General features: G+C 35.9%; 11 protein-coding genes and 2 pseudogenes across 36 annotated transcripts; 7 read left to right on the forward strand and 6 right to left on the reverse strand.

The window, feature by feature from the left end:
* The first annotated feature begins 11,507 nt into the window (after positions 1 to 11,507).
* Positions 11,508 to 18,793, forward strand: ACR3 (ACT domain repeat 3). Of its 17 annotated transcripts, none has more exons than XM_089054053.1 (11): positions 11,519 to 11,773; positions 12,044 to 12,111; positions 12,566 to 12,633; positions 13,011 to 13,123; positions 15,229 to 15,359; positions 15,727 to 15,772; positions 16,153 to 16,267; positions 16,476 to 16,543; positions 16,792 to 17,412; positions 17,844 to 17,948; positions 18,199 to 18,793. In XM_089054053.1, exons 5-11 carry the CDS (start codon positions 15,289 to 15,291, stop codon positions 18,541 to 18,543), a joined length of 1,371 nt encoding a protein of 456 aa, XP_088910179.1. In that variant the 5' UTR covers positions 11,519 to 11,773; positions 12,044 to 12,111; positions 12,566 to 12,633; positions 13,011 to 13,123; positions 15,229 to 15,288; the 3' UTR covers positions 18,544 to 18,793. The 17 variants fall into 17 exon arrangements, with proteins under 17 accessions (XP_008237781.1, XP_008237782.1, XP_088910184.1 ...); XM_089054055.1 differs by having other exon boundaries at positions 15,251 to 15,359; XM_089054054.1 differs by having other exon boundaries at positions 11,571 to 11,773; positions 12,055 to 12,111.
* A 5,989-nt stretch (positions 18,794 to 24,782) lies between these two features.
* LOC148915893 (uncharacterized) lies at positions 24,783 to 26,934 on the forward strand (annotated as a pseudogene).
* An 11,120-nt stretch (positions 26,935 to 38,054) lies between these two features.
* Positions 38,055 to 41,988, forward strand: LOC103336511 (F-box protein SKP2A). 6 transcript variants are annotated; one of them, XM_008239553.2, is made up of 5 exons: positions 38,055 to 38,207; positions 38,762 to 39,101; positions 40,366 to 40,714; positions 40,792 to 40,933; positions 41,403 to 41,988. In XM_008239553.2, exons 2-5 carry the CDS (start codon positions 38,827 to 38,829, stop codon positions 41,774 to 41,776), a joined length of 1,140 nt encoding a protein of 379 aa, XP_008237775.2. In that variant the 5' UTR covers positions 38,055 to 38,207; positions 38,762 to 38,826; the 3' UTR covers positions 41,777 to 41,988. The 6 variants fall into 6 exon arrangements, with proteins under 6 accessions (XP_008237775.2, XP_088911392.1, XP_008237778.2 ...); XM_089055266.1 differs by having other exon boundaries at positions 38,072 to 38,207; positions 38,794 to 39,101; XM_008239556.2 differs by having other exon boundaries at positions 38,100 to 38,207; positions 38,752 to 39,101.
* A 7,464-nt stretch (positions 41,989 to 49,452) lies between these two features.
* LOC107881390 (uncharacterized) lies at positions 49,453 to 51,904 on the forward strand (annotated as a pseudogene).
* Positions 51,905 to 53,539: 1,635 nt separating this feature from the next.
* LOC103336520 (acyltransferase GLAUCE-like) lies at positions 53,540 to 54,838 on the forward strand. The gene is made up of 3 exons (XM_089055015.1): positions 53,540 to 54,028; positions 54,086 to 54,544; positions 54,635 to 54,838. Exons 1-3 carry the CDS (start codon positions 53,540 to 53,542, stop codon positions 54,836 to 54,838), a joined length of 1,152 nt encoding a protein of 383 aa, XP_088911141.1.
* Positions 54,839 to 55,086: 248 nt separating this feature from the next.
* On the reverse strand, positions 55,087 to 56,652 carry LOC103336462 (uncharacterized). The gene is made up of 5 exons (XM_089055016.1): positions 56,494 to 56,652; positions 56,299 to 56,379; positions 56,091 to 56,168; positions 55,654 to 55,773; positions 55,087 to 55,486 (listed from the first exon to the last, which is right to left on the reverse strand). Exons 1-5 carry the CDS (start codon positions 56,650 to 56,652, stop codon positions 55,310 to 55,312), a joined length of 615 nt encoding a protein of 204 aa, XP_088911142.1. The 3' UTR covers positions 55,087 to 55,309.
* A 1,799-nt stretch (positions 56,653 to 58,451) lies between these two features.
* LOC103336461 (serine hydroxymethyltransferase 3, chloroplastic-like) lies at positions 58,452 to 63,041 on the reverse strand. Of its 2 annotated transcripts, XM_089054098.1 has the most exons (13): positions 62,861 to 62,990; positions 62,700 to 62,771; positions 62,273 to 62,528; positions 61,616 to 61,811; positions 61,343 to 61,517; positions 61,156 to 61,273; positions 60,916 to 61,028; positions 60,665 to 60,787; positions 60,352 to 60,456; positions 60,155 to 60,241; positions 59,970 to 60,077; positions 59,397 to 59,469; positions 58,452 to 59,022 (listed from the first exon to the last, which is right to left on the reverse strand). In XM_089054098.1, exons 3-13 carry the CDS (start codon positions 62,490 to 62,492, stop codon positions 58,748 to 58,750), a joined length of 1,593 nt encoding a protein of 530 aa, XP_088910224.1. In that variant the 5' UTR covers positions 62,493 to 62,528; positions 62,700 to 62,771; positions 62,861 to 62,990; the 3' UTR covers positions 58,452 to 58,747. The 2 variants fall into 2 exon arrangements, with proteins under 2 accessions (XP_088910224.1, XP_016650906.2); XM_016795420.2 differs by lacking the exon at positions 62,700 to 62,771 and having other exon boundaries at positions 62,861 to 63,041.
* A 2,064-nt stretch (positions 63,042 to 65,105) lies between these two features.
* Positions 65,106 to 66,810, reverse strand: LOC148915894 (uncharacterized). The gene has a single exon (XM_089054099.1). It carries the CDS (start codon positions 66,683 to 66,685, stop codon positions 65,111 to 65,113), a length of 1,575 nt encoding a protein of 524 aa, XP_088910225.1. The 5' UTR covers positions 66,686 to 66,810; the 3' UTR covers positions 65,106 to 65,110.
* A 152-nt stretch (positions 66,811 to 66,962) lies between these two features.
* Positions 66,963 to 72,230, reverse strand: LOC103336460 (DNAJ heat shock N-terminal domain-containing protein). Of its 3 annotated transcripts, none has more exons than XM_089053733.1 (11): positions 71,937 to 72,230; positions 71,727 to 71,837; positions 71,127 to 71,186; positions 70,857 to 70,939; positions 70,224 to 70,377; positions 69,623 to 69,752; positions 68,535 to 68,693; positions 68,240 to 68,418; positions 68,025 to 68,105; positions 67,589 to 67,729; positions 66,963 to 67,493 (listed from the first exon to the last, which is right to left on the reverse strand). In XM_089053733.1, exons 2-11 carry the CDS (start codon positions 71,811 to 71,813, stop codon positions 67,413 to 67,415), a joined length of 1,155 nt encoding a protein of 384 aa, XP_088909859.1. In that variant the 5' UTR covers positions 71,814 to 71,837; positions 71,937 to 72,230; the 3' UTR covers positions 66,963 to 67,412. The 3 variants fall into 3 exon arrangements, with proteins under 3 accessions (XP_088909859.1, XP_088909860.1, XP_008237723.2); XM_089053734.1 differs by having other exon boundaries at positions 71,727 to 71,860; XM_008239501.2 differs by lacking the exon at positions 71,937 to 72,230 and having other exon boundaries at positions 71,727 to 71,924.
* A 1,648-nt stretch (positions 72,231 to 73,878) lies between these two features.
* Positions 73,879 to 79,694, reverse strand: LOC103336468 (Protein phosphatase 2C family protein). Of its 2 annotated transcripts, none has more exons than XM_089054174.1 (9): positions 79,406 to 79,694; positions 78,292 to 78,347; positions 77,845 to 77,943; positions 77,571 to 77,729; positions 77,180 to 77,266; positions 75,864 to 75,955; positions 75,684 to 75,755; positions 74,292 to 74,441; positions 73,879 to 74,158 (listed from the first exon to the last, which is right to left on the reverse strand). In XM_089054174.1, the coding sequence occupies exons 1-8, from the start codon at positions 79,603 to 79,605 to the stop codon at positions 74,310 to 74,312; spliced, it is 897 nt and encodes a 298-aa protein (XP_088910300.1). In that variant the 5' UTR covers positions 79,606 to 79,694; the 3' UTR covers positions 73,879 to 74,158; positions 74,292 to 74,309. The 2 variants fall into 2 exon arrangements, with proteins under 2 accessions (XP_088910300.1, XP_016650936.1); XM_016795450.2 differs by having other exon boundaries at positions 78,205 to 78,347.
* A 1,281-nt stretch (positions 79,695 to 80,975) lies between these two features.
* On the forward strand, positions 80,976 to 83,235 carry LOC107881388 (protein translocase subunit). Its single transcript, XM_016795041.2, has 4 exons — positions 80,976 to 81,116; positions 81,469 to 81,781; positions 82,032 to 82,153; positions 82,931 to 83,235. The coding sequence occupies exons 2-4, from the start codon at positions 81,526 to 81,528 to the stop codon at positions 83,093 to 83,095; spliced, it is 543 nt and encodes a 180-aa protein (XP_016650527.2). The 5' UTR covers positions 80,976 to 81,116; positions 81,469 to 81,525; the 3' UTR covers positions 83,096 to 83,235.
* A 620-nt stretch (positions 83,236 to 83,855) lies between these two features.
* On the reverse strand, positions 83,856 to 86,261 carry LOC107881485 (ras-related protein RABC1-like). The gene is made up of 6 exons (XM_016795361.2): positions 85,961 to 86,261; positions 85,797 to 85,865; positions 85,382 to 85,447; positions 85,137 to 85,258; positions 84,538 to 84,666; positions 83,856 to 84,149 (listed from the first exon to the last, which is right to left on the reverse strand). The coding sequence occupies exons 1-6, from the start codon at positions 86,103 to 86,105 to the stop codon at positions 84,042 to 84,044; spliced, it is 639 nt and encodes a 212-aa protein (XP_016650847.2). The 5' UTR covers positions 86,106 to 86,261; the 3' UTR covers positions 83,856 to 84,041.
* A 3,048-nt stretch (positions 86,262 to 89,309) lies between these two features.
* LOC103336458 (ATP phosphoribosyltransferase 1, chloroplastic-like) lies at positions 89,310 to 94,171 on the forward strand. The gene is made up of 10 exons (XM_008239500.3): positions 89,310 to 89,747; positions 89,848 to 89,961; positions 91,366 to 91,431; positions 91,523 to 91,630; positions 91,763 to 91,846; positions 92,398 to 92,499; positions 92,635 to 92,748; positions 92,833 to 92,913; positions 93,060 to 93,179; positions 93,825 to 94,171. Exons 1-10 carry the CDS (start codon positions 89,478 to 89,480, stop codon positions 93,918 to 93,920), a joined length of 1,155 nt encoding a protein of 384 aa, XP_008237722.1. The 5' UTR covers positions 89,310 to 89,477; the 3' UTR covers positions 93,921 to 94,171.
* Positions 94,172 to 116,526: the final 22,355 nt, after the last annotated feature.

Here is a 116,526-nt window from a genome sequence, read left to right on the forward strand (position 1 = left end):
TAGCGGCTATAGGTTGTGATGTTTACCCATCACGTATAAACATTGTATTGTCAGACCTCGTTTGAAAGTGAGACCTCATCCGTATAGTAACCTCGGCCCTCAAACTGAGATAAATACTTCATGTCGGAGGGTGACAACGACTCGCACAGTAACCCCCCATTAGCCATCCTTAGCAAGGTTGGGTGCAGCAGCGTCCGATGCTTCATCCACAGGCCAAACCAAGGGTTTTCAGACCACTCCAAACTAGATTAAGGAGCATCCCTACAAGCGTCCTCACAATGGCCAAGCATACCACAAATGTAACAAAAGTCGCCTAGACCTTTATACGCATATTCCACAGGAATGGGCAGGTGATCCGACCTAGGGAGCCAGAATCTTATTGGAAGAGGTTTTCTAGAGTCAATAAGCACCTTAACACGTAGGAAGCCTCACATAATTGCATTGGACACATTTGGGTCTTACATATAAAGAACCGACACCATCTCCACACCAATCAATTTGGCATTACTTACATTAATTTTTTCCATGGTGAAACACATATCTGGATCCAATATTAGACAATGTGGGCCGAGACCTCGTCAAAAGTAAGCTCTGATAGCCAAGCCACCATATTGAAACATAAATTCATGATGTTCCAAGGGCAGCCATCCAAAATCTAGTTAGCTACAACTCTAAAGGAGGTAATAGTGAATATATTCCTCTTGTAGTGGGAAATCGTAACTACTCTCAACCTACTCCATGCCAAACAACATCTGTCATAGGTGCACCCACTCCCCATTAACATCCTCCAAGTCCAAAGTATTCTCTAACCTTGAGGTAAAGGAGTCCATACAAAATTGAGGATTCGACATAAGGAAGACCACCACACTAATCAACTATGAAATCTTGAGCTAATGAAGTATTACAAGTTAAGGCTGAAAAGAAAGAAATGGGGGTGGGACAAACTACTATCTTGCGGGGACTTCACATCTTCCAAGCGCAACATAAGAAAGTCACCAAAAGAAACTATCATAAATGTAGAGCCAAGAGAAAGCTATTACATGGGTAGAGTAAGAGCCTACACTGGGGCAAGACACGTTATTGTCCAAGGAAAATAGGGACATAGTAACCGAAAGGGGCGTCAAACGGTTACTTCCCCGATAGGCATGTTGTGAACTTCTCTCATTCTTTTAACTGTTTTTAGTAGTTTACCACCATCATTTATGTTCTTCATTTGTTTGATGTCTAGCTATAACATATCACACACTACCAACATGCTCTCATTCCTTTGACATTGATAATCAAGATTGAGTCATGTTTAAGAAAACCAAATCTACAAAGAAGGTTAAAGAAAACTACTGCCCCCACAGCACTGAAACTATTATCCCATTCAACTAAAATGGTTTTTTTTCTCACATCAACACAGCTCATAGAAATTTGGATGCCTACTTTCAATGCAATTTCATATTTAAGAATCAAGCAAAATTCATGGACCCGAAACTTTTGATTAACTACAAGGTTTTTCATTCAAACAAATGGAGGAATTGATCACTTTTGTTTTCTTAGTAAGATGACGATTGTATCCTTAAAAATGTGATCACATCTACACAACATGATCATTTTAGACTGAAAAAGTTGACAAACTTAATGACAGATATTTTCTAAACATAAATTTGAAGTCCAAGAGGGAATTTAGAGCTCATATATGAACAACAATTTTTTGCTTTTAAAATTGCTATTGTGTCGATGCAATTGTAGTACTCAACCTTGAGAATATATAAAAACTTTGGGGTTGCACTCTTGCATATGAGGAGAGCCGAGTGAAACAATTAGGGTTTAGGTTCTTTTCTTCTATCTTTGGTTCTCTACCGTCACAAACCTATCGGATTGCGGGTCGTTGCTACTTGCTATCTTCGCATGGAGTCTCTGTCTTGTCTAGTCTGCTATCGACTCTATCCTTAAAATACAGTGGTGGTTAGGCTCTAGGGGCGTCATAGGTGAATTGTCTTCTTCTTCCTAGTGATACAACGATCTTGTGCGACCTCTCTTCTCTAGATTGTTGTGCTTATGATCCTGGAAGGGTTTTTCTGGAAGGTCGTGGGATTGTTGTTTTGATACAAGGTTTTTAGTGCTTCTGGACGGATGAAGGTTATCGTCGTCGAGCTGTTTTTGGGTCAGCGATTGGTCTTCACCGATTAAAAAAAAAAATAGGTATGATGATCAGAGTTTTTTCCTTTCCCGGTCGTTTTGTTGGCTTTTCATATAGCCTTGTGGTTGTAGCCGATCAAGTGAGTGGTGATTCTGGGAAGAGTTTGCTTTGCTTCGATGATTTTCATAAACTGGCGAAGGTGACCAGTCTTAAGAGGTCTCCATGAACTCCTTTACTATTTTCATTTGGAATGTTCGTGGGCTTGGCATCCAACAAATGTTCGTTGACTTGAATTTTCTTCTCTTTAGGTTAAATGGCTGAGTCTATGGTGTAGCGCTTCTTTCAAAAACTCGTGATGTCCATAGGACTATGGTTGTTCTCATAGGCGGTTTTCTTAGACAATTTTTGGAAGCGTTGGTGTGCTCCCTTAGATTTTTATTCTCTTTTATTCTGTTTGTTCATTGTGTTTTCTTATTCCGTTGTTTTGACTTTTTGCAAGCTGATTAATCCCTACACAATGCAAAGAACTATAATTGTTATCATAGGAGGTTTTCTTTGACAAGTTATAGGAGGAGTTGGTGTACTTTTATGGGGCCGTCTTTGTTGCCTTCTCTGTGTTTTTCTAGGTGCGTTTCTTATGTCTCTGACCTTCGGTGTTTTGAACAACTCTTGTGCTGGACAAAGGACTATCACTATTCTCGTATAAGGCTTTCTTTGATAGTTTAGGATGCATTAGTGTGCTCTATTGCAAGATCTCCTGTTTTGATCATCTACTCGTTTTGGTAGTTTGTTTTATTATTTGTTTTTCCTTTTAGGTTCTTTGTAGCGGTCTAAAGTGGCCTAAGTCGGACTCCTTTGTTAGTCCATGACATGTGTAGTACTCTTTCCTATCTTGGGATTTGTCCCATGTGATTTTCCTTGGAAGGTTTTAACGAGGTCACTGTATTCATGCCAATCTATGTATGCCTATTATAGTTTATGAATGACATCTTCTATAAATAAATAAATAAATAAAAACCTTTAGAATATGAGTAATTCTAAGGAGATCGCATTGTAGTACTAAATTTTGTGGTATCAGACACTGTCACATAGTGTTATATAACGCAATTGAATTGGCATTGTCTCACGTAAAAGTTATTTGCATTAGGGTTGGTTCATGTACCTAAGGAGCTTTGGTGACATCGGTGGACTAGAGCTTGGTTATTTTGACAAATTTCTTTTTTCTAATTTGTCCGCTAAAGCATATCCATCCACCCCTTAAGTCTTATCATTACATATTAAAGAGTTAAATACTTTTTTGGTTACTGGGTTTTACATGAAAATTCAATTTGGTCACTAAGAAAAAAAATTTAGCCAAATTGGTCACTGTATTTCCCAAAGTTTACAATTTATAGATATTTCATTATCTTTTGTTAAATGCAGTTTTTATTATTATTTTTTTTAAGGAATCACCTTCAATCTTCTTCGTCTAACTCAACGAGTTATCGTATATTGTGCTATTAGAGTTTAGCAAATTGGGGGAAATCTTATGTTGAAATCGAAATTGTGAGGTATAAGGAATATCAAAATGCCAAACCAAATTAAAATGAAACCAACAACTTACCAATATATTTTGGTGCTATATCACCTTGATTATGTCTCCTTGTCATATGAAGTCACAACACAATCGATCCAGGCTTCAATGTAACACCCAATTTGTGACCTTATACCTCATTCTTTCGATTTCAACCCAAAATTTCCCCCCATTTTTAAAACCCTTATAGCACAATAACCTAACTCATTGAGTTAGAGGAAGAAGACTTGAACGTGCTTCTTGAAAATATAAAAATAAAAACTGCACTTAATGAAAGTTAACGGAAGATCACGAAATGCCTATAAATTATAAACTTCGGAAAACACAGTGACCAATTTGGCTAAATTTTTTTTCTGAGTGACCAAATTGAATTTCTATGTAAAACCCAGAAACCAAAATGGCATTTAACCTAATATTAAAATATCAAATAGAATGTGGTGTTTATAACATTATTGTAAGAATATTCTTTGGTCTCATGGCTTTCATCAAATTATTCTTTTTTCCTTTTTCTGATAGATTCTTATAGGTCATCTATTTGAATAAAGAATGTATTGCATACAACAGGAATCCCGAGCCTTTGCATTTACAAAGTACACATTTTTCTGCATTCCAAAATTTCTGGATCGTCCAAATAATCTGATGCTTATAAATTAGCCACATCAGCTAGGTTAAATTTATATTTTTTTAATTCCAAATTGACGGTAACACCTCTCTCTCTCTCTCTCTCTCTCTCTCTCTCTCTCTCTCTCTTTTTCTATCTTTTCATCCGGAGCTTGAAAAATTTAGAGTCAAGACCAAAATCTTCAGCATAACAGAAATTATGTGGATTGAAATTCCTGCGTTCGAAGAATCAATTCAAGCAGTATCTTGGTTAAAAGCTATCAATTAGAAGCATATGGATATGCTGCAAGGGAGTATCTAACAATTATATTTTTTTGGTACTTACATTTTTATAGTTTTTCTAGAAAAAAAAAACATTAAATCATATAAATCACGCTAATTGTAAACACAAGAATAAATGAAATTAGAGCCATATTATTCATGAAAGGATGAATTTCATTTAAAAAATGCTTATCTTTTAGAGACAAATTAATGAAAAAATATTAAAATTGATATTGGGACAAATTTGACACCAAATACAAATGCGAAAGACCTATGACTATGCCTATTGGAATTGATATGGTATAAAATTATATATTTCTTTATTTATTTTTAGTTTAAAATATTTGGCTATATATGTTTAATATTTTTTCCCCAAAATCTTCCATGGGCTACAGCTCAAGGTAGCCCTTGCACTAGTTCTGCCCCTGAATCCCAAAGGCAAAACCAACGAACACACAAAGTCCAAAAGGCTGAAAATAAGAAAGAAAAATGAACAGTTTGAACGGATACAAACAAAGGTACATATGTGAACGAAAACACTAGATAGAACAAAAAATATAATACCAGAAAAACCATGGACCGTCCAAGAAGCTTTAGGTCGGCTCTCAAAGGCGAGGAGGAGTTTGAAGAGAAACGGGGAGGATATAGATGTTTGAGACGAGAGAGATAAGAGTAATGGCGTCAAGTTACCGTCATTTTAAATTTTTTAAAAAAAAAACCATAAATTACCCTTTTGGTGTGACCAAGTTATAAAAATTGGATTGCTTGGATGATCCAAACGTTGCGAAATACAGGTAAATACGTAAAGTCTAAATGTGGAGACTCAGGATCCTATACAACAGTAATCATGAAAACAATGAAGCATTATTGAATCAAACAGAAAATAAGTTGGATTTATTGGCCTAGTCGCGTGAACGGATAGAGTTTGTGGTTTCTCTAATATGTATTTTGAAAGTGATTCATTCCAGATCGTTTTAGTTTTTCATGCTGCAATGTCGGATATACCTTTTATTGGGGATGTGGTGGAGAATGTCAAGTCGTGTAGTTATAGATCACTGGAGATGCCTTTGCTCATATTCACCGCAATGTTCATAGGGCAGTCACCATTTGACTCGTTTTGCTTCACATTGAGGTGATTTTTAGTTTGAGGAATCATTAGATATTATTTTACTCTTTGAAAAATTTAGTTATCCTTAATCAATAAATTATGCCCCTTTTCTTTAAAAAAAATGTTATTATATTCCAAACCTAGTATATCAATAAGTATATATGTACAATACAATTATACAAATCATTGTGATGAACAATATGGAGAACTTATATCAAGCATGTGATCCCGACTCGTATTTGAAAAGACAAAAGCAAACTTTAAGAAGCTATGAAATTGCAAACGTTGCTGAGGTTTTGATGACACACTAGCTATAGCCTATAGGCGTGGGAATTTGATTCTATTTCTCATGGTGCACATCAGCTAGCTAACTTTCCATATCTGCACAAATTTTTAAGGATAAAAAGCTCAACTTTATTTTCGGTTATAAATATAAAGCCGAACTTTAACGATCAAAAGAATGATCATGTATTCTTCACCAAACTCTTATAATCGATCGTGCTCTTATAAAAAAATGAAAAAATGAAAAAAAAGTTTTTTTATTTATTTATAACAAATGGTCTTTGAAGTTTGTGAAATTATCACTTTTGTCACTAATGTTTCTTTTTGTGACACTAATGATCCTTAAGGTTACCATCCACACATCAAAATGATCATTGCCGTTAGCTTCTGTCGAATTTTCTGTTAAATTGCTGATGTGACGCATGTATGGAGCCCACACATCCAATGGTATAGAGCCACGTGGCTTTAAATAAAATATAATATATTTTAAATATTTTAAAACTTAAAATCCATAAAGGTTAGGGCTCTAATATTTTATTATTAGTTTTTTTTTTATACAATCGATATTTTATTTTAATCTAATCTAACTATGGAGAGGGGGATTTAAACTCGGGTGTAGAGTGGAGAGTACATTTACTCTAGCCAACTTGGCTAAGTCCATGTCTGCATTTTCTTATTATTGAAGTTTAGGAATACTTTGAAACCCTATGAGTATTAGTAGGGATTGATTTGGTTTGGTAACCTAACCGAGATGCCCACACCAATGACCAACCGATCAGCGGTCAGAATGGCCTACCATCGAACCACAAAAGGTCAGTTATCGATTGTTTCAGTGTCGGTCGATTTCAATTGGTAGCGCTCGGTTTCAGGATCTAGAGCTTGTCGATGTGAGAGAGAACAATGGTCGGCGTAGTTTGGAGCTTGTACTACGAAGATGAGAGAGAGAGAGAGAGAGAGAGAGAGAGAGAGAGAGAGAGAGAGAGACAGAGAGAGACAGAGAGACAAAGATGAGGGAGAGAGATTGACGAAGGAATAAGAAGGAGAGGGAGAGAGATCAATTTAGAAACATAGAAGCCGCAGCCACCTAAATCTTGTTTGTTTTCTCCCGATTTGGTGTCCCTTTCTTTGGATCATTATCCCCTTTTTTGTGGGCTTTTTCCTTTATGTGGGTTTTATGCCTTTCGTGAGTTTAATGACTGTAGAGGGCCCTATTCTATTATGTTGCATTTGGTTGAACTCATTTTTTGGGTTCACGTTGGTGTAACTGGCTTTGGCCTTCTATTTATGGCATGTTATGTCACAGCCCACTCCCACAAGAAAGATATTTTCCGTTTTGGCCTGAGCCCTTAGGGTTTTGTTCCTGGGCTAAAGCTTATGATATCTTGCCCAAAACGTGTCTTATTAGGTGAGATGACAACTGCTCTTATAAGGCACTTCATTGTTCCCTCCTCGAGTGATGTAGGATTGCTCATTGATCTTGCTTTCCAAGTTCATGGGTCTTACATGTTACTTATTAGGAATCGATATTGCAATTATTTCAATTTCTGCTTCTCGTATTGGAATGAGGATCCTGAACCTCTACATTTAGGTGTGAGAGGTACAAGAGAAATGCAAACTAGCATTGGAGCTACAAACCCTCACACACAACCCCACCTTAATTAACAATGTACAAACTGGAGGATCTATTGCCTCCACTCAACAAGTTGAGTATCTATTGATTTACCCAATTTCTCATCCATTGTACAGGAGACAATGACTATTGAAGACAAAGTAGCAAAGACACCTACATGTTTGTTGACATTAATGCCTCAAAGGCAATTAAGTTATAAAGGGCTACTTTAATTTACTTTTGTCATTTCCCTGTCTAGGAAGTGGTCCACTTCCAATTTCGTCTAAACCATCCATCAATTATATAAAATCCAATTGTGACGAGTTCCTTTCACAACAGTAGCCTACCATCAAATACTATTTTTAAACGCTATAGAAATCGGACGCGGACACTAAATGAACGGTGCATGTTGAATTGATCCAACTTTGCAGACATGATATATTTGTGCAACATTTTGCCAAAGATAAGATATTTAAATTGATCTAAATTCTTATAGAAGAGTTGGATTTAATCCTCGGACTTGGTAACTTTAATTTAAGTTCTTTTACTTTTGTGACACATAAGATTGCATTCTTTTTTCGGATTTTCTAACACTATTATAATGTTTTTGGTTTTTTTAATTCATTTTGTGTTTTCGATTATGTCCATAGTATATGATTCAGGTAAGAACCTCAAACAACAATACGCTATTTGACTATATTTATATGTCATGGTAATAAGTATCAGATTTCTGGACAAATTTTTATTTATTTATTATGTTATCAATTATGGTGTTTCTTTGATAGGTGCGATGATTAGAATTTTTATTAACAATACAAAGAGTCGAAAACAACAAAGAAACTTTAAAAATGTAGTTGTTGTTCCTAAAATTTCATACCTTACCAATAGGTAAGGAACTTATGCATACACCTCTGGTCCATGTAATTAAACCTATACATTATCTCTAGTCAAGCTACCTCTAGTTCAGGTAATTGAACCCATATAGTACCTCTTATATAGATCTTCAAACTCAAATAATAGTTATGCTGCAGGTATTTAAAGTTAAAAAATACCTATTTAAAAGGTTCACATCTCCATAACATGTAGTACTCACATATGAATAAAACTCTATAAAACCCCACTTTGGAAAACTCAAGAAAAAAAAGTAATACCTGGAAGGCGGCATAATACATACTAACGTGCTTCCACATGAGGTTTTTAAAAAAATTATTTTATTTTATTTTAGAATTCAAATCTTAATGTTTACATTAACTAAGAGCATTTTATGATATTTTGAATGTTTTATCATTATCTGTCTTTTACTTTATATATATACAGTCCCTTTCTATTGAGAGATCCTCAAATAATTTTATTTAAGAGACGCCATTTAGAGTACTACAATTTTTTTTTTCCAATGATCCAAACTATCTATTTTTTAGGTCTTCATTCATAGATCATCCTTACTAAAAATTAGACAAATCGGAAACCGTTTCGACATCCAATTGTGTTCTACGAAATCAATGAACACGGTGTTTCAAGAAAGTACTAAAATTTCAATAACTCAATTGAATAGTCAAATGATATCGGATTCAAGTGATTTTTGTAGAGATGATCTTTGAATGTGTATCTACAAAATAGACAGTTTAGATTAGTGAAATACAATCCGGAGTGGACTACAAGTGTCCTCAAAGAAGCTTATTTGAGGATCACTCAATAAGCTATATATATATATATATATATATCAACAGTAATGCTACACTTACTACATTCTGGAAATTGAAAAAGGCATCAAGGCAAAGAAAAAAGAAAATAAAAACGTTGAAATGTATTAAGAGTGATTTGTTTGACAAGAACATGATTATAGGAGATGCCTTAAGTTTAGGAAGGTGTTTTCATAAACTTGTCTTTTTTTGATAGTGGCATATATTGTAAATTAATTACAAAATTATGCTACTAATTGCTTACTTGACATGACACATAAGTTACTGGATTGCAATTAAACGAGAGAACTTATGGACTATATCCATTTTATCGTGATGAAAATAGACCTATATCTAAGAATCACTTTTAATATTCCTATCAGTTTACATTTTTGGTTGTATTTTGCCGTAAATACACTCTACGAATAACGACAACATAAACGACCGGCACAGTGCCAATTTATCCACAACATGTTCTTCACCAACGCGCCTAGTTGCTTTTTTTCTTTTAGGCTTTTTATTTTATTTTTTCGTTAAAAATAAACCTAACAATAACTAAAAAATTTAATGTATCATGCATTGGGCTTGCTCTTTTGAACACATTCAACTTTAGCATCTGCTCAGAAAAGCCAACTTCGTTGCTTATGCATGCATTTTTCACTAAGAGCTTTGGCATCTGCTTAGATAAGTCTACTAAAAATAGGGTATATTATTATAGATGCTCTAAGAGCTTTTGGGTTTTATCATTAGTATATGAGTTGTGCTACCCTTAGGTACACCCATGATATGTTAATAGGAAAGAGGATATGGGTTGGTCACTACATAATAGGTGAATCTTATGTTTATTATTTGCAGTGGCAGATATAATATTTGATAATCGATTCGGGAAAACTTACATAATAAATTTAACAATACAAGTGAATAAAGTCGATCGGAGTTTTCTAAGGCCCAAGGCCAAATTCTAAATTGTGGCTCGTCTGTATATATACTCAACACTAAATATGTAATTTTTAAAATAAAAGGAAGAACACTTGTGGGATTAAAAAATATCATACACTCATTTGAACCCGAGTAAACCATTCTAACAACAACAAAAAATCATTCCTTTTGAGCTTAAAAGAACATATTAGATAATTTCTCCAACATTAAGGAACATAATTCACAATTCAAAGCTCTTATTTCAGAAGCCCCAATTCATTTCAGAAATCCTAATTCGACAAGCCATAAATTCAATTTATCAAAACAAACCCAAATTCTACAAGAGAGACGCATCAAAGAAAAAAGAGAGAATGAGGAAGAAGATGACTAGAAAAAAAGTAAATGAATAAGAGAAATGTGACGGGGAGAAAGAGAAAAAAGAGAAAATGTCCATTGTTCAAAGGAAAGTTTTAGTCTACAAGAAAAGTATGATGTGAAAAGTTTCAGTGGGACAAGTGAAGTGTACTTTGTAGTACAATGAAGACAGAGATAGGGTTTATTTATTTATTTTGGTTGGGCAAATAGAGATATGATTTCAACATTTTTTTGGGGCTGGAATAAACATATCTAGCTATTTGTCTTTTTTGAAAATTTTGGGTCAGGCAGCAGCCGACTCTGCCTTGTGTGTAGAACTGCCCCTGATTATGTGGTGCATCTTTAATTATCAAGCTTGGACTAATTTCTACATATGTTGCGATACAGGTTTTTGTTGATGAGGAAAACCTAATTGAGACATATAAATAAGGTCTCCTCACTAGCCGCCGTATCGTTTATGCTCCCATTGTAATTGTGCATCATATTGTTGCTATTGGTTTATTCATAATGGTTTGTTGTTTCACAGGTTAATATCTTATGTTGTATAAATCGTATTAAGACTTGCCCGAATGCAAGAAATAGAGAAGTGAGACAGAAAATGAAGACAACATATCTAAACTCCCAACTCAAAAACATGCTTATAAAGGTGGAGAGAGAGAGAGAGAGAGAGAGAGAGCCATTATATGACCCAACGCGCATGAGTGGAGAGTATGATTGGAAGAAGGAAGTAAAGGGCATGCGAGTTAATGTACAAAAATTTGGTGGGCGAAGCAGAGGCAGGGACTGTTTGGTGGCTGCGTCATTTATCAACTTAATAAAACTCCTTTAACACATTTAAATGATTGGATTCATTAATTTAATATTTAAAAGGCTCTCCACTACAATTTGCCACGCCATGCCCAAGTGTTCCTTTCATTTTTTTTAATTTTTATGTTAAATAAAAACAACATCCACAGGAGGGAGAGAGAGTGGTTTTCCAACGTAGAAAAGCACAGCAGAGAGAGAGTGTGTGAGCCACCACAACAAACAGACACTGCTTTACAACAACACGAACGCACTCTCTCTCTGCACCACCCCCCTTCCTTCCTTCTTAATTCACATAAATAACTCTCCACACCCTCACCTCACCTTCATCTCTCTTTCTCTCTCTGTTTCAACTTTCATCATGTAAGAAGCCTTTCAATTACTCTGGATCCAGTGTTGGACTACTTTCAGAAAGGTAACTGCAAATTTTCTTGTTCTAATTCTAATTCATTTGCTTCTGAATTCATTGGGTAGTTTCCAGTTTTCCCTTAAAGAGACAAGAACAATATGTATTTTCTTAAGTTCTTGAGAATTTCAACACTAATGCTAATGCATGATGCTCTGAATCCTCTATATTTTCCAAAGACAATCCAATTCAAGGAGTTCAATATCAAAATAGAGATGTTCAGTCAATTGGGTTCTTTCTATTTGTCTATTTTTTGCGTTCTTTAATTTTGTTTTGCAGGTTTGCTTCAGGATCTGGAGGCCATTTTTGCTTGAGCTACAAGGGTGAAGAACAGAAATGTATGCCTGGTATGTAATATTTTCTGAATTTGCAGAGTTTCAGCTGTTGAGTTTTGGATTGATAATAATAAGTTATGGTGCAGAGAGCTTACTCTCTCACAGCCTCACAGCTTGTTCAAAAGGAATAAGGACAACTGGAATTTGTCTTGCAAAATTTTCGTCTACGCCATTCTCTCTGATTCTTCTCTGTTTTTATGAATATTATTTTGTTTTAAAATATTGGAATGAACGGTCTCGATCCATTGACATCTTTCATGGGTGGACTGATACTCTTGGACGGTGGGGATTCGGATGATGGTGGATAAAGTTTGGAATCACATCTTTATGTCACCTCAAAAAGTTTTTTTAGTTTTGTTTTCCGTTGCTTGAGGCTCTTTTTTTCTTTTTCTCTTTCAAGTTTAATTTAAATTTATTTGCACTTGAATTTTTTTTTTTTTAATACAAGCGATAGTCTAAATTACAGGAGAATGAATGTTTTTACACACACACTACCACGGTGCTATGGGGATTTGAATTTGAGACTACTAGTTTGTAAGTCAATACCCTTTTTCAACTTAGGCTAGACTCTGTTGGCTTGAATCTTTTTCTTATTAAAATAAGTTATGTGCAATTGAATTGAGGTTCTTCAATTTTATCGAAATAATATTTATGAAGATACGCTTAGAAAGCTACGTCACTAAGATGGATTAACTATAATTGGATATCAAATTCATCATAAATATATATACATATATATCAAATCGTAGTTGATAGAACTCAATTCCAATTGAAGAACTAAATTAATGATGTGAAATGCTTAGGTAATTAATGTGACTTATTCATGTGTGGTTGGGTATGTGTAGCAATAGTTCATTGTACCCGGCTGAGACGTAAGCTGCAGTATTGATTCTTTGTCATTTTGTTTGCAGTAATTTGTACCAAAATGTGAGAATGCTTATCAACATCAACAATTAGGAACCAGCCTGGGTTGATTCGATTGCTATCTAGAAACATCCCCTCCTATCTCTTTTGCACCTGCAGGGTACTCTCTCTCTCTCTCTCTCTCTCTCTTAAAATGCTTCGTTTTAACCATGCTAGGACAAATCATTAGGTACATAATGATAGGAAAAGGTCTTAAGCTGAAAGCCCAACCTTGTGGGCCAACACACATCTTGAATACCACCATATTTGGTGGCCCACTTGATGACAAACTCGACAAATATAACCGTATTATTGATTTTTTAGAAGTTCTTTTAATTTGGTTTGCATATATATATAATTGCAAAAACAGAGAATGATGAAACATTCAACAATTTTGATTTTTCTTAAAAATAAGGAGTTCTTAAATATATTTTTAAGATTCCAAAACTTGTTTGGTATGCAACTTGAAAACTGTTTTCAAATATTAAAAATTTGATAACTTGTGGGTTATTAAAAAAAAACTGAAAAAATAAATATTTTTTGTTTTTAATAATTGGGGTGTTTTTTAGTTGTTCTTGAGTTTGAGTTTTTAATTAACAGGTTTTTCTTGGTTTTGAACTCAAATTCTGTTTTTGAGTTTAAAATGTTAGATTCAAGTTGAATACCAAGCAAGCCCAAAAAAATACTTTTATTAATGAAAATATTACAAATAAATTATTCATAAAATAAGGATAATGTAGTAAATTACCACGACCCATCATGGGGTATTACTTGAACACCAAGATCATCGTCCCCGGAGATAGGTCATTATGGTATAACATTAATGGTAACTATATGTTGAAAAAAATTCATTTTTCATGTATTGGTTATTTTGGACGTGTGGATCCTATTTCAATGGGAACTTGATGAGTCAATCCGCCTACACATCTTGCTTTTACTGCTATATTGGGAGTTACTCCACGTATTGATTCCTCTTGGCATTACGACCTTTACCACAACGATGCTGTCCATAGATCAAAAAAGGGTTACTCATTCTAGGTCCACTACTCCTTAATACCGCTCGGCTCCTGTAAAGGGGAGCCTCACTAACTTACAGGGTTTTCAAGGAGTTCTTCTTAGGATGAGGTTATCGACAAAAAAGATTTGTCTAAGTCACTTCCTTTCTTTTTGTCCAAGTTACTTCTTTTTTTGTCCAAGTCTAGGGTGTTTGTTTCTATATCTTTTAGTATCTTTAAATCTTCATAAGCTTCCTTCATTCTTGGTAGATGCATTAAAACTTTCTTTTGTAATATATCATCTCTATATACTTGGTACCAATCCTCTTGTTTTGGCAAGTAATGCTATTATGGAATGCTAATGTGGATTACAAGTAACACGCACACACACAAATCAAATACAATGCATACTTTGGTAGCATAAGTTCTTTTTTTTCTTTCTCAAAAACAAATTTGGAATTTTTTTGTAATGACAAATCATTGTACAACGAGGCTTTGACATAGATGAAGAGGATATGGTCAAACTTGTGGTGATTACTTTCCATTTTGACATTATGCATTAGTGTTACCATCAAGTTAAATAGAATGTACGACTTACAAATTTACAAGTGATTGGCAAGTTATTACCATATTCTTTTTTGCCAATGCTACAAATGTGGCTTGAAGTTGAAGTCAATCCTAACAACTAGGCACCTGTTTGATAATCATTTCAATTACAAATTCATTTTAAATAAGGGCCCGATGGCCTGTTTATCTGAAATTTAACACTTTTTATACCAAACCAAAAAAAAAAAAATACAAATATGCATTTTATGGTATCTAGGTTCTTTCCATTTTATCTTACCTTCTCAAAGGAGACGGACAAAACAGGAGAGGATCATTATGGTATAACATTAAAGCCTTCACACTGTCTCTTCTGAATAAGTAATATTGATTTTCAAGGGTTAGGTATTTTGGCTTAACAAAGGAAGATGTGCATGTCATGGCTTTTTCTTCTTTTTTTTTTTTTTTTTTTTTTTTTCCCAGAGAAGGACATTTATTAAAGACGAATGCTTACCAATAAGAGATACAAAAATACAATGTGTAATGTATTTGCATATTTTAGCAATTCAATTGAAATGAGTATCATTATACAGGATACCTAAATTTGGTTATGTTTGCTTCACAAGTTTTTTTGCACGTGTATTCATGATTAGTGATGCTCATTTAAATTCTAACTTGGCAATGGCAGTCTGAATTCTTCTGTGTGACAGAAAGGAACTTCGGGTTGTTTGGAGAAACTGTGACTTAAATGGCTAGAGTTTGCTGGCCATACTTTGATCCTGAGTATGAGAACCTGAGCACAAGAATCAATCCCCCAAGGTATTGTAGTCTCTGCATGAACAATTTAATCAAAAGTCTGTTTGTGTTTCAGTTTCAGTTAGCTAGTGGTCCCGTTGTCATGATTTTAGTAGGAATTTCATTGTTAATAGATTAGAATGTGTTGCGAATATCAAATCCTTCGTCGGGCTATTGTAAACTTCGCATTTCAATATATAAAATGTTGGGTCTATACTCAATTCATTGCCAATTAGTTTTAGGTTGGATACTCAAACTGTAGTGCTCTGATACCATCAGCGCTTAGCATTTTCCGGTGCTAATAAGTGGTGATGGAATGCTGAGACTAATGAGCACATTTGTTTATATTATATCTTCTAGTAATTTCACATCTCTACATAAATTTTTGCAGGGTATCCGTAGACAACTCTAGCTGCAGTGACTGTACTCTAGTCAAGGTGATTTTAACTTATAACCATAAGAATTATGCTTGCCGTCGTTGACACCTGGTTCTTGCAATGAATCATGGCATGGTAGTATGGTACCTTAAATTAGTTTCCTGGTTTTCACACAAAAAGTTAGCTTGAAGAATTATACAATGCCACTAGCTATTTGCCTGTCTTGTATGCAAAAATTGCTTTCTCTTATTAATACCTGGTTGTAGAATGAAATTTAGAGGCAAATTTAACTTGAAACGAAACATATGCCTTGGAACTCCTGCTGATAAACCGTCCACAGACAGGATTTAATTGGCTTCATTTTCATGTTACATTCAGTGAACATATATTCCAGCCATCATGTTGAAATTGGTGTGGGGGGGTATGAAATGTATGTGTAGGTCGATAGTGTCAACAAACCCGGAATTCTGCTTGAAGTCGTGCAAATCTTGACAGACCTTGACCTCATAATCACCAAAGCCTACATCTCCTCTGATGGTGGATGGTTCATGGACGGTATGTAACTTTCTGTTTAATAAGTATTGTTTTTTTTTTTTTTTGTTTTGTTAGTTAATCTTCTCTCTGTCTGGCAAGAAAGTAATTGCCATGTGAAATCTGCAGTTCTTGACTTAAACTCTTTAACAAATAAGAATTTAATTATCCCATCTCTTTCTCCCCCCATTGTGAATCAAATTAATATATGACAGTTTTCTTTGATAAACAGTATTTCATGTCACCGATCAACAAGGAAAAAAACTTGCGGACAGCAAAACCATTGACTACATAGAGAAGGTATGCCCCTTGGTGCTTCTTTCTTTTTTGTTTCTTGTTTTTGGTGAAACCCCTGATGCTTCTTTCTTGCCACATGCATTTCTGTGCATTTATGAAATTTACAACAATCACTTGTTTGAAAATCCCCTTTACCAAATTGGATTTAACAATTTTCTTTACTAGAAAATGCAGAGGCTTGTAAAACCTTGCATTAAGGGTTTGTTTCATGTATTAAGAGCAATTGTTGTCTATGATTTGTGACTGCATAGGCTTTAGGACCAAAGGGCCATATCACAGATGTACTGAAGGCCTGGCCAGGAAAACGGGTTGGAGTGCACTCTGTTGGTGATCACACAGCCATTGAGCTCATTGGCAGAGACCGGCCAGGCCTCTTATCCGAGATCTCTGCTGTCCTTGCCAATCTTCACTTTAATGTAGTTGCTGCTGAAGTATGGACACACAATAGAAGAATAGCCTGCGTTGTGTATGTCAACGATAATTCTACATGCCAGCCTGTGGATGATCCAAACAGATTATCTACTATGGAAGAGCAGCTCAAGAACATCCTGCGTGGGTGTGAGGATGATGAGAAAGTTGGTCGTACAAGCTTCTCTATGGGGTTCACCCATGTTGATAGGCGGCTACACCAGATGTTGTTTGCTGATAGGGATTATGAGGGTGGTGGACTAGCAAATGAAGTTGATCACTATCCTCCCTGTTTCCAACCGAAGATCACGATTGAGCGTTGTGAAGAAAAAGGATACTCAGTGGTCAGCGTCCGGTGCAAAGACCGTGCAAAGCTCATGTTTGATATTGTATGCACACTCACAGATATGCAATATGTTGTTTTCCATGCCACCATTTCATCTGATGGACCGTATGCATCACAGGTATATGCATTTCATGCTCGTCTGATGGCCTATACACAAGTTCTCCAAATTAAGTTTCTCCAGCAGATCATTTTTAAGTGGTTGCTTTTCTGTTTTCTTGAAATTATTCTCTGGATTATGAAAAGGAAATATTCTTTCATACAGACTACATCTATGATATACTTGTATGTTAATGCAGAAGCTCATTAATTGTTACTATAATGTGCCCATCTGTGATGATCAATGATGTCTGGTCACACCAATGTAATCTGGTATCTTGAGTTTCTAGACTGAACTCTGATGCTAAGTCTCTAATTCATTAGTTTTCTATTCGAATCAGTACTGGTGTGTTGTCTCCCAATAGATATAAGAAACCCGTTGAATTCGCATGTCTTGAATCTCCTTGAAGATTTGATTAAAGTACTTGAACTGATGCATATAGTTAATTGCAGGAGTATTTTATTCGTCACATGGATGGTTGCACCCTTGATACTGAAGGAGAGAAGGAAAGGGTCATCAAATGTATTGACGCTGCAATTCGGAGACGAGTAAGCGAGGTTAGTGAAACATATATCCACATTTAACCCTTATTTTATCTTTGTTAATAGGATAAGTACAATTTACAAGTAATGTTGTATGCTTGAGCTCAAGTGGCTAACAAAATGAGGGAAAAAAAATGTCTTTAAACAGAACAGCTCATTGACTACTAAAACTTTGGTAAATTTTTCCACTAGTCAGGATTATATATTTGTAAACATTAATGGATAGCGAATACAACAAAGACATGCTTTCTTGACCGTTTTAAAGGTATCAAATTACCATGAAATTCAGGATCTAAGGCTAGAGCTATGTGCAAAGGATAGAGTAGGCTTGCTATCTGAAGTAACAAGGATCCTGAGGGAGAATGGGTTGTCAGTAACAAGAGCAGGCGTCACAACTATTGGGGAGCAAGCAATGAATGTCTTTTATGTTAGAGATTCTTCAGGCAATCCAGTGGACATAAAGACGATCGAAGCACTTCGTAAAGAAATCGGGCACACAACGATGTTCAATGTGAAGAAAGTACCAACAAGTTCTAAGGCACCTGAGACGAAGGGATGGGGCAAGACAAGCTTCTTCTTTGGGAACTTGTTAGAGAGGTTCTTGGCTTGACATGATGTCCATATGAATGTAAAAGGCACATTGAAAATGTATAGAAGAATAAATGTGTTCAGTAAGTTATCTGAACACAGTTTCTGCATTTGTACCCTTGCATAATATGCATGCTTATAACTTGTAACTTTTGGTCTTTGCACAACGCCTTTCTTTTTTTACTTCCTTTTGACATTTTGATTGTACTCCTCCTCATCACTATTATGACGCTAGTTTCATTATACAACGTACAAACATTTAGCTTTCTTAATTTCTTGTGTCAGGCAACTACTCTGTTCAACCACAAAAACTTAAGCCAATGTATAACAAGTTGGCGCCCTTCCTCATGTGCATCTCATTCTCCATGTATAGGCATAACTTCATCATACACCTTGCAATTATTATTATTATTTTTTAGTACAAGCGATTGAAGGAGGGGGGGTTTACACATGGGTGATGTGGAAGAGTTCAACCAACTGAGTTATACCATTAACCTTACAAATTAACAAAGTTGAGATTAGGAATGGAGATCTCAACTCGAACACCAAAGAGAAGCGGAGCTAGAAAACTTTTTATGAAGTGGCCCCAAATATCTTAATTGGAGGGGCATTACATGAATTTTTGTTTCAAAATTATAAATTTAAAAAAAATAGATAAATAAAAAAGCCTACAAATCTGTACATAAGTCGACTTTGTTTGGGTCTGACCAAAATAGACCCATACAACTAAAATACTCTAGACAATAACCCACCTATTTTATTACATTTAAATAAAACCCAATTTTCAATTGGATGCCAAAGTGTTCATATATTATGACATATTTACAAATCATGCCATCAACCCGTCTTTGTTGCTGGACATTTTTTTCCTTAAGAAAATTCCTTAAATTTAGGATTTCAATAATGTTTTTAACTAGGCATTCAACGTGGTTTCTATTTTTTAAAATCCATCAATTTCCTCTACGAGTCACAATTTGAACCCGTGCATTAATTAGGGTTGATTATTTCTCTTTTTTCTATGAGGGAGTTTGTTAGCATAAATGATATATTGGTCTCTTCGATAGTTGTCACATAGCATATGTGTAACAATTTTTGTACACTTAATATATCCAACATATCTAGGTAAATTATAATTTTCCAATATACATAGATAGGTACATTATTTAATATACGAGGTATATTATTTATAAAAATAAATAGGCTCATTATTGTGGTCAATTATAAACAAATATACGTAAATAGGTACATTATTTATAAGAAAAAGTGTGAATTTACTATATTATTCTTATTTAATTAATAATTTCAATTTTTAATGTTTGTATTAACCAAGAGCATTTTCTGGTATTTTGAATGTTTCACCATTCTCTGCCTTTTACTATATATATATATATATATTATTAAATTTGAAATTTTGATATAAACAGAAGGAAATAACTAACTAATTAATATGAAATTGAAACAAAATATGATCAGGTTGTCGGATTTGGAAAAACAGACCAAGTTTTAATTATATATTTCGTTTACAAAATATAACCAATCATAGTAAATAAAAAAATTAAAAAAACATAATAGGTATATTAGAACCAATTAATTTCAAAAACATGCGATACTAATTACACACCAAGTTTTAATTATATATAAAATAAATAAATAAAATTGACCCACAAAACTTATGCAAAATTGAAACACCATTATGACATTGAATAGCAAACAATTTGTTGGGAAAAAAAAAAGGTTAAAATACAATTAGGGTATTTTTGGAATTGAAAATATATAACATTTACTATGTTAGGCTTGATTAGGTAATTTGCTTGGGTAGATCCTACTCACTGAATTTTACTTATAAAAATTGGGTTTAATTTATAGAAAAATAAAAGGATGGGCTGTAGGTAAGAAAAAATGAATTTAAAAGGGAAAACCCAAATTTACTATTCATATGCTTAGTGGATATTGTGCGATCATTCATTATCAATCAACATGTTTTAGAGAGGCGTGTGCAAGTTTTTTCTGCTCTACTCTTGGATGTTTTAGGTGGTGGTGTTTGTAGATGCATTTCTCTGTAGGTTTTCTGCTATTTTGTATACATATAAAATAAAAAATGTAATAAGAGGAAGAAAAACAGGAGAAAGCAAAATAAAAAAGAGAAAAGAAGAGAGTTGGGCATATGAAGTGGAGGAGAGGGTAAAGGGAGAGGGAGAGGTTGAGGCACGGGCTGGCTTAGAGAGAGGAGGAGAAAATCTTCTGTTTATGTTTTTGTCTTGGGTGACGAAACTGGACTGGGTAATGAATAATGGGCTGGACAACTTCATTTTTTTAAGGAAGATATCTTAAAACTTGGATCAGGCTTCAGCCCTACTTAGACAGATTGGGCCCGTGTCTGGTCGTTGGGAATTAGGCTAGTATCTCTACACATACGAGCTCAGTTGTGGTTCTAACTGAATTGCATAATTAATTAGAAGAAGAGGATTGTGAAGAAATATCCAAAGAAAACTAATAATGCTTAACATTAATGTGGCTCTCATTAATCTTATTTTCAAAGAAACAAATAGACATTTCTTTTAAAAGGCTGATAGATTTTCTCTACTCTCCCAAGAGGAAAAAACTATTCTTCATCAGCAAGGAGAGTAGTAGGAATAATACATTAATAATCACTATAATTATGGATTCCAAGGAAAGCACTTGTCTACCGCATGAGGCACCCCTTCAACTTTCCTGCATGCACCATTCGGTATTATGAGCCAGATCACAGTTCTTCACGCAGTACGGTTTGTCTCTCAGTTGTATGTATATATCAAACCAATAAGATCCGCCATTCCAATCAAATTTGCAAAAATATTGTGTAGAATTCCAAAAATTTGGTCGAAACTGGAATTCCCATGATCCATCGGGGGGTATTACGTGAACACGAAGATCGTCATCCTTGGATTTACAATGAACCGTAAGGTCGACGCCTAAACGCAAATAGTTGATGATGTTGACATGCGTTTCAGCATTGACGACCGCTGCATAACATGTAGTTCTTAGCATCAAAAGAAATGTTAGCACCACCACAGTTCTAAAAGGGACAACCATGCTTGCTTGTTTGTATTTTTAGTGTATGAACGAAGGGAAAAAGTGCTTCTTATATATACCTTAAACAAAGTCAAATATGTCTAGTTGTGTATTTTATAGAAAGATGACCCTTTCCTTTTATGTTCAAATTCCTTAAACACAATTCTTAGCCAAGGGAAAATGAGACTAACAAGAGAAGGAGAGAGTCTAGGTTTTACATATTTTATTTATGTCCAATGATTGTATTGAATTTGAATTTTAAAAGACTACTTTGAGATAAATAAGTCCATTGGATTTTAAAAAACTATTTAGGAATGTAATTTCTTATAGGATTTTATTTATGGATTTCTTTAATCATGATATTTTACTTTTGAATTTTAAAATATTTTATAAAAATTGAAAGGACCACATGGATTTATATCTAGGCCTTGGCTAATTAGCTCATGATGCATGTGTGTGACCTATTTTTCTCATTTGGAATCTTTTTGAAAAGAGAATGGAAAAAGTTTAATGGGATTGTTTGGACCATAAATGAAAAGTAGCCCATTAAGGAGCATTAGGGTCTAGGGCTTTAGCGGTCAAATCCTCCATACTATAGGTGAAATACCATTTGCTAAAATAAAAATAAAAAAGGGGGGGCATTTGGATCTTTAAACAAGAATTCTATAGTGAGGCAACTCCACCCATTTTCTCTTAGCCATTATATTCACGTGAATAGTAGTTGCCCTTGCAAATAGTATTTTCCGTGTTGCCATGGCAAAGGGCAATTACTATTCATTTTTTTATTTTTTTCACAACTTACCACAATAATTAATTTGGATAAGATTTTCGGGTTCCTACGTGTCAATACTATTCATATCTCATAATTGGATAAAATTTTCAATTTCAAATTTCAGATAAATTAAAAAAATTGGTTGGTATTTATAGAAAAATTCATTAATTTTGGGTATTTTTAAAATTCGAATTTTTATATTTTATTGCAAAAAATTGGCCTGGATTGGAGGAAAAATCGATCTCCCACCAATCGTTGGACTGCTAACCAATTTGATCCAACGGCTAAAAGATATGGCCTCGTCTAAGGGCCATATATAAGGCCCTCACTATAGAATGACTAGGTTTTAAATAAGCTTTGGGCCGAGAATTTGGATCAAGGGAAGAGTTAGATTTCAGATTAGATCAAAATAGGCCCAAATCGTTGTGGCCCAAACTGATTTGTTTCTTTTACCAAGGGCTATTACCTAGAGTGTAAATGCATTTATTACACTTTACCCAAAACGACTTCGTTTGACTTTGGCAACTAAGGAGGTTTTAGGAGGTAAGCTAAGAATTGAGCAACCACATTAAATGTGATTTGAACCGTTGAAGCCATACTGAGCCAACTTGTCGGAAAATTTCCATGTTGAAGCCAGTTCTCACCGTTAGCACAAGGATATCAAAGCATTTAAGTTTACCACTATTTGTGCAAATATCCGCACAGGGGAATATTCGTGGATTGATTCTTCAACCTTTGAGCTTCTTTCTCGCTCTCTTTTCTTGGTTCTTACGAAAAAGGTTGGAGTCAATAGACCACACCCGGAAGGTGTTGGCCAAAGGCCCTTTGATGCCTAAGTCAGTTAGATGATATTGGGAAAGATATGAAAATAACGAAGAATGTCGAAGTTTTCTCTATGGTACGAGAGAACTGGGTGGCGAGTCGTGTGTAAGGTGGTCGGAGCAGTGAAAGAGAAAGGAGAGAGAGGCATGAGAGATGGAGTTTCTAGGGCATGAGAGGGGGTTTTTTCATAGAATAATTCCCACAAGGAATGGAAGGGTAAACTGCCGAATACCCCTCTGGACTATTTTGATTGTCAAAATGTTCACCTAAATTATTTTTTAAGCCAATTTATCCTCCATATTAAATTTATTTGCCAATTTCACCCCTATCGTTAGCTTGTCCACAATTCCATCCAAATGCCCATAAAAAAACACCATGTGAATGGTAATCTCATCCTATTTATTCCTCAAACCTCATCTCCTTTTTACTGCTTCATTCGTATGCCCAATTCCCAAATCAGACTTAGGGTTCAAAGTGAAACTTTCAAAAAATGGTGAGAATGAAAGAGAGACAGCGATTGGAAAGATTCAAAAAAGGGTAAGAGAGAAAGACAGATTGCGACTGAGAGATTCGATTTGGAATATATTTTTTGACTTGAAGTTTCAAACAAAGGTGCGACAAAGGTGATTTGGTAAAGGGAACATATTGAATAGGAGGAAGAGTCAAAGACAATGAAAATCAAAGATGGTGGGGAAGCTCACATATACAGTAAGTAGCTTACTTTATTTTATTTGTTTGATGCAATTGTTTAGGTTTTATTTTTTGTTATTGTTGGATTTCATTGCTAGACTTCATGAAAAATCATAATAAAAGGAAGAAAGTGGTCCATATGGATGTTGTTTGTTGACTGAGACTTTAACAAAGTTAGGTTGTAAATGTGGTCCCTATGCATGTTGTTTGTTTATTGTTTGTATGGTTGTTTGTCTGACAATATTTAACTTTTTTGTTGTGTTTGTATTGCATTGTATTGTATTGTATAGGGTAGATAGTAAATGTATATTGTATTGTATAGGGTAGATAGTAAATTCATGAGAAAATTAATTGTTGTGCAGCTAATCTTGACATATTCACACTTGAGGTACATTACGGGGCCTACTTTGTTGATGGTTTATATGTGGGAGGTGTTGTACAATGGGTTGATGAGCAAGATACGGATGAGGTTTCAATGCTTTGAGTTATTTGAAATGGTTAAACACCTTGATTACGATGAGCAAAACATTCAATACTATTACAAGCACAGGAAAAATGGCTAGGTTGAAATTAGGACATATAATAATTATTTTGAAGCATTGAAGTTGGTGAAAGGGAGCCATCTGTTTGTGTTATACATAACTAAAATCCAGCACATAAGCCTCTAAATGTTCAGTCCCCAGTATTCTCTACATATGGTGAAAATGCTGAACGTAATGAAGACACTGCTCATAGATATGATGTTGATGAAGAAATGGGCAATATGAGTTTGTGGATGTTAAGATAGAGGAAAAATTTGGTGAGGCAGAGGAAAATATGGCGAAGTTGAGGTAAAAAGTGATGAAGCTAAGCAAGGTGGGGAGGGTGAGGAAGAAGATGGTAATTTCATAGATAGTGAGTTTGAGCAAAGTGACGAAGAGGACAACATGAATTTTTATAGGTATGTTGTAACTGAAGAGCAAGATGATAGGCATAAAGAACTAGGTGAGGGTGACATTAATGGTTATAATACATCAGACTTAGAGAGTTTGCATGAAGATAATAAAGATGAAGATGACATGAAGAGAAGTTTGAGGCAGCCAAAATTTAAGCAGTACAATAAACAACATGACCTTTTAGATCCAAAATTCTACTTAGGTTTGGAGTTTCCTAATTTGCAGGAATGTAGAGAGGGCATAAAGTACCATGCATGCAGGTGTGCTAGAAGACTAAGGTTTGTGAAGAATGAGCCTAATAGGGTGAGGCTGGTATGTGATGGTAATAAAGAGGGTGATAAGGCAAAGAGTCATATTAAGGTTGATAAGGCAAAGAGGCATAGTAAGAGTGATAAGAGTAAGAGGCATGGTAAGGGTGAATAAGGTGAAGATGAAAAGATGAACTTGAAGATTGTCCTTGGTTATTGTATGCTGCACATGTTGGGAAAGACCCACCATTAGAGTGAAGACATACCATCCAATTCATACTTACAACATATCTCAAAGAACTATATTTGTCCACTTCACAATGGTTGGCTAAAAAGTTTGATGAGGATCTCAGAATCAATCCTAAAATGTCAGTTGCTGACTTCATGTCATTGGTGAGGAAACATTACAATATAGATGTTACTAGGGACCAATGCTACAAGGCAAAGAATTTGGCAAGGAAAGGATTCAATGAAGCATTGAAGAATAATATGCAAAGTTGTGGGATTATTGTGAGGAGCTTAAGAGGCAAAACCTAGGGAGCACAATTTTAGTGAAGACATCATTACAGGGAGATGATCTAGTTTTTGAGAGGCTTTATATATGTTTTGCTCAACTGATGAAGTGGTTTAATGAAGGATGCAGAACCATGGTTGGTTTTGATGGGGCTTTCATCGAAGAACAACATCCATGACAACTTTTAAGTGTTCTTGGGATTGATGCCAACAATGGTATGCTCCCAATAGCTTTTGATGTTGTGGAGATAGAAAGTAAAGACACATGGACATGGTTTTTAGATATATTCTTTAATGATGTTGGGGTAAGAGGTACTGTAAATGGGTGGGTTTTTATCACTGACAAACAAAAAGGACTGGGGCAAGCAATTAAGGCTTTAAAGCCATATGCTGAACATAGATATTATGTAAGGCATCTACACAATAATTTCAAAGTTGCTGGGTATGGTAGTTTGGCACTTAAACAGAAGCTATGAACTGCTGCTAGAAGTACAACACTTCCTTGGTGGGAAGCTGAGATGGACAAAATTATGGAAATATCTGCCCCAACTCATGCATGGTTTAAGGATATGCCAACAATTCATTAGAGCATGTCACACTTTACTACTGGGACCAAGTGTGATATACTTCTGAACAATTTATGTGAATGTTTCAATTCAGCAATTTTGGAGGCAAGAGATAAACCAATAATCACAATGGTAGAAAGAATAAGAACATATTTGATGTTGAGAGTTGCAAGAAAAAAGGAGGTGAAATTGACTCAAAGAGTTGGGTCAAGGATCTTTCAAATTATTGAAAAGAATTTGAAAGAGAATGGCTCATGCATTGCACAGAATGCAGGTGGTAACAAGTTTCAAGTCACCCATATGCTTGGTGGGCAATATGCAGTTGATCTAAATACTCACTCTTGCTCTTGTAGAAAATGGAATCTATGTGGCATCCCATGTTGCCATGCCATGGCTGCAATATCAAGGCAACAGAAGAGGCCAATGACTTATGTCAATGAGGTGTATAAGAGAAAAGCTTATGATAGAGCTTATAGCAATTACATTTCACCAATGCCAAGCCAACAATTATGGAGGAAATCAAGTCATAGGCTAATTAAACCCTCATTGTATAACAAACAGAGTGGTAGGCCAAAGAAGGCAAGGACTAGACCCATTGATGAGATCCCAAAGGGTGTCAGTAAGCTTGGAAGATATGGAATTGTAATCCATTGCTCAATATGTAGAGGAGAAGGCCATAATGCTACTAATTGTGGAAGGGCAGATGGCAATATGGGAAGAGGCAGGGGGAGAGGAAAGGGGAGAGGAAGAGGAAAAATCATAGGAAGAGGAACTAACTCAGTCCATCAATTTGAAGAGGAACTCCAATGTAGATAAACAAAGTTACAGTTAAAGAATGTGTGATTATGATTGAATGTTTTAATTGGATGACTCATTTAAATTGTTTAAATTGTGATTAATTTCATTTGTAGATAATTAGAGGAGGTTTGACAAGGATTGTAGCCACTACAAGCCAAACAGCTCCAACCAATGTTGCTAGCCAAGCAAGTCGAAACAATGTTGCTTCACAACCAGCTTCATGCAATTTAGCTTCACAAGCAGGTCCAAACAATTTTGATTCACAACCACAGTCTGTTGTTACCACTCAAAATACTAACAGGCCACAAGGAAAAATGTTCTAATCCCCTGCAAAAAGGGCAAGGCCATGGAGGTAAAGTAGATGATGAATTTCATAGGTATTTTGAACAGATGCTATTTTTGGATGGATTTTGGAATGTATATTTTAAACAAATGGGCTAGTAGATGTTGGAATGTATATTTTGAACAGATGCCTAATAGATGTTAGAATGTGTATTTTGAATAAATGACTATTATGGATGGATTTTGAATATATTTCAAATATTGGAAATGTTTATTTTGTAGTAGATGTTGGAATGTGTATTTTGAACAGATGTCTATTTTGGATATATTTCAAATGTTGGAATGTATATTTTGAACATATGGCTATTTTGGATGGATTTTAGGATGTATTTAAGATGTTGGAATGTATATTTTTCAACATATGACTATTTTGGATGGATTTCAAATGTTGGAGATGTTAATATATTGAATTTGGATGTTGAATTTTGAAGTGTTTCACAGATTAATCTACACTAAGAATGCCTACATTATGTTTATGTTGTAATTTTGGGTCCATATTTTTCTTTTGCTTGATACTGGTTCTTGGATTAGTGTAGGCTTTATGCCTTACTTTTGTTGTACTACTTTGTTAGTTTCTGGGTATTTTGCCTTGGCTTGTGCCAAAGGGTAAGTATTCAGTAACCTAAAAAAATAAAGAAAGGCTTACATTCAACCAAATTCATTAAGCCAAATCTACATTGAACAAATCAAAAGGCCACTACATTCGTTAAACAAAAAGAAGGCACAAGAACGCCACTACATTCAACCAAATAAAAAGCTAACTTATACAGTAAACAACAACAAAATTACAACCAAACAACTCAGTAGCCCACTTTGCAATTTTTTCTCTCTGTCTTTTAGCTCTTGCACAATCTTCTTGTCTTTAGCTCTTTTCTCTTCCAATGAGTTGATTTGTCTTATCAATCGACATTTGACATGTTTGGCACGCTCATACATTTTTGGGTCCTTCCAAGCCTTCTAACCACAGCCACCACTATACTTCTCTCTACAACACACATATAACCTCATCCCTGCAATTTCATCAGACTAGCAAACAATCGTTTTAGCATCAAATCCACACTGGCAAATACGCACCATATCATCATCCGTAATAAAAGTGGTCAAACTTGATTCGGTAGAAACTGCATGTCTGTTCTAATGCATCCTATCTTCAACTACATTTTCTTCTCTTGTTCATGAAATTGATGAACATAAGCGACATGAGAAGGTTAGAACGCCTGCAAATAGGGTTGGGTTCTATCATTAAGGGTTGGTTCTGTGAAAAAAGGTCGTTTCTGTCGAATCTCTAAGTCTGATTTCATACGAAGGCTAAAAGGGGTGGTTTCGTTCCAATAAAAGGGGGCAAAGGAATAAAAGGACGAGATTACCCTCAACAGACGGCTCACGTGGTGTTTTTGATGGGCATTTAAATGAAATTGTGGAAAAGCAAATGGCATGGACGGAATTGGTGAAAACATTTAATACGAAGGCTAAATTTGCTGAAAAAATAATTCATGGTGGACATTTCGACAATCGAAATAGTCCATGGGGGTATTCGGTAGTTTAACCGGAAGGGAATTATTCTCTCTCTTAAATGGAGAGATTGGATCAATCAGGGAGATTTAATGAAAATCAAATCCCTAAATTATGGTGATATCCCTATCTTAAGTCTAAACAATTGGCTAATTAAATGGAGCAAAATTGTTGACCTACAGAATATTCTCATTGTCCATATGGCACCTCATGATTGGTTGCCGAAATTAGGGACGGACCTTAAGTTTGGCTAACTTGGACTATAGCCCAGGTGGCTTATTTTTTTTCAGCAAAAAAAAAAAAAAAAATCCGAGCTCACCCAATTTAAATAACCTAGCCTCATTTTATTCTCCTCCATGAACAACATGTAGTCAATAAAAAGAGAAGAAAAAAAAAAAAAACTCACACACAACACAACACGTAGAAAGAAAAGAGAAAAAAGAACTCACACACATATACCCTACCCTGTTGCTGCTGCACTCACCTTCAAGACTCAATTCAAGTGAACCAAGTTCATATATTCGTGAGGTAAGCTTCTCTCAATTTGTTGATGTTTTAATTTGAGGAATTTTTTTTGGAGTGTATGAAGTATTAATTAGGATTTGCAATTGAAACTTATGAATTATCAATTAGGGATTTGCAATTAGGGCTTATCAATTTCAGTTTATGAATTATGAATTATCAAATAGGATTTATAATTGATTTTATTGTTCTTGCTTATTAAATTGGTTTTTTTTTTTTTTTTGGTTATTAATGAAATTACATGGTACTTATGAGTTTTCTATGTATTTAGTACCTTTGTACGTAAGGTAAATTTAGCCCACCCTATTTTGAAATCTTACGTACATCCCCGGCTGAAATATGTGTTCCTACAACCACTCACATAAAGAAGGACTGACAGCAGATTCAACCATCTCTTCAATCAAGCATGCAATTTCAAACATCTAAGAAGGCTATATATACTAGCAAGTTGGAAGAGCACGATGCACAACTCTTTCCTTTGGAAAAAAAAAAAAAAAAAAGAAGTCGATCAACATGATCTCATTGAACTCAAATGCATTTCTCATGTATTAGCAAGGGCGGATCCACGTAAAAGCTGGAGTGGGCTCCAGCCCAGTGCAAGATTTAAAGTTACTAGACTTTGGTGCAAATTTTACGAAGTTGTCCCTACTCTCACAAATATTAGCCTACCCCTTTTTGCCACATATTGACTCTTGGGTTGCTTTTTGTCTTTTAATCTAATAAACCAATCAAATTTTGTTGCTTTTACGTCTTTTGCCTTCTCTCCTTCTCTTCTTCGTCCTTTTCACTTCTACTTCTTCTCTTGTGCTACATTTCTCTTCTTCTTTTTTTTGTTTCTCTCTACTTTATTTCTTTATTTCTTTTCTTCTTCTTTGTATTCGGGTTATTTTCTGCTTCTTTCTCTTCCTCTCTTTGTGTGAATCATTGTTTGTCCCCATCTATCTCTCTCTTACTCTCATCACTCCTTCTCTCACCGACTCTCTCAACTTTACCTCTCCTGACCCTCTCTCTCTCTCTCTGTTTTAACATTTAGGTTTCGGCTGTTAAATTTTAATTGTTATAGTTAGGTTTTAAGCTTTGTGGTTCGGTTGTTAAATTTTTAGGATTTTTCTTATGCTATTTGAAAGAAAAGTTGCTTCTCGCTTGGGGTTCCACTCAAAATATCAAGGTGAGGTTCTCTGCTTCTATAGGTCAAGAAGGGGAGAAGGGAAGGAGAAATGGTTTGTTTTATTTATAAAAAAAATGATAATTTTTAGTTTTTAAATATTTTAAGAGATGTTATTTATTATTATTATTTTTTACTTGGAGTCCCCAAAGTCAAGAAAAATATTAGCCTACCCCTAACAAAATTCCTGAGGTCCGCCATTGTGTACTAGGATTTCCAATTGACAACTCTTGAGATATCTTTTAATTTATTTGTTGTGCCAACGCTTGATATAATTCCTAGTTGCTAAGCTAAGTCTCTTTAAGTTCTTCAATTTACATTTAAACATTATCGTACTGAGTTGAATAGAGAAATCTTTAGTTCCAAGTTGTATTTTCACTTATTTTTAAGCTTATAAATCCTTTATTTATCATCAAATATTTTACAAAACCCAAAACAGGCATGCAGAACAGTTAACAACGACACATCAACTACAATTGGGCCGTTTCAGTCAAAATTTAGTACTTAACATTGCAAGACATGTTAACAACGACACATTTCTAACATGCTGCTTGCTTCTATTTTTTTGGTTTTTGATAGTGGGAGACTAAAGGTTAAGTAGGTGTTCTTATATACCAACAAAAAACATTCATGAATGGCAGCCCAGCTACTTATTGAATGCATGAAGAGGATCCTCTATATTTTGAGCATGTTTCCCTCATGTTCTTTTGCCTTTGGATTAGGTTTAGATAATATTGAAACCTCCCCTTTTGGTAATTAAAGATAACACTAATAAATTTCTTTCCATATAAATATTATTTAAAGTGCAATTTTGGAAAGTTGTTATGAAATATGTACCAACCATACATGCATATTTAATATTTTTTTAAATCAATCAATTTTTCCTTGTGACTATTTTCAATATAAACTTATAGTCGTTGTTCTTTGAACCCAAATCCTGGCCCAAGGTGATCGAAGCAACAACCCAAGGCCCACTTTTTTTTTTTTTTTTCAAATTTGACAACGTTTTGTATTAGACATTTCCCTTTTTTTAATGCAGAAAGCGAAAAAACTAACAGAATTTAAACCCATGAGGGCACGCAAGCCCAAAGAGATCCAAGTAAAAAGAGTTCGCAACTGAAAAAGGAAGACTACAGAGCCAAAGTTTAGACGAGATCAAAGAATGATCTAAATTACTGGTCATGACCGTTGGAGGTCAAATCCATTGAAACCCATCTTTTTTTTTTTTTTATTATTTTTATTTTTATAAATGTGGTCACCATTTTAAATGTTTTCAAGTGTTGTTTTAAAAAAATTATAAAAAATTCTTGGTCATGGAATATTGTTTCTAAATAATAATTTAATTAAATTAAACAATACATAGTTGTGGAATGTATGAGTGTTGTACCATAGTTTTTCTCAAAATAATAAAATATGAAAGACCCTAAAATATAGTCATGCACTATTCTTTAAAAACTTAATATTTTGAAGGGCTAAATATTTAGCTCTGGACTACATTTAGCCCTATAACTGGAGATGGCCTAAAGCATTAAGACATCTCCCCTGAAGATGCTCTAACACACATTTTCCCTTTGTTTCTTTATTTAATTTTCTTGTTTATTTATGTATTTATTGCCAAACACATGTAAGAACAATTTATTATTGCCAAAAACATGTAAATACAAATGAATTCATCATATGCACTCAACCCATCTGGCGTGCTGCAACCTCTAGCTGGCCTCGAGTTGATAAACCAATACATTATTTTGTTTTTTGATAACTTGACGGCCCACGCAAAAGCCATTAGTAAATATGACTCAACTCTTGATTTACCCTGAATTTGTACGTAATTTTATATTTATTGTCTTCTTCTTTTTATAAAATTAAAAATATGAACTTATTTTTTTCTCTAATTTCTCCGCTGTCATCTAAATTCTCAACATTTCATCCAATTTTTGTTAAATTATTTTTTTTAAAATTATTTTTTTGGGAAAAATTGAAGAAAAAGAGGAAAACAAATTACCCTGAGACCCATTGAACCAAACCCGGCGCCAACCCCATCCCTCCCCCCAAAAAACCTAAAGAATCCATCCCTCCTTCCCCTTCCCTTCCGTCTCTCCCCTTCCTTGCCCCTCCTCCTCCACCCCAGACAGCAACAGATCCATACACCCAGCCCCACTCCACAAAACCCAGCCCATAACCCACCCTGCACAGAGAGAGAGAGAGAGATATATATATATATATATATCAATTTTTTAAAGGTTTTTATTTTATTTTTTAGTATTTATATTTTTTTCCGTATAAAATGACAATTTTGCCCTCATATTTAACAAAAAATTGGATGAAATGTTGCGGATTTAGATGTCATGAGACAAATTGGCAAAAAAGAAATGTTGATATCCTTAATTTTCTTTTAAAAAAGGATATGGATAGATCAAAAGTTAGATACAAGTTCAGGAGCCAAATCAAAAGTTAAGCCAATAAAATATTATGCTAATATTAAAATGCCGATACTAAAATTCAAATTTCTTAAACTATATTTATGTACTGGCTTGCATGTGCAATAAATACATGTCTAGGATTTGGTTTATTTATTTGAACTGGCTTGCATGTGCCATGAATTTGAACCACATCGATCTCTTTTTGCTACTGTTTTCTCTCTCAAAACAGTGGCAAATGAAATAAACAAAATTAGCCCTAATAAATGGAATCAGACTTTTAGTTTTAAGGTTTTTTTTTCTTATATTTCCCACAATGCAATTAACTATATATAAACATCGTATTTAAATAAATGTGGTGCAAATAGTATTATACTTCAATTATAGCCATAGACTTGTAGCCGTGATTACCTATAAATCAAACAATCACTACGTTGGTAAAAGGGTAGCACATAGTTTTGACAAGAAACATTCTCGTGAATATTCAATAGAGGAAACGGAATAAAAGAATGCTTGAAGCATTCATAGGCCAGTTAGGATTTCATATATTTTATGGAATGAGGTAGAATCATTTTTCTATTTTTTTCCAAAAAAAAGGAAAAATGAAAAAGAAAATAGAAGTAAACAAAATACATAAAGTACGCACTTGACTAAATAATCATTTTATTAGGTAAGTATGAGTTCATATATTCCTTCTAATAGCAGCATGATATATGTACATAAGTTTTTCATTTTTTATTTTTAATAAATTATTTTTGCATATTTATCGAATTATGATTCGCATAAAGAAAGAGTATCTTTTATAAATAAGCAGACAAATAGTATTCAATGAAATATACGCATTATTTATCGAAAGTTGATTGACTCATTCATTCCCCAGAAGTGGCTGCAAAGAATAAAATAACACTAATCTAATTAAATTGTCACAAGCAAACAAGATTACGTATATAAAAAGAGAATAACGAAGCAAAAGACAACCCGTAGCCGACAAGTTACTAGTATATTGTTTGTGTCAACGTACCATTATGGGCGCCTAAAGAGTATCAAGTAACCTACACAATAATTGTCACTAAAATTCGGGAAAAATAAATATAAAAAATATAACTTTTCACAGGATCAATCATGCAATCTTTTTCGTGTGTACAGATGAAGATGGGAATCCCAACCCCCCCCAAAAAAAAAGATGAAGATGAGAATGTATCAAGACGAGAAGCTGCGCAGAATTCATGAGCAGAGAGAGGATTAAAAGAGATAAGCCAGGCTTTCGGTTCAGGAAAAGGGAAGAAGTATGTTCCCTCTGTGTGGTGTGGAAGGTGGACGAAGAAACAGACACAAAGATATGATAGAAAATGGATATTAAAATTGGAAAGGAAAAAAAGGGCAAAAGAAACAAAATACCAAAGAGATACTTACGTGATTTAAATTAGATTTCTGACCTCCACTAGGCACCACCACTCATGCATTTTTGAAAGCTGAAGTGAAAGGAGATAAGAACGCTTCTGTCACTTTTGGCCAGGATTTATGTGATTTCAATTTGTTACAAGTTGTGCGGATGCTAATCATGATGCATAAATACAAATGAATATCGGTTTGTCGCGTCTGCACCCATTTTGCCAATTGTAATTGTAAATCAAATACAATTTCCTTGTCAAATTGTGAATTAAATATAATTTATTCTATTTGAAAAAATACTCTCGTGATATTCGTCAAATGATTGAGTTTCGAACTTTCTAAGCGATTAAGTTAAGAACTATATCGATACAACCGCTCTAAACAAATGATATCTCTAGATGAATGAGTTCTGCATGAGAATTCTTTTATATGCCTAGAGACAATGGAGGGCCCCAAACCACAACTAGGTGGAGGAGGTTCCAAATCCTGATGATGGGGTTAATGGGGTACATTAACAATCAATCAAATGTATGTGTGGTCAAAACAACATTGTTTAAAAAATTGTAATTGTAATTGTAAATCAAATACAATTTCCTTTTCAAATTATAAATATAATTGTTCTACTTGAAAAAGTACTCTTGTGATATTTGTCAGACGGTTCAGTTTCGAGCTTTCTAAGCAATTAGGTGAAGACGATATCGATGCAATATGAGGATATGATATGAACTTGTTTTATATGCAAATTGTGAACTTGGTAAGTAGGATAGCTAATGGTGGTTAGCTAAATTGGTATTAAGGTCTCTGTTTTTTTTTCCCAAAACATTAATATTTAGTAGCTCCCAAGTTACTGTAGCCTTCTTATAACTGAAAATAGGCAATGAGTGTGGTGTGGGTGATATTACAAAGTCAATGTATATCGCATACTTTGCTTCCCTATTTTTCACGTTATCTGTCATGTAAAGCCAGAATATAGTAAACTATTACTAGGAAGCGACCTCCCAAGTTGGCCATTTGCTTTTGTTGCTTTTGTTGTCTGCCAACTGCAAAATGTAAACTAGAATTAAAGACGATGTTTTGCAGCAAAGTTTAAATATTAAGAGATTTCGCCTTGGTGGCATTATATAGCACACATAATACATGCAAATGAGAAATAACAATGCAACGAAGTGGCAAATGGCAATGTTGGATTGGAGCAGTCGTAAATTTTTTTAAGAAGAAATTAAAAACCGCGTTAGGTCGGTTAGTTAGGGTAGTATATACTGAATCTAGCCATGTTTTGGGTAGGCCGAAAATTGTCAGAAAATAAAATAGGCAAAGATGAAGCAACAAGACCAAGGAAAAGAGAAAGGGAAGAAGAAGAAAAAAATTGAGAGAGAAGGAATCAACAAGCCCAGGGAAAGGAGAAAAAAAAAAGGGGAGGAGAGAGAAGAGAGAGGGACACAAGTGGCAGAGAGTCTATAATTGAACTCTATAATTATTTTCAACTGGGTAAAATTATTTGGACACCCAATTTTTTTTACACCCTAGCCCAATTTCTTGTACACTAGAGCCTAGTTTTATAGCAATGGATGCTAATTGTTTTTACATGTATTAATTGTTTTTTTTTTTTCAAAATGCATTTGATTCTTTTTTTTTCTTTTCTTATTTGATGGATGCAATATCAATTTTGCTATTTATATTATTTAATCATCATATCAATGTGCCATACACATATTTTAGTTTTTGGAAAGTTCTTGTATTATAGCCGTATTGTATCATGTAACGTGCAAGTTCCACCTACTTGACTTTTAAATCCTGAATCCACCACTAATAGTACATAGGTCTCATTATTATCGAGTTTGATATCCCTGCATATAGATTATAGTAGTTTAAACTATTGTTTATATAAAGAAAAAAAAAAAAAACGTATTCGTTTATTTGTATTGGGAAAAAGTGTTTCTAATGCCTTGCTTTCCATTTGTATGCTTCGAAATAGAAAAGAAACAATTTTTTCATGTGTATGGCGTTCAATATGAGCCACCATTAGTGATTTAAGATGAAGATCATCTGGGCCCATAAAGATTAACATGGCTTAAAAGCCTAATTTAAAGAAAAAAGGCAGACTCCATCAAGACACGTAACATTCTTCACGTACTAAAAGAAATCATTTTTACTTTTGATAACTTATATGTTCCACAAAATAAATATATTTTTGTATGTAGATGTAGTAAGGGATCACATAATGGGGATAAACTTTCTTATACTTTATTATATATACCCATTATTCTATATCGCTTTCATCACGTGACTATCTGATTATAGGGATACATATATTTGATTTCATTATACTTTAATCCTCTTTTTCTTTTTTTTTGGGAACTTTAATCCTCTTTTTCTTTGATTTCATCGCTACTTTCACCTGTCCCTCCTTTCTAGTCTTGAGACAAATTCATATTATTCAAATTCATCTACCTCGATTTTGACCTTATGAATATCAATGTATATATAATTAATTATTAAAACTCGTGCATCTATGAAGGGATGAATACAATGAGACTGAATATTTGAATGAGGTGTAACAATCAAGGTATAAAGTATATTAATGTGTTTTAGGAATATTATAATTTTTTATATAGTAAATTACAAATATTCTAAGTTTTATATATAATTTATATTAATTGTTTCGTGATGACATGAATGGTCGAATTCTAATGAAATATGATTCTGGCTCCGGCTTTGTACTTATATAACAAGATAATTGTATGTATACTAAGTGAAATATTCTTTTATGAGATAGTTTGATATATGGATTTTTGTAGAAATGTCATATGAACTTATACATCAGTTTCAATTTGTTATCTTGAAGAAAAATTTAAGCATTTTGAAAACTTAAGGTGACATTTTGCTTAAATTTTTCTTTAAGGTGACAAATTGAAACTGATGTATAAGTTCAGGTGACATTTCTACAATTATCCCTTTGAATATATTATCATAATTATTTATACCAACATAAATTGATTAGGAAATATTTTTTTTGCATGTTAATACATGTGATATGGGAGCGGAAAAATTGAACCTAAAATCTCATATGTACAATATGAGTAAATACTTTTAATCATTTTAGCTATAAGTTTCTTGCATCGTATATATTTTTAGTCCGTAAAAATATAAGTTGTGACATTTGGCGAGTAAATTTACATCTTTGTCCTAAACTTACCTTTTTATCTTTGGGTGTAGTGAGATGTAAAGGAATATTATTGGATATGAATGAATAATGAGCAATGATAAAAAGGATAAATAGCAAAGGGGCACTTGTGGTGAAAAGAAGGTACCATCAAAGCATGTAAAATCATTCATGGGTGGTATTGCTTTTGAGTGCGGTTTCGGTTATACGCAAATGGAACCTTCTAGTTCTTCTCCAAGTCTTGGAAAACTCTGTCCTTTCATTTCTCATATATTCTTTCTTTGTCACATTTCTTTTCTTTTCTTAAAGGCTTAAAGAAAAATTATATATGAAAATTTTCAGTATAAAATTTTTCCCGTTTAAAATTTCTTTGTCACAAATTTTTTTTTAATGGTGATTTCTCCACTCCTTTTTTTTCCTTCATAAAGACTTAAATGGGGTTTTGAGTTTGACCCAAAAAAAAAAAGCCGTAAATGGGTCATCCTCTCTTTCTCTACAGAGTTCTGATCAGATCAAATAAATCAGGACCGCAGATTGTGGGTCCCACTTTTCTGGTCCCACCATCATAACAAATCAGTATTCATGGTGTATTGCCACGTGGCACCATACACGTCTTCAATTCTCTGCCTAGACGCTTCTCCTCTTCTCCTTTTTGTACTTATTAAAAGGTCTCTCTCTTTCTCTCTCTATTTTTCTGTTTCTCTGCTTCACGAAATCATCAAACCGAGACGAAAACAAAACAAGCCCACATACTGTTTTGATCAAGAACCTTATTCAGGTATATGATCAAGGCATGAACTTTCTCTGTTTTTCAAAGAATTTTTGTAAGTTGCTCTGTTTTGTTGTAAGTACTTGTTCCTGATGAGTTCAATTTTTCAGTATCTGTTTTTCTAAATTGAACAATCTGGTGTCATTTTGCAGAGCTATTATCTTGATTTCCTCTAAAGTTGCACCTTTTGTGTTCTAAGTTCAAATATAATATTTTGTGCTTCAAATTTATGTTCTTTGAAGTTGAGGTTCCATATTTCATTTCATCATCACTGTCAAGCTTTTTCCTTTTTTCTAATTTGATTTTGAGCTTGCTGCATATTTCAATGTTCTTATAAGCAAGCTAATGGGTTTATTTATATTTACAAAGTAACAATGGCTTTTTAATTTGAACATGATTTACTCTGCTATTTCTGTTACATGATTCTCTGCAAGTTTCTGAGGTGTTGACACATGGGTTTGTGTTGGTACTCTATTTTCTTGTCGTTTTTCCACACCTTTGTTTTCTCTGTATCCGAATTTGTACTGACTTATCCATGTTTCTCTCTCTTGAGCTGGTGGCAGAAACGAGGAGCTTTTCTTTTATATTGTGATAGGCGGTGGGTTTTGGGCTGAGATTAGATTCTGAAATGGTAGGAAAAGAAAACTTCAAGACTGAAGACTTGAACTTGTGCTTTGAGAAACTCATGATGTTTGGTGGTGGTAGTGCTGGTGCTATTGCTCTTGGTTGTGGAAAAGTGAAAATGGAAGGAAGGGCTATTACTGATTGGAAGGATATTCCCATGGAGCTCCTGTTGCAAATCCTTGGACTTGTCGATGATCAGACGGTGATCATGGCTTCTGGAGTCTGTCGTGGCTGGAGAGATGCTGTTTGCTTAGGCCTTACTCGTCTCTCCCTTTCATGGTATATGCTTTGCCCTCTGTGCATCTTTTTCCGCTGTTGCTGTTGTTGTTGTTGTTGTTGTTGTTGTTGTTGTTGTGGCATCAAAACTAGTTGAAATATTCTGTTTGATGATACAAATAACGAAACAAATATGTTGACATAATGTGTGTGTAAATATTGCCCTGTCCTCTTTGATAAACCATCCTCTGTTCTTGTGTAATCCCTTTTGGCAGTTTTGTTACTCTTTAGAACACGATATGATTCCTCCAATGGTTTTTATTAATCAAAATGCATCTTAAAAATTGTATTTCTGTAAGGGTATTATAAGAAATGATGTCAATTTGCAAGAGCGTATATAGGGTTATGTGAAAATGATGCTTCAAGTGTTCCAGATCAGACTAATTGTATTGCTTGCCCATGCTGTCTAGTTGTAAGATTACGTCTAGATTCTCTTCCTGGAGTTGGTAAAATTCTATTTTGTTTCCCTGCGTAAGGCTCTTTTCATCTCAGCTAATTATTTGAAGTTATTTGGAGTTCATTTTTTCTCCCAAGACAGTTATATCCTGATTTTAAGTTGGCCTCCTATGTTAGAATTGAGATATATTTATCTTCCTCAATATTTGAAAGTCAATGCTCTCTCTTGTTTGTGACATAATGCCTGTAATCTTTATGAGAGGAATTTCATCATGAATATCTTGTGGAAATAGATTTAATTGGAAGGAAAAGATGTTGATAAGGGTTGCTGCATTATGTTTATACAGTCAGTTTAAGCTGGATTTTGTTAGTATTGCGCATACAATCTCAATGTGAAATCATGGGGTAATTTGAGATCCACGTTGTTACCAACTGTGTGCGACTTAGTTAGTTGTTGGTACTTCATGTCGCTGGTTATCATTAGTCTATTTATTTTCAGTTTATTTCTTCCCTCTCCCCTTACCCTTGCCAACCCAACACAAAAGGAGAGAATGTAAGTACATTGATGATGCTCAACTAACAGAGTTGAAAGCTTGCTAAGGTGAATCAAAGACGGCTGAGAAAGGAACTAAAGATCCTTTGGAAATTTGGAATATCAAAAGTGTAAGACTATGCTTTTGGGTACAGGGAACTTAAAATTTTCCCAGATGCCAAATCCTTTCTCTGTTGTTTCCAGAAAGTAAATGAGTGACGTGAAAGGATTCTAGAGATTTTCTATGACTTGATTTAAGCTTTGTGCATTGATTTAGAAAGAAAAAAAAGGTTCTGAATGCCAATTTAATCATAACTAGCTTGTCAATTATCTTTTCAGGTGCACCAAGAACATGAACAACTTGGTCCTATCTCTTGCTCCTAAGTTTACAAGATTGCAGACTCTAATTCTACGTCAAGATAAACCCCAACTTGAGGATAATGCTGTTGAGAGCATTGCAAACTTCTGTCATGATCTGCAGGTCCTGGACCTCAGCAAAAGCTTCAAGCTCAGTGACCGCTCCCTGTATGCCTTAGCTCATGGGTGCCCTAATCTTACAAAACTCAACATTAGTGGGTGTACGGCCTTCAGTGACAGTGCTCTTGAGTATCTGGCTAGCTTTTGCCAAAAATTGAAAGTTCTGAATCTTTGTGGATGTGTCAGAACTGCGTCAGACAGGGCATTGCTGGTAAAGATAAGATATTGATTTTTTTTTTCCATGTCTTAGCTAAGATAGTTCTATTAATACTGTAAAATCATGTGCAGGCTATTGGTCGTTATTGCAGTCAGTTGCAGTGTCTGAATCTTGGTTGGTGTGAGGATGTAAGTGATGTTGGAGTTATGAGCTTGGCATATGGATGCCCTGATCTCAGAACCGTTGATTTGTGTGGCTGTCTCCAAATAACAGGTATTTTGGTTACAGTACCTGTTCCTTGTTACAGTTGGTTTTGGCAGTCATATTTCTCAAATATCGTATTTGCACATGTATGTACTAATAGGTGCATTGCAAAGGAGTCAATGCTGCTATTATCAAGTTGCTTAGTATTGGGTGTGCTGTTTCAGAGTTGGCAATCACTATCCATCATTAACCTTATAGTAGCGATTTAGCATTGTCTTCAGTAAAATGCCTAATGACTTAATGAAAATTTTTATTAGATGCTTAGGCTAACCTTTCATGTCCTTTTCTTTTTATGCTTTCCATTTTCTACCAATTGAAATAATTAACCCATATCCATCTTGATGAAAGAATGCACCGAAAATAGTACTGAACTGAAAGAGAGCCCTTACAATTGGAACATGAGGAATTGAACAGAAAATGTAGTTTACCTGGTTTATGGATAGTGATCATCTCTGATGCCTTTATTCTTTCATTGCAGATGACAGTGTGATTGCTTTGGCAAACAGGTGCCCTCATCTGAGATCCCTTGGCCTCTATTACTGTCAGAACATTACAGACAGAGCAATGTATTCTTTGGCCCAGAGTTTAGTTAGGAACAAGCCTGCAGCAGTGTGGGAATCTAGGAAACCCAAGAATGATGAGGAAGGGCTCAGGACTCTTAACATCAGCCAATGCACGGCACTAACCCCTTCTGCTGTTCAGGCGGTGTGCGACTCATTTCCCGCACTTCATACCTGCTCTGGAAGGCATTCCCTCATTATGAGCGGCTGTTTGAACTTGACATCCGTGCATTGTGCCTGTGCTGTCCAAGCACACCGCACGGCTAGCGCCTTTCCTCATTCAGCTCATTGAGTAGAGGAACGAGGATTAGGGTAACAAATTAAAGTGTGTGGAAGGGCCGAGAACCCAAAGCCACAGTATATATGTTTGTGTTGTGATGTAAATGGGCAATGGCCTGGAACTACGGACTTTAAGTATCTGACTTATGTTATCAGCTTTTGAATTATGACTTTTGCAGGATTTTGACTGCTGGAAAGCAAACTTAATTTTGTTCATTTTAACAAGCATTTTGGTCTCCCCATCCCCCGAACCCGATCCGAAAATATATATGTCTATATTTAAATAAATAAATAATTATAATATTTATATTTAATCCCAAGTTAACCTTCCTATCCTATTTCTTCTTAATTTTCTTTGGAATTTCATATTGATGTGATTTTGAATAGTTGAGCTTGAACTTTATAATTAATTTGGATGTGTTGAATGATAATTTAATATGAAACTTAATGTTAAAATGTATGATAAATATTTTTTATGCAAAAAAAAATCGGGGATTTGGAGCGAGTATGGGGATGGTCCTGTTCCTCCCCTCGGTCGGGAACGGGGACGGGGATTCCTCGAAATCTATTAAACGGGGATGAGTTTGGAGACAAGGGCGGAAATGGAGAGTGGGGACAGGGATGATATTGTTATACACAGTCCCTATCCAGCTTGAGCAACTGATTTGATAAGGACCTCCTTATCAGCTTGTAGAGAATGGATTGTTTCCATCCGCTTAACTTATGCAACAACTTCTCCTTCACAAACTGCAACACCTCTTTCTTAGACCTCCCCCACATTGTAGGAAGACCCAAGTATTTACCTGGGTCATCTGCCATAGTCATACCAAGAATGGCACGCAACTCTGTGCGGATACTTGCAGGTGTATTGGGACTAAAGAAAAGACTTGATTTCCCGAAGTTGATTTGCTGACCAGACGCACGACAGTAACCGTCAAGCAACAGTCGCATATTATGACAGTTCTGAGTATTAGCCCTGATAAAAAAGAGGTCATCATCGCCAAAAAGAAGGTGAGAGAGAATAGATCATCTTCTTCCAAACTTTAGACCTTGCAAATAATTAGCATCACATGCTTTTTTAATCATGAGGGAGATGACCTCACTCACAATAAAAAAACAAGTACGATGATAGTGGATCTCCTTGTCGGATGCCCCTCGTTAGTGTAAAAGTGTCACCTTGCACCCTATTCAAGACCAACGAGAATTGCACAGTTCGAACCAAATTCATCACCAAAACCCATCTCGAGCATGACCGATTCCAGGAAGTGCCACCCCACTCTATCATAAGCCTTGTTCATATTAAGTTTGATGCCCAAATTGTACATTTTTGTTGTCTTTCGCAGCTTTAAAATGTGGAAAGCTTCATGGGCGATTAAAAGATTCTCTTGAATTTGACGGTTTGGGACAAAAGCACTATGAGCTGGAGAGATGATCTGTGGCAAAAAAACCTTCAATCTATTTGCCATAACTTTATATACAATCTTGAAAGAGAAATTACATAGGCTAAGTGGGCGAAAATGAGAAACTCCCTCAGGGTTTGGAATTTTGGGAATTAAGACAAGGTTTGTAATATTCAAAGCACCAAGACTCTGATTATTTAGGAAGAAATCCTTTGTGATGCCTTTGACTTCATCATAAATATTTGTGAAAGAAAATTCCCTAATACCCATATAGACCTGGAGCCTTTAAGCCTCCCATCTTCATTGCAGCCTCCTTTATCTCTTCCATAGTAATCGCCTGCAATAAGTTATCATTGGTAGTTTGGGAGATCACACTGTCAACACAATCAAGAATATCACCATTAATGGATTGAGCCTCAGAAGTGAACAAGTTCTTGAAATGCTCTTCAAACACACCTCTCCTCCCCCCCCTGACAGCTTTCTTACCCACATGCCAACGCCCATCATCGCCCTTAATTGTAAGGATACAATTCTGTCGTCTACGAGCAAGTATAGATTGGTGGAAGATAGCAGTATTGGCATCCCTCTTTGAAAGCCACTTTATCATGGACCGTTGATGCCAATATTATTCCTCTCTTGCCCCGATTTCGGTTATCTCCTGAGTGATGTGCCTTATCTCTGCATGATTCTCATCCCACCTTAATTGTTTTTCATTGAGCTCAGCGTGTAGGGCCTACATTCTCTTCTTATTGTTCGAGAACTTTTCTCTGCTCCATTTTTGAAGGAGGGTAGTGTAATGTTGAAGTTTAGCTTTCCATTTATGTATCCACGGACCATGAACTTGCTTTTCCCGACCTTTTTCAATAATCTGTTTAGCCTCCACCTCATTGGCCCAATAAGCTTCGAACTTGAACTGCCTTCTATGATTTTTGTGATACATGGTTATCTCCAAGACCAGTGGATTGTGATTCGAACCGATGGGCTTTTCTTCTTCTTTTCTTTTGGATGTTGATTGTGATTAAATAGGGAAAGAAAGAGGTCTAACTGTTTCTACAAGAATGGTGACACAACACCATGCCATGTAAACAGCAACCCTTATATGATGGCTTTTGGCATAGCAAATTATCTTCTCTAAAATTCCAAACTTTCAGTTATGGTGGCTCTCTATTGTTGCTGCAGTTATGTCCTTCACTTTACTCCTCAACTGCCAAAGTTGCATGTAAAAACTAATAGCAACATATACGTTTTATACTGCTAAATTGATGATTTTACATCTTAGTTTTTAGGATTAAATTGGTTTTGGTAAAGTTGACTCATGATTTAAATTTTTTTCTTGGATATGCATTGGAATTGTGACACAAATCCAAAATATTTGGAGGAGCTCCCAAGCACTTGGTGACAAAGCTTTTACCTACTCATGCTCTTTGAATCTCAGAGCTAGTGCTTTCTTAGCTATAGGATATGAATACCATTATTAACATTGCTATAACATTTCTTATGTGCAATTGCATACATTTTATGCAATTTTTGACCCCATGTATAGAATTACCAATAATGTGTATGTTTAAAGCAGTTTTTGACCCCTATATGCAATTACTGATAATGTGGAGTAGTCGACTCGAATGCTCTCATCCTCTGTGAGAGTTTTATTTTGTTCTTATCTTACGTTTCCTTGATACAAATATTAATTTACAAATTTTCAAAGAAAAGTATAGTATTTTTAGTAATTTTTATTTGTTCCATAATTTTTTAAAATTTCATAATTATCAAATTGACCTCCTCATGATTCTTAACATTTTAAGCTAAAACCAACCTTGGCACACTACTCTAATCCTTGAACTAGTAGTTCTCATCATACGAGTTGTCCATGAGGTTAATCAGCTCGTTCCTTAGGTAAATTGCGCAACGTAAGGGGTATTTTACTCCGAAAATGTAAGGTGTTCGTTCGATGAGTAAAACATATCGTTGGATTGGTAAAGAGGGTTTCTTTATCAATTTACTCTAGGAACGATCACGTTTACTCAACAGACAAACCCCTTACGTTCACGGGATAAAATACCCCGCTCATTGAGTAATTTACCTAAGGAACGAGGCAATTTACCTCATGAAAGACAAAGAGGTAAATAGCCTCATTCGTTAGGTAAATTACTCAACAAGTCTGCAAATGAACACAAAAAATAAAAAGCGGCTCTCTAGCGAAATAGGAAATTTGGCGATCTTTGCATATTGTATAAGAGTGTGAGCCAATGAGTTTTCTAGTAAAAAAAGAAAAAAAGTAAAAAACCAAAAGAAGGGCTAAATGCAATTGCATACTGTAAACAAAAATTGCAAACAGACGCTACAAAATTGCATACAAGTTTATGCAATTGCATATTGTAAAATGAGAATTGCACACAGGCACTACGACCCAACTAACTAACTTTTTCAAACAAATGGGCTATTTGTTCACGCGAACACAGAGGTTGCGTTTGTTGAGTAAAGTTGCCCGACTAACTTACTTTTTCAAACAAACAGGTTATTTGTTCACGCAAACGCAGGGGTTGCGTTCGTTGAGTAAAGTTGCCCGTTCCCCCAAAAAATAGGCCCAACTAACTTATGTTTTCAAACAAACGAGCTATTTGTTCACGCGAACGACAGGGGTTGCGGTCGTTGAGTAAAGTTGCTCGTTCTCAGGAAAAATGGGCCCAACTAACATACTTTTTCAAACTCGTTCTTTGAGTAAAGTTGCCCGTTCCCCAGAAAAATGGATCAAACTAATTCACTTTTTCAAACAAACGGGCTATTTATTCATGCGAATGCAGGAGTTGCGCTCGTTGAGTAAAGTTGCCCGTTCCCCGGAAAAATAGACCTAACTAACTAACTTTTTCAAACAAATGGGCTATTTGTTCACGCGGATGCAAGAGTGCGTTCATTCAGTGGAGTTGCCCGCTCCCCGGTAAAATGGGCTAAACTACCATAGTTTTTCAAACAAACAAGCTAGTTGTTCACTCGAACGTAGTGGTTGCGTTTGTTGAGTAAAGTTGCCCGTTTTCCGGGAAAATGGACCAAACTAACTCACTTTTTAAACAAACGGGCTATTTGTTCACACGAACACAAGAGTTTGCATTCGTTGAGTTAAAGTTGTTTGTTCCCCGGGCCAAGTAAAATACTTTATTAAACAAACGCACTATTTTTTTCACGTGAACGCAAGGGTTGTGTTCGTTGAGTATGTTGCAGCTTGGCCAATGCTATTTCAATAGCCCCTTTCTAGTGTGTATGAACTTCATAAGTGGGCTGTAAATATAACAAAAGGCAATCGAACTTTAATTATACTTGAGCATGGATGAAAAAGAAGTTATCCAAAAACCATAGTATTGTAATACTATTTCCCATGTCCTGTAAATAATATTCTCAGACATAACAAGATTTTTACTAAAGACCGTACAATAAAAGGTCATCTAGATTCTTGAAATATTTGTTGCATTCAAGAGGGTAAGAAATAGGGACAACACCACATGTATAGAAATTAAAATATAACTCGTACTGTACGATCTTAAAATGTCACATTATACAGCAAAGAACAATTAATTCACATTACCAATTTAACAGCAGCGCCGCCTCGTTTTTTTCTCAAAGTTGAATGGGAACACATGAAGAACAAAAAAATTAGACTTTAAGGCTTCAAGATTCCTTCCAAGCTACAAACAGATTAATAGTAATTAATGGATATATGAAATTGGAAAACCAAACGAAATAACCTTGATTCCCCATTGCAGAATTGCCTTTTCAATTGGTGGACCATAAATCTCTATATCACCACCAGTCTACACACACACACACACACACACACACACACACACACACAAAGCAATAATGGCAAATGCTATTGAGTGTAACCCTTTTTCGTGCATATTCTACTAGACAAATCTTACTAAAGAAACACAAACACTTTAAGCATACCTCGGGCACATAAATACTGCCATTTGTATTCAATGCGATGCCTTCACTAAGCAAAGTTGATAGCATTGCCAGAGAAGTTAGAGTTATTGTCAGAGATATCAATCTTCCTCCCACCAGCAAAAGCCTCAACCACAGTCCTCTATGCTCAAAAAAGAATATCAGTCATTAGCAGTCCTTGCCTAGACCACTAGCATCTTGGCCCTATCTCTGCAAAATAAAAAGAAATTTCCCAGAAGTCCCATAACACTTTGTTTTGCTCACATCCATTAGCGTTTTGCTTACAACCAAACAAATTGACTAAACTCAATTTTTTTTTTTTTAAATTAGGGCAACACTTTGTCTGGGTTGGAACCTCAAACTAGCTTTCATCCACTTGGTAACAACTCGCCAACTTCATCGTCATAAATCAACAAGGAAATAGACAACCTTTATTCTGTCATATTCTAACCTAACTCCCTCCACCCAAAATGAATGAAGAACAAAAGGCAAAAAATAAAGTTCATTGTAAGTTATAAACCACTTGGTTCAAAGTTAAGGTTCTAGTCTTGTCATTGCATATAGGTGTGGCAGAGCCCATGGTTTCACATGCAAATAGCCTTCGTACCTACATTTATAATTCTATCGTACTCATTTAATTATATGCTTAAACATAAAGTACTCATTTAATTACATGCTTAATCATAAAGTACTCATTTAATTACATGCTTAATCATAAAGTACTCATTTAATTATATGCTTAATCATAAAGTACTCATTTAATTATATGCTTAATCATAAAGTACTCATATAACCAAGTAGTTATTGACATACTGCTGTTGAAACAATTTTAGTGGCTCCATGTATGGAATCTCCAAAGTTAGTCTCTTTGGCCTTAATGTGAGCAGTTCCTTTTGCATTTTTTGTTTGGCTAGTTAAGTATCTATACAAATTATATTTTGTAATTGTAAATCAACTATCATGTCATAGAGAAGGGGTCACTAGTGAAGATCAGAATTTACCTGAGCAAAAGAAAACCCATGACATGAACAACTACTTTGAGTCCAATAATAGAAATGATATTGGCCACCTCATTTAAACGCACCTATTCATAGTCATATATGGTTCAGCACAACATGTCATGCAATAAAAGAGATTTTTTTTCAATATAATAGTTCGTTAAAGCTGACCTGCAAAGGGGTTTCTTCACCAATGTCATCCGAAATACGAGCCATGAGTAATCCCCGATCGGTATTAACCGCAACATTGGTTACTTGAAGAAACAGTAATAACAAAACAATGAATGTTCTATTTCCACATTACATGTTATGCAAATAAAAACAAGCCTTTCAAAAATGAAGAATTAGCAAGCAGACAAGGAATTTTAGATAAGCTCTTGACTGACTCTAGAAAAACTAAGTACCGGACATTGAAGATGAAAGATAAGAAATAATACACATATATAACCCACACATCATGAAAAGATCAAAACATCCTTTAATAGCCTAGACATGACTCCATAGCTTTCAAGAGAGTACACTTCAGGAAAGAAGGAAGAATAGTTGCAGGTAGAGATGACGGTAAAGAGAGAGCTCAGAATCTTTACCAGCATACTACCATAGCCAGCTGCTACTTTGCACCCAGACATTAGAAATGGTTGTTGGAAGTCCTTACAAACCTTCAAAGAATCTAATACGACAACCTCACACCATCACAAGTACTGGGGGAAAACAATCCAACATGGGGATCGTTTGACTAGCCCGCAGGGTTTCGACTTTCTACCCTGCGTCTAGAGATGAGCTATCCAACTGGGAGACTACCACTCTACAGCACACACGCAGGAAAATCCAACACCATTTGAGGCCAAACCAAACCAAACCATGTCCCACGCACGCAGACTGCCCGTCCGTGCTTACGGCACACCTGATCAAAGGTGCTCGAATCTTTACCACACATCGGACAGTCCAACACTATGTGTGGTAAAGTAACAATAACCAGTATCCAAGTGAGCCAACACACCGGAAAATTCAATGCCATGTGTGGGTAAAGTAAATCATATAAATGTGTCCGGGTTCTTTACCACATGCCGAAACATCCAATGCTATGTGTAGTAAAGTAACCAATATCAAATGTGTCCGATTTCTTTGCCACACACCAGGAAATCCAACATCATGTGTAGTAAAGTAATTAGTAATCAGTATCCACGTGTAGTAATGTATCATGGCCCACTACATGTCTACGAACTCATGAGAGTGAGCTCTATGCAATAGTGCCACTCATTTCCCCAAAATCCTACATAGAGGCGTGCAAGAGCCCTTTTATAGTTAAGATGTAATATTATTTTTTTATTTTTTTAATATGACCATTATTTTCTATGTACGTTATTGTTATTGATTTGGACGAGCCTGTATCTCAAGGAAATTTCATAGAGAAGTTTAAGAAAGTGGCAGAGTCTATGGCTCAACGTCTTAAGGAACATCTTGTGAATGTAGCCCACAGTGAAACTGACTTCGATGGAAGTGGTATTAAGAGACTGTTGTCCAACAAGTTTGAATTAGACAAGGTCTGTCTCATAAAGATGCCTTCTCTTTTTGTTATTGGCCATTTGCATACTTAATCATGGGTGAATTCATACATTTTTAGTATGTGTTTTTATTTTCTGCCTAGAGTGCCATACATATTGAATTCCCTTATATTTCAATCTATTGTGAAATGCAGTCGCTGAATGCAGCTATTGAAAACGTGCCAAAAGACCATAGTGAGAAACTGTCCAAGGAATATTTGCGTGTGGCGCTGGATGTGGTGGCTCCAACGGCTGGTCTGTCATAAGTTGGTGTGGTTAAGTAGGTGCTTTGTTAATTACCTCTGTTATAATGAACTCAAACAACCTATTCAGCAAATATTAGTAACTTATGCTTGTCCAAGCGAGTGACTAATTCAAGATGTCCCATGACTTACAGATGGACAAGGTTGTGCAGGATGCGTTCTGTTGATCCTTTTTTCCGTCTTCTCATCTTTTCACCAACCACAGGGGTCAGTTCTAATCTGAGGAACGAGGAGGAATTGTTGGATCAACACCAATGCCCCGATCGGATGGTGTTTCTTGGCTCGCGGAGAGTTCCTTCAATTTCTGAATAAAATTGAAAGTTGAATCAGTTTGTCGGAGAGCGGATGGGCCCAATCGAGCCCCTAGTTGTCAACTTATTCTTAGTACTGATCCTTCTGCTTGCTTAGGCGTGCCACTATTGGGTATATCACCAGCCCAATAGATCTGGTATGAAAGTGGATGATTAATGTTGAAGGAGCTTGCGCCTTTTTTCTGAACTTCTTACCAAGCCATCGTGCTCCGGGCCGGGTGTGTGGGGAGAGGGATGGTACTGGCCTGGGTTGATTCTTTTCTATGCCTCGGTTAAGAGGACTTCAATATTCTTTCCTTCGTGAATATCGCCTTGACAAGTACGAGCAATACATGAATAGGCAGTAAACTAAGACCAAGTTCGTGGTTAGCAAAAACCATGCCTGGGTTCTATTAACCTGTTTAATATTTTTCTCATTCTCGAATTGGATTAAAAGTTGATTCGGGCCCAGAGGTGCAATTTCGGGCCCAACTCAACTTCTTATACTTTTCTTTTACTGTTTCTTTCAGGCCCCTATCCCCCATCGGGCCCGAATGTTGGTTTTTCTAGACTTTTCGAAGGATAAAGGGCGGGAATTCAATTTTATGTATTAAAATTGTCCATAATCCGTTTTCAGATGATTAATGTGAAATTTATCTATATAGATCATTCTGCAACTTATATTCACTTTGAGCTTTAAACTAAATAATAGAAGATTCTTCAATAATTCACCAATTATCTTCGAACCCAGATTACAAAGTAAAGAAAAAGACATCGGAGATTTCTCGATCCAGTTAAACGATTACATGAATTGAAACGAAATACTTTTTAAAAGAAAAATCATACCATGGATATGGCAGAGCTACAAGAGATAAGTGCAGGAGTTGTCAACTGGTTATCTAGAAAAAGTAGGCAGATTGTTTTCTTGAAAGTGTTTTTTAAGACGTTGCGTCTGGTTTTGGAGAGAGAGTCCCCTCATTCTGAGGCATACCCTTATTATTTATAGAGGTGGATAAACTTGTAATGATGGAAACTGTGACAAGACCTTTGGCTTGTGGTTCAACGTCAGCTGCTAGTTCGTTGATCTTAACCAGTTCATAGAGGGAATGATGGAGGATTTCTGGCAAGAACCGTTGGTTTCCCTTGTGGTGCCTTCTTGATTTGACTTTTTTGTACTTGAAAACCCGGCTGGCAATTTTGACCTTCTCTGGTTTTAAGGGCTTCAGTACGACTTGTTTTCTTGCTAGGCGAGCAAGAGGTCAAGTAATCATTAAATGCGATAATCCCCTTCGGCCTCCCACGTGGGCTTAGAAAACATGCTTATCAATCTTTTAACTTGTAGCGTGAGATGGAGGTTTTGACTTTCCTGACTTGGGTCTTTTTATTGATTCATTCAAAAAGGCCTAGTTGGGAAAAGGATTGTTTTTCAGAAAAACCAAAATGCTAATGGGCCTGGCCTTATTTTAAAATATCTTTTTAAAACTTGAGACCATTTTTGGCCCGTCTACCAAATTGGGTACAAACACGTTCAACTTGGTGAATGAAGATAATGGAAAGCTGCTCAACGAAGACGAGTTCGAGAAGGTATTGACTGAAATCCTGGGGAGCGTCATGTTGCACTTGGAGGGAATTCCTATCTCAGTTTGTTCAAATTCAGTTGTGCACGAGCCCCTTGCCTCTTCTTGTACACTATTGCAGCCATCTTCCTAGTTATAGAGCAATAGCTCTCGTGACTATATCGAGCGTAACAAAGATAAAACTGGCAGTAAAATTTTGATGAAGGAAAAGTTGACTACCACAAGTTTGTGTGTTGCTTAGTTAGAGATGGAGCCAAGATTTATCAATGTCCACTACTGTGTCTGTTGTGACTGATTTCTGTTTGATGCATTCAGGGTTTGATCTGAAATTGTTACTAGAGCAAATGGTACCAGGATTTGTCAAAATGTTACCCTACTTGATGCAATTGGTCTCTGCTGGATATAAAAGCACCTTGCCTTGAATATCATGTTTAGATGCAAGTCAAGATTGGGTTAATTAATTTCATCTTCGAGTCTATAAATTGCAGAGTAATACCATTTCTAGTACTTATCAGCCCCATCTATAGATTGAAAAGATGAAACCCAGCAATACTAATAGCTACAATATTAAAGAAGAATATAATGTTGACAGGGTACCGGTTGACAAAAATTTTGTCAAAATGAGCTCATATTGTGTTCTTTGCTCTTCAATTGGGCTCTTGCTTTCTTCTAGGAGCTCTCCCTTAGGTGTTTCACTTTCATGACAGTAGTTACTACAGCATTAACAAATTCATATGTATATGACCAGTCATATGAACGTTGGCTACTGCACTTACATGCATGTGAGCAGCAATACAATGATGATGATTATGTAACAGCAGGTAGAAAGAAAAAAAACTAGTTTGATGCAGAGGACTAGAAAAATGTAGAGGTTGTATAAACTTCTAGTGTCAATCTTACGGTCTGGTTGTATAAACAGGTTGGATTGAATGGTTAAAGCATTTTGTCAAACCCATGAAAAATTGCATTAGTATGTTTACTGTAGCAATTGTTCTTGCCCGATATTGCTAGAAATGAATGCGCTGGCTCATATCTGGATTCAGAAATTTGATGATTGGCATTTTGATAAGGTTTTTACCATCTAATTTGGATTTTGTAACTTATGTTCCACCACTTACATTTTCTTTTTGACTAAAGGTGAATCAGAAATCTGAAAACCTTCCTCCCAAAAATTGAAGTCAATGACCAGCTTGGTTGTGATTTTGTTTCTTGGGAATAACTCATAGTAGTTCTCAGACTATCGGGCTGTGCGACAACTGTGAATGTTTGCTGTAAAACAATTCCTAAATCTATTCCCTTCGATTCAAATGGGTATTGATGGTTGTTCTTTGAATTCAAGTAATGATGAAACAAGCCTAAAAAAAAAAATCAATGCACAACTAAAACCTAATATAACATGTGGGACCGAACCAAAACTGAATTAAACCAAAGCAAACTGATTATTTATTTGTTTTGATTTTCAATTTTAAGGTAAAACGGACCGAATTGGATCGTGCCCACCCTACTTACTGACACCCAATGGCGCGAGATGTAATTTATGCCAATTATGCATTCATCGTCTAGGACAGCCCATGGACTAGATTTTTCTAGGGCCCAAAATGATAAGAAAGCCACGTACGCACGCGTAAGATGCTTGTATGCCGGATAACATGAAAGTTGACTGCTTTCTTAGTAGCAGAGAGCCACGTTGTGCTTCATTTCATCCTTTAAAAAACCTCCATTCGATCAATTGAGAAACCTCACCTAGACCAGATATAAACCATTGACAATGGAGAATGTGAAACTAGTTGAGAAGGTTGTAATTGCAACAGAAAAACCGAAACAGCCCCGGAGACTTTTCTTATCAAACATAGACCTGGCCCTTGTTGTGTACCAAGAGACGGTTATCTTTTTTGATCCTCCAAGCAATGGGATGAGCTTCTCCGAGGCTTATCATAGCTTGTTTCGCACACTCGGTCCCTTGCTAGCTGAATATGATTTCTTAGCCGGGCGGCTTGTGCCAAGTTTGGAAGACAGCAATCGCTTTGAAATCGAATGCAACGGTGCAGGTGTTGTTGTTGCTGCAGCTAGGACAGATATCAAGCTGGATGAACTTGGTGAGCTTTTGGTACCCAAGAAAGAGTTCAGGAAGTTTGTTGCTTTCTTGCCACAAGAGGATGAGGAAATGGATCTCAAAGATAAGCCCCTTGTGTCGTTTCAGATCTGCTCTTATCGTCATTTCACTATTCAAATAAGTCCTTCTGATCAATCTTTGGCTGTGAAAAATAAACAAAAGTCCCAAATTGATCACAGTAATGTATGTTTGTTGTGACAGTTCACTCAGCTTGGGTGTGGAAGCCTAGTGTTTGCCTCCAGGTTCAATCATTGCGCAGTCGATGGGGTTGCAGTCCGGGAGTTTGAGGCAAATTTAGCAGCTCTAACTCTCGGTGGTAACTTAGTCATTCGACCAAATGCAGATCGAACAATGTTCAAAGCTCGAAACTCTCCAAACATCAGTTTCCCAAATTTTGAATACTCAAAAGCCACTGATAGAACTGGCATATTCACTGTCCGTGGCCTGAGTGGCACCAACATGAAACTATCCACAACTCTTAACCCAACGCGACTTATCTATTTGTCCCAAGATCGTATTGCCAGCTTGAAGAAGGCAGTCCTTAAAGATGGGAAGTTGAAGAGCTGCACTAGTTTTCAAGTTGTTGCAGCAATGACCTGGAAGGCAAGGAGCATTGCGGTTGATATGCCAGATGAAAAGACTTCGACTATTTTGATTCCAGTAGATGCTCGCAAATGAGTTGTGCCTCCAGCCCCACCTGGATTTGCTGGAAATGCATTGGTTCCTGCCTTTGCACATGCAACTGTGAAGGAGATTAAGGAGGAAGATGACTCTACCCTTGTAAGGAAGGTGCAAGAAGGGGTAGAGAGATTGGATGATGAGTATGTGAGGTCAGGGATAGATTGGTTAGAGGTGAATAAAGGGGTACCTTGTGAAGAAGATAGCTTCTCACTTGTGTCATGGTGGAAATTGGGGATAGAGCATGGTGAATTCTCCTGGGGAAAAGTTAAGTGAGCCACATCGGTTCTACTCAAGCCGGGCCTTGTCATGCTGCTGCCAGGACCGGAAGGAAAGGGAGGCCTCAGCATATGCCTGGAACTACCTGATGATCAAATGGAGTTGTTCTGCAGGTTGATGCTGGGCGAATAGTATACATGATAAGATGAATTCATCTGTTTCTATATTTATACTAATTCAGCACATGATAAGGCTGTATTAGATCAACTGTTTCATTCCTCAGCTTAATATTTCTTGAACAAATAGAATGCTAATTAGTACATAAATACAGAGGAAGGTAGGACAACTATGAGAAATTTTCATAAAGTAAAGTTCTTACAACAAGGCAGAAGACTCAGTATAAGATTTCTAACATGACATTCCTAGAGATTAATCAATAATTCATCAACGTTGCATACTTTAGCCACTTTTCCTCCCAAGTTTAAGACCCAATTCATTGAACCTTGTATCACAAGTTTCTCTTGCCCGCTATAGAAGGCCAAAGAACGGGTTTGTCAATGCACACTTCAGCTCAGAAGCAGCTGAGTTTAATGTTGCCATGTCAACCTTATTGTGAGGAAGATACAAAAACTCTCCCCCTTCAGTTGTCTCAAACCCACAGAGCTCAAGGAACTCAATTCCTCCAATCAAACTCCCAACTCTATCCTGCTCAATAAATTTCAATAAACATGAATGTAGACAATATATAACCGTTGTTAACTGTGTTTATTCTAAGCCTTTCTTTTCAAACCATCCCCAACAGAAAGAACACAAACATGCATGTGCACACACTAGGTTGGAAAACAGAAGAGATAAGTCAAAGCACAGCTTACCAAGAATAACGGATTACTGAGTCTGATCTTCCTGAATTTTTCTTCATTAGGATTCCTTGCAACATTTCCAACATATATCAGCAAGGTCTGGAAGGCTTGTCGCACTCTAGCATCGTCATCCTAGACCCACCAAAGAAAACCAATCGATAGGAAAATTTGCCTACTAAAAGCAACATTTCTGTGATCTCCTTTCTTTTTTGATAAGTAATGCATGGTACTAATGGGTATTGATGGTTGTTCTAGACCAATGTGTTATGAAACAAAACAGATTTTTGATATTTCAATAGCTATGAAGGCTCCTAATGATCTTTTTGGACTATTTTCTGTTATTCAAAGATGTAGCTCAAAAGGGCAACAAGGCAAGATTACTCTCTTTCTTGTAACAACCAGTTTGGGAACCTATTACTACATTGAAAAAGTGAATCAGAGCCATATACCTTGTGGTTGCGCCTCAAGGACCGTAAACATTCTCTCATACGTTCTGATTTTGCAACAGAACGGACTGGAAATGGATTCTGACATTTAAAGAGTAAGAAGAGAACATTCAGGATAACTTTATATTATGAAATTCCCTGCAAAAACTACGTTTTTCAATGAGATAAATGAAACTTTAAATCTATAGACACCAGTACAAAATATTGATACCTGTTCTATCCTCACTGCAGGTGTACGTTTCTCAGCTACAAGCTGTTCAGGTGGCAATCCAAGATTGACCCTTCTTTCTAACTGTAAAGACATGCATACAGTTTTAGGAGTAATTCAACACTTATGCCCTTTTGGGCATATGTCTAAAAGAAAAGTGGATTAGCATTATCTATGAATGATGCACAAGTTTCATACCGAAATCTTCTCAGCATAATCTTCTCTCTCCCTATCAGAAAGCTCACGAAAAACATTTGCCTCGATCAAAGTTGGCTCAGTAGCATCTTTATCATCAGCAAGTATGCCACACTCCAAAGCAATTGCTTTTGCAGTTTGAAGATTGTCGCCCGTAACCATGCGTACCTACATGTTTATCAAGTTGGAAGGTGATGCAGGCCAAGCCAAACTGAAATAGGCTAGAGACTGCAGTAGGAATACCAAAGGACCAACTGAACCTTTCCATGCAATAAAGATCACTAGAATATGGCCCTGTATATAAATATCGCCATGCTCTGGCTTTCTGGTACACGGTTTAGAAAGTACTCCAATTTCGCGTTGATGGTCATTGTGCAATATGAATGGGTACTTTCAGATTTTCTGTCAAAGATTAATTGCCTATTAAACTAAGAATCCACTGAGGCGATATTTTTGTTGAATCGAGTAAATAATTGTCGTCCCTGTTGTCAATTCAAAAGTAAACCTTCAATTGGATCAAAACTGCTCATATTGGAGAAGTTTTCTCCCACATTTTTATCTTTTAAATGTCCTTACTTCGTTGCATATTTTCCATCAATAGTCTTGATGACGAATGATATTTATGGATTCTTTAGTCATTAAAGTATATCACGTTTGTACGTTGTTAGTTTCTACATATACCTTCCCAGCTTATGTTGCCATAATATATATAAACACATGTACCTGGAGGACTGAAAACAAGTAACAATTCCAATTGTCAAAGAAAGCCTCCCATTTGTCTTTGTACCATCCAACTTTCCATTTGTTTCTATATCCTCTGTGTGTGTTTATGATCATGCCCCTGTTAAATTCTCGTTCTGTTTCGAATTAGCTTAAAAATAACTTGCAAAGTTTAACAGGCACCTTAGACGGGATTTGAGGTTCTACTTTAAGCAGATAGGTTGCAATGTATTCTTTGCCCCAGAGTTTAGTGAGGAACAAGCCTGCAGCAGTATGGGAATCTAGGAAATCCAAGAATGATGAGGAAGGGCTCAGGACTCTCAACATCAGCCAATGCACAGCACTCCCCCCTTCTGCTGTTCAGGCAGTGTGCGACTCATTTCCCGCACTTCACACCTGCTCTGGAAGGCATTCCCTCATTATGAGCGGCTGTTTTGAACTTGACATCCGTGCATCGTGCCTGTGCTGTCCAAGCACACCGCACAGCTAGGGCCTTTCCTCATTCGGCTCATTGAGTAGAGGAACGATGATTAGGGTAACAAACTAAAGTGTGTGGAAGGGCCGAGAACCCAAGCCACAGTATATGTGTTTGTGTTGAGATGTAATCAGCAGCAAATGGGCAATGGCCTGGAACTACGGATTTTAAGAAGTATTTTGACTGCTGGAAGACAAACTTGGTTTCGCGTCATGGTTTTGGTGATTGTTCGTTTCTAAGAGCGCCTACTCGTTAAGTCCTGGTTCTGCATTTCCTAGAAGAAAATCTTTCGTTAAGCAGAGTGAGTCTAAAAAATTAATTTGAAAACCTAAATATTACAGCAACAAACGCTGAGGTAGACATTTCTGAGTTCCCTTCTGTTCCATCAAGATGACTAGTACTCAAGTAAGATGCAGTGTGAGGTCTACTTCCCATTGAATTTAAATGACATCATTTGAAAATTATCCTTGCAAAAAGTTAAACAAATCGATTTCTATTAGAAAGTCAAAATCTAATTGTGACTCTGAAATCAAAATCTAATTGTGATGATTTTCACATCGTGACAAAACAAAATATGCCGAACAAAGTTTTCCAGAAAACATTATAATGACCACTTATTGACTTAAAAAATGGTGGTCTACAACAATGCCCCTCAAATAGTCTTAATTGAGGCGTTCTGCCCAAGTCACTTCCTAGGACAAAACCATTAATTTCTTGCAGCCATTTTTGTGCTGCAGAACTTGCAACCATAGGCCCTTACTCCAGATTTATCAAGTGACCATCAATTCTAAGTCAACTGTCTCAAGCCATTGATATGTAGTGCTTACTCTTCACGTACACAAGTCATTTAACTCTCACTCATCTTCGCACAAGAACAAAATTGAAGATGAAATCTAGTATACACGAGAAAAAGCATTCTAACTGTAAAACTTTCCATGCCGGAACTCTAAGGTAGCCGTCCACGTGCTACGTTAAAATAGTTGTGCAGGCATGTTACAACAGAAGTAATTAAACTTGCATTTCGTTATGGGAACATTGACCATATGTGTCTAACTATACGATTTATACTCCAGGTATTGGGAACTGGGTGGTAAGCCCTTCAACTCTTCTCTGCAGATCTGACACCCGATCCTTTTGAGAGAATTCTGGGGAAGCAACAAACCTCATAAAATCTTGAAGCTTTGATCCTGATACTGTGCGTTTAGCATCAATCGTTATCTGCACACCCTCATGAATGTAGTCCGCAACTGCTATGAATTCTTTCTCGGTGAATCCCCTTGTCGTCATGGCAGGTGATCCGATGCGAATGCCACCGGGCACTACAGCACTTTTATCACCTATTTCATCAAACATTACAGCTGTAAAATCAAGGGGAAAAAAGGCTGAAAGACAAATAAAGACAACAACTACACAAACAAAATAAGATAGGGCCTTCAAACAAAAAATAAAGGCCTGGACCCTTGGGGCCCATCTGGTAAAATTATATAGCTAAGTGGCTTGACTAGAGAGTTAGAAGCTATATGCGTAGATTTGGATTAAAAGAAAACACATGCATTTTGTATGATTCCTTGTATAAAGCTATTTTGAATCCATTGCAAATAATTTGTGTCTAGTTCAAATACATGCTTTCTAAAGATGTTTTTCCATTCAGCCTAATTCTCAAATACAATGTTCTTTTAATGATTTCATCCAAATGGACCCTCAGACTCACCAGGTACTGAATTCTTGTTCAGGGTAATAGAAGCCATGTCAAGAATTTTCTCCACTCGAGCTCCATCAATCCCCTGTTAAAAAAGGAAATGTCAAATAACATTGGTAAATAAAATATGGTTATGAACTAATGCAAAGTATCCAATCACAACTTTATTGCTTAACTCATTATCGAAAACACTCTAAATTTGATAACTTATAATATGAGAATAATTATGATCTCTGATGACAGAATCTTATATTTTCATCCACACATGAGAAAGAATCAAAGCAGAAAAACGTAGCTCAAACAGTAAACGAATAGGATACAGGAAGACTCCCTAAAGAAAAACCAACCCTTGTCAAGCCAAAACAAAGGCCCGTAAACACAAAAACTGGTGAAGTCATAACTCATCTCACTAATATTTTTTGTTCTATCCATGACCTCTAAATGCTAGCCGTCTAAGAAAAGAAAAAAGTGCTAAATAGAAAACAAAAGCTCCACATTTCAGGACAAGTTCTCATTTAAGCTGCAATAAGAAATCTGTATCGAAAAATTAAAACAAATAAATTAATAAACAATCTAGGAACTTACTAAAGGCCGCAAATCCACAAGAACCAGATGATTATCACTTCCACCAGAAACTAGTTTGTATCCAAGTTCAGTCAATCGGCTTGCAAGAGCCCTACAATTAGAGACCACCTACAAGGTAGAGCAGCCACACTAAATTAGGACATGCCTTAGACCATTTTTACATGAGGACAGTATAATTTCAGTACCTTGTTCTGGTAAGCCTTAAATTCTGGGGACTGTGCATACTTCAAGCAAACTGCAAGGCCCCCAATAGTGTGGTTATGAGGACCACCCTGCATAAAGAACTCAAGCCTTTTATCCTTTCATATCTAATTTTAAAAAATAAATACTGAATTTACAGAAACAAATAAATGATTAGATATGGTTCAGATTTGTTACTAACCTGTAAACCTGGAAAAACAGCATTGTTGATGGCAGATTCTAAATCAACCCCAAGAACTGTATCTTTCTTGAAGAAGATCATTCCACCTCTTGGGCCTCTTAAAGACTAAAGAGAAATGTCTTAAATTTGTCAGATCATCCAAATGTGGCTTACAAAAAAGAAAGCACATGCTAAGGCTATTTATGAAGTATACCGAGTCTAGAGGAGAACCAATCGACATTTGCACGTGTTTACACAAGTCCATTTATGAGAAATCTCAGAATTTGGAAAAATTTAGTGAAGTATAAATACGTTACACAAGTATGAACAATACCTTGTGTGTTGTTGTGGTCACAATATCGCAGTAGTCAAAAGGATTTGCAAGCACAGAAGCAGCAACAAGACCACTTATGTGAGCCATATCCATCATAAGAAAAGCACCAACAGCATCCGCAATCTTCCCATGCAGATTAGAACTAATTGATCAGTTGCCAAAGAAAGACACAGTGCTTATATATGATAATGAATTTCATATCATTGTGCGAATGAAAATTATTATATGGAATGAAGACATAAAATACTAACCTTCCTCATGCGAGGATAGTCAAAATCACGAGGATAAGCACTAGCCCCGGCAATAATGAGTTTTGGTTTAAACCGGTCAGCCATTTCCTCAAGCTTGTCATAGTCAACGAGACCTGGATTTTTTTTTATTTTTTTATTTTTTAAAGGAAAAAGTCCAACATCATCCCAAGAGAATAACCATTACATCTTTAGTAAATCAGAAACACGGAATCATTCTTATCCAGAAACAAAATGCAGCACCTGTGGATTCATTTAGTCGATAGGACATGGACTCAAAATAAATGGATGTGCCTGATACCCGTCTTTTAGGAGTCATGAAACCATGAGACAAATGTCCCCCGTGAGACAAGTCCAAACCCTAAGGTACATGCACATGTTAGTAGCCACCAATAAAAAAGAGTAAGACAAAGCCAAGAGGACACCTTACCATGAGACGGTCATGAGGTTTAAGAACTGCAGTATAAACCTCAAAATTTGCAGGAGAACCAGATAATGGTTGAACATTCACACCCCACTTCTTTCCATCTAAGTGAAATGCATCAAGTGCCCTTTTTTGGCATAGTGTTTCAAGCTCATCAATGTGTTCATTGCCACCATAGTACCTGAAATGTACAGTCAAACTATGAGCTACACCAAACATAATCGTTTTAATAAAAGTTACCAGTTGAACTCACATTACTCTGGGTCTGAGTATATGTACCTTTTACCTGGTAATCCTTCCGAATACTTGTTCGTGAGACATGAGCCAACTGCCTCCATCACTGCCCGATATGTAAAATTTTCTGAGGCAATAAGCTCAAGGCTCTTGAACTGTCGCTCCTTCTCCCTTTCAATAATACCACGCACCTCAGGGTCAGCCTCACTTAACCCATTATCTATAAAACTGCTTCCATCGCCTGTAAATCAATTAACCAAATTTAGAACAAGTCAGACACAATTCCTGCTACTAACCAATGACTCCTTTGATACTTCTGAAGTTGGAAAAATTCAAGCCGAATATATGGCTTTTTAAAGGCCTTTTCATTTATAAAGATGGTTCTTTCAAAAAATTGAGTAAGGAAACTCTGCAGTTGTACTGAAAGTGGTGATTACAAAACCTCCAAAGATGAATACGCAAAGCATACAGCATTCTGGCAGATGCCAAGGAAAAGGATACCCTTTTTTTCGTTTTTATGTTTTCTTTAAGTGAAACTGACATTAAAAATTATAACACCATAACCTTTGCAATCCCAGAAGTATTCCTAACAAAGAAATCCCAAAAAACAAAAACTTGAAATACATTTCAATACGATTTACCAATGGAATCACAACTACATAGAAGTAATTGATAACCGCTCAATGGTTGGAGTATAATTACCTCCAATTTTGGGCAAAGGCACAGAGACAGAAGAGGATGGCCTTCCAGCAACCAAGCTTCCTTCAATGTAAGAATAAGATCTACGGGTCTTCACGTAATTGAGTTTTAATTGATGTGAATATCCACCAAAGCTAAGCCCCTTGTTTGGAAAAGTTGTTCCTTTGGTCCAAGTGGGCTGTTGAATAGAACCCATCACTGCAGCTCCACCACAAGCCTGCATCTTGGCTTCCAAATACTATGCCTGCCGCACAAGCTCCTACAGATTTCACACAAAACTATGAGCGGTGAGCACAAGTTTAATATACAAACGAAACGAATATGCATAATGCACACATGGGTATATCAATTTAATTCTATAAACAAAAAACTATGCAAAGAGTTCAAAAAATTGTTTGGAAAGTAGTCATTCTCATACAAAATCACACACCCTACAGTATTTGACTCCTTAAACTTCTTTTTCAAATGACTGGGGCTGAGAATTCGAAAGAGAAACGTCTTCCTAAGCAGAAGAAACACTTAGAATACGTTGATGATCACAGCTTTTAAACAGAAAAAATAATCTAATCAAAAGGTTAATAGTAAACTTACGAGGTTTGCTGAGGATAGAGCTTCCTTTGCAATCTGGCTTTAGGAGCAAAGCTGACGATGGAACTCGCACAGGGAAAAAGGTGGGTTTAGTGTTAGAGTTTTTTTTTTTTTTTTTTTTTTTTTTGGGACAAATTAGGGTTCTTGTTCTGGAGTCTGACCAAAAAATAGAAGAACAGAGCACAATATCAGACCCGTTGCAAAAACCTTGGTTTTCTTTTTTTCTTTTTAAAAAATAATAAAAATGTGAGGATTTTGTGGTTTTGGATTTTTTTTTAAATTTTTTAAATTTTGGTGCTAACACCCGAGATTTTCTTTTGCCCTTTTCATTTTTATTTCTTTTTAATTTAGTAAAGGGAACTTTTTGGGTATCAAAGACGGTGGAATAATCAAATTCAAATGGAGACCTCTTCCTTTCCTATAAAGTTGTGTTTGGTCCGCATGAGAAAAGGACTACCAACAAGAAATGGGAAAAAGTTTCTTCCTACTGGAGAAATAGGGGACGAAAATGAAACCTTTCGTACACTTTTTGTTTTAATATAATTTTAATCTTTCTTATTCCTATATCTATTTTGACTTTCATTTTCCTTTCCCATGAAAAACTAGGAGTCGGCATAGTCATATTCAATCAGGTTCTCACCCAAAATCAGAATTAGAACTGGAACCGAAACTATTTATCTAGTCAAATTTAGTCTGGTTTTGACGGGAAAAATTATAAAATTGATTCAGTCTGATTTATCCACAAGCCTATTTGGTTTTCGATTTTGGACGAGAACCTCTTTGTTTTCAAATGGAGAATGCCACATCTATAACCTAACAGAGCATTGATTACTAGGAATTAAATTAGGACTTCAACATTGAAATTCTTGTACTCTCTTTCTCTTTATGTTTGAATTGAAAACTTGGCATGTAATCAGAATGGTGGCGTAAGACGATTTTTGCTAGTTGTATGCAATTTTACTTTTTCCTCTGTTTCCTTAGTTTGGTTAAATTTTGCAATTGTTTATGATGCAAGGTCGATAATTGGCCATACTAATCATCTAGTGTGCTAAGTAACATCGCACTGATGAGTTAGTGTGATTTCACTGATTTGGACTCAATGTGCACTTCAATAATATGTTTGTGATTTTTTTTTTGTTATACCATTTTGTTATATGTCATATGCATTTGCCCTCTTTTATTCTTTGGGGGTTACAAGTGGTAGCTTAAACTTATGGAGAGGGTAATCAAATTTCAGAAGAAAGGGGTGGGTACATTGTCCTGGCCAAGCGGAATTGCGGAATCTCTGATCAATTTTCTTTTTATAAACACCCTTTGGGAGAAACAAAAGTGCTTCGTACATCCTCCCTTCGCCTTTAAATCCAAATAAAAAGGAAGAAGAGGAGTTTACTGCTTTTACTCATTTCTTTCAATGGCATTTGAGGTTCATGGACATAAAATTCCAGATATGTAAATTTTTGAAGCTCTAGATACTATCCTTCTATTCACAAGGTCACAAACAGTTCTTTTCTTTCCTTAAACCCCTACAAGTCTGAAAATTTGTGTTAACTTTTGTTTGAGTTTTTGTGTGGTTAAATTATAAAATAAATGGTCTTGTGTAGTTAAATTTAAAATATATATATATAGTGAATTTGGCTCAACTCGAAATGTGTTTATGCTAGTTGTGCCATGTGTAATTTGATCATAATATATAAAAGAGTCAGAAAAAAATATCAGGAAATTTGATACGAAGTTTCTGACTATCGCTCCTATATACAATTTTGGGTCAGTTTTTACCAAGTTCAAATTTAGGTAAAACATTGTGGGGAGGATTGGAGGTACTCTGGAATTTTAGAAATGACAATTATTTAGATAGAATTTGAAGTTGATATTTATCACTTTCAAATTCCTTCTTTTTTCTCACGTGGATTTTTGGATTTCTTTTTTTTTTTTAATTTTTTTATATCCAAACACGGAATTTGGTTTTCAGTTTAAAAATTATAACTTTTGTCAAAATCCCAACTGAAAAAATTGTGACTTTTTTCCGAAAAGATAGATATTGTCATTTGTCTTTGTTTTATTTTTCTGGATGGCAAGGGAGCTTATGAATTATGATAAAGATATGTAAATTTTTTGAACATAAAACATATCTTATCGATACAAGTGGATAATTAATGAGCATGAGAGAAAACATTATGCATAAGATAAACATATAGCCCTAGTTTCAAGAAAGGAGATGAGATTAATTAGGTGTAAATGAATGTTACCAAACTACTATAAACTTGGAGTTAACCAAGTGAGTTTGGTCAGTAGTGACAAATTAACACTTGGAAAGGGTCGCTGAATTCTCCTAGAATCTAGGTAGAATACACCAATCTCACGAGATGTATAAGTTTCTAAAGAATGTAACCTCCATATGTTGTTTGTTGCAAAATAAATGCAATTTCCGTCAAATCCTTGGGTATTACTAGCTGGATGCAGGGACATGCATTCAGCATCAGAGCAAAAGAATAGTTGGTCGTCCCCCAAACATTGTACCCTACCCAAGTTGTCATTCTCTTGGTCAACCTTGTATACTCTAAATTCACTTGTCCTTAAATATGGTTTAGAGCCAGATGCATCTTCAGAAGCAATATCGACGTGGTGAAATTCACCATTATTAACTCCTTCATCTTGATCATCGTTATTGTTATCTTCCTCCTCTTCCTCATCCTCATCATCTGTCTCTTCCTCATCATCAATCTCTTCCTCGTCCTCGTCCTCATCCTCATCATCTTCATCATCAGTCTCTTCCTCATCATCAATCTCTTCCTCGTCCTCGTCCTCATCCTCATCATCTTCATCATCAGTCTCTTCCTCATCATCAATCTCGTCCTCGTCCTCATCCTCATCATCAATCTCTTCCTCATCCTCGTCCTCATCCTCATCATCAGTCCCTTCCTCCTCATTCTCGTCCTCCTCCTCGACATCACCATCCCTTCTTAAAAAGGAATCTAGTATTTGATGGATCACGAAGACTTCATTATTTGTTGCTGATTGTAACAAATGAGAGGCGTACATTCCTTTCAACAAGATCTGGTAGTCATCACGATACTCAATGCTTGGATTTAAATCCCTTAGGCTTTCTCTTTTGTCATAGACCAATTTAATTTTCACTGTATCATCTCCAAAGTTTAAGCTGTGAGACGCAACAACGATGCCATTCTTACTAACACTACCCGACGAAACCAAGGCGTATAGCATACCGGAAGAAGAAAACAATATTTTATCAAGATGTTCGTTTTCATCTAATACATGGAAGACACTCCATGTTTTGTCTCCAGGTCTGCATAAACCCAACGTCAACTCATCAAAAACTGCTGCAACAATACAGTTGTTTGATTTAACATCCGACATAGATAACGCGAATGAATTACAGAAAAGCAATGCACCGCCACGTTTCGACTTGTTTGTGTTTACGAACTTATGGAAAGATGGAATTGTTCTCAAAGATGGAAGTTGGTGTTGGTCTCTTGAAATTGGGTTTACGAGATACAGTTTGGAGTTTAATACTTTCTCTTTGATCATAACCAACCATCCTTTAGAACAACCACAAACCCGCCCTCCTCGAACCGGCTTAGGTAGGCTCAATGTGTGAAACTTGACATCTGAGACACTGGAAAAACTCAAGTACTTATTGGAGGCCTGAGGGAGCAGTAACCAAGGTAGTTGTGGAGCATTAGAAAAGTCTCTTCGCATAGCAAGAGAGTTCCAAGACTTGCAGATGATTCTTAAGCGTATACGCTCTCTTAAATTCAAGTGCTTTAAAATAATCTCCATGATATCGTCAGGCAGTGTCTGCCACCCCATATTATTGCAGCAACCGGTCCTTTGGCTTCTGTACTCTCTGTTTTGCTCTCTCTTGCCTCCTTTGAAGCAACCGAAGAGACTCTCAATCTTCATCTCTCTCGGGTTAATTTGTTTATGAAATTGAAAATCTCAACCAATAATATATATAGTCAAGTCAATAATAGGAGATTGATGGGGAGATGAAGTCTACTTGGTATTGTATTTAAATGAAAACAGCATCTTTGCAAGTAAGTAGGAATCCATTCAGAAATATAATCGTAATAAAATAAAAATATAATTTGACAAATCGCAATCCATTCAGAAATCTAATTGTAACAAAACAGAAACAGACGTGCAGAGTGTTTCTAGAAAACACTAAACTGAGGAAGTGATAATCATGCTTATATTTCTCACATCTGTTTACAAGATATATTCGCCCTCGTCCAAGCGGAAGACTCTAGAGAGAGTCTGAAACTGAAGAGAAAGCTTCGTTATTGCGATTACATATATATCACTGTAATAATTGAACATATTTGAAAATGGAACTGTTCCACAATAATGAGGGCAATGAATAAATACATTTTGACACACGACACAGGCTTGCGCCATTCTCTAGCATGAATATAACAAAATCCTCCATTTAGCACGACAGCTTTCACCCTCTGTTATAACTTATATATATGCTTTGCCATCTCACGTAAGCTTGTCAACTTTTCCTTCTTTTACATATAATCTCCTGCATTGCATATCATTTGCTTTTGTAAACAATCTCTTCGTCATCAACATCAAATGCTGGATTGCAAAGGCATCTGAAGAGCCTGCCAATACCCTGCCAGGGAAGAAGGCAAAGGAACACATCAGCTACATTAACCGGTTAGCGTGATGTGGTATATTTCCTTAGGTGTATAGAATCTTATAACATGCCTGAGTGAGAAAAGGAGTTCTATATGAAAGTGGTCGTGGCGAATCCTCTTCAGAACTGCTATCGGAACTGCTCCCGTCGTCGTCTGTGTCAGCTGAACTTTTCCTTCTTGAAGTTCCACCATTTCGTGTCTGCTTTTCCTCCTAAAACCAGAAAAATTTGTATCTAGTGTCAGCAGGTCATCACTTAAAAAGATTTGTTTTCATGCTTTGATTCTCCTTTTGTTTACGTGGTTACCAAAGCACAAAAATAAGAGGGAGGAATGTAAATGGGACTGAATGATGTGTGAAAATCGTCATCCAAAATTAATAAGGAAATACTATAATGGGCATGCAGAACCTTTGCATTCAAGTTTATACTCAAGATGAAGAATGCGCCAAAATCCAATAAACAAGAAATGTTCCTCTCCAAGATTTTGCATAAATCGTAACTACACACCTGAAATATCCTTCCAAGGTGTTTGAGTGCCAAAGCACGAGCTTTAAGTTCATCTTTTCTAAGATTATTTTCCCGTAGAACCTGAAACCATATTTTGGAATCATGAGAAGGATCTCCAGTTATCTGACAGGTGTCAAAATGCATTGCAGGAGATGGAAAAGCAAAACCAGTTTCATGAAAAGAAAGGTTTCTGTTGATTGTAAAAAATCACTAACCATTTGACAAACATGCATGAGAGTTACTTCAATGTCCACCACATTCAATTTCCACAATGAGTTCAAAAGTGTGTCTTTGTTTAAGCGTATATGTGATTCAACATTATTTTCAGGGCCACTTCCATCCATTTTAAATTGCCGACGGATTTCTTCTTGAAGTTGGAGCAACTGAAAAGCACCTGAATTCATTTTTTCCCCAATATAATTAGGTGAAAAGAGGAATTAAAATTTCCCTGTAGAAAACACGACATTAACATTGAATGAGGGGCAGAGTCCTGGATGATTATATGCAAACCTTTTGCAGCAGTCATCTGTGACTTCCAGAAATGTCCCTTATTCCGTACCCACTCAGCCAAAAATGGTACTCCTAGGAATATGGTTTTCTTTCCAAGCTCTTGTGCTGCTTGTCTCGAATATACGTAGCCAATAGTGTGTAGCATTTCAATTCCGAAGGCTGCAATTGAGAAAGAGTAGAAAGTTTAGCGTGCACAAGTAGTGACAGGCTAATGCATCATTAATTTTTTCATGAAACTTACGGAGTCCACGCTACTATATATCGTCACAATTACATAAATTTGTGAAGCCAAAGAACAGATGGGGTGTCATATGAGCAAATACAAGTCAATAATTTATGCCTACAAGAATCAAATTCTGTTGTATTTGACAAAGCATACAAAATTTTAAGTCCTATCAGTTTCAGTAACTCATCCCTTAGTTGTCATAAAAATTAGGTTCGATGTATGATTATTAGGAGCTAGAAGCTGTCATTAAAGTTCCTATCACAACTATGTCCTCAAGGATTTATTGATGTTTTCTGATAATTGACATTAGAGTGGCGTCAAGAAGAATAAATAAGACACGGTTTCTTTTCAATTTATCAGTTAAAACTTTACCAGTATATCAACTTGAACTCAAGCACTTAAATTGCTAACATATATCAGGCAGAACAGCTTAAACATAATCAAAGTAAATGAAGCTGCAATATCAACTACTCTGAAGTGCACTACTTTAAAAAATTCATGTGAAGATATATCGATAATCTTTAAGTTCATCTTATACAGTATGCTGATATCAAGCATGAAGCAGATTACAGAGTACTCAAAAGAAAAGACGGAGAGGATAGAAATTCCCTGTACTATATGTGCCTTATTTTTGATAGATTTTAAATCTTTGGTAATTCCAGAAGATAATTGAAGTTGTAAACCATGAGGAATCTTTCAATTTAGGTGGTATAAATCTTTTGAGCTATGAGTATGGTCACAGCATTTGAAGTGATACAAAGTTCTTGTGGAAATTGTAAAACACTTCTATTTGCAACATTTGTCACATGGGTTCATTAACGGTTACTGAAATCATAAACAGGCCAGATGCAAATTAGTTGACCTGCATCAGAAAGTCGTCTAGCTTCAGATTCAGCATGCTGTAAGAATCCCTCTTTGTCACCTTGAACATATTGATTAAGAAAATCTTTGAGTGATTTTGCTAGCTTTTCTTCTCTTTCTTTCTGGACAGCCTGCAAAAAATAAATCCATACTATGGATGCTGTTATAGGTTAAAGGAAATGAACCAAGTGGATAAAAATTTGAGGAAACGATGATATCAAGTTAAAGTCACACCTAGGTAATCTCAATGGTTACATTGAATAGAATTAGACGTTGAGACATGAAAATCTGAAAAGCAGCAAATGTGCTCTAGCAGACTACCACAATACCTAAAAGATTGTCTGAAATATACTTAGACTTATTTAAAACATAAGAGAAATGGTCAAATAGTGGTAGAACCAGACTGAGTCTCCTTATGGGAGCAGAAGTTCTGCAACCCTACCACCCCGTGTAATTTTATGAGTATGTATTGTGAGCCTGTGACTGCAGAAGCCAGACCTTTATATTCCATTTTATTCACGAACATGAGCATAATGAACAGCATGCCTCACTAAAGAGAAAGATACTGGTATTTAATTTAAAGAGTTCTGGAATTTACTTGCCTTCAATTTATCATGCACTTTCTCAGGGCTGTCGCCTTCGCCAGCTAATTGAGAAGAGGCCATTGATGCTACAGCTAGATGTCCTATGTAGTCCTCAAATAATTCACTTCCAAAAAGAAAAGCAAAGACAGCTGTGGGGTCAAGCATGGTTTCCCTTCAAAGTAAAACACAGACTTGTTAGGATATCAGGAAAAAATATTCTAAGAATAAGATTAATGCACAACTTAAATTCATAACGATACAACAACAATACTATCAACTTGCGTTGCACATGGACAAATCAAATAGGGTAGAGAAAGTTTCCGAACAACAAAGTATTTCACAACTGTGGATTTTTTTCCCTACAAGTGCTTTAGAATTTTACATTATGCAAAGGTAAGTTGGTCCAGTAGAATGTCAGAAATCAAATTCATGAAATGAAGCCAAAATTTATGTTAAGAACGTGTTTAGAGGACTAATGGCAAGACAGAAGGATTGGGAGCAGTATAATTTATCTGTAGTTATATCATAATTCATTTTCTTTGTATGAGAAAGAGCTCAAGTAACAGAAGCTGTAATAGGATCACCTAGATATCTGCGTGGATGTGTGTGCGCATACGAGCATAAGCAAATGTCAAATATAAGTATTTGTACCTAGATATGCAATACTTTCCATTTCGATCATATGCATCTCTTTGTACTGGATCACTCAAAACTTGATAAGCTTCACCTAGTGCCTGGTAACAAGAAGATTTTTTTGTTAAACCTCAAGGTAATAGAACAAACACACAAGTATCCAGAGAATAAAAAACAACAAAATGACAGAGCAAGGCTCCACTTGATTCATAAGAGGATTGAAACTTTCTTTACCTCAAAAAGCGATAAACAAACGATAAAAAGAAGGATTAGAAGTAGTGGACTTGCCTGAAATCTTTCAGCAGCCTGAGGATCGTTTGGATTTTTGTCCGGATGAACTTGCCTTGCCTGCACCAATATTAGCCTCTCCATATCAGATACTTGAATTTCAAACACAGAAAAGTTTACTAGTATATAGAAAAGTTCAGAATACAAAGTTGCATTAGTTCACCAAGATTTGAACAAAATAAATCATAAACCCCTGCATGATAGTAAGAAATATGGTAAAGATGACTGTATGAGTAATCAAAGAACACTAGGCGATTCAGGTCCCTTAACAATTTAACAATTAATTATTCAATCTTTTCTGAATCTCAATCAAATTCCCGTTCTCCAATTCCCAATCTTTAATGTTTCCAATTGGACCCAAAAAAACAAAACAAAAGGTAACCAGTCAATCAGGATCTATCACCAAGATATGTTTATTATATTTCAATTTATTCATTCTTGTATGTGATCCTACCAATGCACCAAAAAAACAACTGAAAGATGATCAGCACTTAAAAGAAACTATACAAATAAAAATAAAAAACCAAATGTAAAACTATTAATAAATGTAAAACATACCAAACTTATCAAATTAAGAAAATTAGATATCAAAGAACGAACCTTAATATAATAAGCCTTGCGAATTTCTTCCTCAGAAGCTGAGGGACTGACGCTGAGGACATCATAGAACTCAGTTTCCTTCACCATTCTTGCTAAATTAGTTGCTTTTGCCTGAAGAATCTCCCAGAGCTCAGCTGAATGTGAAAATTAAGCTCACAAAAAGAAGAGAGAGAGAGAGATTGGTGTGGACTGAGTGAGTTGCAGACTTACCTTTCCAGTTCCACAGAGGAATAAACAAAGGCTTGAAAACCACTTTTTCGCGGGAGCACAACAGTACTCCTTTTTTTAAGTGTCCCCATGGTGGCGCTTATTATGATGGGGGATAGGCATCTGCATACTTTTCTATTATATCATATGGCTTTTTAGTTGTAGTATTCTTGATCTTAGATTCGATTTGTATTTTGATCCTTAATTTTGTAAAATAGTTTGTTTTGAACTCCACTTTCATTAGCAGTGTTGATCCTTTTTTTGCCTCTAAAATATAACATAAAATTCAACAAACTCGATCAACGCTGCTAATGAAAGTGGAATTTCGAGACTACAACAATCATTTTGCGAATTGGAGAACCAATATACAAATCATGTCTAAGTTCACGAATTTGAAGTGACAATATTTTCAACTGCTTTCCAATTTTTAAGTTCTAGAAATGTCACTGTCTCACTGGGTTGGGTTCTTTGCTGGTGTGGGCCTCTTTTTCCACTGTGGGTCCGTGTGTGAGGCCAGATTCTGCTTTGATCCGGGCTTTTTCACATGGGCCCAAATGGTGTTTTGATTTGAGTTTAGGACCCTACTTACTTTTCCATGTGCCTTCAAAATCCAACTCCCCATGAAGGGGAGATTCTATCATATCCTCTTAACAATTAGATATGCTCTATCTGCTTCTTTTATTTTCAAATCACTCATAATTGAAGTGTTTACTATGAATTCAAGGATTCTCTTTTGTTTTTGTATTATATTGTTAAACCGAACCATGAATTATGGAGGAGATGAATAATTGCAAACATTTGGAAACTAACACTTTAAAAACATTGTTTTGTAATTTTTAAAATAACATTTTAAATTTCAAAAATAATAAAAGAGGTGGGCATTAGGCAACCTTCACGACAGAGGAACCTCAAAATTCTGTACTAACATTTCTTTTGTTTGTAATGTTTCCATATGGTTTTAGAAATATAAAATCAAAGCTTATAGAGTATAAGGTTTGATATTTAGAGTTCATATTGAAAAAATAACCAAAATAAAATGTAAAATACCTTACATAAAAAGCGAGTAACAAAGCCTGTAATGTTTGAGGGACACCGTGCAATCATACAACTACTCCACAATGCTACTTCGCTTAACTTTTTCTTTTCATATCACGATATGAGAAAGACTTACATGTAACAGATGTATATACATTTTACAAGTTCAACACTCGTTATTTGTTAGATCACTTGAAAGTAAATACTAATTAAATCCAAACTCGTAATGAAATAAAACATCAGCACCTGAATTGAAGGGAAAAAGAGCTATGTTAAGAATGTTTAAAAATGGAGGTTACCTTTGTGGACTTGGGTGAATGTTAGCTTAGACCAATCTAAACTACCAAAGGAATTGAAGAAAATGTTTCGGATGGACGTGACGAACTACCGTGCTATTTTTAATCGCTTAATTCTGCCTAACAATAATGAAAATTTGAAGCTCTCATATTTCATGGGCATTTTGATTTTCTTGTGTTTCAAGTCGGTTTGCTGAACTCTTGGCTGTTTCCTTTTTGCATATATTAAGTGAACCAAATGCTAGCGGCAATTTAAGCCAAGAAACTCAGATTCTAATTTTGGAAAGGGAAAGAACAGCAATCACATCACATTTCACAACCAACGCAGACAAGCTTCCTATCCTTATCCTAGGTAACAAACATTTTTTTGTTTGAATTCAACATCAACTCTTTTGGCCATCAATTTAATACAAGGTCAACCATTGGATTGGATGCAAGTATTAGACTAATCATGTCACCTGATCAGCAATTAGACTAATCATCATCTGAAATACCCCTCAAACTAAACCAAAAAGCAGCATGACATGCTTCAACTTCGGTATGTACCAGGTCGAGCACCTGTATGAACTCGTATCATTTGTCAATCCTCAATAACCAGTCCTTGAAGACAGAGAAACAAAACACACAGAGGTTTTTCCTTCTTTTGGATGTGGCCATTTGAAAGGCATCCAAGCTTTCATTTTCACAACAAAAAGAACTCAAATTCAAAACTACATTGAAGCAACAAATGACAATTCACTATGGGTTGTGGTAACAGTCAGGAGTTCAGGACTTACAACTTGAAAACTGAGCTGTCAGCCCAATACACTAATTAGTTAAAGACAATTTCAGGAAACTATTGCCTCAATAGTCTTTCCACATTGCTTGGATGCCGTTTTAATAAGTAAGCTGAACCTGCAAAATCAAAATGCTTACCAACTAGTAATGAAATTCCATGTGTGTGTATATGTAGCACGCATGCATGCATGTGCATGTGTTGCCATATAAATCTACACACATATACACATACCATTAACTCAACATTTACCTTGGAATATTAACGAGTCTACTCTGAAATACCAAATTGGACAACAACACAAGTTATGTTGTCTGAGCTACCACGTGCAAAAGCCTCTTGGATGAGTTTTCTAGATGCTTCTTCAGCGTCTGCTATGTCCTGCACTAAAGCCACAGCATCCTGGATATAGAAGAGACTACACTTTAAGATTTTAAGAAATTCCATAAAAATGGACGAACAGAGCAAGGGATCTGAGATATAGAGAAGATAGTCTAACTTCAAATTTTGGTGCATAGAAAGTGGATTCACGAGTTTGAAATGCTAGCAAAACTCAAAGTTCTAAGCAGTAAAATATACATCCTTCAACAACAAAGCTGAAGGGTTTGGCAATTTTCTTAGATTTCAACATTTTAGTTTGAGTTCCAATGTTTGCAGGCTCTTGCACACAGGTTTCTTGCACAAAATGTTTGGTTTTGATGGATGAGAATTCAATAGCTCATGATAATTTTGTGGAGACCACCACAAGAGGTACATATCAATCTCATGTCCTCCACCCAGCATGGGCGGTAAGAAGAGGAAGTTATCTAGGCAACCATTAACCACATAGATCATTGAAATTGAAAATTGTGATCCCAGTGTATGTAAGTGTAATTCTTGTGGTAAGGATTATTTATAATCCAAAGAAGTGTAAGGCATACATGTAGAATGGGAACCCAGTAGCAATCAAGTCCCTCAAAATAGATTCCCAGACCAATCCACAACCTGGAACTGTTATATCTTTCTCTAGAATGGTGGAGTTACAGTGGAAGAGCTTACTGACCACTTAAGTATTATGCGCAAGATCTTAGTTTCTAAGCTAAGTCAAGTACCTTTTTCCAGCTTTAAGGGCTAATCAAATCACATGATATGATGCACGCTTTAGTTATACACAACTCACATTTATACCAGTAATTATGAGAGAACAAATCATGGTACATGATAAGATCTGTACCATTCCAAATGGCTGGCTAGATCATCTAGTCATCATCACAAGACGCCTAGGGTTGCAATCATAGTGACCAATAATGCCCCACAGTAAGACATCAACAACCACATAATGCCAACTTTTAAAGGCAATTTAATAGAAAATACACCATCAATCAGTATTGGTTCCATCAAGACAATGTCCTAGGAGGGGAAATTAGGTTGGCATTGCATGAAATAGCTGTTCTCAAGGATCAGAGTGACTCACTTGCAGTTGATATACGCCATACACAGAAGAGAAATATTACACTTTTAGTAACTAAGCCAAATGATAGATATGGCGACAGTCACATGCTGCACATACTAAGACCCATAATATCTCTTTCAAAAGTTTAAGATGAAAAATTCAAAAATTTCCTTATCTAAGAGCAATGTAATTCATTCAATACATGCACTCACCTTATTTGATATGACATTCCAAAGTCCATCGCTTGCAATAATTATAAAGTCTACTCCTTCAATTTCTTCTTCCTAAGCATAAGAGTGAAAGATAAGCATATGAACAGATACACACACATTGAGGTATATGTGTAAACACAAAGACAGAAAGTGAGTAGCCAACTTATGATTTCAGATTACCTGAATTTCTGGCTCTGCAACAACAAATGGTTTCAGTACTTTGTCTCCAAATGCACGGGAAACGGCAAGAACACCTCCAACCCGCCATGTTCCTGGCAAGTTTAACAACACAAAGCATAAGTTTGGGATTGAAATTGTTTCCAGACTTATGCACAGGTCATCCGGGAACACTGTTGTTAAAGAACATAAAAAAATTATCTGATCTGGATTTTACAGAGATAGATAGAATGATTCTGGATCCATCAGTGTGTATAACCGATAGATAGGATAATTCTGTATTCATCACTGTTATGTTTTCATTATAGATAATTATATTGTTAACAAATTAGGATGGAAAAAGGTAAAGTAATCACATAGTATAATCTGGCACACATAGATAAGGGGAGCAACATACAGAGACAACTTGCATCAAAGGACGGAAATTGGGAAAAATTAACTAGGCTGCTCTTGGGCACATATGATATTTGTTAAAGTTGGGAGTATCTAATCCAAAACCAATAGGCAATGGGATTAGAGGCCAAGATACTATATATTTTCATGCAAGGCTATGGATTCTTGATGTGAGATTCTCTATTCTCTAGACGCCCCTGGCGTGACTGAACCAAACACACGGATCAATTATATTGGGTGACCTGAGCATATGTGACTGTTAGGCCTAACAAGTGGATTTCCAGCACTGATACCATGTTGAAGTTAAAGCATCAACCCAAAACCAATTGGCTATGGGTGGAGACGCCCAAGATATTATATTTAGTCATGCAAGGCTATGAACTCGTGACAAGAGATTCTATATTCTCAACAATATCAGTACAATTACAGGGAGATCATCTTAGCCTGCAGTCCCACAGCTGGACAATATTCTTTTCCGAACTTAAATAAGAGAACATTTCTGTCAGATATTTCATTAGTTTGTTGATAGTACTACAAGGTAGAAGGTAACTGATGTAATCCCAAAAAGGGAGCAAAGGATGGGAATGAGTAAAAAGCTCTATCTGTAAAAGAAAATCCACCATTCGAATGGCTTGGTTTTGGCAGCTTTTTCCTAATTTTTTATAATTGTTTATCATGCATGTGTTATTACTATATCAGGTGATACACTTGAGTCATAAAGGGTTAAAATTAAAAAGTCAACTTCATTTATGGCAATCCAGAAAAAAAATATTTACAAATATAAGTTACTGATTGAAGTTCTAGTCATTGTAATTAATGCCATAATCAACAGGTGCCACAAATAATGGGAAAATGCAGCCTTACCACTATAAAAGTATTCATCACACAGACCAATTGAAACCATACACTGAAGAAAATGTGCTTACCTGCCCAAATAATGAAACCTCCAGCGTCTTCAATTCTTTGGCGTTCGTCAGATCTATCAGGTTTATGATCAATGGACAAGGGAATAGCTACAGTGAAACACAATATATGACGTCACAACTATTTAGTAGAAAAGAGAAAGAAAAAGTTATTTGCATATACTTTTATTAAAAAGGAAAAAACAAAAACTAGTATGTTAACTTAATGTATCCTGACAAGGCTCGTCCTTAACTTATTGAGTCATTAAAAGTAGACAGAACAGGACAAAGACATTAACCAAACTAAGCTTTTTTGTTCAGTAATTTTTTGTTATTGCCCTGAATTTTTTTGCATTATACAGTTTATAGCTCTTATAACCCCGTAAATCCCACCCTTAGCAGAGAAGACAGTAACCTGAACCAGCTCTGCAGCCGACTACTCTTGAATCACCAACATTTGCAACAAAAAGCCGATCACCTAATAGCAAAGCGGTTGATGCAGTGGAGCCAGCATCTCTCTGGTAACCCTTCTCCTCATTAAGGTAATCAACATCTGTTTGTTTAAATACTTCAACTGCAGTCATAAACACAGATCTGCCTCATGCCTCATGATCACAGGGAAGAAAGTTTAACATGAAACAATGAATTCAATGGGCAAACAGAAGGAAAAGAAATAGCTCACTTCATACCAATAGCTGCCTTTGTGTCTTTGATAAAATCTGGGTGGCTACGCAAATTTTTGAAAAGGTTCTTTTTTAGATATTCTGCAGTCCTTGAACCTCCATGACCTGAAGAAATGAGCACAAAATCCATCAAAGCAGAAGAAGAGAGAGAGAGTGAGACAAGGGGGGGTTGTTAAGCAACCATCTATATTCTTCCTAACTTTATTTTTTGTCATTAGTATACATTAACCATCAAGATGGACAACCTAGACAAAGGGAACATGTGAAGAAGCAGAAATAAAACACTATCAGCCTATAGTTTCTGACACTCTGAGCCTGATGAGAGAACATGCTACAAGGGATAGGTGATAGAAACTTGTATTGTACCATCAAAAACACCAAAAAATGCAACCATCTGGCCATCAACGTCAGATATATTTGCCTCAAAATAATCCTCCATCGAAGGCCTTTTACCCTTGAAACTGGAAAATCCATAGCTGAACCTTGCATTACGGCTCCCAGTGAGAAAGCTAACAGAAAAAGAGAAGAAAAACAATTAGGTTGTCCACATAACATATGAAAATTACAATTATCAGGATTTTGATACCAAATACACTGCAGAATGGCTCCTTTAGCAAAGGCTGATGAAATATCTTGTGTAACTATAATATCACCCATCCAAGTCATATTTAAAGTTAAAACAATACTTTGAAACTGTGAAAACACAACAAACATTACGAAAACAGAATCACATGTTTGAGTCAAAGATCATACTAACATGTAACTCAATCCCAACCAAAATATAAAGAACCTCAGCATTTTCCTTATGTGATCACTTTGACTAAGCTGAACAACATATCGAGCACAGAATTGGTGAATATTTTAATTTATTTAGATTGATGTATGTTCAAATAGCTCCACTGAAACAAGGTTAAATGTAAGGGAAATTGCTTGATAGCCATAATCAACTACTCAAGAGCGAACTCATTGGCCGTGTGTGCCTAAGTACTACCTAGTGCAAGCCGCAGGTCCAACAACCGAAGTCACAAAACTTATAAACTCCGAGGTTTGAAACTAACTTCTTCTCTTTTCAATGTTGTTCAACAACTTCAAAGATGGCACTGAATTTCAAACTGTAAGACAATAACTCAATTATAATCTTCATTTCCATTCATCAGCTGACAATCTTTGTAGAGGAATTATCAAACATGAACAGGTTATCAGGAGACAAAAGTGGAATTTAAAGAGTGTTAAAACATTAAAAAGAATTTTTTATGAAACCCAATGGAAACACCCTCTTGGGTTCGAAAGAAAGAATTCCCAAGATTTATAAAAAGATCTTAAACAAATTAAACCAATAAGAACAACCACAACCATATTACTCAATCCTCAGTCAGTAAGAAACACCTCAAGTTCAACTGATCAAAGGGAAACCACATAGATATGTTTTCAGAGACAGGAAGCGATCCCAGTAAAAACAAAGAGTGACCCATCAAAAACAACCAAGCAATTATGAAAAATAAATAAATAAATTTTATAAACAAAAATAGTAAGAATCGGGTTTATGAAAAATGAGAAGGAACCTCACCTGATCCCACCACCGCTTTCAAGGGCATTTGGATCCTTGGAGAACATGAGAGGCTCTGGTTTTGCTGATGCAGCAGCAGCAGCAGCTGGCGGTGGTTGTGGCGGTGGTTGTGGTGGGGCCTCTTCAAGGGCAGCCTCAGAAGAGGCTGCTGCAGAGGCAGTGGTGCTTGTGGTGGTATCAGAGTCTTGTGTAGTGTTCATGATGTTGCCATGTTTTGTTTTGGTTGTGTTGTTTGTTGCATATAATAAAGAGAGGCGGTTTTACAAAGACTGAAAAAAAAAAGTGATGAATCTGATGACGTACCATTACCGAGGGGAATTTTATTGCCACACCCACCCGATTGCTGAAAACCACCCACATATTTTTAGAAAATTATTATTATTATTATTTTGGTAAAAGAAATTTATTGTTTTCAGTCTGACTATTTTCACTCTTATTTAATTGTCTCACATTGACTAAAAATTAGACTGAAAAAAGTTAAAAAATTTATACCTACCCACACATGCTGAAAAGGAAATTTTGTTAAGTATAAAATTGTTATATTTCATTTCACATAACTATTAGTTTTAGAAATTGTGTAAATGCATGTTTTGGAAAATGAAAACCCTATAAAAATGATATAACTTTATACTATAATAGTGGTTTTGTTTTGACTTCTCTCCTCATTTTAGCTCAAATAAAATCAAACAGTTTAACAATTAATTAATTTGATTGTGATTTAAAGGTGAAACCAATTCAAGCTGAACCGCATGCCTAAATGAAATGTGCCCTAAATCCTTTTTTTTTTCCCGCTTGATAAAGAGAATTCCAACTTTATATGTCTTACAAAATTTTCGTGCCAAGTTTAAAGGTGATTGACATAGTGATTAATTATTGTGATAATCTTGGCACCCCCTTTTTAGAGATTTTTTATTTAAACTCCGCACTTCTCTTTGTTCATCCCAATACTTAAATAATTAAGCTGTAAGTTTTATTATTGTATAAAAAGACAAAAAAGGTCATCTAACTTAATAATTAACCCTAGTACATCTATGCACACACCCCCACACACCCCACCACTCTTTATATTAAGTTTTAAAAACCAGAGTTGGTTCCAGTTACAGTTTTTGGAGAGAGGTAAAATTGTTCTCTTTCTCTAGAAAATATTAAATTTCAGATTTGTGGTTTCATTTGTTTGTGTTTTTTTTTGCTGAGAACAAAGAAAATTGTGGGATTTAAATAGAAAATCTCTTTTAGTTTTTATTTTTTTAGTTTGGGGTGTATTTAAGGGTAGTTTGGGAAGATAGTGGGGTTTTCTTAGAAATTGTGAAAATTTAAATTAAAAATTTGAGTGAATTTAGAATATGAGGTGAACTAAGAGAAGTATGGGGTTTAAATAGAAAATCTCCCTTCTTATAGGTATGAGTGGTAGTAGAGGGGTGTGGAATGTGAGATTTTTAATGCCAAAATCATCACCTTTGTATATGCAACCGAACCAGATTTAATTCCTCAGACCAGAAAGATCCGAATTTAATCCAGCCCACTATATTTTAGCCCAGTCCTCAAAATGGTCGACCCGATCCATTTGGCCCCAATTTTTGCTCTGCTCTGCTTCATCTCTCCGTTCTCTCTCTCACTCTCAGCCATTTCGCTCTCTCAACGTACCCAACACTGGCTGCGGAAAAGCGAACGCAATAGCTTTAAACACACCGAGGGTTTCACGTTCTTGCAGGTAATGGAATCTTTCCGTTTTTGCAAACATTATTGCTGGAAGTGTAGAAATTCAGCTTAAATCAATAGTTTTTTTTGGTTTTTTTAAATTTATTTCATCTGGGTTTGTGTATTGTTGTGTGAGTTTTTCAATTTGATTCACTTGGCATGTGCTTTAACAGGAAATTTTTTATTTTCACTACTGAATGTATGAATATATGAACAAAATCATACTGGGTTCTTGATTTATGGGTATTTGAATTATCATGGCATTGACGTAATATCGGGTGGCTTTTGATTCATATGTGATTTCTAGTAGGTTATAAGTTGAGGGTTTTTGTTTAAACTTGCTAAAATGAATAACTTGATTTCAGATAATTAAAAATACTCATCACAGCTTCATCAACAACACTTGAAATCAAACAAAAGAGATGGTATTTGGAGCCCTAAGGTCCATTGTGCGGCCTCTATCCCGAACCCTAATATCCCGCACCTCGACATGCTCCATAACCTCATTTGCTGCCAGTTCTGTGTGCCCAAAACCTGAGACCCGCTTCCTTTCTGGTGGCCAAGCTCCGTGGTCTTTTCTGATTTCGAATCATTTCCACAGCTTGACAGATACTCGTTTCCCAAAGCGGCGACCCAGCCTCAAGTCTCGTCGAAAAAGGGCCAGCATAAGACCTCCAGGTAGCTTCTTCATCCTAAACCTGACTCTCCTAATTTGAGGTGAACTCTTATTAATTAATTACCTCTTGGATATGATTGCACTGTTGGAAATTTCATGTTTGGTTTCTGAGGAAAGAAAAAACAGAGTCTTAGCCGTCAAGTGCTGCTAATGCTTAATTTGTTGATTCACATTTAGGATTTGGGGAAATAGTTTAGTTAGAGATTTGGTTTCAATAAAAAAATTCATGATATTCATTATTTTTGAATGCAGGACCGTATGCTGGGATTCAGTGTGCTCCTGGTGAACCGATAGTTCCTAGTAGACCCAATGAAGGAAGTGTGAAGAGGAGGAATGAGAAGAAGCGCATGAGGCTGCGCCGCGCATTTATATTGGTGTGTATTTCGTGAACTCTTTTATTCGTCTCTCTTATGTTTCTGTTGTCTGTAATGGTTTAGATATACTATGGTGTTTTACGAAAATAGAAATCTAAGTACATTGTCATGAAGATAACTGGGAACTTATTCTTATCTTCTTTGTTTGGGAATTTTATTTTATTTTATTATTTTATATTTCAGTTACAAACTGTGTCATGTCTTACTCAGAAAATGCTCAGTTTTCCTGTTAAAGCTTACCGTAGAGAGGACTTTGTTTGTTTCACAATAATAATTCAGAAATTGCTCGTTCTTTACAATCAATTTAGATGGGGTAGTTGGATGAGGAATCCTTGATACAGTAGAATGAATTGGGCAATTCAACGCTATAAAAATCAGTAACACATACTTGAGCTATATTCAGTGATGCAAATATTCATATATTTGAGATGATTTTGCTTGAAAAAATAAATCAAAATTGTCCAAATCTCCTGCTCCCTTTGTCTTGGATGATACAGTTCTCTAGCTGGTCTTATAATTTCTTTTCGGTTAGCTGGTTACTTGGTTTGCATAGATTAGAACGGTAGTGAATATAGGATATTGTGCCAAGGCATCTGAAATAGTCTTACACGGTTTGGAATCGTTCTGGCCTGGAACAATCCTTAGGTTGGGATGGAATTTAATTCCTCCTCCCGCTTGCCTAAAATACAAATTTTTAACTTGAACTTCAGTCCTTATTGAAATCCCTTTTGTAGATATGCTTTTCCTCTAATACGGACTACTTTTGAGGTTGTGCAGTCAGAAAAGAAGAAAAGAAAGGCTCTAGTGCAGGAGGCTAAAAGGAAGAAGAATATAAAGAGAATTGAGAACAAAATGGCTGCTGTGGCAAGGGAAAGAGCATGGGCTGAGAGACTGACTGAGCTGCAGCGACTGGAGGAAGAGAAGCGAAAGTCCATGGCTTGATGACTAGATAACATTATGGTGGAACCTTGTTTGCAGATTGTAATGCTGCTGTTAGCTCTCTGTTACCGTGGAACATTCAACCTAGTTTCTTCAGGCTCGTCGGTTCCGTTTTATCTGTTTGTTTGGTTTATGGTGTTTTGCTTTCTCCAATCATACAGAGGATGGCCGTTTGGCGAATAGTTTTGTTTGTAGTCTTGTAAACTTGGTTTTGAATTCTAGCTTGCAAGGTTGAGAAAGTAGAGAAGGCATTGCGCCACCATATAAGTAACCACTGGTTTTCAATAGGTCTTATTCTTTTGATGAGATACGGATCCAGTTTCCTTGACCCAATCGTTTGTTGCTTTCTGATTTCGATATCATATTACTGATGCATCACGCCGACCAAATATAACAAGGGGTCTTGACTAATTGTGCTCAAACAACAAATTGTTGGTTTACAAGCCATTTCCGTGGCATGGATACGTGTAATAACTTGGTCTACAATTTCGCTTAAATGAGCAGTTTGCTGCACTCTAGGAACATAACATTGCATGTCTCCGATGGATCGGTGTATCAAATTATCAGTTGATGTTACCATACGGCGCAGGTAAAACTCGCTCACTTTCCAGGCTGCCATGCTATGTACAAAATGTAGTTGATCACATTTAAAATAGGAGAATCAGGAATCATTACTACCCCAGAAGTACTTGTTTGATCAAGCTTCACATTCAAATTCAGAAAGAGGTAACTGAAACAAATAAGGAAAAGAAGACAACAATCGGAAACACTGAAATCTCAGCTCTGGAAATTATAAATATATAATTGTCGGGTTAAATCACACCAAATATCACCGTATCACAGTTCCGTTAAATTTGATGATACACGAGAATTTCAAATCAGCCCCGGTAAAAAGAAGACAAATGGGTAATATGCCAACATATGTTGAAATCTCAAAATCCAATAACCACTAGCAACAGCCACTTGTTGATGCATCAGATTCAGGAGGTTTTTGTTTGAAAATGTTCTTTTTCACACCTGCTGAGCCCACAGTCAGGAGACTTGGTGTTTCCAATATCTGCATCAAATGGTACAATAACATCATCACAGATTCACGAGAAAACATCCAACTAAACCAAAAAGATAAGTTCGCCTGCCAGATTATCATAATGCAATCATCAAACATCCAAGTTGACATCGATCTATGAATAGTAACTTTAATATGAAAAATGTCTTGTAAACACAAACCAACTTCAACACTATCTAAGCCATTAAGAGAAATGAAGCATTATGAAATTATGGTGACAACAATCATTTCCAAAGTACCCAGTGCCCATAAATTATGGTAGCAAATCTAGAAAAAAAAACCATTATCTGAACCAGTACCATCCCAGAGAACCCATATAGAAGACATCTCATAATCATTAGTAATTTAGAAAAAAGAGGGAAGCCACCATTTTGCATACCTTTAAGACAAGCTCCTCAAAGCATTGCTCAACATTTACTCGAGCTTTTGCACTACACTCAAGGAAAAGGCATCCATATTCCCTTGCAAAGTCCATCCCCTCTTTTTTACTGACAGTCCTTTCACTTTCCTGGGGGGAAAAAAAGATAACCTGAACATGGATTCTTGATGATGAATACATGAATAAAACTTGTCTTTGTCTTAGGAATGATCGCAAGCTTGACTTAGATTGCTTTTAGTTTCTATTTATCAGAATTACAACTCAGGAAATAATTACACTTAGTTATTTATATAGCTATGGTTAGGCTTTTAATTGTCATATGGCTATACAAATAATTGCAATAGATTTGGGGACCTCTGGCAGATTGATTAGAAAATGAAAAGGTCAAGATCGAGGAAATCCTACTTTTCCCTCTCTTCTAATGATTCAAGACTTCTAAGTGTCTAATGAGCGCGAGAGAGAGAATGGATAACTTCTGAACCAAATCAACGCCAACTATCCGATCCAAAAAAATAAAACATACAACACCAACTAGGCCCTAGAACCTTGGTGCAATACTTAATGAAATAATCAACAACTGAATGTGAGAGAGTACATACCTTATCGACTTTGTTTCCAACAAGCATCTTGATGCAATCTTGATTTGTGGAGTACAGGTCAATTTCTTTAGCCCATATATCAGACAAATTCGTAAATGTTTCTCTTCGCGTCACATCATACACTGCACCAGATCAATAAATAAGTACAAAGTCCCATAGATTCTCAAACAGCAGCTAACCTATAAACAATATAGTTAACAAGAGAAAAAATGTGTGCTGGATAAACACGAAAGAGACAAACATACCCATTATTATCCCTTGAGCTCCTCTGTAATATGAACTAGTAAGAGTTCTAAACCTTTCCTGTCCAGCTGCATTATGAACAATACTTTTTAAGTCAGTGAATTTGTGTGAAACTTGCAAACAATATCAAATTGAAAAACTTCTGCACCATCAAACCCAGTAATCCATTTTCTGATGACAAATAAGTAATCATATACAAGGATACACCAAATACCAAAAAATCGAAAGGTTGTAGAAACCATATAACCACCACAATAGTAAGAACTCATCATCTACTAGGAAAATGTGTTGGGTAATCTCAAAAATGGTATATGATCAAGCATTCCAAATATTTTAATTGAAGAACTTCACAATGTTGCACAATAAACTTAATCTCCATACAAAGGTGAAAAAGTACAATATAACACAACTCATTACCTGTGTCCCAAATTGCAAGCTTCAACTTTTTACCACCAAGAGTAACATGTTTTATCTTAAAATCCACACCTACAAAAACAAAATATAAAAAGCAAAATTACAAAAAGAAAAAAAAATACAAATAATAGTTTAAAAAAACAAAATTTAAGGAAGGATAAGGTCACCAATAGTAGGAGAGAGATCCTCAAAGGTATCGGAAGTGAAACTCAAGAGGAGGGTGCTCTTTCCAACCCCAGAGTCCCCAATCAGCAACAGCTTGAACAAGTATTCGAACTCCGCTTCACGAGACGACGTCGTTGCCGACTCCATCAAAATCAAATTTGAAAACGAAAACCCTACAAATGGTACAACGATTGGCCTGACCGAAGCTCTTTGGGAAAGAAAGTAAAGGAAGGAGGAGTAGTTGTTGCAGAGAAAAAGAAAAAGAAAGAAGGCTCTGAAGTCTTCTTAGAATAAAGAAAGTGTGATTTATTGTTCGGTGGATTAAGCCTTTTATACTGCTACCGACATTACCAGCCGTTGGATCACCACGTGGCGTGACACTGACGCAATGAGGTAGCTTCTTCTTTCCGTAACGTGTTTGATTTAATGAAATGTTCGTGTGCCCTACTGTGACTCTGTTTCGCTTTAAAAGAAACGGAGGGAAATTTTGTCGACATGGTCGCGTTCTGTTTATTAATATCTCGTCTTTTTTTTTTTTTCTTAATATTATATGGAGGATAAAAAAGTGCCCAATTTACGGTGAGTTAAAAAAATTTGTCGACAGGGTCGCGTCCTCGATCTAGCAATTTAATAAATTTACTGATAAACGCTCAGACGAAATATGAATTTTAAAAAGTAAGATAAATTCAGGCCAAAAGAAAGTAGAATAAATTTGTTTTTTTAATTTTTTTTTTTTATAACATACAAATGAGTGTAAGTGGATAAAAGAGAAGTGAGAACGTACAATTTCTAATAAGAAAATTATAAGTGGATAAAAAAGAAGTGGAAAAATCAGTTCCCTTAAAAATGCAATAATAGACTTGAAAATATAAATATTATATTCTATAAAATTAGAAAATAAATTGTACAAAGTAAATAATAGTGTTCTATGAAAAATGTTTGGCATAATGTTTAGCCCCTCAAGTTGACAATAATTGCGATTTCAAACTAAAATAATATTAGATTAAAAAAAAACTCAAATATTATATTTTTGAACTGCTCGAATCTTACGGAATGATGAATGAGAGCACTGGTAGACCCAAGAAATTTTTGGAAAAGGGGCAAAATTTGAAAGGCTAAAAGCTTAAATAAAATAAAATTACCAACTAATACCATCCAAAATTTGTAGCTACATGTACATGGCCTTCATTTGTACCCTTCCACAAGCCTCAGACTCCTAGTTCATACCAAAATTTTAAAGGACGATACCTTTCGGGTGGCTTAAAATTAGGTGTAAGCCTTGAGATATTGAGGCATAAGCCTTTCATAACATGAATTTTTTTTTTCTTTCTAAGAAATACCTTTAAGTTTTCATATTAGGCAAGGCTAATGTAATATTGAATAATGAAGATGTTCCAAAAAAATTAATAAAGGTTTTACTACAGACAAAAGGCACCATTGCATTTAAAATAACAAAACCTAACAATATGATTATGAGAGAGCATCCATCGTTCCATTCTTTATCTTTTTAATTCGGTGACTGTTCCACCAAACATGAATTTTTATATCCTAAGAAGGTTTGGGTTGTTTCTGTCACCAAACATGAATTTTTATATCCTAAGAAGGTTTGGGTTGTTTCATTTTAAATGAAACTTATATACTAAGACGACATCGTTTTAATGAGAAACCCAAAATAAACAACACACATCTTCTTCCTGGTGCATCTTCTTCCTCGCGCATCTTCTTCCTTGCGTAGTGTCTCTATGCCAGAAAAAGAAGTATGCAATTCTAACAAGACACACATCTGAAGGAGTCTTGTCATAATAGATGCAATTTTTCACTACCAAAACAAGAAAGCCTCTTTGAGGCCTTTAATAGAACAAATGGTGAGCACCATTAAAGGGGCAAATTCGGGCATCTCTAGGCGATTTTCTGGAGAGGGAAGGTGCAGCTGCACCTCCTTACGCCTTAATAGGTCCGTCACTGGTTGAAAGATTGACATTGCACCTTATACAGAGTGATTATGGAATACTAAGGTAGTACGACAACATGGTACATCTACATGATGTCAAGTGACACTGCAACGTTTTAAACATGAGGTTTTAAATCGCAATTGTCAAACCTAAGGGATTAAAATAAAATATACCATTTTTTATGGGGTGTTGATTTTTGTTCACTCCTTTTTTTGTCATCTTACCCTCCCTTTTGTTTAAAAAAATAAAATAAAATATTACTATAACATACAATTTTCAACAAGAGAATATAAGTGGACTAAAGAGGAGTGATGACATACAATTTCCAACAAAGAGAGTGTAAGTGGACAAAATAGAAGTGGGAAAATCAATTCCCTTTTTATGAGATAGCGGCAATTTATATTTTGTCAATTTATCGATAATCTGAAAAAGACAAGAAAAATGTTGAAACTCCATCTTGCGCACAGAAGGATTCGAACCCCCTCCCTTTCTCATCAAAGCCAGCGCCTTATCCAACTCAACTGCGGCTAAGTTTGTGTTTATACCTTCAACTTGTAATATTTATAAGGTCTTTAAAAATGTCTGCAAGCTAATATTATCTAAGATAAATTTCCATATTTTAAAAATTTTCCTAAGAATAAATAAGCATATATTTAATGTTATTTATTATTTTATAATGGAGTAGTATTTTGTTGTTGTTATATATTATGGAGTTTTATTATTATTCACTTCGAGTTTTAATATTGTTCATTATATGTGATACTAAATTTGAATTTTAATAGGAATTATTTCTATGTGGTACTAAGTTACTCATACATTTTATCTTTGTTTTTTTGGTTAAGCTCATATATTTTATCATATGTATCAAGTGTAATATATTGAAGTACATTATTATAACTAAAAAATTATGGTGTGTTTAATTTTCTTTGATTAATTACTATATATTTTCTAAAGTCACAGTGTTTGTCGAGTCGCTACATAATCAACTTAACTCACTCAAACCCACCATGCCATGTATTTCCTTCCAATTTTTTGTGATAAAATAATAGACAATTGACTGAGTAAACATTCTCTAAAGTTTCAATAAAATTTTTCAAATTTTTCTCATAATTTCCGTGATTTTTATTCAATTTTTATCGATATTGATATTTCTTCGATATTTCCGTCGATATATCCGTGTTTTTAGATTACCGATATTTCCGAAACTCCCGATATTTTAGACTTTGATTGTGAGTTAGAAAAGATGTCGGCATCCTTGTTTAAGTCAAGACTTCTTCACTTGAAAGTCGGCAATTATAATAGTACAAATACACTGTTATATTTTTGGTAGAAAATAGGTTAGGGGCCCTACTCAACAAAGGGGGACTAAATAGGACTACATATGTTATTACTTGTACATAGTGTCATATAAATACTAACATAATATCCTGACTTAAAATTTCTCAGCCATCAGCCCACCCACGACCCATCTGTCGTAGTCTCTGTCTCTCGCTCTGAACTCTCTCACCCTCAGTTCCGTTTTCGGCTGCTAACATTTTCAAAATCAAAATCTGGAGCAAAGAGGAAGATGTTCGCGTCAAATCCAAACCTAACGAAGTGCCCGTTTTTTCCCACTCGCTACGTTCCCATCTCCCGGTCTTTCCACATCACATGTAGCGTTTCGCAGCTGCAATCGGCGGCGGAAGTGGTGAATGGAAGAGTCCCCGAGAGGAACGAGATTCGTCTTGGCTTGCCGAGCAAAGGCCGCATGGCCGCCGACACTCTTGATCTTCTCAAGGACTGTCAATTGTCCGTCAAGCATGTCAATCCCCGCCAATATGTTGCGCAAATCCCACAGGTTCCTTCTCTTTCATTCAAATTCTTTATCTTTTATCTTCTATTTATTTATTTTTGAAAAAAAGAATTGAAATTCATTTCTCCATGAATTTTCACTGCAGCTTTCTGATTTGGAAGTGTGGTTTCAACGGCCCAAAGACATTGTGCGGAAATTGTTGTCCGGAGACTTAGACCTTGGCATAGCAGGTTTTGATACCGTCAGCGAATATGGGCAGGTAACCATCACCTATGTATCGTATTCATTCAATTTATTGGTTTCAGGGTGTGCAGTTGTATATGTAATTGGGATTTAGGGTGCGCAATTGTAAATGTAGTTGGGTTCTATTCAGCACTATAAAATTCTGCATGTAAAATTGATTTCCATCTCAATATCATCAAATCTTTAGAAACTAATGATGTCGTCTTCCATGCTAGCTGTGTATCTTGGATATTGGAATGCATAACCCAGAATGTATTTACTTAGAAGTTCAAATTTATAGATATGAAGTTGGCCCTTTGTTTAAAACAGATGAAAAAAAATAAAAATTTCTTAGTATGTACTTATTTTTGTGTGTGGAATTTGTTTAGAAATTTTCATAACTTGCTATCATTATTTTTTTGTAATCGTCGGGCCAAACAATGGAGAAAGCTATATAATTGACACCAACAGTCATGAGTCATCCCATGTGCTGTTACTCTGTGCAAAAACGTTGATATTTGTGATTTTAGTCATCGTTCAATCATGATCTCTCAATTTCTTGATACTTACCTCAGACCAATCATAGCTTGCTTGTTTTGCCTTTGGTTTTGCTATGATACCTCTGCCCAAAATAAACAGATCATCACTGTTTTTCCTTAGTAATTTGTGTATGTTTAAAAATTACCTGCAGTCATGGCGTCCTTCTCTTGAAGAAATATTTTCTATTTCCTTTGCTTGTTATCCAAAATGACTATGAAGAAGTACATTGAAATTTAAAACTTATTATCATTTGGATTACTTGCCAAAAAGAAGAGAAGGAAAGCCTCCAACTATAGTAGGCTTTCCCCATGTTTTAATCCCTTGACGTCAGACCTATAGTTGACCAACCAGGAAATAAGTCAGAGCCTGAAACAGATGGAAATGTGCATGCACTTGCAGAGTAACAACTCATAAAGCAATAGGCTATGTCTTCTTTTTCATTGCTTCTGAGAGACCTTTGGATAGTCCAGCATAGTTACTTGACCAGTGTATTCTTTAGGAAGACCTCTGTTATATGTTTTTGTTGATACAAGGGATATTGGGGAGAGATAGACCTCAAGTGCAAGTGTAAATGTTCTTAACCACTGAGCTAAAATCGCCTTGCAGCTATGTTATATTTAAGAATTGAGTGTTAGATAAAACTTTGGAAGCAGGCCATCTCATAGAATCTGTCCTTTCATTTTTTTATTTTAAGTTCTTTGTCCTCTTTTGCACTCTTTCATTCTGCATATTGTGTCAGAAAAATTACTTCATGTTGTTCTTCTATTAAAGATATTTTCATTGTTTATTATTTTTTTCTTATCCAAAATGAATATGAAGAATTGCGTTGATAATTAAAGCTTATCACTCGTATTACTTGTTCAAAGAGAATGGAACACTAATCATCTATAGTTCTATTTAGGGGAATGAAGATCTTATCATTGTTCATGATGCTCTTGATTATGGGGACTGCCGCTTATCCCTTGCAGTGAGTTACTTTCTTATTACCCAAAAAACCAATTCCAGTTATCTCACTCATATTTCCTTTAATAGCCTTCAAATATCCTTTGGTTTTTCAGATTCCAAAATATGGGATTTTTGAGAATATAAATTCACTGAAGGATTTAGCACAAATGCCTCAATGGACTGAAGAGAAACCTCTGCGAGTTGCTACTGGCTTCACCTATGTACGCAATGTGTTTAAGATTTTCTCACCGTATTGTTCATCAATTTCCATTTTGGGAATAAGTTTCGTTTGTTATCTTATTGGAAATAAGGGTTCTGTTTGGATTTAATTTCTCTTTTGTCTTCTACTGCAGCTGGGTCCGAAATTTATGAAAGAAAATGGACTGAACCATGTGAGCTTTTCAACTGCTGATGGAGCACTCGAGGCAGCTCCCGCGGTAAGAATATGCTTTGTCAGAGTAAAATTTGGTGGGGTTGCTTGAACTTATGAGGAGCATTGCCTGTTGTCTGAATGTAGTTGCATTGCTCCCAGCATAATATAAATCATGATGCATGTTTCCCAGTATATGTATCATGATTAACGATATCTTCAATTCATTGTTTCCTGATTCCTTTTGAGGAGAAACATAGGCTATTGGTTTTTATCATCTAGTTTTTGTTTCAAATAATTTTGTGTATCAGTATGTAACCTATAAGTCATCTCATTCAACGTTATACTAGTCCAGAACTCTGCTGGATTCTAGCTGCTGCAGTTAATATTATGATATTTCTTGAAGAGATTGAATCCATGCTTAAGTTCTAGATACCATACATTCAAATGACTCTTTAGCTAGTTGTTTCATGGGGATGGTCTTCAATCTTTTGTACAATCTAGTTTGATGTGGTGTTGTTGACCTTGGCATTTGAAGCTAGGGTTTTTTTTTTTTTAAAAACTTATCAATAAAAGTAGAAAATAATTAATTGCCACCTGTCTCTCTTTTGAATTTAGATGGGGATAGCTGATGCAATTTTGGACCTTGTGAGTAGTGGGATCACACTGAAAGAAAACAACTTGAAAGAGATCGAGGGGGGAGTTGTGTTGCGAAGCCAGGTAAGGTTCTTGCTTTATGGCTCATCTTACCTAGCATGTGATCTTGTAGGTTTAAGCATGCTACTTAGAAGAAGCTTGTTCAACTGTCTGCTCTTTCCATATCTTGTCTTATGCTTGTAATTAGATTTTCTTTAGGCAGTTCTTGTTGCAAGTAAGAGATCGTTGATCCAAAGGAAAAGTGCACTGGACACAACACATGAGATTCTTGAAAGATTGGAGGCGCATCTAAGGGCTGAGGGTCAGTTCACGGTGCGTATCTGAAAACCTATTTTTGTACCTTCAGGATTTTTTTTCCCATAATTTTTAAATTTTATTTTCATGCATTCATAATAGGTAACTGCAAATATGAGAGGAAGTAGTGCAGAGGAAGTGGCTGAGCGTGTCTTGAGCCAGCCATCATTATCAGGTTTGCAGGTGAGGTTTGAAATAAAGCATTACTCTCTAACCATGAACCTTAAGTTCAAGTTGCAGTATACACTAATAACTGGTCTTTTATATTGATGTACTGACCCTTTTTCACTTGATGAGTTTCTAAATAATCTACATGGTAACACATGCAGGGACCCACCATAAGTCCAGTTTTTTGCAAACGTGATGGGCAAATTTCTTCGGATTACTATGCCATAGTCATATGTGTACCCAAAAAGGCGCTCTACAAGTCTGTACAACAACTGAGAGCGGTGAGCCATGATAATATATTATAAGCATCGTTCAATGTTATGTAAAATGAAACCTTGCTTCTCAAATGCTATGAGAGTGCTTGTTCTGTTGACCAGCACCCTCACATTCATGCAGCGAAATTCTTCTGGCTTATGTATTTATCTTTACAGCATATAAAAGAAACAAATAAATAATAAGTCAGAGGATGGCAGTTGGACTGTTCAATCAGAGGTTTAGTTTCGTTATTATTATTTTTTAAATATTGTAGGGACTAGGAAAATATTTTGAATTGGCTAGGAGCTTCTCTAGTTTGTTTATTTTGTGCACAACAACATGCTCTTGTTTGGTTGGTTAATTGACAGACATGCCACCTAGATATATAAGCAGCCAACTCTGCCCTTTATTTGTTTCACAGTGACAAATGAACATTGGTTTGAACTAGTTCTAGTTTTCAGTTGGTCATTTTTTTAATATGCTGGAACAATGGTTCTAAATTAGAACTGGTTTAAACCTTGGATGTGGAGTTTCTCTGCAGATATCATTGTGCCTGCCTCTTGTACACAGCCGTATTTTATTATTATTAAATTTTGAATCTAGGTCCATGTTTCATTTAAGATTTTCCTTCCCTTGGATACTGGGGTTTAATCTCCTATAATTTGGTGCAGATTGGAGGCAGCGGAGTTCTAGTTTCCCCATTGACCTACATTTTTGATGAAGAAACTCCAAGATGGCGCGAACTTCTCTCGGCACTTGGCCTCTAGTTCTCTCTCCGTGGTCGATCCTGTGCAAAGTTTGTTATATTTTTGTAGGCATGCCAATATTTAAGAGTTTGATGAGCAAGCCCATCTAGATACCTGCAAATGGTTAGAGGTTGGAAAAGGTGTACTTAAATTAGGACTTAAACATTGAAATTCTTGTACTCTCTTTATGTTTGAATTGAAAACTTGGCATGTAATCAGAGTGGTGGCGGAAGACGATTTTTGTTAGTTGTATGCAATTTTACTTTTTCCTCTGTTTCCTTATTTTGGTTAAATTTTGCAATTTTTTATGATGCAAGGTCAAATAGGTACCCGAGATGGATGCAAATCATTGGCTATACTAATCATCTAGTGTGCTAATTAATATCCCACTGATGAGTTAGTGTGATTTCACTGATTTGGACACTCAATGTGCACTTCCATAATATGTTTGTGATTTTTTTATCGTACCATTTTCTTATATGTCATGCATTTGCCCTCTTTTATTCTTTGGGTTACAAGTGATAGCCTAACTTACTCTAATTTACGGAGAGGGTAATCAAATTCGGATGAAAGGGGTGGGTACATTGTCCTGGCCAACCGGAACCCACATTTGCGTACATTGTAATTCTCAAGTCAAGACCTTTCAATTTCTGATTCTCTGATCAGTTTTCTTTTTATAAACACCCTTTGGACATAAAATTCCAGATATTTAAATTTTTGAAGCTCTAGATACTATTCTTCTATACACAAGGTCACAACCAGTTCTTTTCTTTCCTTAAACCCCACAAGTCTGAAAATTTGTGTTAACTTTCGTTTGAGTTTTTGTGTGGTTAAATTAAAAAATAAATAAATATAGTGACTTCAATTTCAACAGCGAATAGTGTATAACTTTGATAAATTCAACTTTATAGGAACGTATTAAGTATAAAGCCAAATGATCAAACTGTGATATAGTCCATTAATCTGATGGTCGTATCCGAGTTGCCGTACAATCAAGTTTGTGACGTTTCTTCTCCCTATTCTTGTTTCTCTCTTCATTGGCTGGTTAATTTAAAATCCCTAATTAAGAGCTAAAATTTCTCTATTTTCTTTATACGGTGCACCCCAAATTAAAGTATGTCAAAGGGTTTACATTTTACACTTACTTATTCAACTTTAAAACAGAAACTTACACATTTCAAAACTAATGGAGGAAAATCATATCAGAGTACAAATGGTGATAATAGTCTCATTAGTTCAAGCGAAAGATGCTCCTTCTCCCTCTCTTCCTTCAAACTTTCTTCCATCCTCCTCTTCAGTTGGAGTTAAAGTCCTTCTCCATCCGAAATATTCGATATGTTTCTTTCGAGCGACGATGTTTTGTTTCTTAGAAAGAGATCGAGAATTCCTAGAACTTGGCAGATGTTTGAGGAGATACATTCCATACAGTGCTCAATATCCCAATGTTTTCCCCTTGACAGAAATTCTTGTGTATAAAAACTTTAAGCCCGGCCCTAGTTCTACACTGCGGCAAGCATTACAAAGTTTGGACTTTTGAGGTAGGTAATTCCTCCCTTATTTGTCATAGTTTAGAACATATGAAATGTGTTCTATTAATATCCACAGTTAATAGTGGTTTTAACCTTCAATGAGGTTTGTGCTATTTTGATGTACATTTTAATTAGAACATCGGGAGTACGTATTGGTTGAAGAAGATAAAATTGTTCTTCTTTATCTTCTTAAAGCAGTTAGTGAATATACTTAAAAAATTTGCGACTGAACACAATTTTGTTTAACCAATGAAGCAGTAAATGCCTAAACTTTAAACCAAGGCATGAAAATATGTTAAAAAGAACCAAATAAAAAAATAAAAAAACCTTTTGAATTTCGGACTTATGCGGATCAAATTTACCACAATTTCTTACAAAAGGTTTTGATCCGTAGAGGTTTTTGGTTGGCTGTGTTCATCTACTAACTTTGCTGTATCCCTATAGTTGTTGGATGAGTTGAGTTCCTTAGAGGCTGACGTTAACGATCTACTTCGGGGATCTGTTACCCATCATTCTGATGTTCGGCCGACAACTACGCAAGCAGCTGTGGAGTCTGCCAAGGAGACCATCCGAGGAATCCTTTGTCAAGGTTTTGATGCTTCAACGAACTCTGAAATGCAAGAAGCTTTTTTTGCTTCTTCAGAGGATCTTTTGTCAGCCAGTGTCTTCCCATATGCTCATTTGAAGACTAGGTTGACAGTCTTTAGGAATGAGCTCCCTGAAAATGCTACTGATACGGCTTCGGAGTTTTCTTCTCTTCAGGAATTCTTGGAGGTGCAAGCTGTTAAAATTCCAGCCCTTCAAGAAGGCTTAGGCGTGGCTTATTTCATTTCCTAAATTTGTTTATATATATACTTTCCTCATTAGATTATCGCTTATATACACTTTGGGTCACTTTTTCCCAAGTTCAAATTTAGGTAAAAAGTTTTGGGGTGATTTTTAAGTTCATACCATACCACCTTGTATTCTTTTGTTTTAAAAAAGAGAAAAAAGAAATTCCTTGTTATTTGTCTATGCTTTAATTTTCTGGATGGCAAGCGAAGCGAATTTATGAATTATGATACTGATATGTGATCCTAAAAACAGAAGAAAAAATCATTATGATATCAATATGAACAATTCCATGACAATACAAAGATATAAGCTAACTGATAATAAGTGAGAATGAGAGAACAAGTAAACACAACGGGTTTGTGCACAACTTGTGCAATACAAGAAGGAATTACGTTAGAAAGAAACTGATGGGAACTCAACCACAAAACAATTGTATTGGCGTATCTCATTGCCCTTTGCATCGACCAAATCTTTCGACTTCTCTAGCCCTGGCCATACCGGTGCCATTTTCTTTTTGCCTCGCAATTCTTTCGGTTTCTCGAGCCCTGGCCATACCGGCGCCATTTTCTTTTTGCCTCCAAAATCTTCAGGTTTCTCGAGCCTTTGCCATACCGGTGTCAAGTTGTCAAGCCCCGGCCACACGGGTGCTACTTTCTTTTGGCTTCCCAAACTTTTGGGTTTCTCAAGCCCGGGCCAGACTGATGTCATTTTCTTTGTAAACTCACAAATATATCAAGAAGAATGCTTCACAATGAGTAGAAGTGTACTCTTTTTCCTGTGTGTGCTTTCTATGTGAATCCTCCATTTGACGCCTCTATTTATAGAAGTCCCAAGAAATCCTAAATCATGTCGGAAGTTGTAACATAAATCCATATCCTAGTTGTAGTAGAAATCCCAATTAAACATACATGCAGGTCAAATAGGAGATAATGATATGTCTCCTAAACTTCACGTCTAAGGATACGCGGGGTTGTTTTAACATTTTCCAAAGCAATTGCAATTGTACTTTCTAGACAAATATCTGTAAATTCTTGAGCCTTTATATTTTATCAAAATAATAATAATCATCCTAAGAAAACATTTTTATCAAAATTCTAATTGTTTTTCAACATGTTCCAGAAGCCCACTCAGATTTTCATTCAAAATAACAGTTATATTTCATATTATTTTACTTTGCAGACGTACAATTGCCTAATAGACTAGATATATAAGCGTTTTTTTCTCTCTTAACTTTGATTTCTTATCTCACGGTTCCATAATTTTTAATTTTTTAATTTTTAACTTTGATATATAAGGATTGAAATATCGGCCGATACATCGATATATCGGTCGATATATCGGTCGATATATCGGTATTTTCAAACTATCGACACCGATATTGGGGGGTAAGGTCATATCTTCCCATATATCGACGATATATCCTCGATAAGTGCGATATCCCCGATTTTTTGCCGATACCCCCAATATTTCCTGATATTCATAACAGAACTCAAAAAAAATTTCAGAAGTTTTGAAGGCAATTGAAGCAAATTGAAACCCAAAAATAACTAATCATTGCCCAAAACCCTATAATTTATTAATATGAAGAATCTATGCACAGTCCGTTGCCCACATACCTCCAATCCATCTGAAGAGGACATGGTGATCAGTTTTGGATCTATGAGCATATGAGCTAGACCTAGTATTAACTCAAATGAATCTTATGATGGCTATGGTTATGTCATGTCTGATTATAGTGGAACTAGTTATGGAGCTCAAGATGATAAATAAGATTATAGACCTACTAGTTGGTTAATCCCATATACGGAAGGACAATAGGGAGCTCAAGAGAGACCTATGTGCACCATGTTCAAACAGGGCTTACAAACTGCTTGGGTTACATGACTTGGTATGACTATTGTATGAATCTAAATGGTTGTTCCTCATTGTTTGAACCTCATAGGAGCTCTTCATTTATGTAGATGGACACTTATCTAAATTGTAATCCAATGTTTAAACAAACTATGGATTTATGCATGGTTTATTCATTCTAATTAACATTTTATTTTCAAACTTTTCATTAACGCACATTACATACAACTTATATTTCATCACATGTATATCTTATTATTAGTAAATTTTGAGTTTTATTTGTTCAATACATTAATTGATAATGTACATAACATCTATGAAAGTTTTACACCAAAATTATGTGTTTCAATGCCTATATCTGTCATTTTTGTTGATTTTTTCACGATACCTAAAACGATAATGATATATCCTCCGAAATATCCGTAAATTGGAGGCTCGATATTATCTGCACGGCCGATATTTTAATCCTTGCTTTTTAGTTCCTCTTCGTGAATCCTCGAATATGACGTTTTTATTTATGTTATTGTTAAACTTCTCTTGTTTTGATTGAAATTCCTATAGCAAATTTATATTAGTATAATACACAATTAATTTTATGCCTGGAAAGATCAATTTGATCTCAACAATATGTATGATTCAATTGGAATTTGGAATGTGTGTTTCAATTAAAATGATATAATGATGAGGATTTTACTAGCAGATCCATGACTTGTACACAGGAAAGAAGCAGATTGTAACATGTTACTTGTAAATTTCTTTAATAAATCAACCCGTTTTAAATAAATGACATTCAGAAAAGAGCATACATATAAATTATACTGCCCAATAATAACTCCAGAAAGTTACATTGCTATCAATTAAACGTAAATGTAGCTCAGCTGTGAATCCAACTTGGTTGAGCTTTATATTTTTCTTAAGCACAAAGTGTTGACATTACTCATCAAACAAAATGAATTCCTTAATAAGTACACACTAACAGACTGAAATTGAATTCAAGACTTTGAGAAGAGTGTTACCTTTGTTTAGATGCAGTAGCAACAGATTTACTAGATGACCCTAGCGTCATTAACAATTTATCATACATGGATGGCTCTTTATAAACCATTTCGTCTTCAGAGGACACACCGTTAGATTCTTCCTTTGGTAGTTTCCCTGTATTAGAAAAAGTACCCTGATCTTGAATATTCCAATAATTAGGCATCAACATCAACTAAATATCGAAACGACAACAGGAATCAAACTAACTTGAAGGAAAACAGTGATTATCTCAAGTACTAATTTTAAGGAACAAATTCAGCCCACAAAACAAATAAAATTGGTATGATGAGCGTGTTTTGAAAAAGAAAAATCTAAGTTTAAAAACGTTAATTGCTCACTGATGTATTAAATAACATAAGTAAGGCTACCTTATTAATGTGAAACGTTCTTATTAATGTCTAATTAACATTTTTAAAGTACCCTAGAGAAGTAAGAAGTGACATTTTTAAAGTGCCAATAATAATTTCTTAAATGTTCTTATTAATGTCTAATTAACATGAAAGGCATTCCACAGCAGAAAATACTTGCCTCCTTCTCTAGAAGTAAGAGCTCATACTTTCTTGCCAATCACAGGTTGATATGTGTGTAGAGATTTTTATTTTGGTGTTTTTGATGAATTATTTTTGCATGTGTCAAAATGTGATTTGAGGCCTCCTTCTAAGAAAGGAGGGAAGCAGTGTCCTTGGATAGCGTGACTACTTACAACTGAATTGACAGATGTTGAAAAATGCATGGTTCCACATCTAAGCTCCACAAAGGAATTTGTTACATACAACACTACTGTAACAAATTAGTTACGAAATAAGGCAAACAACACCTTGCAGGTTTGGGATGGTCCTCAATATGGACTCTAGGGTATCAATTTTATCAATTTACATCCTTACGTTTTCAACATCATCCAATTTCATCCATCTATTAAGTTGACTATGTGGTCAATCGTTAAATGCTGACGTGGCACCTGTGGGACCCACCACACCAGTGGACTGACCATTCCACCTATGAAATTCGAAGGGTATTTTGGGGTTGGAAAATTCAAAAAAAAAATATCGAAATTGTGCCCAATTTGGCACGTGTTCCAAAGCCATTTTTATCGAATTGGAACCAAAATCCCTAAAAGTCGTCCTCAACCTCCTCAATTTTAACCTAAAACATAAAACTCCATAATTGAGGAGAGAGAGAAATCTAGGCGTTGCGGTTTTGGAAGAAGTGAGAAGAAATGAGTTGGGATTTTAGGCCTCTAGGTGCTGTGCATCCCTTGTATGGTAAGTTTCTCTAAATTTTTGCTATATCAGTTATTTGTGGTGAATGGGTTTGAGGTCATTTGGGTTATTGTACTTTGAATGGTGTGTTTTATAGTCCTTGTCGAATAGTGGGAGAAGTATGAAAGAATGAAGGGTTATTGTTGTTTTATAAGGGTTGTCGAATAGTGGGAGAAGTATGAAAGAATGAAGGGTTATTGTTGTTTTATAAGGGTTGTCGAATATAGGTGGTCCTTCTCTAGAATTGTCCTTATGCAGAATTGTTTTATAAGGTTTCGCATGTGTTGGCAATGTCTACCTTTAATAAGGCCAAAATGTCTATCTTTAAAGGCCAAAGTATTAGGTGGAAGGGTGTGGAAATGGTTGTTTAATAGAAACTTTGCCTTTTCTATAAGGCTAATGTTGTTCCACAAGTTCAAGACTCACTGAAGTGTGGCCAATGTGGAAGAAAAGGGCCACAATAAAAGGACTTTCCATAGGAATTTGCCCCCCAAAAAAAAATTCAAGAAGAGAAAAGCTGAGGTAAACATGTGAGGATGAACACTTGTTACTTTTATGCTTCTAGATAAAATCTTGCAACTAACTGTATATCATTTTTTTCCTAAACCCAACAAATTTATGAAACAAGTGAAGCTAGTCCCAGTATAAGAACAAGGCGAGCTAAGCCTGCTAGAGTTGTGCAAAAAGGAAAATGGAAGAGAAAGGGTACCATTGCAGCAAGAAGTTCAAATGTACCACCAAGTGATTCAACTGCTCCATCCTCAACATTTGCCCCTCATGCATCAACTAAAGCTTCAATTGGAAATTCTTATGTATTGAAGAAATGACTTATGATGCTGGGAGTATCAGACTTGAACAATGAATGATGACGATCTTGCCATTAGTCATTTTGAGTCTTTGTTGTTATTTTGAAATCACAGACTTATATTAGCTGGATGGTTATGTTATTTGGGATTCACAAGATAGTTTTAGCTGGTTAAGTTATTTTGGAAGACAAGATGCCTTATTTTGGAAGATAGCTTGTGTTATTTTGGAAGACAGGTTCTATTATTTTGAAAGACAGGTTCCGTTATTTTGGAAGGTTGTCAATGTTATTTTGTGGCCTATTTTGTTGATATTTTGCAAGTGGAAATGAATTTGTATGTACAAACAAGTTGTTGGAATGAAGATGTTGATTTTGTACATATCAAAAGTCTAATTACATCATTGCATTACCAAAACATCACATTGCATGCAAATTAAATCATTCACATTCCAATGCCCATTATATAGCCAAAATGTTCATTCCCATTACATAACCAAAAGCACAGTACATTACACGAAAAGCATAGTACATCCCTAAAACACCCCATTTTATGCCAATTCCAAAGTTTTCTACTTCACTCCATCTGATCCACCATTCCCTCAAAATATGAACCTTGCAATATGCATCCACGACACCACAAATACTGCACAAAGAACCTTCTCTCTACGTCTTGCCTTTGCTAGTGAATTCTCCAACTTATCCCGCGATTTTAGTAGGCTCGAAATCACAAGTTTAGACCTTGACACATTTCCACATCATACCAGACCTAGAAATCACAACCTCCTCTACCTTGCACAAAACCCACGCTGTAAATTCATATTTGCACATGCTATAATTCAAAATCTTAGATTTTGCCTCAAGTCCAGTTATTTACCTTTGCACACACAATGAATCGCCTCCGAGGATTCAAAATTGTCCAAGAGGTTCGGACTCTCGCATTCTTACCACACAAACACACCATTGCATGTTTCTCTATTTCTCCTTTGTTTTCTGGCTTAACACGCCACTACAATCGAATAAACCCTTTGGGCAGCTCACTTCTTCCAAATCGTAGCTCTTAGCTCTTAGCTATGGAGTTTTAGATGGCCCTATGTTAAATGTGAGGTTGACGATGACTGATTAGGTTAAATTGGGCCCGATTCCGAATTCCCTAAACCCTGAATTCTCCAACCCCAAAATTCCCTTTGGATTTTGTACGTGGAATGGTCAGTTAATTGTTGAGGTGGGTCCCATAGGTGCCATGTCAGCATTTAATATGTGTCCACACAGTCAACTTAAAGAAATGAAGAAATTGGACGATGTTAAAAACGTAATGGTGTATGTGGTCCACATTTAGAACTACCTTAAACTTGAAGGGTATCTTTTGTTGTTAGCCCTACAAAATAACGACAATGTTTTATTAGGCATGTTGTAATCAGTTTTATGCTAAGGTGGCCCTTGTTTTACTACTGGGTTTAAATACGTGAGTGTGTAATTGTTTATACACATAAAATCAAAACCTCAAAAATGAAATCCAACATGGAAATGGAGGAATGGGAGTTAGTGATTGTAGGTCCCAACCCTACCAGCATAGCAACCTCTGCATATCTTAATTGCCATAAGATCTCGAATGCGGTACTCGAAAGAGAAGATAGCTATGCTTCTCTTTGGAAGAAAAAGTCATATGATCGTTTGAAGCTTCACTTAGCAAATGAGTTCTTTCAACTTCCTCATATAACGTTCCCTTCAAATGCCTCATATAATTAATGGCTTCTTTCTTCTTAGCAGCCTTTTTCCTGACGGAGGCTAATACTTCCATATTTGATATAGTATAAACCCTAAAATTAGAAGGTGCAAAGCCTTACTCGAAGGTTTAGTGATGTTGCGGCTCATGGTGAAGTAAAATATTAGAACACACTGATTTTATTTATATGAGGATAGAGAAGTAAAACAATAGTCAAATAAAATAATTTTAAAAAGTAGAAAGAGTTGTTAAGAAATTAAAACATCAAAAATGAAATCCAACACGGAAATGGAGAAAGCGGAAGTAGTGATCATAGGTGTTGGCCCTGCCGGCATAGCAATTTCTGCATGTCTTAATTGCCATAAGATCTCTAATGTGGTACTCAAAAGGAGAAGATTGCTATGCTTCTCTTTGGAAGAAAAAGTCATATGATCGTTTGAAGCTTCACTTAGCAAAGGAGTTCTTTGAACTTCCTAATTTTTCAAAAAAACGAGAGCAGTCACAAATTAGTACACATATTTTTGACTGCTCGCGTTTTTTCGAGAATATGTGTTTGTTTCAAAGTAACTTTAACAAGAATATATATATCCTGTATAACTCACACGTAGTTGTGGCAAAGCCCATGGTTTCACATGCAGATAACCTTCGTACCTACATTTATAATTCCATCGTACTCATTTAATTATATGCTTAACCACAAAGTACATGATCTACAAAATCTATGTAGGAATAAAAATGAACAAAATTACACATACCAAGGCCTTATTTGCCATCATTTTTCTCATCGAGTAGGCAAGCTTATGACATAGCCAAAGGATAAAAGGGAAAAGAAATGAGGAATGTAGAAAGATGAATGCAAACAATAAATATATGCTTTACAACAAGAAAAAATCAAGTTCACAAGTGAAGTAGATATTATTCTTTCTTTCACTGAGATTAGGTTACTCAGGTGAAAAGATAAAAAAAAATAGTTATGGCACCAAAAAACGAGCACACTTACGTCAAGATAATAGCTAAGGGAAGCCCTTCAGGAATAGCAACCACGAAATGACGACCTAAAATATTTTCTTAGTAGTCAAAATCACACTTTCGTATTTACAGTAAATAACCAGGTAGACAGACACATGTATTAACTGCAAATAACCTAGTAGTTATTGACATACTGTGTCGAAACAATTTTAGTGGCTCCATGTATGGCATCTCCAAAGTTAGTCTCTCCCCTTCAAATGCCTCATAAAATTAATGGCTTCTTCCTTCCTGGCGGCCTTTTTCCCGACGGAGACTTAGACTTATATATTTGATATAGTATAAACCCTAAAATCAGAATGTGCAAAGCCTCACCTGAAGGTTTAGTGATGTTGCGGCTCATGGTGAAGTAAAATATTAGAACATACTGATTTTATTTATATGAGGATAGAGAAGTAAAACAATAGTCAAATAAAATAATTTTAAAAAGTAGAAAGAGTAGTTAAGAAAATTAAAACATCAAAAATGAAATCCAACATTGAAATGGAGAAAGCAAAAGTAGTGATCATAGGTGCCGGCCTTGCTGGCATAGCAATTTCTGCATGTCTTAATTGCCATAAGATCTCGAATGTGGTACTTGAAAGAGAAGATTGCTATGCTTCTCTTTGGAAGAAAAAGTCATGATCATTTGAAGCTTCACTTAGCAAAGGAGTTCTTTGAACTTCCTAATTTTTCAAAAAAACGTGAGCAGTCACAAATTAGTACACATATTTTTGACTGCTCACGTTTTTTATAGAGAATATGTGTTTGTTTCAAAGTCACTTTTTCGAGAATATATATATATATATATATATACATACATATATATCCTGTATAACCCACACATAGTTGTGGCAAAGCCCGTGGTTTCACATCCAGATAGCCTTCGTACGTAATTAGTCTCTCCGGCCTTAATCTAAGTAGTTCCTTTTGCTTTTTTTGTTTGGCCAGTTAAGTATCTGTACAAATTATATTTTTTAATTGTAAATCAACTATCATGTCATAGAGAAGGGGTCACTAGTGAAGATCAGAATTTACCTGAGCAATGGAAAACCCATGACATGAATAGCTACTTTGAGTCCAACAATAGAAATGATATTAGCCACCCCAGTTAAGCGCACCTATTCATAGTCATATGTGGTTCAGCACAACATGTCATGCAAATGGGTTTTCTTCACTAGTTCATTGAAGAGAATTTTTTCAATATAACAGTTCATTAAAACTGACCTGCAAAAGGGTTTCATCACCAATATCTTTGGAAATACTAGGCATGAGAAATCCCCATTTGGTATTAATCCCAGCATTGGTTTGAAGCTTCACTTAGCAAAGGAGTTCTTTGAACTTCCTAATTTTTCAAAAAAAATGCGAGCAGTCAAAAACGCGAGCAGAAAAAAACGCGAGCAATCACAAATTAGTACACATATTTTTTATTGCTCGCGTTTTTTTTTAGAATATGTGTTTGTGTCAAAGTCACTTTTTCAAGAATATATATATCCTGTATAACCGACACATAATTGTAGCAGAGCCCATGGTTTCACATCCAGATAGCCTTAGTACCTAGTTACTCTCTCCGGCCTTAATCTAAGCAGTTTCTTTAGCTTTTTTTGTTTGGCCAGTTAAGTATCTGTACAAATTATATTTTTTAATTGTAAATCAACTATCATGTCATAGAGAAAGGGTCACTAGTGAAGATCAGAATTTACCTGAGCAATGAAAAACCCATGACATGAACATCTACTTTGAGTCCAACAGAAATGATCATTGAAGAGAATTTGCAAAGGGTTTCAATATAACAGTTCATTAAAACTGACCTGCAAAAGGGTTTCTTCACCAATATCTTTGGAAATACTAGGCATGAGAAATCCCCATTTGGTATTAATCCCAACATTGGTTTGAAGCTTCACTTAGCAAAGGAGTTCTTTGAACTTCCTAATTTTTCAAAAAACGTGAGCAGTCAAAAATGCGAGCAATCACAAATTAGTATGCATATTTTTGATTGCTCACGTTTTTTTTTCCGAGAATATGTGTTTGTTTCAAAGTCACTTTTTCAGAATATATATATATATATATATATCTTGTATAACCCACACATAGTTGTGGCAGAGCCCATGGTTTCACATCCAGATAGCCTTAGTACCTAGTTAGTCTCTCCGGCCTTAATCTAAGTAGTTCCTTTTGCTTTTTTTGTTTGGCCAGTTAAGTATCTGTACAAATTATATTTTTTAATTGTAAATCAACTATCATGTCATAGAGAAGGGGTCACTAGTGAAGATCAGAATTTACCTGAGCAATGGAAAACCCATGACATGAACATCTACTTTGAGTCCAACAATAGAAATGATAATAGCCACCCTAGTTAAGCGCACCTATTCATAGTCATATGTGGTTTAGCACAACATGTCATGCAAAGGGGTTTTCTTCACCAGTTCATTAAAGAGAATTTTTAATATAATAGTTCATTAAAACTGACACACCAATATCCTTGGAAATACTAGGCATGAAATCCCCATTTGGTATTAATCCCAACATTGGTTTGAAGCTTCACTTAGCAAAGGAGTTCTTTGAACTTCCTAATTTTTCAAAAAATGCCAAAGTCACTTTTTCAATAATATATATATATATATATATCTTGTATAACCCACACATAGTTGTGCAGAGCCCATGGTTTCACATCCAGATAGCCTTAGTACCTAGTTAGTCTCTCCGGCCTTAATCTAAGTAGTTCCTTTTGCTTTTTTTGTTTGGCCAGTTAAGTATCTGTACAAATTATATTTTTTAATTGTAAATCAACTATCATGTCATAGAGAAGGGTCACTAGTGAAGATCAGAATTTACCTGAGCAATGGAAAACCCATGACATGAACAGCTACTTTGAGTCCAACAATAGAAATGATAATAGCCACCCTAGTTAAGCGCACCTATTCATAGTCATATGTGGTTTAGCACAACATGTCATGCAAAGGGGTTTTCTTCACTTCATTAAAGTTTTTTCAATATAATAGTTCATTAAAACTTGCATTTCTTCACCAATATCTTTGGAAATACTAGGCATGAAAATCCCCATTTGGTATTAATCCCAACATTGGTTTGAAGCTTCACTTAGCAAAGGAGTTCTTTGAACTTCCTAATTTTCAAAAAAAAGCAGTCAAAAACGAGCAATCACAAATTAGTATGCATATTTTTGACTTGCTCGCGTTTTTTTAGAATATGTGTTTGTTTCAAAGTCACTTTTTCGATAATATATATATATATATATATATCTTGTATAACCCACACATAGTTGTGGCAGAGCCCATGGTTTCACATCCAGATAGCCTTAGTACCTAGTTAGTCTCTCCGGCCTTAATCTAAGTAGTTCCTTTTGCTTTTTTTGTTTGGCCAGTTAAGTATCTGTACAAATTATATTTTTTAATTGTAAATCAACTATCATGTCATAGAGAAGGGGTCACTAGTGAAGATCAGAATTTACCTGAGCAATGGAAAACCCATGACATGAACATCTACTTTGAGTCCAACAATAGAAATGATAATAGCCACCCTAGTTAAGCGCACCTATTCATAGTCATATGTGGTTTAGCACAACATGTCATGCAAAGGGGTTTTCTTCACCAGTTCATTGAAAGAGAATTTTTTCAATATAATAGTTCATTAAAACTGACCTGCAAAAGGGTTTCTTCACCAATATCCTTGGAAATACTAGGCATGAGAAATCCCCATTTGGTATTAATCCCAACATTGGTTTGAAGCTTCACTTAGCAAAGGAGTTCTTTGAACTTCCTAATTTTTCAAAAACGTGAGCAGTCAAAAATGCGAGCAATCACAAATTAGTATGCATATTTTTGACTGCTCGCGTTTTTTTTTCCGAGAATATGTGTTTGTTTCAAAGTCACTTTTTCGAGAATATATATATATATATATATATCTTGTATAACCCACACATAGTTGTGGCAGAGCCCATGGTTTCACATCCAGATAGCCTTCGTACCTAGTTAGTCTCTCCGGCCTTAATCTAAGTAGTTCCTTTTGCTTTTTTTGTTTGGCCAGTTAAGTATCTATACAAATTATATTTTTTAATTGTAAATCAACTATCATGTCATAGAGAAGGGTCACTAGTGAAGATCAGAATTTACCTGAGCAATGGAAAACCCATGACATGAACAGCTACTTTGAGTCCAACAATAGAAATGATAATAGCCACCCTAGTTAAGCGCACCTATTCATAGTCATATGTGGTTTAGCACAACATGTCATGCAAAGGGGTTTTCTTCACCAGTTCATTAAAGAGAATTTTTTCAATATAATAGTTCATTAAAACTGACCTGCAAAAGGGTTTCTTCAACCAATATCTTTGGAAATACTAGGCATGAGAAATCCCCATTTGGTATTAATCCCAACATTGGTTTGAAGCTTCACTTAGCAAAGGAGTTCTTTGAACTTCCTAATTTTTCAAAAAAACGTGAGCAGTCAAAAATGCGAGCAATCACAAATTAGTATGCATATTTTTGACTGCTCACGTTTTTTTTTCCGAGAATATGTGTTTGTTTCAAAGTCACTTTTTCGAGAATATATATATATATATATATATATATCTTGTATAACCCACACATAGTTGTGGCAGAGCCCATGGTTTCACATCCAGATAGCCTTCGTACCTAGTTAGTCTCTCCGGCCTTAATCTAAGTAGTTCCTTTTGCTTTTTTTGTTTGGCCAGTTAAGTATCTGTACAAATTATTTTTTTAATTGTAAATCAACTATCATGTCATAGAGAAGGGGTCACTAGTGAAGATCAGAATTTACCTGAGCAATGGAAAACCCATGACATGAACAGCTACTTTGAGTTCAACAATAGAAATGATATTAGCCACCCTAGTTAAGCGCACCTATTCATAGTCATATGTGGTTCAGCACAACATGTCATGCAAAGGGTTTTCTTCACTTCATTAAAGAGAATTTTTTCAATATAAAAGTTCATTAAAACTGACCTGCAAAAGGGTTTCTTCACCAATATCTTTGGAAATACTAGGCATGAGAAATCCCCATTTGGTATTAATCCCAACATTGGTTTGAAGCTTCACTTAGCAAAGGAGTTCTTTGAACTTCCTAATTTTTCAAAAAATGCGAGCAGTCACAAATTAGTACACATATTTTTGACTTCTCTCGTTTTTTTTCTCCGGAATATGTGTTTGTTTCAAAGTCACTTTTTCGAGAATATATATATATATATATCCTGTATAACCCACACATAGTTGTGGCAGAGTCCATGGTTTCACATCCAAATAGCCTTCGTACCTAGTTAGTCTCTCCGGCCTTAATCTACCCAGTTCCTTTTGCTTTTTTTGTTTGGCCAGTTAAGTATCTGTACAAATTATATTTTTTAATTGTAAATCAACTATCATATCATAGAGAAGGGGTCACTAGTGAAGATCAGAATTTACCTGAGCAATGGAAAACCCATGACATGAACATCTACTTTGAGTCCAACAATTGAAATGATATTAGCCACCCCAGTTAAGCGCACCTATTCATAGTCATATGTGGTTCAGCACAACATGTCATGCAAAGGGGTTTTCTTCACCAGTTCATTGAAGAAATTTTTTCAATATAATTCATTAAAACTGACCTGCAAAAGGGTTTCATCACCAATATCTTTTGGAAATACTAGGCATGAGAAATCCCCATTTGGTATTAATCCCAGCATTGGTTACCTGAAGAAACAATAATAATAAACAATTGAATGTTTTATTTCAACATTACATGTTCAACAAATAAAATCAAGCCTTCCAAAAACAAAGAATCAACAAGCAGACAAGAAATTCATATAAGCTCTTAATTGACTCTAGAAAAACAAAGTACCAAAACTGAATATATAAGTAACCCTATAACCCACACATCATGCGAAGATCAAAAGACGATTGACCAGCAATACATGCGCTACAGCTATGTATTTTATACTACAGAACTAGGGTAGTACTCGGAAACTATGATATCCTTAAGCAGCCTTTAATAACCTAGATATGACTTTATAGCTTTTAAGACAGTGCACTTGAGGAAAGAAGGGAAAATAGTTGCAGGCATGGAAAAAGGAGAAGAGGGATATCTGAATCTTTACCAGCATACTACCATAGCCATCTACTACTTTTCAGCTTGACATCAGAAATGATTGCCTGGAGTCCTTACGAACCTGCAATAAAAATATAATTTACAGAAAATAAAAAGGCAATGTTCAAACAAGGCTACATAACAGGCATAAAGGCTCATAGTGTTGTGATCTCTAGTCATGCTTGACTCATCTATCGCAAGTGAGTGACCCATTATTAAAATGCCACCAGCATGGACCTAAAGAAAGAATCATAATATTAATAAATTTTGCATTTGAAATGCAATTGTGAAATATACAACAAAAGTTTACTGACACACACCCATACTTGATCACCGATGTTAAGGGGTACAACATCACCAACAACAAGATCATAAATTGAGACCTCAACTCGTCTGCCACCTCTAATGACCTGCACATGAACTCCAAAGATGAATCCCAATAAAAGAAAATAAATAAAACCCCAACAAATTTGAATTGCAGTGGAACCAGAGAAGCACACCTCCAAATGTATATTTCTCTTTTCCTCATTTAAATTCTGAGTAAGTTTTGTTTTGTAAACTTATGAGTTTTATGTATTGGAACTAATTAGGAAAAAACAATGAAGAAGACGATAGATTTGTACCATTGTGATATTATTTTATTTCCTCGTAATGTTTGATAGACATTTCTTTGGGAAGTTGTGAAAGATCTTACCCTAATCATTTTGATGATAGCTACAGTGGCTTCTTAAGCTCTAGGGATTGTGGGGATTTTTTGTTCCAGCAACTTGACGAATGGGCTTAGGCTGCTGTAAAAAGTGAATGGGTGGAGTTGCCCCTATGTCTAAGTTCAGGAATCATACCCCAAGAGTGCTTCGAAAGGTTCGTAGAGCCTTAGGAAACACCTTGGCTTCCTTCACCAACAAAACCAAACAGTTGCTTATAGATAAATATTTTGGCTTGGCATAAGAAGCTTGTGGCATGGGAGCTGAGCATTCATGAGTTTAGCATAAGAGAGAGAAGGCTTGGATTTCCTATGAGAAACAAAGGTTCAAAGCAAGGGGAGAGAGAGTTTTTTGAGAATTTGTTGAGGGAAGAGAGGGAAAGATAAAGGTGGCTTGCCAGAAGAAAAAAAGGAAGAAATGGAAGAACATAGCTTGAAATCGAAGGGTTCCAGAGGCAAGAGGTGATGCTTGCTCTCTCTGGATGTGTTTATGAGGGAGAGAGGAAGAAGATGAAAGAACAAAGCGTGAAATTGAAGGCTTCCGGAGGTGAGACGTGATGTTTGTTGAGGCCCAAAAAATCCACAGTTTGGCCCGAATGAATTCCCGGCCTAGCGCAATGCCTTATTAAGAAAAGACTCGATTTGGAGCACGCGAAAGTTCGTCATTCACGCTTGCACGAAGCCACGACCACATGCCATGCCAAATAAATAATCCGTCATGCTAGGAATTGAGATAAAGATTGTAAAATACACTAGCTCTATGAGCCCATGCTAATTACCCCGTCAAGCATCTTGATAAAAAGCATGCCACACCAAGCGGGAAATCATTATTTCTCACCCAACCACACTACAAGTTTGAGTGGGCTCAAGCCACACAAATGTCCATGGCTTGCTGAGTGGGTTGTGGTATAGATGGTAACGAGCCTTTATAAGGCTCATTGATGAGCCAGATAAATGGAAGTTTTGGGCTACTTGGGAGCCCTAAAACTCAAGCCTATTTCTTGAAAATATGCATAAAAGAGAGAAAAAGGCCCAACACCCTAGGAAATTAGCCCATCACCATAAATAATATAGCCCATCATTTAAGCCCATTCCCTTGGTAGGCTAACCAATCACTTTAGCTAAAACCCAAGTAGCCAAGAAAATATCCATAGTCTTCAGCACTTAGTTGGAAACGTGAACCACGATGAAAGCCAAAGTGTTATGTCAGTGAACTGTTGGGAGGCTCCAACACATGGGCAAAAACAAACCTCAAGGCAGATCGCTTAAAAAACTAGAGGATATTGGCATGCGCAGGAGTAAAAGCAGTCTTCGACTAGCCAAAGTTATCTCCTTCCTTTATCAGATCTTGCCATGAAATATTGGAGGAAAGGAGGAGAGATGACATCCAAAAATAAGAAATCATCACTGGAATGGCTACAGGAAGACTTCTAAATTCCCAAAAATCTGGTCTTTATGTATTTGGTAGAGGAGAATTTCACAAAATGGGATGGATCGAAAGGAGATAAGAGAAATGAAAGGGGAGACTTGGCAAAATTGGAAAGAACCCATTAGGGTTTCTTGGGAAGGAAGAGCTTCTAACGACTATAAAATGAGGTACCTCCTACCCATTAAACTCAACTAGAGCAATAGAGCAAGCTTATTCTCTAACTGCTGGAAACATCAAGGCCAAGTGCCTCACCTTCTATCTCCTTCTTCTTTATCCTAAGCAACACACATCTGGAGAGCAAGCTTTACCTCTCACCTCATAAACCTCTGCAATTTTCGAGCCCCATCCTTCCATCTCTCCCAATTTTCCCTTTTGGTAAACTATTCCAAAGCTTGACAGAGTTTTCGTCGAGCTGCAGGAAACTACTCAACACACCCAATATACCCTCATCCCTCTCCCTCTCTTCAACAAACCCACTTAGAATCCCTTCCCCATTTCCTTAGAACCCCTGTTTCTCATAGGAACTCATAGCCCTCTCTCTCTTTAATGCTAAACTCATGATTGCTTTGCTTCCATGCCACAAGTTTCTCATGCCAAGCTAAGAATTTATTTGTAAGAGACTGTTAGTTTTGCTGGTGAAGGTAACTAAGGAGCTTCCTAAGGCTCAGCTATCATTTTGAAGCATTCTCGGGGCCTAATTCTTGAACTCAGACCCACTGGGCAATTTTCTCTCATTTGGTTCTTTACGGTAGCCCAGTCTGTGTGGGGGAACGAAAAAGCCCCTACAGTGTTTATAAGAGAGAGAGAGAGAGAGAGAGAGAGAGAGAGAGAGAGAGAGAGAGAGAGAGAGAGATGGAAGAATAGAACATGAAATTAGAGGATTCCAGTAGTGAGAGAGGATGCTTGCTGTCCCTGGATGTGTTTATGGGAGAGACATGAAGAAGATTGAAGAACATAGCATGAAATTAGAGGGTTCCAGTAGTGAGAGAGTATGCTTGCTCTCCCTGGATGTCCCCCCTTTTGTTGGGTAGTAGGTGCCTCCATTTATAGGCGTTGGAAGCCCCCAATTTTATCAAGTCTTCTTCTATAATTTTCCTCACTTTCTTCCATTCAATCCTCTTTGGTGAAATCTCCCCAACCCTAGTACATAGGAGCAGAGCTTTTTGGGGTTCCAAGACTTTCATGCGGTTGGACTTCTCCATCTGGGTGAGGCGCCTCTTACTTTTCCTTCTTGTTTTCCCACCAAAGCTTGTAGAGGAAAGAATGGGTAAGGGTGCTGGTCAAAAGGTGATTTACTTCCAGCAACCTGTGCATATGGGTTTGCCTTGATCTTGACAAGGTATTGGGAGCAACTGTGCTCGTGTGGGTTTGCCTTGGTTTTGACAAGGTGTTGGATATTTTGACTGATGTGGGATATTTCCAAGTGTTGTGGGCTATGACTCTTGGATATTTTAAAAGATGTTTGGCCCTTTTCTTAAGGTGATGGGTTATTGGGTTTTCTCTCATGCTTACCCATATGTTTGGGCTCAAGGAATGGGCTTGAGTTTTGGTGCTCCCAAGTAGCCCAAAACTTCCACTCCTTGTACCACCAATAATGGGCCTCGTGAATACTCGTAATCATTCATACCATAACCCGCTTAGCAAGCCCCAGGCATTCGCGTGGCTTGATGCAAAAATAAGGATTTCCACTTGGCGTGGCGTGTTATTTAGCGTGCTTGTTCTCGAGCTTTGCCGTTTTGTAAGGGCTATGGCCTGGCCAAAATGGCGCTTGATAGGATAATGAGCATGGGTTCATAGAACCAGTACATTTTACGGGCTTGTTAAGACCTTTCTGCGTGGCATGTTGCATATTTGCTTGGCATGGCACGTGTGCAAGCGCATATGACGAACTCTTGCTTACCCAAGTCGGGTTTCTTCCCAAGTTAGATGTCGTACTGGGCTAGAAATAGATTTGGGCCTACCCTTGGATTTTTTGGCCCTCAACAAGGATAAAATCGTAGTTTGATGGTGGATCGATAGTTATCAAGAGTGTTGATTATCAAGAATGATATGTATCAATATCGATGTTTCAACCAAAAAACAAAATTGAGTATCAATATCAGTTTGTGAAAAACGAAAAAAAGAAAAAAAGAGTATAACTATGATTAAGAGTCATACTATTGCGAGACTGCGAAACCTACTACTTTATGAAATATTATCTTAGGGTGTTGATTTCAACGATGAACAATTGGAGGGTGTTGATATGATGTTGTTTGAGATGTATCAAAATTTCAAATGAATAAAGAATGTTAACAAATTTTATATATACGATCCAGATTACCATAAGATTTTGCACCATAATTCTAAAATTTCTATCCATAAATTCATAAGGCTACAATGAAACACCTACATTACTTCTCATGTTCCACATGAATGTGCAGACCCACAACTGTAAAACAGCATTGATGACAGAATAGATGATGTGCTCACTTAGATTTTTCCAAATTTTCATGCGAATCTACATGAGGTGTTGTATCTATGGACATATAGATATAAAGATTGAATGATTTTCAAGTGGTGGGAGCATTATGACTACACATTGTGTTTGACACTATGTGATGATGATTACTCCGTAGTTTGAGTCATTCTTACGTGATTCCCCATAGTTAGAGTTTATTTGAATCGTCTTTATTGATTTTTCAATTGCTATGAGATATAGGGTTTTATTGAATACCCCTATTCACTTACGTACCATGTACAATTTCATCTATGCTTCCTTAATTATGTGCGAGGAATTCTCCGTATTTAACTTGAGTTCTGTTACCCTCTTTTCGGACGGGGCGGCCGACGGAAGGAACTTTTGGTCCTTCTTCTTTTGGATGCGGGGCGTGCCACCACCAAGCCCCGAAATTGGGCTTGAATGGAATGAGAATAGATGGATGTGTTGCGCTTCTAACTTCTGAGCAAACGATTGATCGACCAAGCAAGGAACCTCTTCTTGGCCTAGATTCTTTCACTTTCTCGGGCTCGAGAATGGTTAGGTTTCGTACGGATGTTTTTGTGATTTTTATGGTTTATGTAAAAATAATGCGATTAAACTAAATATGCGTATAAACGTAAAGACAAGAATTGAAATGCAATAAAATAAATCAAAGTGACAGATAAAGTAAGAATAAAATAAAAGCGATAAGAACGATAAGAACGAAAAGGAAATAAACTTGAAGTTAAATTTAATCGAAGTGCGATAACAATTAAATGTAAAGGAATTGAAATAAACTTGAATTGAAACGACAAGAAATATAAACTGAAACAAGAATTTAAATGACAAGGAAAATATAAACTTACACTAGCAAAATGAAGAACTCACTACACTAGGTGCTTGAAAAATAAAATCCTAAGTCTAGGAAAAGAAAAGTGCGAGACGAAAGATAGGTTTGTTTGTCTGATGTTGTGTGTCTGATGTCTTCATGGAGCAAGGTTTATATAGGGCACTCGTCAGCCCATGGGCTAGCCATTGAATGGCCAAATGTCAACTCTTCTTTAAAATCTTTCCTTTCGAAGCCCTCCTAAATCCGTGAGATTGCGTTGATATTCTGACAGGCTTGATTCTTCCTTGTTTTGGAACACTCGGAGTTACTATAAAAACTCCCTTGATTTCTTTCCTTGTGAGGCCCTCCGTCACGTGCACATTATCCTCCGAAAATCAATATATGCATATATGGGAGAATGAATCAAGACAGCTTTGGTTGAAATGCCTGGCCCATGCGGATGGGCTCATAAAGTGAAGCCATCCATTGTGATATACAATATTAATATATATATATTAGGTCAATAAGTTGGCAGCCGCATTCATCCCCTTTTATGCCCAGCCGCATATTCATCACACCCGGCCGCGATCTTCAAATGCAATCGTCGCGCTTTCCACTGCCCGTCAGCGATCTTCCAGTGCCCGCCGCAGGTCTTCCAATTCTGCCCGCCGCAATTCTTCTCGTGCCCATCCAATATCCCGTGCCCGGATTAGGTGGGTTTCCACCACCCCCAAACATTGCCCCGCGATTTGTTTAGCTTCGGAATTGGTGTAGAGGTAAGCAAATTGAAACCCAAAACTTTTCAATTTCTGAAATTTGAGATTTTTATTTCTTGAAATATAACGCCCATTTTTCTTGCAGCCATCTGGTGATATTTTTGACTTCCTAGATCAGTGGGATGCATCTATATCCTCCGCGGAGGCTTCCACTCGCCTTGCCACTTCTTCCACATCGACCAGGGGCCTACAGATTGGGTGAGGCCATACTTCGGTCCAGAGATGGAGACCTCATGTCCTTGGAGGACAAAGATGAGAGAAGCAAGCTCAAGGCCGCCATTGAGACTTT

Source organism: Prunus mume, linkage group LG6 (assembly GCF_029339155.1).
Source record: "Prunus mume cultivar Tortuosa linkage group LG6, ASM2933915v1, whole genome shotgun sequence".
In the NCBI taxonomy this organism is placed as follows: domain Eukaryota; kingdom Viridiplantae; phylum Streptophyta; class Magnoliopsida; order Rosales; family Rosaceae; genus Prunus; species Prunus mume.

Coding starts and splice junctions, on each gene's coding strand:
- LOC107881388 (XM_016795041.2), top strand. CDS start 81,526: ATGGTATTTGGAGCCCTAAGGTCCATTGTGCGGCCTCTATCCCGAACC. Junction 81,782..82,031: donor GGCCAGCATAAGACCTCCAG/GTAGCTTCTTCA, acceptor TTTTGAATGCAG/GACCGTATGCTGGGATTCAG. Junction 82,154..82,930: donor TGCGCCGCGCATTTATATTG/GTGTGTATTTCG, acceptor GAGGTTGTGCAG/TCAGAAAAGAAGAAAAGAAA.
- LOC148915894 (XM_089054099.1), bottom strand. CDS start 66,685: ATGGGGTGGCAGACACTGCCTGACGATATCATGGAGATTATTTTAAAG.
- LOC103336520 (XM_089055015.1), top strand. CDS start 53,540: ATGGAGAATGTGAAACTAGTTGAGAAGGTTGTAATTGCAACAGAAAAA. Junction 54,029..54,085: donor CTTCTGATCAATCTTTGGCT/GTGAAAAATAAA, acceptor TTGTTGTGACAG/TTCACTCAGCTTGGGTGTGG. Junction 54,545..54,634: donor CTTCGACTATTTTGATTCCA/GTAGATGCTCGC, acceptor GCAACTGTGAAG/GAGATTAAGGAGGAAGATGA.
- LOC103336460 (XM_089053733.1), bottom strand. CDS start 71,813: ATGGTGAAGGAAACTGAGTTCTATGATGTCCTCAGCGTCAGTCCCTCA. Junction 68,694..69,622: donor TAGACGACTTTCTGATGCAG/GTCAACTAATTT, acceptor TCTCAATTGCAG/CCTTCGGAATTGAAATGCTA. Junction 68,419..68,534: donor ACAGATGACTGCTGCAAAAG/GTTTGCATATAA, acceptor AAATGAATTCAG/GTGCTTTTCAGTTGCTCCAA.
- LOC107881485 (XM_016795361.2), bottom strand. CDS start 86,105: ATGGAGTCGGCAACGACGTCGTCTCGTGAAGCGGAGTTCGAATACTTG. Junction 85,448..85,796: donor GCTTGCAATTTGGGACACAG/GTAATGAGTTGT, acceptor TTCATAATGCAG/CTGGACAGGAAAGGTTTAGA. Junction 84,150..84,537: donor TTGAGGAGCTTGTCTTAAAG/GTATGCAAAATG, acceptor CATTTGATGCAG/ATATTGGAAACACCAAGTCT.
- LOC103336462 (XM_089055016.1), bottom strand. CDS start 56,652: ATGGTTACGGGCGACAATCTTCAAACTGCAAAAGCAATTGCTTTGGAG. Junction 56,380..56,493: donor ATTATGCTGAGAAGATTTCG/GTATGAAACTTG, acceptor ATGTCTTTACAG/TTAGAAAGAAGGGTCAATCT. Junction 56,169..56,298: donor CTGCAGTGAGGATAGAACAG/GTATCAATATTT, acceptor TTTAAATGTCAG/AATCCATTTCCAGTCCGTTC.
- LOC103336468 (XM_016795450.2), bottom strand. CDS start 79,605: ATGAACACTACACAAGACTCTGATACCACCACAAGCACCACTGCCTCT. Junction 75,956..77,179: donor AGGTTTCATTATTTGGGCAG/GTAAGCACATTT, acceptor TAAACTTGCCAG/GAACATGGCGGGTTGGAGGT. Junction 74,442..75,683: donor GGAATGTCATATCAAATAAG/GTGAGTGCATGT, acceptor TTCTATATCCAG/GATGCTGTGGCTTTAGTGCA.
- ACR3 (XM_008239557.3), top strand. CDS start 15,289: ATGGCTAGAGTTTGCTGGCCATACTTTGATCCTGAGTATGAGAACCTG. Junction 16,544..16,791: donor CCATTGACTACATAGAGAAG/GTATGCCCCTTG, acceptor GTGACTGCATAG/GCTTTAGGACCAAAGGGCCA. Junction 17,949..18,198: donor TTCGGAGACGAGTAAGCGAG/GTTAGTGAAACA, acceptor ACCGTTTTAAAG/GTATCAAATTACCATGAAAT.
- LOC103336458 (XM_008239500.3), top strand. CDS start 89,478: ATGTTCGCGTCAAATCCAAACCTAACGAAGTGCCCGTTTTTTCCCACT. Junction 91,847..92,397: donor CACTCGAGGCAGCTCCCGCG/GTAAGAATATGC, acceptor TTTTGAATTTAG/ATGGGGATAGCTGATGCAAT. Junction 92,914..93,059: donor CATCATTATCAGGTTTGCAG/GTGAGGTTTGAA, acceptor TAACACATGCAG/GGACCCACCATAAGTCCAGT.
- LOC103336511 (XM_008239553.2), top strand. CDS start 38,827: ATGGTAGGAAAAGAAAACTTCAAGACTGAAGACTTGAACTTGTGCTTT. Junction 39,102..40,365: donor ACTCGTCTCTCCCTTTCATG/GTATATGCTTTG, acceptor TTATCTTTTCAG/GTGCACCAAGAACATGAACA. Junction 40,934..41,402: donor TGGCTGTCTCCAAATAACAG/GTATTTTGGTTA, acceptor CTTTCATTGCAG/ATGACAGTGTGATTGCTTTG.
- LOC103336461 (XM_016795420.2), bottom strand. CDS start 62,492: ATGCAGGCTTGTGGTGGAGCTGCAGTGATGGGTTCTATTCAACAGCCC. Junction 61,518..61,615: donor GAAGGATTACCAGGTAAAAG/GTACATATACTC, acceptor TGTACATTTCAG/GTACTATGGTGGCAATGAAC. Junction 60,242..60,351: donor CTGTTTTTCCAGGTTTACAG/GTTAGTAACAAA, acceptor TTCTTTATGCAG/GGTGGTCCTCATAACCACAC.